At 42.1% G+C, this 144,179-nt stretch overlaps 1 pseudogene; it reads right to left on the minus strand.

Annotated features, from left to right (window-relative positions):
• Nucleotides 1-32,098: 32,098 nt before the first annotated feature.
• Nucleotides 32,099-107,078, minus strand: LOC132404123 (uncharacterized protein K02A2.6-like; annotated as a pseudogene).
• Nucleotides 107,079-144,179: the final 37,101 nt, after the last annotated feature.

Below are 144,179 nucleotides of genomic sequence, written 5' to 3' on the forward strand. Positions count from 1 at the left end.
TAAAGGGAATTACAGAGGTAGTTTGGAGGACTCCAGCTGGGATGGTGGCAGAACAGAGATGGCTGAAGTTTCTGGGAATAGTTCACAAGGTGCAGGATAGCTACGTCCCATGGTGGAAGCAGTTCACAAATGGCAAGGATAGACAATCATAAAGGAAATTAAGGACTGCATCAAAGCCAAAGAAAGGACATAGAGGTAGCAAAAGTTAATCAGAAGTTGGATGATTGGGAACCTTTTAAAATCCAACAAAACACAACTAAAAAATCTATAAGAAAGGAAAAGATACAACATAAGTGCAAAGTAGCCAATTATATAAAGCAGGATACCAAAGGTTTTTCAGTAATATAAAGAGTAAAAGGGAGGTGAGAGTTGACATCAAACCACTGGAAAATGATGCTGGTAAGGTGGTAAGGGGGAACAAGAAAATGGCAGATGAACTCAATGGGTACTTTGCATCTGTCTTCACTGTGGAAGGTCCATGAGTGTCAAGGAGCAAGAGTGAGTGCCATTGCTATTACAAAGGAAAAAGTGCTAGGCAAACTCAAAGGTTTTAAGGTGGATAAGTCACCTGGAACAGCTGGCCTACATCCTAGAGTCCTGAGAGAGCTTGCTGAAGAGTTAACAAATGCATTGGTTATGATCAATAGTGCGGACTTTTATCTTAATGGGAAGGTTCAAACATTAGAAATGCAGAGTGACTTAGGAGTTCTTGTGCAAGACTCCCAGAAGGCTAATTTATGGCTTGAGTCTGTGGTAAAGAAGGAAAATGCAATATTAGCATTAATTTCAAGGGAATAGAATATAAAAGCAAGGAGTTAATGCTGAGGTTTTATAAGACACTAGTCAGGCTTGGAGTATACCCCACCAGCCTCCAGGTCCAATGTATAATTCTCCGTAACTTCCGCCACCTCCAAGGGGATCCCACTACCAAGCACATCTTTCCCTCCCCCCTCTTTTTCTTTCAATGTGTTTATTAATGTATACAAGAATATATAACAAATACAGAGTAAATATATATATATATAAAATTACTAATAGAATACAGACAATAGAAAAATTGAACTGTATAGGACTGAGTAACATACGTGTGTATATATATATATTACTCCGGTAATGATTACTAATACTGCAAATTTATAAAGAGTATACATTAGGAATTTTATATATATAAAAAAAATTTAGCCCCTACCAAGAAAGCCAATGGGTAAGAACAAGGAAAAAATATTTTTTTAAAAAGTGTCGCTACGTTGTTAACAAAGAATAACATAATTAATAACAGCTATGTAGAAAAAAAAACTTTCACAAGTTAGAGTAGTAGTTCGTAAAAGGACCTCATGTCGTATAAAAGTACTGTACTGAATTAGAAATAGAACACCGAATCTTCTCCAAACTAAGATGAGCCATAATGTCTTCTAACCACTGCAAATGAGTAGGAGAGACTGCTTCTTTCCATTTAAGCAAAATCCGTCTTCTCGCCATAAGTAAGATAAAAGTTAGAACATACAAGTCTGGGGGAGTTAAAGTTATATCTTGAGTTCCGAGAATACCAAAGAGAGCAGTAAGAGGATTAGGTTCAAAGTTAGTGTTCAAAAGTTGAAAAAAAGTAGAAAATACATCTTTCCAAAATTTTTCTAAGCTGGGTCATAACCAAAGCATATGAATTAATGAAGCATTGGCTGAATTACATTTGTCACAAGTTGGAGAAATATCAGAATAAAAACAGGATAATTTCTCTTTAGATAAATAGGCTCTATGTACCACTTTAAATTGAACCAAAGAATGGCGAGCGCAAAAAGATGACTTATTCACTAATTTCAAAATGGCATTCCAATCTTCATCAGAAAATTGCATATTCAGATCATGCTCCCAAGCTTGCCTAATATTATGTAAAGAAAGCTGCTTAAACTTAAGCAGTTTATTATATATAATAGAGATTGATCCATCAAAAAAAGGTTTCAAACTTAAAATATCATCTAAGAGATTCTTATCTGAACTTGAAAGAAAGGTAGCCAATTGAGAACGCAGGAAATCTCTAATTTGAAGGTAACCATAAAAATGAGTTTGGGGTAAACCAAATTTGATGGACAACTGCTCAAATGATGCTAAGTTCCTATCAACAAATAAATCCAAAAATTGTCGAATACCCAATCTATTCCATTCTATAAAAACTTTATCAGTAGTAGAGGGTAGAAAAAAATTACAAAGAATGTGACTAGAAAGGGAAAAATGAGACAAACCAAAAAACTTCCTAAATTGTGACCAGATTCTCAAAGTATGTTTAAGAACTGGGTTATCAGTAATATTACTGAATGGTAAAGGAAGAGAAGATCCAAGAAGAAAAATAATTGAGGCATTTTTAACCGATTGAGCTTCTAGTAAAGTCCATGGTGGGCAGTCGTCCCTTTTGATATAATATGACCAATATATGATATTCCTTATATTAGTTGCCCATAATTGAAATTAGGTAAAGCTAGACCACCGTCTTTATTTTTCCTTTGAAGAAAGACTTTGTTCAGCTGGGGTTGTTTATTATTCCATAAGTAAGAAGAGAGAATTGAGTCCAAAGAGTCGAAAAAAACTCTTCGGAATAAAAATAGGCAATGCTTGGAAAAGATATAAGAATTTAGGTAACACATTCATTTTAATAGAATTAATATGGCCTAACAAGGATAAAGAAAGATGAGACCATTTACTAAATAGCCTTTTAAGGTAACTCAGCAGTGGAATAAAATTAGCTTTATACAAATGTTTAAAATTTTTAGTAATAGCTATTCCAAGATAAGTAAGCTCATTAGTTATAATTTTAAACAGAAGATTGGTGTTTATTGGTATCAGGTTGTTTAAAGGAAATAATTCGCTTTTATATAAATTCAATTTATAACCTGAGAATCGACTAAATTGAGAGAATAAAGAAAGAGTGAAAGCTAAGGAGTCATTCACATTAGAAATAAAAAGTAAAATATCGTCTGCATATAAAGAAATTTTATGAATAGTATTACTTTGGGTGATACCTGTAATATCCTTGGAATTACGGAGTGCTATGGCTAGAGGTTCTAGAGCCAAAGCAAACAACAGAGGATTAAGGGGACAGCCTTGTCTAGTACCTCAATATAGGTTAAATGGTTTAGAGAGCTGAGAATTCGTAAGAACCTGAGCTGTAGGTGAGAGATATAATAGTTTAACCCAACGAATAAAATTAGGTCCAAATTTAACTTTTTCTAAAGTCTTGAATAGATAATTCCATTCCACTCTATCAAAGGCTTTCTCTGGGTCTAAAGATAATATACAATCTCAAATCTTGTTAGGGGGGGAAATACATCACATTTAATAAATGCCAAATGTTAAAATATGAATAGCGTTTTTTAATAAATCCAGTCTGATCCTCTCATATAATGAATGGTAAAATATTTTCAAGCCTGCAGGCTAAAATTTTAGACAGAATTTCAGTATCTATATTAAGTAAGGAGATTGTTCTATAGGAGGAACATTCAGCAGGATTTTTACCTTTCTTCAAAATAAGCAAAATAGTTGCTTGATAAAAGGATTGCTGAAGTTTACCTAATTTAAAAGATTCTGAAAAAACAGCGGATAATTGAGGTATAAGTAGTTTAGAAAAGATTTTATAAAATTCACAAGGAAAACCGTCTGGTCCTGGAGTTTTACCAGAGTGAAGAGCCGCAATAGCTTCGGCAATTTCGGCGCATGAAATGGGTTGATCAAGTTGGGACAAGGTAGGATCAGAAAGCACTGGAATATCAATTTTACTAAAGAAGCTGTGCATTTCTGTGTCATCCAAAAATGAATCAGAACTATAAAGCCTTGAATAAAATTCTCTAAAAGTATCATTAATTTCAGAGAGATCCCAAGTCTTGAAGCCATCAATCTTAACAATCTCTGTAATTTGTCTGCTAACTATTGAAGATTTTAATTGATTGGCTAACAATTTACCTGATCTGTCTCTATGTATATAAAATTGACTTTTATTACTTTTCAGGATTTTTTCAACTGGATATGTCAAAAGACAGTCATATTTGGCCTTAGTTTCAATACGTTCTTTATATAAATGTGGGTCAGGGGAGGTAGCATACTTTAAATCCAAAGCTTTAAATTTACGTGCTAATGCATCTCTTTCTCCATCGGATTTTTTCTTAACACTAGAGGAATAAGAGATCATTTGTCCTTGAATATAGGCTTCGAAAGCCTCCCAAACAATAAAGATAGAAGTCTCTTCCTGGATATTCTCCTGAAAAAAATAATTAATTTGCTTCTCCATCAAGTCTAAAATATCTTTATCTGATAATAAGGTTGGGTTAAAATGCCAGGTTCTGTTTATTGTAGATCTAATGGGTAAAACTAACATAAGAAGAACAGGAGCATGATCAGATAATGCGATCTCTTTATATTCACAGGATTTAACTGAAGACATCATGTGTCTATCAATAAAAAAGTAATCAATTCTAGAGTACGTATGATGGACATGCGAGAAGAATGAATATTCCTTTCTCTGTGGGAAAAGAAAATGCCAAACATCCACAATATCACACATTCAAGGGAATAGTATATAAAAGCAAAGAGTTAATGCTGAGGCTTTATAAGACACTAGTTAGGCTTGGAGTATACCCCACCAGCCTCCAGGTCCAATGTATAATTCTTCGTAACTTCCGCCACCTCCAACGGGATCCCACTACCAAGCACATCTTTCCCTGCGACACTTCACCTGTGAGTCAGCTGGTGTGGTATACTGCGTCCGGTGCTCCCGGTGTGGCCTTTTATGTATTGGTGAGACCCGACGCAAACTGGGAGACCGTTTCGCTGGACACCTACGCTCAGTCCGCCAGAAAAAGCAGGATCTCCCAGTGGCCACACATTTTAATTCCATGTCCAATTCCCATTCTGATATGTCTATCCATGGCCTCCTCTACTGTCAAGATGAATCCACACTCAGGTTGGAGGAACAACACCTTATATACCAGCTGGGTAGCCTCCAAACTGAAATACCCCTCCTCCCCTTCTTACCCCATCCCTGACATATTTAGTTGTTTGTTTTTTCTCTCTCTTTCTGCCCATCACCGTGCCTGTTCTTCATCTCACTCTGGTGCTCCCCCCTCCCCCTTTCTTACTCCTGAAGCCTCCCATCCCATGATCCTTTCCCTTCTCCAGCTCTGTATCACTTTCGCCAATCACCTTTCCAGCTCTTAGCTTCATCCCACCCCCTCCGGTTTTCTCCTATCATTTTGCATTTCCCCCTCCTCCCACTACTTTCAAATCTCTTAGTATCTCTCCTTTCAGTTAGTCCTGATGAAGGGTCTCCCAGTGCTGTCGAAACATCGACAGTGCTTCTTCCTATAGATGCTGCCTGGTCTGCTGTGTTCCACCAGCATTTTGTATGTGTTGGTTGGAGTATAGTCAATGGTTTTGGGCCCCATATCTCAGAAAGGATGTGTTGTCATTGGAGAAAGTCCAGAGGAGGTTCACAAGGATGATTCCAAGAATAAAGGGGTTAACATATGAGGAGTGTTTGGCAGCCTTGGACCTGTACTCATTGGAATTTAGAAGAATGCAGGGGATCTCATAAAAACCAACCAAACGTTGCAAAGACTATATAGAGTGGATGTGGAGAGGATGTTTCCTGCAGTGGCTTATCCAGAACTAGAAGGCACAGCCTCAAAATTGAGGGGCGACATGTTAGAACAGAGGTAAGGATAATTTTTTTTAGCCAGAGTAGTGAATCTGTAGAATGCTGTGCCACAGACTGTGGTGGAGGCCAAGTCTGTGCATATATTTGAGGCGTATATTTAAGGTGGAAGTTGATCATTTTGTGATAGGTCAGGGCATCAAACAATATAGCAAGACCACAGGTGTATGTTGTTGGGTGGGATCCAGGATCAGCCATGATGGAATGGTGGGGCAGACTCGGTGAGCTGACTGGCCTAATTCCGCTCCTATGTCCTATGGTCTACATGCCGGCTGGTTTACCAGTTTGTGGTAAACTCAGAACACAATTGAGCTAAGTGCTGTGGAGAAATGGCAATGGTGCAGTTGAGGCAGAAATGGAATTATGATTGAAGTCATAGAGAGAAACAGTTTAAACATCATGATATGGTTCTTGCATTAGCAACATTGAACAGAGGCAACAATCGTAAATTGGATGTTGGAATAATAGCTGGAGTGTGGCATCAATGGGTACCCTGTCACGAAAGGAGTTAGGATCAGAAATATTAACTGTAAATCACTTAATTCCTCGGATGAGTTGCACAAAAAATGGTGAAGAGGTGTGTGATTACAATGCATTCCAGAGGTTAATCTAGTGGAGAAGGAGAAAGGAACAAGTGGAGAAGGAGAAAGGAACAGTGCAAGATTCCATTGAATTAACAAGTGATATCCAGAAGAAAATACAACAACATCAAATAAATTAAGAAAAATGGATAATCTAAAAAGGTAAATAGGTATTGAAAATAAGTAAACTATTGCTTTCAAATGGGTTAACTTACTGAACTGTACTTGAATGAATCCAGGTCATATGTATCACATATCTGTGCAGCAGAGACAAGGAATAAGGAGACAGGTTTAATGTGCTCCAATACCATGATACATAATAGCAAAATTAAACCATTTGACCCATCACGCCTGCTCTGTCATTACATCATGGCTGAATTATTTTCCTGAATTCTTCCTATAACCTTTGACATTCTTACTAATCTCAAGTTATCAACATTTACTTTAAATATACCCAAAGACTTGGCCTCCACAGTCATCTGTGGCAATGAATTCCAGAGATTCACCACACTCTGGCTAAAGAAATTCCTCCTCACCTCCATTCTAAAGGGACACTCTTGCATTCTGAGGCCATGAGTCTGATTCTAGAATCACCCACCAGACGAAACATCCTCTCCACATCCACTATATCTGGAGCTTTCAATTTTTGGTTTGGTTTAATAAAAGCACCATGTTCACACCATGACCACATCCAGAGTATTGTCTACAAACTTGTTTTCCTTATTTAGTGATGGATTAAATGGTTTAATTGTTATTTTCCTTGCAGCTTAACAATTGTCAGCTTGTATTTTATAGAACTACTTATATACATGCAACTACTTAATATGTTTCCTAATGGCTACAGTCAATGTCCCCTCTAATTTGTAATGACCAGTGTACGCTAAAATCTTGTGCTGTTCAATTTTTTTGCCCAATGACAACACATGCACAATGAATATTTATATTCATTTTAACAGCTAGCAAAACACTGTCAACAAAAAATTTGATCTCCTCTGAGTTTGATTGTCTCCACTGTCACTCATCTGCCCTCCCACAAAACATACATAATGGGCCTGCTGCGGGTAACGAAGGATTTTCGCTCACTGTCCATACATGTTTTGTCTGCTAAATGATGCTTTAAAATGACAAGTTTCCAAATATCGTCCTACTTCTTCCCACTTGCAAATTCTCCAGCAACTTTTGCATCATGACAATATACACGGGTAACACCAGTTTCTGTATTGTACCTAAATATTTCTTGTAGCTTCATGTTCCTGACTTCATGAGCTTTTGGTGTAGCAGTTACTACTGTTTCATTAAGCCATATTGCTTGAAATGAACTGGTAGTTCTCTGCACTTCACAATCTTTGCTTCTTTGGAATTTCACATAATGAATCAATAATTTCTTCAGTAGAAAGAGTATAAGTAAGTCAGTTCCAAAATCTATGAAATCATCACAATCTCCATGTTATCAAAATTGTCCACATCAGAAACTGGGAAAAGAAAGGTAATTGTGTACAATCTTGAAATACACTTAACATCGCAATGAGGTAGAGGGTGACAACATTTTTTGTGCAGTTTAAATTCCTTCGTGTGTTAGTAGCAAAAGATATGTACATGTACGCACACATACTCACATCCTAGAGGGAATATTGGTTACTGTTGTGTCTGTACAACTACATATCAATTAAATAAAAGCATGCACAAGGGAGATGCAGTTAACTGGTGTGTTCATATTACAGGGAGAAAAAGAGGGAGAAAGAGAGGGAGAGAGCAATGTGCATGCATAGACAGCAGATCCGTGAGCATAGGTAAGTTATCAATTCAAGTGTAGTGCTAAGCAGAGTCATTGATCTAAAAGAAATAGTTCCATGTCACACATCTTCCCCCTTTAGATTAATGTAACATAAGGTTCAAAGGTCAAATTTACTGTCAGAGAAATGTATACAATATACATCCTGAAATCCATTTTCAGAGCGAGCGGGAGACATAACAACAACCCATTGGTTTACAATTTTAGAAGTCCGTATCGTCGTTTTTTTCTGTATATGTAACAAAACATTCAACTTCCCTTTAACAGAACATATTCAGATAAACATGCATTCACAGTAACAGTCCATAACTAACTTCACAGTTCTGAAGGTTCAGTCTTTTGCGTGGCACTCTGTTTCGTTCAGGATAACACCATTCGACCTGTGGACTGGCATCAGTTTCGGCAGGGGTCTTGTCTAAGACAGCAGGTGTCACTTTGCTGTTAATGACATGATCAACACTGAGATGTAATTCCGCTGGCTGTAATGTGTCTGTCTTTTTGGATGCAGCTGACTCAGGTGTATTCTACGGCTGAGTATCCAGTATCTGGTCCCCATGGCATCTCCATGTATACTCTCCCACATCCACTGTGAATATCAGTGGTCCATTTCTTGTAGCCATGTTACCACACCCACGTGTCCTCTCTGTAATCACATACTAGGACTTCCTGTCCAACTTTGAATCTCCTTGCTGCTTCACTTGGCAAGTGGCTGAACAATTTATTCTGCATTTTCCTCCACAGATCTGGTTTCAGGAGGCCTATGCAAGACCTTAGATTCCAGCTCATGAACAGCATTGCAGGTGTTTGTTGTCGCATGAATAGAGTTCCGATGCACAAAAAGGAATTGTCCTCCTTGTGCCGTAGAGAGATATCATCCTTGTCCATCGCTTTAATGGACGTCTTGATGGTCTGGATAAACCTTTCAGCTAATCCACTCATTGCTGGATGGTGAAGAGCTGACTTGAAATGTCTGATGCCATTTTACTTCATAAGTAGTCCGAACTCTTCTGATGTGTATTGCGGTCGAGTGTTCAGGTGAAACCCGTTTTTACTGGGCATCTCTGGAAATTTGGCTTGTCAGCCCCTTTGCTGCCAACCGCTGCACTCCGTGGCAAGAAACCCACCTCGCTCAGACTTCGTACATCTAGAGTGTATACAAATTTGGTCCCGCCAAATCTGTGAGGTTGGGATGCCTCGCCCGCCTGAGCCCCAGTTTGTGTGAATGCTGTGTGATTTTCTGCCCCCAGCAAGCGCCTGGCAGCAACAAATAACAGGCTGCACAATGCAGACAAAGAGAAAGAAGTACATTTAAGAATGAGTTGAATTGAATTGACTTTATTACTTACATCCTTCACATATATGAGGAGTAAAAATCTTTACATTAATCTCCACCTGTGCGGAATGTGCAATTTATAGTAATTTGTAAAAATTGTATGTACAACAGGACAGTCAATCTAGCACAGAAATACAATTGTATTAGCGTGAATTACTCAGTCTGATGGCCTGGTGGAAGAAGCTGTCCCAGAGCCTGTTGGCCCTGGCTTTTATGTTGCAGTACGGCATCCTGGATGGTAGCAGCTGGAACAGTTGGTGGTTGGGGTGACTCAGGTCCCCAATGTCCCTTTGGGCCATTTTTACACATATTTCTCTGTAAATGTCCTGAATAGTGAGGAGTTCACTAGCTGGGCTATCCGCAGCACTCTCTGCAGAGTCCTGTGATTGATAGAGGTACCGTTCCCATACCAGGCAGTGATGCAGCCAGTCAGGATGCTCTCAATTGTCCCCCTGTAGAAAGTTCTGAGGATTTAGGGCCCCATACCAAACTTCTTCAACTAACTGAGGTGAAAGAGACACTGTTATGCCTTTTTCACCACACAGCCGGTATGTACAGATCCTTGGTAATGTGTAGGCTGAGAAGCTTTAAGCTGTCCAGCCTCTCAACCCCAGATCCATTGATGTCAATAGGGGTTAGCCTGTCTCCATTCTTCCTGTGGTCCACAACCAACTCCTTTGTTTTTGTGACATTGAGGGAGAGGTACCACTGTGTCAGGGTGATGACTTCTCTGTAGGCTGTAATGTTAACATAAGCAAACAGTTATTAAAGGAAATAAAGAAAAAAACAAAAAGGGGCCAATATTCTTAAACAGTCAGATTTGCACTTAAGTTGGAGCTCATCTTGAACTTGTCTGTCACTTGTGCGCTGGACTCTTAGTCTGCATGAAAGAATCTACCACCTTCTGAACGTCTCTCAAAATCCACCTTGAACAAACAGGTTGATGCACCATCAATAACTCACTCTGAGACGTAAAGGCGAGATATCGGCTTTTATTGACCAGAAGAAGGAACAAGCAGTGGTTGACCACCATACTACATCCTGGAGACTGAGAGGCCGGGCTCAGGCCTCAATCGCCTTTATACAGGGGTCTGTGGGAAGAGCCACAGGAGCAGTCAGCAGGGGGCGTGTCCAGACAGGTATATGTAGTTCACCACACAGGTCTCCCATGGGTGTATTCTGGTTGGCTGACAGTGATTAGTGGTTGCACAGGGGTCTGTGTTGGGACAGCTTCCATTTATATGTCAATGACTTGGATAATGGAATTGATGGCTTTGTTGCAAAGTTTGCGGATGATACAAAGATAGGTGGGGGGTAGGTAGTTTTGAGGAAGCAGAGAGGCTACAGAAGGTTAAGAGAATGGGCAAAAAAGTGGCAGGCGAAATACAGTGTTGAAAAATGTATGGTCATGCACTTTGGATGAATAAATAAAAAGGTAGACTATTTTCCAAATGGAAAGAAAATTCAAACATCTGAGGTACAAAGGGACTTGGGAGTCATTGTGTAAGATTGCCTAAAGGTTAAATTGCAGGTTGAGTCTATGGTGACAAAGAGAAATATGATGTTAGTATTTGATTCAAGAGGACTGGAATATAAAAAACAAGGATGTAATATTGAGGCTTTATAAACACTGAGTGAAGCCCCAATTTGAATATTGGTAGCAGTTTTGGGCCCCTTGTCTTAGAAGGAATGAGCTGACTTTGGAAATCTATATCCTTAAGAATGTTGGGAATTAATTCATTGTATTTAAGAGTAAAGAATGTAGATCGATGGACCCTCATGATATGGTTGTTGGATTTGAGAAGCTAAAGCCAAAGATCTGATCAGCTATGTTTTCACTGGTCAGCAGTGCTGGATCAAGCGTTTACGTTACCTATGTCCTCATATAAATTATTGAAAAATTTTGGATGTGATTTTTCTTTATGTAAGCTGGTCCTCATTAACAAATGCATTGATGTAATGTTTGCAGCTAGCTTTACAGCACTATGAGACAACTCATCAAATTTTACAAAGAGATAAGATTGAGGCGTAGAATTAGGCCATTTGGCCCATCAAGTCTGCTCTGCCATTTCATCATGACTGATCCATTTGACCTCTCAGCCCTGATCTCCAGCATTCTCCTTGTATCCCTTTATGCCCTAGATAATCAAGAATCTATCAAACTCTGCCTTAAATATACTCGATAACTTGGTCTGCACAACAATCTATGTCACGAATTCCACAGAGTCACCATGCTCTGGCTCCATTATGAAAGGATGTCTCTTAATCCTGAGGCTATGCATTCTGGTGTTAGACTCTCCCACCATTGGAAACATCCTCTAGACATCCACTCTATTGAGGGCTTTTAACATTTGATAGGTTTCAATGAAGTCACCCCTCATTCTTCTGAATTCCATTGAGCACAGGTCCAGAGCCATCAAACATTCATCATATGATTTGCCTTTTCGTCCCAGAATCATTTTTGAGAACCACCTTTGATCCCTCTCCAATGTCAACACACCCTTTCATAGACAAGGGGCCCAAAACTGCTCACAATATTCTTGAAATGAATGCTAACATCACAATTGATCTCCTATCCTCCGACACAGCCATCTGAATTAATCTTTAGGAAATAATTGAACATTTCAACAAGGGAGCAAATGAGACAATCACCTTAGGCTTACCACCGCCACAGATATCTTTGCTGTTCGCAAATAGAGAACAGATGTTAAAAATGTCAGCTATCTGAATTTCTAAGAAATGACATAGTGAAAAATCTACAGGTCCAACAATGGTCTTTCTGATATTCCACTCTGTGGAAAATACATTGGGCTCTACAGTTTGCATCAGCAGTGTTTTCCTTCATGAAAATAATCAACGTGTATTTAGTTTAAAATTTCTATTCATTGCTCTTGCATATGAATTGAGCAATAAGTTCAATACAGCAGGGTCTTTCTAGTGAAAAAAATTGAATAAACCATTTAAAAAGCAAAGGGAGATTGAAAGCAGTCAAAGCACAACAAATCATTGTATACATTTCTGCTTAGATAACAAAAACTGCACAAAAATCTATGCATTTTTCATATTCAGTTATTCACATTGCGACACACTGCAGACATGATGTAAGTAGATTGGAATTGAAATTCAAATGTACACTACCATAAAAAAAGTTTTCACGGTATGCCTCAAAGTCAGCTCAGAATGGTGGTGATAAATAGTAAAACATTAAATTGAGATATTTCAATAATTCAAATCAGATGTTCATTTCTGTGGTATCAGCTTTCTGGACTGTTTTATAGAGAGTATAAACAGGTAGTGACACGTCTCTACCGAAGGAAGAGTAAAGGAGCTCCTTCCCTCCATTAGCCTGCAGGTCACCCTTGGGTAACGTGTAGCATTTGCTTAGCTCCTGATCAGGGTCATGTGAAGCCATGGGAGCAGCTGGTGCATATCACAAGTCCTGGGGTTATGCGACCACTGACACCAGGCAGACAATCTCTGAAGAGTGTTGATAATAGCTAGGGTCACCCGTCTTGTGAAAACACTGCCCAGAAGAAGGCAATGGTAAACCACTTCTGCAGAATCTGCCAAGAATAATCATGGTCATAGACCATGATTGTGCGTGCCATATGACACAGCACATAATGATGATGATGATGATAATAACTGGGAATTTCGGCAATATGAATGAAAGATATCAGATGCTAACTAGGACAATCAAAATCACACATCAGATGAACTTACCAAAGTAATGCATGCTCACTTCAATAATGATTGACATGGTAGAGCAGCAGTTAGTGGAATGCCTTACAGACTCAGTGATCACAGTCTGAGTTCATTTCCCACCACTATCTGTAAGGAATTTGTACATTCTCCCCGTGAATGCACGGGTTTCCTCCAGGTGCTTGTATTTTCTCCCACATTCCAAAGACTAGGGTTAGTAAGTTGTGACCATGTTGTGCTGGTGCCAGAAGCATGGTAACACTTGTAGACTTCCCCTAGCTCATCCTCAGACTGTGTTGGTCATTGACACAAGTGACACATTTCATTGCAGATTTCAATGTACGAGTGACAAATGAAGACTTTCTCTGATTACCAGTTAAAAGAGGCCGCAGCAGAAGCATTCAATTCTGCGAGTGTTTCTGATTGTGGTGAAGGGGGGCAAAGTGTTACAATCTTATTTTTGAACAAAGATCGTTGTTGGCAATGCATTGTAATCCTTGAAATATATAATTTTCACTTCCACAATATCAATATTTTACGGACTTATGCTCAGCACCAAAAATCAATGGTATGGTTCATGAAATCTGTTGTTTTGCTGCAGCAGTACATTGTAAAATATAATAATAGAACCGTAACTTACAATTGTATATAAAAATTAAATTAAATAAGTAGCACAAAGAGAGAGAAAGATTAGTGAAGTTGTGTTCATGGGTTCAATGTCCATTTTGAAATCTAACTGCAGAAGGGAAGAAGCTGCTCCTAAAGGTTGAGGCTCCTGTATCCGTTATCAGGCTCCTTTACCTCCTCCTCGATGGTAGCAATAAGAAGAGGGCATGCCTGGGAGATGGAGGTCCAACTTTTTGAAGCATCGCCTTTTGAAGATGTCCTCATTGCTGGGGAAGCCAGTGCCCATGATGGAGTTAGCTGAGTTTACAACTTACTGCAGATTTTTTCTGATCCTGTGCAGTGAACCCCTCCGTACCAGAGAGTGATACAACTAGATAGACTTCTCTCCATGGTACATGTGTAGAAACTGTATATATATTTCATATATATACTTAGTGACATATCAATTCCCCTCCAGCTCCAGATTACTATGATCCAGATGATCCAAGGCTGAGTGGAGAGCCAGTTAGATTGTATCTGCTGTACACCTATTGTAGCGATAAGCAAATTACAATTGGTCTAGGTCCTCACTTAGGCAGGAGTCGATTCTAGCCCATGAACAACCTCTCAATGCACTTCATTACAGTTGATGTGAGTGCCAGTTGGTGAGAGTCATTGAGGCAGCTCACCCTGCTCTTCTTGGTCACTGGTATGATTGTCACCCTTTTGAAGTAAGATGGAACCTCTGACTGCAGCAGTGAGATACTCAAGATGTCCTTGAATGCTCCCATTTGTTGGATAGTACTCATTTTCAGTGCCCTACCAGGTGCACCATCAGGGCCTGACGCCTTGCAAGGGTACACCCTCTTGAAAGATGTTCTCACATCAGCCTCCAAGACAAAGATCATGGTGTCACCAGATGCTGCAGGGATTTGCACAGGTGTAGTTTTATTCTCCCCTTCAATGTGGGTATAAAAGGCATTGAGCTTATCTGAGAGTGAAGCATCACAGCCATTCATGATATTCGATTTTGTATTGTAGGAAATAATGGCCTGCCACCCCTACCAGAGTTGATGTGCATTTAATTCCATCTCTAGCCTCAATCTGAATTTCTCACCCTTAAAATAGTCTTCCATAGGTTGCACCTGGATTTCTTGTACAGTTTCTGATCACCAGTCTTGAATGCCACAGAGCTAACCCTCGGCAAACTACAAATCATTATTAATGCATAAGAAATTCATTATTTTCTTAATGTTATGCATTTAGAAAATAAAACTATCTGTATACTGTAACATTAATTCCAACCTGTACTTGTAGGAAACTGGATTTTACAATATGAACAATTTGTTTTCCACAATGGAACACAATAGGAAAAAAGAACAAGATACTTTTCCATGGTTAGCATTCATATATCTATGCATTATCACCAGCCAATCTCATTCAGTTCTCTTACTATAAACTATAATCCTTTTATCTTGATGAGACCCAAAATGAACACCAATAAGTCATCTATATCATTGCCACTAGGGCCAATGCAATCTGGTATCTTCCAATCATCTGTTAACTGACTGAAAGACATTATCTGTTACCATAGCATCAATGCTGTCAGCACTAACTCAGCGACTAATAGTTTTGCCGACATAGCAGCATGAGGGTTACTTCCCTCTCCACATCAGTCACAGCGGGATTTCATTGCTGTACTCCACCTTCAGAAATGCTCACCTTCAGCTGTCCTTCACTTCAATGTTGATCATCTGGTCTCTATCTCACCGAGACTTTACTGTGCCCAAGTTGGCTACTGGACCAATCAAAGTCCAAACTTCAAAGTTGAAAATAAACATATTATTAAATTACATATATGTCACTATATACTACTCTGAGACTCATTTTCTTGCAGACATTTAGAGGGAAATAACAATATTAAACACTAAGTTGAACTGAATATGCCTGGACTTTAGATTTTTTGTTTTATTTTCTGTGATTTTGCTTTTTTTGTTGCCATTTGCACAATTTAATTATTTTTTTTGCGCAAGGGAGGGGATGGGGTTGATGATTTTCTCTGAATGGGTTCCATGGTATTCTTTGTTTCATCGCTGACTGTGGGAAGATGGACCTCAGGGTCGTACACTGCAGACATTCTTTGAAAATAAATGTACTTTGAATCTCTGAATGTATGAAAAATTATAAATAACAAAGTGTCAACCAATCATTGTGAAAAAGAAGACAAATCATGCAAATATTTTTTTCAAGTAAATAAATAATACTATATTGTAGAGTCCTTAAAAAGCGAGCCCATAGGTTGTGAGATCAGTTCAGGGTTGTGGTAAGTGAAGTTATCCATGCTGATTCAGATGCCTGATGTTTGAAGGGCAATGACAGCTCCTGAAACCATGGGACATAAAGCTCTTGTACCCCTTGCCTTGTAGTAGTACTGAGAAGAGAGCATGGCCTGAGTGATATGGGTCCTTAATGATAGATGTTGCTACCTGCACAACTACAACCCTACCTCAGCAATGGAACACAATGGACAATGTCTTAATTTACGATGGACCTGGCGTTGATTGTACTCTTAGTGGCCACTTTATTAGTTACCTTCTGTACATAATAAAGTGGCCACTGGGTGTACGTTCATGACTTTCTGCTGCTATAACTCATCCACTTCAAATTTGATGCACTGTCCACTCAGAGATGCTCTGCATACTGCTGTTGTAAAAAGTGGTTATTGAAGTTACTGTTGCCTTCCTGTCAGCTTGAACTAGTCTGATCATTCTCTTCTACCTTCTCTCATCAATAAGACATTGTTGCCTACAGAACTATGCTTGTTGGATGCTTTTTTTGGTTTTTGCACCATTCTCTGCAAACTCTAGAGATTGTCATGTGTGAAAATCCAGCATTTTTTGAGACCCTCTGGCACCAACAAACATTCCACCATTAAAATTGCTTCGATCATATTTCTTTTTGATTCTGATATTTGGTCTCAACAATAAATGCCTCTCTTGACCATGTCTACATACTTCGATGCATTTAGCTGCTGCCACATGATTGGCTGATTAGATAATTGCATTAATGAGCAGGTGTGTAGGTATACCTGATAAAGTGGTCACAGTGTGGATATTTATTTTATTTTGCACTGAGATCCTGTTTATGCACTGTTAATTTTTTACCTTATGGTAAAATGTTATGTAAAATTTATATTTTATGTTTGACTCCATCCAAATGCTGTTGCAAGCAAGTTTTTCGTTGTACTGTACTTCATCTAACTTGTGCTCATGACAACAAACTCAAATTGACGCATGACTCCTTACATTCTAACAATGACTGTACTTCAGAAGGTAAGATCTGATGCAAAGTTAGTGCCTTGGAACATTAACACTATTTCTCAAGTCTTATTACCAATTTCCAGTGCTTCCAATTTACAAGCTAGCTTTCTGGCCATGTCAAACATTCTTTATGTCTTCATTTCCTCTAGGCTTTTAGGGTGGTTGAGTGACACAGTCCACAGGGATATTGCCTCACAGAGTAGAGTTACTGCCATAGAGCTCAGTGAGCTGAGTTCAATCCTGACCCCTGGCGCTAGCTGTGTGGCATTTGCACATTCAAAGATATTCATAGAGAAGACTATCGGAAAAGGACCAGTAACATCATGATGGATCCCAGCCACCCTGCTCATGGTCTGTACGTCCCACTCCCAACAGGGAGGAAGCTCACCAAGACCACCAGACTCAAAAACAATTACTTTCCCCTAACAGTAAGGCTGATCAACACCTCCACCCACTAACTGACACCTCCACACCCTCAACCACTACTACTTTATCATTTCCTGTCAGAGTCACCTTATGTACAAACACTTCTGTGCCTAGCCTGACATTATGGACATACAATCAAACTATGTATATAACTTATGTATTTTATTGTGTTTTCATTTTATAATTGTGTCCTTTGACTTGTTGGGCTTCTTTGTGCTAAGATCCAGAATAACAATTATTTTGTTCAATATTCAATGGTTCAATAGTTCCATTTAATATCAGAGAAATGTACGCAATATATATGCTGAAATTCATTTTCTTCGCAGGCATCCACAACAACAGAAGAGAGCCGCAAAGAATGAATGACAGTTAGTGTTAGAACCCAAAGTAGCCCCTACACCCCCTCCCGCACACAAGCAGCAGCTAAGCACTCCCGTCCACTTCCTCAAAGCAAACACCAGCACCCTGCGCTCACCAAACAAGCAATAGCAAAGCCCCCAATAAAAACCATGATCTGCAGTACAAAAAAACTTAAAAAAAAATGACCATTCAACATGCCACAGGCTCTCTCTCTCCCTAATAAACTGGAAAAGATGTATCTCCTTTTGCAGTGAGAGGGGAGACGTAACAAAAACAACTTACTGACTCAAGGTGTTAAAAGACTGTTGCACTGCATGTTTTCCAAGTTCTGTGACCTGAGAATTGGCAACAGTCAAGACAGCGATAGAGAGAGATAGATGGATGGAGAGAGAGAGAGAGAGAGAGAGAGAGAGAGAGAAAGAGAGAGGGAGAGAGAGAAAGAAAGAGGGAGAGAGCTGCATCCTAGGGATACCAAAAATTGGCCAGTTATTACAGAGAGCGGGTCACCTGCCACCTCAGAGAACTGAAGTCTGAGTGTAACACCAGATCAGGGTTTTCAACAAAACCCCACCCATCCTGAAAAGGAAGAGGAGAGGTGTTAAAGGTAGAAATTAAGCTGTTTTTGTAGTTGAATGAAAAGGATTTGCAATTTAGTGCCATTTTGATCTTGTCTCTGTCTCCATTTCTTGTTCTCCTTACATTCATGAAATTACATCAAACCATTTCTCATCTTGAATCCTACTGAACAATGTTTGAATTTCCTTTAGGTGCTCTGATTCCTTAAGGTTTTCATAGACAGAAGAGCCTTGTAGTGGTGATAAGCTCCCACTACCTATAAATTGCTCAAAATGGGCTTCAAATAACCTCTGACAACCAAATCCAGTTATGGGTCTTCATGTGTGACTAAATCTGGAAGAACCCTTTCTGCAGAGATGAGAAATGGCAAGGGCAGGTTATTGGCCTTTTCCTCCAACCCTTGTCCATTCCCACCCACTTGGCCTCACCTATCAATTTCCAACCAGCTTCCTTCCACTCCCCCCACTTTCCTTAATTCTAGCATCTTCACCCCTTCCTTCTCAGTCCTGAAGAAGGGTCTTGGCCTGAAATGTTAACTGTTTATTCATTTCCATAGACGCTTCCTGACTTGTTCCCGTGTTCCTCCAGCATCTTGTGTGTGTTGTAAGTTACTGGAACCTTAAAACCGGTCGCTTCAGGTAGATGGGGCTATCTGCCATAGTTGACAACTCATCTAGGAGAAAGAAAACTCTGATCTCAAAGCTCCATTGCCTTACAGCTATACCCAGTCATTGAGAAGGTTTTGGAAGCAAACCCCAAGGAAAAATCCAGACCGGGAGTCCCTAAGATGGTCCTACATAGAGTTCAATGCTGACTGGAAACTCCGTGACACCACTGGTGCCAAACTGCATTGGTCTCTGCCATTTCTGTGGATTCAACAGTTGCATGGAGAGGGGGAGCCTGCTACATGGGCAGCAGCTTGCTTTCAATATTGTATTGCTGCAGCTCGCATACCGGCTCGTATATCACATAGACAGCACGGGCACAATATCCATGATTGACCCTGACCAGCAACGAGCCTTTGATAGCCTCTTGTTTCCTCCCTAAATCCAAAGACATCTGAGTTAGTGTGTGAATTAGCCACTGCAAGATGCCCTTCCTATATTGTTGAGTTGTTGAATATGGCACAAGTTGATGCCAATATAGGGAGAATAATATGGGCTCAGTATAAGATTAGTGTAAATGTATGTTGGATGGTTACTGAGGACTTTATCAACTAAGTGCCCTATTTCTGTAAAGTGGGGATCTAAAACTACTGCCTTCTGTAAAGATTAGGGATGGTCTGCAGGAAGGACAGATGGAGCCCAAGTCATTTAATGCAGAGGTTGATAGATTCTTGATTAGTCAGAGCATGATATGTCATGCTCTGTTAAAGCATGTTGATTAGTCAGATATGAGGAGAAGGTAGGAGATCGAGGCTGAGAGGGAAAAGGATCAGACATGATGAAATGGTGGAGCAAACTTGATGGGTCAAATGGCCTAATAAGATATAGCTGCAGATCTTATAACCTTATGGAATTCTTTCCCAACTGAAACAGCCTTTATACTACCCATGAGAGATCACAACATTGCAACAGTAGCCGTCAGTCTCAATTCAGGGTGAAGCTGGGTGAGTGGCTAATACATTACTGAAAGCCAAAATACATAATCTGGGACACAGAAGTGTGTGCTCTGTTCTGCTTTACAGGGACGAACACAAATTGCATTGATAGATTTTTGCAAGGAATGTTGTTTAAATAAATGTACATGTAGATAAAAGGCAGGGGAAACATTCAAACATACAGACCCACTTTTCAAGAAGTCAATTCTTTAGACATTTAAAAACAATGTCTCTTTGATTTTGACTGGTGAGAGTTAAGCTAAGCTGTCTGGTATGCAATAACTTTGGGAGCAGTGAAATGTCATTTACATAGTTCATGGATAGAGTTAGCAGCTGCTTGTGTTAGAACTATTACTTATCTAGGTAGCTTATCAAATGTTTGGGAGATTGCAAAGGACTGTCACAGGATTCAGAGTTATGTGGGTTTCTATGGAGAAGTAGAAATGTTCTGTTTAATTGCAGTCTGAGACTCCATCAATCCTTGTGACACATGGCTTAATAGCAAATATTTCTCTGTTAGGTTATCCAATAGAGTCTGATTAATTCAGTAGTTTCTCCTAAAGTACCAGTAAACATTCTAAAAGATTGACAATTAAATATTTCTGGATAAGTACAGTGTACATAATATGGAAATGATTCAAAACTGTATATTCATACCAAAAGTATCCTATGGGTATGAATTTCTTTGTGTGACAATTCCTCTGCTCTTTATTGCAGAGAAATCGACCATTTAATACAAATTATTATTGTAACACAGTAAAGTGTTTTGTATGCATCTATTCATAAGAATTCATGCCAAAATGATTCAATTTATGTAGGATTACATAGGGTATATGTCACGGAAAGCAGGTTCATTGAGCTTTTCCACACCATGCTAGCACTTACCGGGTATATTCCATTTGAACCATTTTCCACTTCCCCTGGATTGAAAGGATTCTCATATAAAGAATGTTTGATGGCTCCTGGCCAATACTCACTGAGATTCAGAAGAATGAGGAGTGGCTTAATAGAAACCAATCGAATTTTGAAAGGCCTTGACAGGGTGGATATGGAGAGGATGTTTCCAATGGTGAGAGAAGTTAAGACCAGAGGACACAGCCTCAGAATAGAAGAACATTCTTTCAGAACAGAGATAAGGAGAAATTTCTTTAGGCAGAGAGTGGTGAATCTGTGGAATTCGTTGCCACAGGCAACTGTGAGGCCGTCTTAAGCTATATTTAAGGCAGAGGTTGATAGATTCTTGATTAGTTAGGGCATGAATGGGTACAGGGACAAGACAGGAGACTGGGGCTGAGAGGGAAAAGTGATCAACCATGATGAAATGGTGGAGTAGACTGGATGGTCCAACTGGCCTAATTCTTCTCCTATAGCTTATGTCTTACGGTCTCCATATCTGAAACACTCCCATTCCCCTCTGAGGCTTATCCAAGCTCTCCTCATATACTGTACATACTAACAGTACAAGGGCTGAAAAGGAAGGAATTTGATAGGAGAGAAGAGTGGACCATAGAAAGGGAATGAGGAGGGAACCCAGAGGGAAGTCATAGGCAGGTGAGAAGAGGTAAAAGGCCAGAGTGGTGTATAGAGGAAGAGGACCAGGGGGGGAAATTTGTTTTTTCTGGAAGGAGAAATTGATGAAGTTCAATGTAGGTTTAGCATTGTGTCCTGAAGGAGTGTGTTGAGCAGCTGTGTGGAGTTCTCCAGTGCATTTTCAATCTGAGTCTCAGGCTGGAAAGGGTCTCGACTGTATGGAAAACATTATGTGTCATCCTGGTAACCAAGAAAGGCCAACCAATAGTCTTGAATGACTACCGTTCAGTGGCCCTGGCCTCCCAAACAATATAAAAACACTAGAAAGGCTGGTCCTGGTTCATCTCCAACCCCTGGTCATAACAGTCCTCAACCTCTATAATTTGCCTACCAGGAACACATTGGAGTCGACGATGGGGTCATGTACCCACTGAACAGAGCTATTCCCATTTGGGTAAGCCGGGCAGCACTGTGACAATCATGTTTTTTGACTTCTCAAGTGCCTTCAATACCATACAGCCCTCACTGCTGGTGAAAAAGCTCCGTTCAATGCAGATTGGCATTTCCATTGTATCCAGGATAATGGACTACCTGACTGGCAGACCACAGTTTGTGCAGCTTCAGAGCTGTGTGTCAGATATGGATATACTGTAAACAGCACTGGGGCCCGACAGGGGACTGTATTGGCTCCTTTCCTGTTTACCCTGTATACCTCAGATTTTAGATACAACACTGGGTCATGTCATCTGCAGAAATTCTCAGATGACTCAGCAACAGTTGGGTGTATAACGGGAGGACGGAGGATGAATACAGGGCCTTGGTGGAGGACTTTGTCAAATGGTGCAAATTGAATCACTGGCAGCTCAACATCAGTAAGACAAAAGAGATGATGATGGACTTTAGGAAGACTAAACCTGCACTACTTCCTGTTTCCATTGATGGTGAGGACATGGATATAGTGAGCACCTACAAATACCTGTGGGTACACCTGGATGATAGACTTGCATGGGACACCAGCAGAGAGGCTGTGTATAAGAAGGGCTTGAGTTGCCTCTACTTTCTGAGGAGACTGAGGTCCTTTGGAGTATGCATATAACCACATAACCATATAACAATTACAGCATGGAAACAGGCCATCATTGCCCTTCTAGTCCATGCCAAACGCTTACTCTCACCTAGTCCCACCGACCTGCACACAGCCCATAACTCCATTCCTTTCCTGTCCATATACCTATCCAATTTTTTTAAAATGACAATATCGAACCTGCCTCTACCACTTCTACTGGAAGCTCATTCCACAATGAGAATGCAGGCCTCTCATTCACATGTTCTACCAGTCTGTTGTCACCAGTTCAATCTTCTATGCGGTGGCGTGCTGGGGCAATGGCATCAACATGGGTGATGCCAACAGGCTCAATAAGCTGATTAGAAAAGCTGGCTCTGTTACAGGAGTCAAACTTGACACACTGAAGGCTGTGGTAGAACAAAGGACTCTACAGAAAATCCTGGCAATTCTGAAAAAACTTTCTCCCCCTCTGCATGCTACCTTGTCTGAACAGAGGAACACTTTTAGTTAAAGACTAAGACAACTGCTCTGCTCTAAAGAGTGTGATATGAGGTCATTCTTACCCCTGGCCATTAGGCTCTATGATGAGTCAACCTATAGCCGGGGAAGTGAATTTTTTTTATTCTTTCTTACTTATCTTCTAATATTTGTATTGTGCTGTCTTTACGACAGTTATTTAGTTTATAATATTTTCGCTTAGTAATTCATTCAATAGTATTTTCTAGTTAGAATTAGAAGTGTTTAAAGTGTATTCATTGCATGTAAAATATATCGGCATGCGATGACGTCACATCCGGTTTCGCCGCGTCTTGTGGGAAAATACCGGTTTGAAATTAGCGCGAGGGTGGGGGCTTTCCACGAGGCTCACCTGAGCAGAAGCAGTTTTGCAGGCATGAGAAATCACAGTGAGAGCAACGCTGTAAGTTAATAGATAATCGATATATTGAACTAAGATGTTAATGCCGATCCTGTTAGAAGTAACGACGGTAGATAATGTTTATGCTTTCGTTAGTTAAAGAGTCGCGGATAGTTTGCATGGAAGTGTATTTAAAGTAGTCAATGGAGCAGGTAAACTCTCCCTGTATACTGCACCTTAGTGTAATGTAGTTATAGTCACCTTTGCAAGTATTTACACTTGAAATGTGATATTAAGGAAGGAACAAATACTGTATCAATCTTGTATTGTTTTATCAACAGTTTTCACCATATGTTAATGTGAAGAGTGAACAGTAAATGGTTAATCTTACTGCGATCTGGTTTGCATTGGCTGTGGTTTATCCGGACGTTAAATTCGGCGTTTCGTTACAACCGAAGGAGAACGTTACAGTGAAAAAGCGGCATTATCAGGTGTTTCAAGTGCTGCAATGTCAGCTCAATCCAGCATCAAGTCGACGCCGCCCAGCGACAAGGGCGGTAAACCGACATCAAGTAAGCCCACCCGGGCGTTATCAGGTGTTCCAAGTGCTGCAATGTCAGCTCGATCCGGGATCAAGTCGATGGCGCCCAGCGACAAGGGCAGTAGAACGACATCAAGTAAGTCCACACAGGCAAGAGCCAAGGCAGAAGCCGCCAAGGTGCGACTGCATTACGCCAAACAAGAAGCAGTTTTGAAAATGAAACTGGCCACCAAAGAAGCCGAAAAGGCCGCCAGAGAAGCCGAAACCCAGTTGGAAATGGCAAAAATATCGACAGAGTTGCAAGTGCTGCAGCTGGAAGGAGAAGGAGAAGCTGCCATGGTGGAAGCAGAGTACATAGAAGAAGCTGAAGGGTCGCGTGATCTGACCGAAACAAGTTCTGCTTTAGAAAGGACCAGACTGGAACGCACGAGCGACTATGTACAATATCAAGCAGACAGGCAGGCTCGTCTCCCCTCTCCATACCTATTTGATAACTTCCCCAGCTACGAGGAAGAGAATTTACCCTTGCGGCCCCGCGATGAAGTCAAGAATGAAAGAGCTGACAACCGATATACTTTGACACCAAAGTTACAAAGTTCGATGCGAAGAGACGCGGAGGTTGAATCCAGGATGGCAAATTCCATGAGAAACGTGCGTTCTCAGTCATATAGGCGCCAACGTACTTCTCCAGCCCGCATGCCGCTTGCAGCAGATCCCACGCTGCAGTATTTAGCACGACGGGATCTCGTCACTTCGGGACTGTACCAGTTTGACGATAAACCCGAAAATTACCGCGCTTGGCTCTCCACATTCACCAACGTGATTGACGGGGTCCAGCTCAGTGCAACCCAAAGGTTGGACCTTATGGCGAAATGGCTGGGGAAAGAATCACGCGACCAGGTGAGACGCATGCGTTCAGTGTACATCAACAAACCTGAGCTAGCCTTAAGCGAAGCGTGGGAGAGACTTTGGGAGAGATATGGGGCCCCCGACATTATTGAAGCGGCGCTATATCGACGTCTGGAAAACTTTCCTAAGGTGTCAGCCAAAGATCACTTTAAGTTAAGAGAATTTGGAGATTTACTCATGGAGATCCAAGGCGCCAAAGAAGATGGCTATTCAGCTGGTCTAGTATTCCTAGATACTCCATCCGGGATTAGACCAATTGTGGACAAACTTCCATTTGGGCTGCAGGACAAGTGGCTGACTGTTGCCTCAGAGTACAAGGAAGACCACGATGGTCGATTTCCTCCCTTTAAGCACCTCACTAGGTTTGTGTGCAAGGAGGCGAAGAGGCGAAACGACCCTAGCCTTGTAGGTCCAGGAAGCAGTTCGATTTACACCAAGCCAGGCAGATCCGTTTCGAATGTTTTCAACATTGATAAACCCGTGTCAGTGCTCAAGACCGAAGCCCTTACGACTAACAACGACCCTGGCAAGTATTGTCCATTGCATAACAAACCTCACCCCCTGAAAGCATGCAGAATGTTTAGGGAAAAACCCCTTGAAGAGAGGACGGCTCTTCTCAAGGAGAAAAGAATATGTTTTAGATGCTGTTCCTCAACCTCTCACCTCGCCAGAGAGTGTACGATCGCCGTGAAGTGTCCGGAATGTGGCAGCCCAGATCACGTCGAGGCCATGCATCCCGACCTGTCACCACAAACCGAGAGCGCTCCTTCACCCCCACAACAGGACGGCGGGGAGGGAGAGGCTCACTCTAGGTCAATAGCTGTCAGCACGAATTGTACAGAAGTTTGCGGTCAAGCTCAGTCAAGTCGTTCTTGTTCCAAGATCTGCCTCACTAAGGTGTACCCTAAAGGAGCCAAAGACAAGGCCATCAAAGCCTATGTGATTCTGGACGATCAGAGCAATCGTTCACTAGTCAGTCCAGAGTTCTTTAAATTGTTCAACATTGAGAGTGAGCGGTTCCCATACTACCTCAAAACTTGCTCAGGCAACATGGAAACCCAAGGAAGGAAGGCAGAAGGCATCCAGATCGAGTCCCTGGATGGTAAAGTCGTCATCTGTCTCCCTCCGCTCTTAGAGTGCAATGAAATCATGAATAACCGCGCTGGGATCCCGACACCAAGTGCGGTGCTACACCAGCCGCATCTCCACCACATCGCCAAACACATCCCAGAACTGGATCCGAAAGCGGAAATACTCCTGCTATTAGGAAGAGATGTTATCCAGGTACACAAGGTTAGGCAGCAGATCAATGGACCACTCAACGCCCCCTTCGCGCAACGTCTGGATCTGGGCTGGGTGGTGATAGGAGAGGTGTGTCTCGGTGACGTACACAAACCGATGGTTAACACACTCAAGACCAATGTGCTAGAGAGTGGCCGCCATTCAATCTTTCAACCCTGCCCGAGTGTCCCGTGCATCAAGGAAGCACAACAAGGCGTTAACAAGCGCGAGGCAAGCGACGAGTCGCTGGGCCAGTCAGTCTTCGCTCTAACGAAGTATGACAACAAACTTGCACAATCAGCTCAAGATACCATTTCTTTAAAAACCAAAGACACCAAGGTCTTCAGAGATGAAGCAAATAATGGGGTTGCCCCATTGCCAATCAGAGAACCACACCAGCGCTCACCAGATAACAAAGAGCAGGCAGTCAAACGGTTCACGTCCTTACGGAAAACCCGGAAAAGGAAACCCGAGATGCAGCAACGCACCCGATTGGCCCACGAGGTACTGTGCACCCTAATGGCAGAGGTCACAGCCATTATAAACGCACAATCATTCCTACCTGTGTCTTCTGACCCAGAAAACCCCTTTATACTTTCGCCATCAACGCTCCTTACGCAGAAGGCAGGAGCACCTCCTCCACCAGGAGACTTCTCAGACAAGGATTTGTACACAAAGCAATGGAGACAAGTCCAGGCTCTGGCAAATCAGTTTTGGTCCCGCTGGAGACAGAAATATCTACACTCGTTGCAACAGAGACAAAAGTGGACAGAACCCCGAAGGAATCTTCAAGTTGAAGACTTAGTCCTGCTCAGGGACAAGCAAATCGCCCGCAACAGCAGGCCAATGGCCAGAATCACTGCTACATTCCCTAGCGGGGATGGACATGTCAGGAAGATCGAATTGAAGACTACCGACCAAGGCGATGTGAAAATTTACCAAGGGCCAGTTACAGAAGTTATTCTACTTCTACCCAATGACTGATTAAGAGACTAAGTTTTGTACTCTGCTCATTGTGACCTTACGAAGGTCAAGCGGGGAGTGTGCTGTCTTTACGACAGTTATTTAGTTTATAATATTTTCGCTTAGTAATTCATTCAATAGTATTTTCTAGTTAGAATTAGAAGTGTTTAAAGTGTATTCATTGCATGTAAAATATATCGGCATGCGATGACGTCACATCCGGTTTCGCCGCGTCTTGTGGGAAAACACCGGTTTGAAATTAGCGCGAGGGTGGGGGCTTTCCACGAGGCTCACCTGAGCAGAAGCAGTTTTGCAGGCATGAGAAATCACAGTGAGAGCAACGCTGTAAGTTAATAGATAATCGATATATTGAACTAAGATGTTAATGCCGATCCTGTTAGAAGTAACGACGGTAGATAATGTTTATGCTTTCGTTAGTTAAAGAGTCGCGGATAGTTTGCATGGAAGTGTATTTAAAGTAGTCAATGGAGCAGGTAAACTCTCCCTGTATACTGCACCTTAGTGTAATGTAGTTATAGTCACCTTTGCAAGTATTTACACTTGAAATGTGATATTAAGGAAGGAACAAATACTGTATCAATCTTGTATTGTTTTATCAACAGTTTTCACCATATGTTAATGTGAAGAGTGAACAGTAAATGGTTAATCTTACTGCGATCTGGTTTGCATTGGCTGTGGTTTATCCGGACGTTAAATTCGGCGTTTCGTTACACCCGAAGGAGAACGTTACATGTATATTTGCATATCTCTGCACTTGTACTGCTACTGTGGCACTAATTTACTTGGGATCAATAAAGCATTTATCAATCTATCTAGATTTTTAATTCTATCTGTCTCATAATACAAACACAAGAAATTCTGTAGATGCTGGAAATTCATAGCAACACACACAAAATGCTGGAGGAACTCAGCAGGTCAGGCAGCATCTATGGAAATGGACAAATAGAGGGACCAAGACCTTTCTTTAGGACAGGATCTCAAAATATACTCTAGTTCACAACTCTTTTTATGCCATGGACCAATACCATTAAGCAAGGGATCTGTTGTCCCCTGTTTGGGAACCACCGGTCTAGAGCCTTGATGGTTTTTAAAAAATATATATATATTATGGCCGTGCTAATCTGTGATGTAACTTCTGGTTATTTTTACATTTGTACTGCAACAACACTTTGTTCATCTGTGCTTTCTAGGATATCATCCTATAAGAAATAAATTACCTCTTTATTCTTCCTAAAAAGACATACTAATTCTCACTCAGTTGCGGTGGCATTCAACTGTAGTTGAATCCCAAGTGGCGCCATTAAAAAGGGAACCCGTGTGAGCAGCTCTGATAGAAGTCAACAAATATTCCCATTTTGGATTGCTACAGCTCAGGTACACAGCTACAGCCAACAATCTAGCCAGCAATATCATTTTATATGTATACTTATCACTGCAATTTACAGTTTTTATTATTATGGATTCCACTGTACTGCTGCCACATAGCAACACATCTCACGACGTACTCCAGTGATATTAAACCTGATTCTGATTCTGAACTGTCTTGAAGTACACTTGCCAAATTTATGCCAATTCTGTCAGATTACTAATGTCTTTGTGAAGTATATTTTCCAGTTTCTCTAAGTGCCACATTCATTTAGAAAATGCTTGCTTTGAAGTTTACATTGATTCAACATTCTGCCTCTTGGGAATCAAACTGAGCCGTTTTGTATATCATAAGACCATAATGCATATTGTAGGAGCAGAGTTAGGCCAGTCAGTCTACTCCACCATTTAATCATGGCAGATTTATTAGACCTCACTACTCCATTCTCCTGCCTTCTCCACATAACCTTTGATTACCTAATCAAAGAACTCATCAACCTCCGCCTTAAATGTACCCAGTGACTCTAATGCCCTTCCTTTGGACATCAGTGACATGGAAAGGGGAGACTTGCAGCTTGGGCAACTGCTGGACTTCCATATAACATTGCCCAGGCTTGCGCCCTGGAAACGTTCCAAGATGCAAATCCATGGTCTCACGGGACTAACGGAGGCCTACCCAGGGATTCAGCCTCCACGGCATCTGTGACAATAAATTCCACAGATTCACCACTCTCTGGCTAAAGAAATTCCTCCTCTTCTGTGTTCTAAAGAGGCATCTTCTGTTCTGAGGCTGTGACTTCTGGTCTCTGATTCACCCACTATAGAAAATATCTTCTCTACAGCCACTTTATCTTGGCCTTTTAATATTCAATTGACTTCAATCCGATCCCCCCTCATTCTTCGAAACTCCAGTGAGTACAGACCCAGAGCTATCAAACACTCCTCATACAATACGCTAACTTCTTCATTTCCAGGATCATTCTTGTAATCCTCCTCTGGAACCTCTTCGATGCCAGCACATCTTTGTTTAGATAAGAGACCCAAAATTGCTCACTGTACTCAATGCGTGGCTTGACCAGAGACTTATAAAACTTCAGTATTACATCCTTGCTTTTGTATTCTAGTGCCTGTCAAATTCTGAGCCTTCGTTCCCATTGTGAGAGACAGAAATGGGTAAGGCTGACCAGCAGTGCTCTGGTGAAGCTGTATTCACCAAATCCACGAACAGTGGATCTAATGGACTGTAGAAACATTGGTGAACTTGAACCATACCATCGACTTCAGGGAACAATGGAAATAGGAGGTCATCGATGGCCTATACGGCATTGGGAACTAAGGGCCCAAGTAAGAAGATAAGGTTGTGTTCTAGTCTCCTCAAAAAAAATGCTAACATTGTATTTTCCTTTCTTACCATAAACTCAAACTGCAAGTTATCTTTTAGGGAATCCTACACAAAGACTCCTATATCCCTTTCCATAAAGTTGCACATTATACATCATGGAAGGGTAGAGAATTCAATTCCTTACTCCAATTGTTGTTCACATCAATCTAATCTAATCTGGTCACTTTCTCATTTTTGGTTACGGGAACAAGGCATGCTCCAACTGTCACTGAATGACAAGGTGCTTCACTCATAGAAAAGTACTCTGGGTCTACCAGGATTGTTTGAGGTGGCAAGCAACTACAATCCTTCCCCTTTTCTTTTTATTTATCTTAATCTGTATTGTATCACTAACTTTAAAACTCTGTGCAGTATATAATGAAACAATTCTGCAGTTCACATAGTTTCTACATTAATTAACCAGCTGAAATCCTCTTGCAGTCTGCAATTCAGTAAAGCTGATTGAAAAACAAATTATCATTGACCAGACAAAAATTAGACTATAAATTACAAATACATGAACGCTAAAGGGAAGATCAATGTGTTGTTGTCTAAAAGTTTTCTGTATTTTTTATTGCATTGTTTGAAAGGCCTAAACTTGACAGAAGCTGTTGGGCACCACTCTAGTGAAGTGGTAATTACGATACAATTACATCTCAGGACATTCCAGAGATCGGGGTCAGAGTCAATTCTGGCACCAATTTGTGAGCAGTTTCCGCGGGTTTTTCCTGGGTGCTCTGGTTTCCTCCCACAGTCAAAGACCTACTGGGTAGGTTAATTGGTTATTGTAGATTGTCCTGTGATTAGGCCAGGGTAAATCAGGGTTGTGGGGTCGCTGGGGCAATGTGGTCTGAAGGGCTGAAAGGTATGACGTTGTGTTATATAGCTAAATAAATAATAAAAATAAAACACAATTGTAAGTGGTACTGATTATGTAATGTTTTGGGCTAGAAAAATAGTGACATTACTTTAAACATTTGAAAGTAGGTGTGTGGGTGTGTGTGTGTGTGTGTGTGTGATAAAGGAGTTTCAGATTGAAACAGCCTTTGGAAGAATATACTGTAAGCAAAGAGACATTTGCTATCATTAAATCCGTTTTTCTCTCTCTAAAATGCTCCATTTCCACCACTTATTTCAGCTTCCCAGCAAATATTATGCTTTGCATCTTACAGCTTCAACATGTTCTTTCCTCTCCTGCTTTCACACGTGTCCTTCCACTGACAAGAACTAGACAGCTCAGTAATAATTTCATTTCTTTCTCTGCAAAAGGCATTATACAAGTTCTAGCACCCAGGACACCTTCAAAAGGCGATACTTCAGGAATTCAGCATCTAACATTAATGACCCCCATTATTGTAACTTCTACTTTACAAAAAGAACACGCGACATCTCGATGGCCAAAAGAGCATCTTTATCTGGGACAGCAAATGATATTTACAATACAGAGGCTTCCAGGTACCTCGTGCGGCCTGGGTGGAGGAACTATATACAATGCATACCGGGAGTAAAAAGAGCGGAAGTAAAGACCGCGCCAACCCCGGATCCCACCTCCTGCTATCAACAACACCCTGATTAGTATTAACTTACTTTTAATAATAGTCACATTACAACTCTTCTCTCCGTTTAAAATCCAACATTCCCCAAATATAGAAGAACTGGGAAATAAAAACAGTGGTATCATTAGCAACAGGTTACCAATACAAAGACTCCTAAACAAAAACATGGCAAATTCAACATTCAATCTAACAACAAAAGAAACTATCCAATCAAAGAATAAGTCTGTCAGGAGGTTTGTGAGAGCACTGCGATCTACGCACTACCCCAGTGACCCAGCAGGCACCGCTGGTGAGGATGTTTTGGGTGGATCTAGTGTTGGGGACATGAGAGGAATCTGTGTGTCCGCGTGAGAATGTCCATCCTCTTCAGGGGACTCTGCCCCCTCTGCCAGCATCTCTCCCTCTAGCAAAGTCACTGGTGGACATGCTTCCCCAGTAGTCTGTCTCACCATTGGAAACTCCATGGAGCTGCCTACCTCTGAGCCGGAATCATGACGCAGGCGCACGTGGTCCTGATGTCTGTGGAAAACACGCCCATCAGTCAGCTTAACAACATAGGAGACTGGACCACTCTGCTTAAGAATAACACCAGGTAGCCATTGCTGATTATTTCTCACATAGACATTGTCATCCGGTTCTTACTGTCTCTCTCGTGCATGTTGATCATGTCCCTCCTTCTGCTTTTCCTGGTTTCTCTGCACTTTTGCCTTCATGTCCGGGTGCAGCAGGTCCAACCTTGACTTAGGCCTACGCCCCATCAGCATCTCTGCTGGAGTGTGTACAATCGTAGTCTGTGGCGTGAGCCGGTATTTAAACAGGAAACGTGAAAGCCGGGTACTAAGAGAGTCCCCTGTCATCCGCTTCAGGCCTTCCTTCACTGTCTGAGCAGCTCGCTCAGCCAAACCATTTGAGGCTGGGTGGAAAGGGGCTGTCCGAATGTGACGAATGCCATTCTGCAGCATGAACTCACCAAACAGCTCACTGGTGAACGTCGGGCCATTATCAGTGACCAGAGTGTCAGGCAACCCGTGGACTGCAAACACTTACCTGAGTTTGTCTATGGTTGAGGGGGCTGTGATGTTGCTCATGATGTGAGCTTCGATCCATTTGGAATGCGCATCTACCATTATATGAAACATCTGCCCCATAAAGGGGCCAGCAAAGTCCAAATGTAGCCTAGACCAGGGGTGGACTGGCCACTCCCATGGGTGCAAAGGAGCTGGTGGTGGCATGTTCTGATTGGTCTGACATTGCGTGCATGATTTTACCTTGTTCTCCAGATCCTGATCCATTCTTGGCCACCAGATGTAGGATCGTGCAAGGCTTTTCATTCGAGAAAATCTCATGAATCTCATGAGTCTCATGAATTTCCTCCACAATCTGTGAGTGGCCAGGGGGAGGCACGATGACCCTCGCCCCCCAGAAAATGCAGTCATCCTGCAGACTCAGTTCAGTCTTGCGTTTGGCATAAGGTCTCAGTTCCTCTCCTTCCACGACTCTGGGCCAACCTTGTAAAAGAGAAGTCTTGACTTGAGACAGGACTGGGTCGCTCTCTGTCCATTGCTTGATCTGGGTCGCCTTTACGGGTGTACGGACAGCCTCTCCGATAAAAATACAGTCTCTGGAGGCACATATGTAGTAACAGGTATCTCAGGTAAAGGGAGTCGACTCAGCGCATCGGCATTTTCATTACCCCACCCGCTCCGTACATGATAGTATACTGGTAGGCTGACAGTGTGAGAGCCCAATGCTGTATCCTGGCTGAGGCTAGCGGTGGGATGCATCTGGTCTCCCTAAAAAGGCTCATCAGTGGTTTATGGTCCGTATAAATTGCGAATGCATGTCCATAGAGGTACTGATGAAAATGTTTGACTGCAAAAACAATGGCCAGACCTTCTTTGACTAGCTGTGAATATCCCTTCTCAGCAGCCATCAAGGTAAGTGAAGCAAAACCAATAGGTTTCTCTGAACGGTCCTCCATGAAGTGTGAGAGAACTGCCCCGTCTCCAAAGGGCAAAGCGTCACATGAAAGGGTGATCTCTTTGTCTGGGTCATAGTGAATGAGTAGCTTTGCTGAGTGCAGGAGTTCTTTCACTTTCTTGAAAGCTTCCTCCTGCTCTTCACCCCACTGCCACTTAATGTCATTGTGAAGCAGCTTATACAGTGGGGCCAAAACCTTTGACAGGTCTGGAAGAAACTTGCCATAATAACTCACCATGCTCAAAAATGACCTGAGTTCAGTGATGCTCTTGGGGCTTGGGGCCTTCTTAATGGCTCTCACTTTATCCTCCACTGGGCAAAGCCCCTCAGTTGTAATCTTGTGTCCCAGGTAGGTCACACTCGGAGCCAGGAACACACATTTTCTGTGTTTCAACCACAGCCCTGCGTCTGAGAGCCTTTTCAGGACCTGTTCTAAATTAGTCAGATGCTCCCCCTCCGTGGCTCCCGTGATCAAAATATCATCAAGATACACTGCTACATGCGGAATCCCCTGCAGCAAAGAGCCCATTGTCCTTTTGAAAATGGCGGGGCTAGACGCCACTCCAAACACCAGGCGATGGTATTTGAATAATCCCCTGTGTGTATTGATGGTGACGTACTCCTTTGAATCATCGTCAAGCAGCAGCTGTTGGTAGGCGTGGCTCATGTCCAGCTTTGTGAACAGCTTACCCCCTGACCGGGTCACAAACAGGTCATTCACCCGTGGCAATGGGTCCTCCTCCAGCTTGGAGACCCGATTCACCGTAAGCTCGTAGTCCCCACATATCCTCATCGTTTTATCTGCCTTCAAAACTGGAACAACAGGAGCCGCCCACCTTGAAGACCGGACGGGCTCAATGATGCCCAGCTCCTGTAAACATACCAGCTCCGCCTTGACTTTGCCTTTCATGGCATAGGGCACTGACCTGGGCTTAAAAAAACATGGTGTGGCCTCATGGTCGACATGGAGTTTTACGGTCACACCCTTCAGTGTGCCCAGCTCGTCCCTGAAAATGTCACTATACTGCTGCAGAATGTCCTCCATCGTGTGTGTGTACTTAATTTCATGCCAGTCGAACCGGATTTTGCGAAGCCGATCTCGGCCCAAAAGACCGGGCCCACTGCCCTTAGCTATCACCAGCCTGGCTTCAGCCTTCTGGCCCCCGGTTGAAATATCCACATATAACACCCCTAAATGTGGTATGGGCTGCCCCGTATAGGTTATGAGCTGGAGCTTAGACGGTCTGATGGGAGGCAGGTTGGATCCCCATGTCCTCCTGTAGGTCTCTTCACTAATGACCGATGCAGTAGCCCCTGAATCAATCTCGAACTTAATGTCCTTTCACTTGACAGTGACCGTGGCATAATATGGTTCAGGTGGTCCCTCATCCGTTTCCACCCCAAACATGTTGTAGGCACACGCTGCCTCTCCGTCTGCTTCTCTTAGGTGGTGTGTGGCTGCCTGAGTCTGTTGAGCTTTCTCCCCTGCCCAAGCTTAACCTTACCCTTTATGCCCCTGCACTTTTTAACGGAATGTCCTTTCTTGTTACAAGCATGGCAGACAGTATCTTTGAATTTACAAACATTTGCATAGTGCGTTCCTCCACACCGAAAACATTCTACCCGCTTTTCCTGTCTACCAATCTCCCTCCTGATTTGGCGCACTGCCACCGATTGTGACCACCCCATGTCCTTTCTGTATATCCTTGGCATTATTAGCAGCCAACTCCATTACTTGGGCAATCTCTAGGGCTGTCTTGAAAGTCAATGGTGGGGTTTCCCCCAATGAGCGGTGTTGTACAGCGTCATTATTAATGCCACATACTAATCTATCATGGAGCATGTCATCCAACACGGCTCCGAAATCGCAATATTCCAATACCTGCCAAAGCTCAGCCACAAAACCGCCCACAGACTGACCAGGCTTCCGGACACGGCTGTGAAACCTGAACCGTTGAACTATCACCGAAGGCTTCGGATTGTGGTGGTTCCCCACGAGCTTGACCAGTTCGTCGTATGGAATTTCTCCCGGTTTCAGCGGTGCAGCTAAGTTTCGTATCAGCTTGTACGTCCTCGCCCCACACACACTCAGGAGGATAGAGTGCTTCTTAGCCTCCTCAGTAATTCCATTAGCTCAGAAAAAGTGGCCCAACCTTTCCTCGTACTCTGCCACTCCTCGATTTGCTCATTGAACACACCGACCGTTCCCAACGTAACCATCCGAACACGAGGCTTCTCGCCCGCTCACGGCTCCTGATCGAAAACGGGACCGACCCCTCCACAAAACCAGTTTACCTCGTCGCCAAAAATATGTGGTAACTACAAAAAGATCACTCGACAACTTGATGGCCAAAAGAGCATCTTTATCTGGGACGGCAAATGATATTTACAATACAGAGGCTTCCAGGTACCTCGTGCGGCCTGGGTGGTGGAACTATATACAATGCATACTGGGTGTAAAAAGAGTGGAAGTGAAGACCCCGCCAACCTCGGATCCCGCCTCCTGCTATCAACAACTCCCCGATTAGTATTAACTTACTTTTAATAATACTCACATTACAACACCCATCACCCAGGACATGCCCTATTCTCATTGCCACCATCAGGAAGGAAGTACAGAAGCCTGAAAGTAGACACTCAATGATTCAAGAACAGCTTTACCCCCCCCCCCACTGTTCGATTTCTGAATGGACATTGGAACTATGAATATGACTTTTTTTCTCTCTTTCTACAGTTCTTATTTAATTTACCTTTTTTCTACTATATATATATATATATATATATATAAATTTCATGACACTTGCCAGTGATATTAAACCTGATTGTGGTTCTGATTCTGATACAGTAACAACCTGACTCTAGTACAGTAACGGTAAACAGCTCGCTTCCTGGTGACGAGACCTTGGTGGGGGCAGGGTATTTACTAGTCTCGCAGCGTGAGGGAAGAAGCTGTTACCCAGTCCGCAGTCCTAGGCCTGATGCTCTTGTTGTGCAATAATCCTTTGCCTCTCCCCTCTTCAAGTTGTGTCCATTCTTCCCTCCACGCTGGAAACAGAAAACAAACTATCAGAAACTGCTGGAGACAGTTAGCAAGTCAGACACCACTCGTGGAGTAAGAAACAGAGTTAACGTTTTAGGGAGATAACTCTTCATCAAAATGGGAAAGGGGAGCAAACTTTATTGTTATAGGCTTGAACATATTCTCATCTCTCCTTTCAGAAAATAAGCTTCTCTACCCAGAGCTAAAGTTCTCCAATCTAGGCATGTTATCTGCACTTTCCCCAGGCAACCACTTTACTCCAAAGCTGTGGCAACCAGTACTGCTCACAATACTACAAGTACATACATTCTAGCCAGTGTTTTGTTAAGATGAGAATAAAGTAACAACTTTAGCCAACTTCTGGACTTCTGGCATCGCACAACGGTTAGTGAAAATGCAAACGTTCCCCGTCAGGGCTTCAGCTCTCTTCTGCCTTGCTTCCCAAAGCAATCTGGGATAGGTCCTATTTGATCCTTATGCAAACTATGACATCCAACAACTCCTTCTTCTTCATAATGAACAGCTTTAGATACCCATATACTCCTCACTGAACTTAATATTACTGATGAGAGTTAATTTGCCTGGCTAAACACATAGATTACCCCATTGGTTTTAAACAGCAATCTTTCTTTCCCTGTATAACCTCTTGCTGTCGATAGCTTTACAGAGTATCATGGGATATCAAAATACTGTCCAGGCTGGACAGTGGGAGATGGACTCTATTGTGGTTGATTAAAGATTTTGATGAGCTGGGGAGTCAGGACTATATATATATGTATATTCTGTGTGGCTGTATTTTACTGATACTCTATATGTGCTAGTTATCTACCATACGTCCAATTTCATTTTCAAAGACAAGGTCAAGGACTGCCTGTCTTTTGTTAAACTTTCAACATATTGTTCTTTCCTTGGATGCACTTTACTTATTCATCCAAACCCCTTGCACTAATCAATATTTGGCAATTAAAAATCCTCAGTACTATAACTTTATTACTCTTATACAATTCTGCTGTATGCTTACATGAGAGGTATAGATAGGGTAAATGCAAGCACTTATTTTCCCACTGTGGTTGGATGAGTCGACAACTAGAGGTCATGGGTTAAGGGTGAAAGGTGAAATGCTTAAGGGGAACCTGAGCGGGAATTTCATCATTCAGAGATTAGTGAGAGTGTGGAACAAGCTGCCAGCACAAGTGGTGGACACACATTTGATTATATTTAAGAGAAATTTAGGTAAATACCTGGACGGGGGTGGGGGGGGGGGTATGAATGGCTATGCTCCAGGTGCAAATTTACCAAACTAGGCAGTTTAATAGTTCAGCATGGACTAGATGGGCCAAGGGGTCTGTTTCGGTGCTGTAGTGCTCTGTGACTCTGTGACTCTATACTAGTTCCTCTGATTCCTAGTTCCTCTGTAATAAAATGATCATTCCTCTATTTTATCTTAAGCTCTACCAATGAACAAAGTTCAAATACCTTTATTATTGAAGTATGTATACATTAAACAACCTTGAGATTTGTCTCCTAATGGGCAAAACAAAGAAGCCCAAAAAAAAAATTCCATGTATATAAATAAAATATATATAAAAACTACCTAACACTCAATGAAAAACAAACATCATGCAAATGGTAACTGCAACCAAATAGTGCTTCTGAACCGAAGTCTGCAAAGAGTTCAGCACAGTAAACATCCCATGGAGCAGCGATCTGAACTGTCCTGTACCTCGCTCTAGGCCTCAACACCCTGACCAGTTCTGTCTGGCATTGCGCTTAAATCTCCATCCGAACAATGGATTCTGCTACCAGGATACACTGGACTCAACCACCTTGATTTGGGCCATAAATCTCTGTCCAAGTATCCTCTAGGATTACATCTCTAAGGACTGCTGTTATGTTTTCTGTAATCAGTAGACTTCCCCTCCAATTTTGTATTCCCCTCTGCCGTGCCTGCAACTTCTACAGCTGAGAAGATTAAACTGCCAGTTCTGTCTTTCCCTCAAACACAGTTCTGTGATTACAATAACATCATAATTCCAAGTACTGAACCATACAAAATTACAAAAACATTCAGATATTTCCCTGTTCAAAATTTCAGTGCATTGGGTCAAATTGTATTCTCCTCTGGATGGTGGCTCAGAAGAGAGCACCAACTGTTTCCTGGAGGTCAGCATATTTATTATTTCCATCACCAAGCATTGCAGCCGGTATGTATTGAATAATCGGAGGACACCTGAACTCTCTTTTCATACCTAGCCACTTAGCATAACACCAACCATAAATGGGATATATAGCACAGCCCAATTCACTTGAATGGGATCATTTCACATTAAAAAGCTAAGTGAATCCTTTTCTTTATTTCACTTTCATTTTGGGAGTCCTCACTCAGGACTTGCTAAAGGTTAACTTGCAGGTTGAATCAGTGGTGAGGAAGGCAAATGCAATGTTAGTGTTCATTTTGAAACAACCAGAATGTAAAAGCTGACGCTTTATAAGATAATGGTCAGGCTACACTTGAAGTAATGTAGGCAATTGTTGGCCTCTTACCTAAGAAAGGTTGCACTTGCAAAGGAAGTTCAGGAGAAGAAATCAAAGAATGAAAGGATTAATGTATGATAAGCATTTGGTAGCCCTTGGCCTGCACTTGCTGTAGCTTAGAAGAGTGTAGAGGGGAGGATCCCATTGAATCCTATTGAATAGTGAGAAGCCTAAATCAAGTGGCTGTGGGGAGTATATTTCTTATAGTGGGTGAGGCTAGGGCTCATAACCTCAGAACAGAGCGACATCCATTTAGAACAGAGGAATTTCTTTAAGGAGAGTTAGTGTTGGCCTTTATTACAAAGGGAATTAAGTACAAGAGCAAGGAAATCCTTTTGCATTTGTACAGGGCCCTGGTGAGACCACACCTGGAGTATTGTGTACAGTTTTGGTCTCCAGGGTTAAGGAAGGACATCCTGGCTGTAGAGGAAGTGCAGTGTAGATTCATAAGGTTAATTCCTGGGATGTCCGGACTGTCTTACGCAGAGAGGTTAGAGAGACTGGGCTTGTACACGCTGGAATTAAGGAGATTGAGAGGGGATCTGATTGCAACATATAAGATTATTAAGGGATTGGACAAGATAGAGGCAGGAAATATGTTCCAGATGCTGGGAGAGTCCAGTACCAGAGGGCATGGTTTGAGAATAAGGGGTAGGTCATTTAGGACAGAGTTAAGGAAAAACCTCTTCTCCCAGAGAGTTGTGGGGGTCTGGAATGCACTGCCTCGGAAGGCAGTGGAGGCCAATTCTCTGGATGCTTTCAAGAAGGAGCGAGATAGGTATCTTATGGATAGGGGAATCAAGGGATATGGGGACAAGACAGGAACCGGGTATTGATAGTAGATGATCAGCCATGATCACAGAATGGCGGTGCAGGCTCAAAGGGCCGAATGGTCTACTTCTGCACCTGTTGTTTATTGCCTATTGAATTTGTGGAATTCATTGCCACTAACAGCTGTGGAGCCAAGCCATTGGGTATATTTAAAACAGAGATTGATAGGTCCTTGATTAATCAGGGTATCAAAGGTTATGGAGAGTAGTCAGGGAATGGGGTAGAGAAGGATTATAAATCAGCATCATGGAATGGTGGAATGGAATGGATGGGTCAAATGGCCTAATTGGCTCCTATGTCATGATCTTACAACTCCAATTAAGTAATTTGATATATATTTTAACTCAGTTCATTACATGCTGTTCTTAAGTGCCCCCTGTTATTAACAGATGGCAAAAGACCATTAGAGTGGTCTGGAATAATGTCTTCGGGTTTTTTATCTGAGGCCAAGGGTGTCACATGTAACTTCACAGTCTGGATGCAACAATGGAGCCTCAGGGTCATTGGGAACCACTCAGCCAGACTAGGTAAGTGCAATGGTAAAACAATGGGGTGCACTTGAATTATGGGTGTTCAATGATTCAAGTATTTATATTTTACACCATATTATATGTCTCAGCCTGAAATGTTGACACTTTATTCCTTCTATAGAAGCAGTCTGACCTGCTGAGTTTCTCCAGCATTTTGAATTCTCTGCTTTCTCCTTTGATGTCCTTACTAATCAAGAACATTATCAAACTCTGCTTTAAGTATACCCAATGACCTGGCCTCTACAGCTGACTTTGGCAATAAGTTCCACAGATTCACCACCTTCTGGCTAAAGAAATTCATCCTCACCTCTGCTTTAAAGGAACATCCTTCTATTGTGAGACTGCGCCTCTGGTCCTAGATGTCTAGGCTGAGATAGTTGGGTTGATTTCAATCAGATCCCTGTTCATTCTTCTAAACTCCGTTGAGCTCTTATAACATTAAACTTTTCTTTCCAGGGATCATTATTAAGGACTAGATTTCACTGCATGAAAGAATGGTTTATAAAAGCTACAGGCCAAGAGTCATAGAGTGGGACTCCATAGAAACAGATCCATTGGCTCACCACATCTATGCCGATCAACTTGCCTACCTAATCACTTGCTTTAATTCTATGCCGTGATCATAAAAGTGTCTATCCAAAGCCTTTTCATTGTTGTTAATGTACATTGAGATCAGTCGAGATTGCTATTTTACAGTTAGTCTGGCCACAAGGGGCAAATGATGTTCTATTGTGTCATAAATATCTCTATTTACTTTTAGGTACAGTACTGTGCAAAAGTATGAGGCACACACTTATATATACACACACCTACAGCTAGGGTGCCTAAGACTTTTGCACAGTACTGTATTTGTCAACGTGGAATGGAGAGTGAGTCTGTAAATTTATTGGCAGCAAAGAATGTTGGGAATGGTGTGGATGGAGCACCATGAGAAGGGCATGGGACACTTAGCAGAAAAGAAGTGCCAGGTGTAGGAGGGGGCTGTTGGCAAGGGCACATAATTCCTAACAATTGGTTTATTGATCATTATGGAATGACTCTCTGGTGCTTCCCGCTCCCTCCCCTCTCCATTCCCCTTTCCCCAACCATGATTCCCCTCTCTCTGTCCCTTTCCCTCTCTGTCCATGCCTCACAGAGCACTTGTACCAAAAAGTGATCATACAGTGAGGAAGTACAGGACCTTGAAGACACACACTCAGTATTTTAGGAATAGCTCCTTCCTACCACCATCAGATTTCTGAATAGACATTGATTCCATGAATATTACATCACTTTTTTGGCTCTTTTATTCTTTAATTATTATAATATAGATAACATTTATAATTGATATATATTATTGTAATTTAGAATTCTTTTATTTTATATTGTATAGTACTGCTGAAAAAAATCACACCTTTTGACAGTGATATTAAATCTGATTCTGATTCCAATTCTGATCATCATAACTTACTGGACAAATACCATTCTAAATACCTTACAAGCTCGCATTTCCAAAGGTTCTGTTGCTCACAAAATCTACAGTATTTAATCTGTCCTTCACATGTATTGGTCTGAATTAACATTGTCTTCTAGTTAAACATGTCCCTTCCTGATTAAGCAAGTCTCTCCCTCTATGTAAAGTGTTCCAGGCCCAGAATTTATCATTTTATACTTGTTTATATAATATTGCCCTCTTAAGCATCTTTTGCTTAATTGCTCAGTGTTTTTAAAATTGCAACTTCAACTAACCCACATTAAAAATGGAATTTCTTTCACCTCTCTAATTCATCCCTGTAGTATGATGTTCTTTAAATAATTTCTCCTTCTCATCCTAAAAAAATCCTTGAACATGTTAAAAATATCCAAACTGTGATTGAAAATGACTTGAGAATTAATCCATACAGAAATCATCACATTTTTTTTCTGTGAATTTTATCTCCCTTTTTAGCTTTTTCATTTCCAACATGAAAACTTTAACGATTAAACTAGTTCAGAATACTTTACCTCCAGATATGCTATTAAACCACAAAAGCCTTGTGAATTTGCTGACAATTGTTCCCATTTAAACCACAGTCAAAGAGGTTAAATCTTTGTTGAAATATTTTATTCAGTTCCTCCCAATGATAGCTGATGGTTAGTTTCAGAATTTTACAAGAATTACAATTCAATTACAAGTCAATTACAAGAACTGCCATATCCCAGAAACACAGCTGAACCCATTACAAAGCCACAATTATTTTTTCTTGATTTTCTTTTCTTGTAAATATGGTTTTATATCTATCAGTAATCAATTTGTGAGACTGTTTGTAGAAAGCTGCCTTTAAGAGGTAAAGTTCATTCTGCCTGATCATATCTCACAACCAGAGGCAGCTGCTTTCAGTGCAACGGCTGTGTCACGATAATTCATTTTATTTTAGAAAGATCAATTTCTGATTGTTTCTTAATCTCTGCTGAATAAAATACTCAAACATGCCAGTTTAATAGCCAATCTTCCCAAAGCAGTCAAAATGGGTAGTTTGGAATCTTGAAAAAAAAATTGTTCCATGCCCAAACAAGATTTATACATCATTGCCTTGTTTTCCAAATAATACAATAAATTATATCTTAGCAAAATAAATCATCCAAAATAGTTTGTCATACATTTAACAAACAAAATTTTATACTATGTTTTGGGGAGGTGAATAATATTATGGGTCAAAGGGATGATGGTTAACTTTAAGAAGCATCTTGAAATAACCAGATAGGAAATGAGGTGGAAGCGCAGAGTTTAGGTAAATGAAGGCATGACCATCACATGGAGATGTGATCAGGAGGCCAGCCTTGAAGAAATCTCAGAGCATCAGCAGTTTGGGTTAAACTTAAGAAGGAAAAACGCCTTGATTAATGTAGTCCAGCAATCAGAAGGATGGTGTACGATCAGGTACTGTGCAAATTGGGATGTGATCAACACAGTTCCGGGTGACCTAAAATGAAGTTTATCATCATAAGCGAGCAAGCACACACACAAGTGCTATGAAAATTTACTTTGAGAAACAGCAGCACTGTACAGTACAAGAATGATAAACATAGATTTGTTTTCTTAAGGTTGTTATAGCCTGGGGTGGTATTGGGGCTAAACTCCCAAGGCCAATTGCTCCCAATGGCATGTGACTCAAATAGCCTCTGACAACTGAGTCCAGCTCCTGGCCTTCACATGTGACTTAGCTACTAAACCCGGCAGAATCATTTCTACTGACAGAAGCAGGGGAAAAGGTGGGTTACTGGCACCTTAAAGCCAGTCACTTCAGGCCAGTGTGGCTCATCTGCCAGGTTTGGCAACTCATCTAGGAGAAGGAAAACTCATTCTCAAACCTTGACTGTGTTGAGGCTATACCCAATCCTGGGGAAGGCTTCAGGAGTAAACCCAGAGTAAAAAATCCAGAGCTGGAGTCTAAGGTAGTCCTATGTTGAGTTCAGTGCTGACTGGTACCTCCTGTGATGCTGCTGATGCCAAACTGTATTGTTCTCTGACATTCCTTTGAGTTTATCAGATGTGTGGGGTGGCAGAGCGCATTACATGGGCAACAGCTTGCTCTCCATATTGCACTGTACTGGCTTGCATATCGAGACGGCTCGGAAACAATATCTATGGTTGATCCGGACCAACGGAGGCCTCATCTCATTATCTCACATAGACTTAAATTAACATAATTTCGGCATAACACACATGACAGAATGAACTGAAAAAACATAATGACATCAGTGCATGATGAGAGATAGAGAACAAAATAGTACAAGGTAGTTCTAGAGGCAACACGAGTGAATCTGCAGATGCTGGAAATAAATAAAAAACGCAAAATGCTGGCAGAACTCAGCAGGCCAGACAGCATCTATGGGAGGAGGTAATAACGATGATTCAGGCTGAAACCCTTCATCAGGAGTGAAGTAACATGGGATGGCCGAGGGGGGGGATAAGAAGTGGGGGGAGGGGTAAAGTAGAGAGCTGGGAAGTGATAGGCTGAAGGGTAATGAGCTAGGGGGAAGGTGGAGAATTATGGGAAATAAAAGAGAAAGAAAGGTAGGGCTGGGGGAGAGATTGTAGTGAGGGGGAAAAAAGAGAGAGAAAGAGAACCAGACTAAAATAATAGATAGGGATGGGGGTAAGGGTGGGGGGCAGGGGTATCAACGGAGGTCAGTGAGTTGGATGTTCATGCCGGCATGTACCTTCCGCCTAGGTCTCCTCTACCGTCAAGATGAGGCCACACACAGGTCGATGGAGCAATACCTTATCTCCCGCCTAGGTAGCCTCCTTCCTGCCTGCATGAACATCCAACTCACTGACCTCCATTGATACCCCTGCCCCCCACCCTTACCCCCATCCCTATCTATTATTTTAGTCTGGTTCTCTTTCTCTCTCTTTTTCCCCCCTCACTACAATCTCTCCCCCAGCCCTACCTTTCTTTCTCTTTTATTTCCCATAATTCTCCACCTTCCCCCTAGCCCATTTCCCTCCAGCCTATCACTTCCCAGCTCTCTACTTTACCCCTCCCCCCACTTCTTATCCCCTCTCAACTATCCCATGTTACTTCACTCCTGATGAAGGGTTTCGGCCTGAAACGTCGTTATTACCTCCTCCCATAGATGCTGTCTGGCCTGCTGAGTTCTGCCAGCATTTTGTGTTTTTTAAGGTAGTTCTAAAGCCTTTTTTCAGGGCAGTTCAAGCTCCTAATGGCAGTAGAGAAGCCGTTGTTGAACGTGAGGTGTGGGTCTTCAGGTTCCTGTATCTCTTATTTGATGGCAACATCGGAGAGAGGGCGGAGTTCAGATGGTGAGGTCCTTAAAGGTTAATGTCAATTACAAGAAAAGCCTTTTGTAGATGTCCTTGAGAGTGGGGAGAGAGGGTGAGTCTGAGACATTCTGCAGTCCATTGCATTCCTGTGGATGGGAGTTTCTACATTAGGCCTTGAGGCAACAAGTCTGAAAGCTTTCTATTGTACATCTGTAGATGTTTGTCAGAGTCTTTGATGACATGAATCTCCTTAATCTTCTAAAAAGTAGAGACGTTGACACCTCCTTCATGGCTGTTCACATATGCTGGAATTAGGATAGCTCCTCCAAGATGTTGACCCCAGGAAGTTTGTAGCTGCTCGTCCTTTTCACCACCAACCCATCAATGAGGCTGCTATCAGTCCCTTAGATTTGTTGATGTTGACTTCACGATTGATACCACTCAACTAGCTGACTTATCTCTTTCCTGTTTACGCCTCCTCGTCATCATCCATGATTCTGCCCTCAACAGCAGTGTCAACAGCAAATTTGTGAATGGTATGGGAACCAGGCTTAGCCTTAGGTACATGTAGGGTACAGTGAGAATGATCAGACAGGAGAGAGTTAGAATCGTCATCCCTAGAAATAGCTAAGCTCTGGTTGAGGGTTTCAGAAGTCACATCACATTATTTCTAGCCAACGTAATTACAGGACTAATTAAAATCAGGTTGAAAAAGTCTTTGCTGAGTAAGCAAGTGGTTTTGCTGACCTGTAGTCGAAAATAAGCCCTCTCATTTTCAGAATCAGTTTGGAAACTTGGCATATTGTAAAGTTTGGAAGTCCTAACTGTCAGAGTATGTGCATGAACTTCAAAGGACCTGTGTGCCATTGATTATGTATGTTTTAATTTAAAAAAGATAGTTCATAGAAGGTTCAATGTAGAATGTGTTTTGTCACGATTAAAGAAGAAAAAGATACAATAATTAGACACAGTCAGCTTCTATTTGACTCCTTCTTCTACAGCCCTTTACCTCTTCTCTCGAAGCACCTGCCAACATCTCACTTCATGGCCCCTTCCCCACCCACCCACCTTCCACCTCATAGGTCTCGCCTGGTCTCTCATTTTGCACACACAAAATGCTGGAGGAACTCAGCACGTCAGGGAGCATCAATGCAGCGGAATAGATAGTCAATGTCATGAGCCGAGACCCTTCATGGACACAATGGTAGCATTATGGTTAGCATGATGCTTTACAGCCAGGGGTGTTGGAGGTTGCAGTTCAAACCCAGTGTCCTCTGTAAGGAGTCTTCGTACATCTTCCTCGTAGAATGCGCAGATTTCCTCCAGGTGATCTGGTTTCTTCAAACAATTCGAAGGCATAATGTGTTGTTTAATTGTAAATTGTCCACTGATTAGGTCTGAGTTAAATCGGAGTTGTTAGGGGTTGCTGGGGCAGCACGGCTCCAAGGTCTGGAAAAGCCTATTCCATGTTGTATCTCAAAATAAATAAACAAACAAATACTTTTAGGACTGGCACCTATCACCTCTCAGCTTGTACTACTTCCCCCTCCCCCCACCTTCTTATTCTAGCTTCTGTCCCCTTCCTTCCCAGTCCTGATGAAGGGTCTCAGCCCAAAATGTCAACTGTATATTCTTTTCCATAAATGCTGCCTGACCTGCTGAGTTCCTCCAGCACTTTGTGTGTGTTGCTCCAGATTTGCAGCATCTGCAGACTTTCATCTGCTTGTGACTAAAATCAGATAACTCTTTCAGAAAACCAGAATAGGTCTGATAATCCAAATGGCCTGCTGATACTTTTGGTGCTATCATTAAATGACTATCTTGAATTAAAATAAAACTTTAGTTCAAATAATATAGGGAATATAAACTTCTTGGTCCCAAAGAGGAACTATTCTTCTCTGTCTACTCTATAATATACATAGAATGACTTAGGATTCTCCTGAATCTAACCAGCCAAGATTAGTTAATAATCTCTTTTTGCCCTTCTAATTCTCTTCCCCCTATATTCCTCAAGCTCTGGTCTGAACCATAATGTCCATTTCCTATGAACAGAAATTTTTAAACAGACGTCTGACAATGGAAAAGTGTACAGACAAGTTTAGCATAAAACAGCAACATAAAATATAAACTATGTATATTTCCACTGTACTGCCTTACCTTGACAACAGATTCAATCGACTTCCATGAAATTCCACATTCCTTAATTCTATCATTCAGTCTTATCTCCTTAGAATAATGTAGTGTTCTGTGTACTCATTGAGTTTACACTGAGTACAGTTAACAATGAAACAGAAGGCTAGTCAAGGGATCTGGCAACAGTTACACCCAAGGAATATAATAAATACTTCCATGTTTAATCAAAAATCATCTGAATTCAGTGAAGGCCGAATGTGGGTATAGATATCCAGAATAAAGTTAGTCAATAAATACTTTTTATATTCAGAGTATATCACTCTTACGGAAGTGTCTGCAGTGGTGCAAATGATAGAAATAGAAATAGGTTTCACCTCCAGTAATTAAAAGTAAGTACAAGAGAGTATCATTAAGAGCATGTAAACCACTGTCTGAAGACTGCTAAAAAGAGAGAAATGACAATGAAAACAGGAGAACCAGGAGAGAAGTAAACTTTGAAGGAGATTTCATAGAGTTATAGAAACTTATGAGGGGTACAGTAAGGGTAAATGCAAGCAGGCTATTTCTACTGAGGTTGGGTGGGACTACAACCCGAGGTCATGGGTTAGGGATGAAAGGTGAAAAGTTTAAGGGGAACATGAGGGGGAACTTCTTCACTTAGAGGGCCATGAGAACTTGGAATGAGCTGCTGGCGCAAGTGTTGCACACAAGCTTGATTTCAACATTGAAGTGAAGTTTTGTCAGGTAAATGGATGATAAGGGTATGGAGGGTGAAAGGTCCTGGTCCAGTTTGATGGGAGTAGGCAGTTAAGATGCTTCAGCGTGGACTAGATGGGCCACAGGGCATGTCTCTGTGCAGTCATTTTCTATGACTATGAGAATCATTTTGAGATAAAAAGGCAATAAGCAATTAAAGTTCTAATCAACGTTGCAACCTTTAACTTGTTTCAGACCGAGAAAGAACTGACCATCTTGTGGCTTCTTCTTCATCACTGGGAACCTTTCTCCCCCTTGTGTTTGTGTGTCATATGACATGGGCAACATGGACCTTCTATGATCATGATTATTTTTGGCAAATTTTCTGCTCAAGTGGTTTGCCATTGCCTTCTTCTGGGCTGTGTCTTCTGGAGACTGTCTGCCTGGCATCAGTGGTCACATAACCAGGACCTGTGATATAAGACCACCTGCCTTACAACCATCCACCACCTGCTCCCATGGCTTCATGCGACTCTGATCTTGGGACTAAGCAGGTGTTACACCTTGCCTAAGGGTGACCTGCAGGTTATTGGAAGGAAGAAGCACCTTACACCTCCTTTGGTAGAGACATATCTCCACCCGCCACCAAGATTTGGAGATTAGTGGCTCTTATATGCCACCAGACCTACGGAGAGCCAAGATCTCCTCTCCACCCATCCTGTCGCAAACCTCGCGATGAACCTGAGTAGCTGTGCAGTCTGTAGGTCTGACTGAGGTGTAATCATCTTCATTGAAGTGTATATGTTATAAGGGCCAACACAAAGTAAAAGGTTCTTAGGATCTGTGTGAAAGCTAAGAAAGTTTATTACATCTGGTGGAATTGTGGGAAGGAGCATGAGGAAAAGTGCTTTCACTTGATGAACTGGCTAGCCTGAAAGAATACCAGAGACAGTCTGTTTGGTGGACTTCAGGACTTTGAGAGCCTCCTGAACATTCAGATTGTCCAGAGAGATTCAGAAGAAATTATAACTGTGTTACAAGCTCATCTCCGAGTTATAGATGTCCAGGCATTCTTTATAAGATCAATTGGAAATCTTTTGTTGATTTTAGAGTGATAAAATGTGCTTTGTACTCTTACTTTCTGCTCACATTAAGCAGATGGACTGTGGCAGAGAATGTTGAACAGGCAATTTACCAGATTCATATCAGTAAAGGACTTTAATGGAAAGGAAAACAACAGCAAACCACTGTTGCCTTCCTTAAAATGGAGAATGTTAAGATTAATCAAAAGTGTTGAAAGCACTGAAGAATTTAACATAATAATTTAACTATTGATCAGAAGAATCAACTTAGTCTAAAATCAATCACCAGAAGAAATAGCTTGTCTGGAAGAGGTAATGGTTCCAAAGATGTATCTATGGGGAAGTTAGGTGAGAACGGACTGAGAACCCAGCTGAGCATGAGAGCAAAGATGAGTCACAGCAGGATCCTATACCTGAGACCTTACTGCAATACCTTGCCTCTTTTCCTTCCATAAGTTCCACTTACATGAATTCAAACTATCGAATAGCCAAGCAACATCCCTTAGATCTTGTAGAACATCATAACAGGAAAATCTGAAACTTTTGTGCTTCTACTGTTATCAGGCCTGAGTCAGTTAACAACCATTTACCTCTTTTGCTTCCCTCCCTGTCCTTTCTGAAACATCTAAATCCTAGCACTCTAAGTAGCCATTACTGCCTCTGAACCAATGCAATGCAAAAAATTTCAGGCTCGAGCTGAGAATTTACAAGGATGTGAAATAAGGTCAAAATAAATAACGCTGAATGAATTGAATCTTGCAAATACCGAATTAAATGCCAAACCAGTATTTTCCTTGTTGTAAATCACATGAAGATTGTGCATTCTGCATGAGCCACAGTAGCATAACAGTTGGCTTGACACTATGACAGCTAGGGGCGTCAGAGTTCAGAGTTGAATTCCAACGTCATCTGTAAGGACCCTGTACGTCCTCCCCTTGGAACATATAGGTTTCCTCCTGGTGCTCCAGCTTCCTCCTACAGCTCAAAGGCCGTACCATTTAGTAGGTTAATTGGTCATTGTAAATTGTCTCATGATTAGGTTAGGGTTAAATCGAGCTTTGCTGTTTTGCGCAGCTTGAAGGGCCAAAAGGGCCTGTTCTGCACTGTATCTTGATATAAAATAAATTAGTTAATTCTGAACATCCAGGAAGAGAGAATGCAGTAAGAGAATCAACCAATTGAATGAAAGCATGAGACTTTGGTGTGAAGTATGTAGCAATATTGCAAGAACAGAAGATGCTTATAAAATTTGGAATATATGACAGGCTTTTATTTAACATAGCTGAGAGCAAAAGTAAATCTTTGTTTGAATTTTTGAACCCATATGTAATGCATTCCTGTCTCATTTATATTAACTTCCTCCTGCCTTTATGAAACAGGATTAAGCAGCTCTTTTGCCCATTTCAGAACATTTGTAAAATGAAGAATTCTTGCAGATTAAGACACTACCAATAACTCATTCAGTACTCAGAACACAGACACCACTGTGAGCACTGAAGTAAGCTATTTTTATGTGTATTTTAGATTAATATTTTAACCTGATGCTGGTTATAATTTGGAACCATATTTTTTGTTTAAGTTATTTTGCTGACCAATTACAAATGTTAACATTAGCAGTGGTACTGTTTTTTTCTATTCTGATCTGCTGCGTGTTAACTGATGGAATTAATTATTTAGTCCAAGGTCCTTAGCATGAACCATTGATCATTGGAAAATCTATCAGAATGTAAAGTTTTAATCAACTTCAGTCTAATTAAAAAAGAAGCACAATGCTATATATAACTCTTGAACGGTCAAATGGTTGAAGGAATAGCTCCCTGTTTGTTTGTGCTGTGGAGACACTGCCAAAAGCTTTTAAATCATTATGGATGATCGCATTGGACCAGATGGTTTTCACCTCTGGCTACAGTGAACGTTGCTTGTCTTGTCCTTATGGAGCAGCTTGCCTTCAGTTTCCATGCCTGGGCATTCAAGTATAGACGCCAGAGGTGAACTGGAGATCGATGCCAGGCAGCTGACTTCTTTCTTTTCCAGTGTACTCGTTGTTATGGCCAGAATCTGAGTGGTAATTGGGTGAGTTGACAGACTGAGCTAATGTGGTGAGTGCATTTTGCAAGCACACCTCTAGTTTCATGCCATCTGTTATCTTCTTCTACAAAGACACACTTTGTGTGGGTTTAAAAGCTTTTATTAACAGGAGACAATCATGCTTTCTAACTCCACACTTTAGCACGGGTTCCCAGTTTATCAATGTCACTCCTGGTTGCCAGTTAACTGCCTGTATTGTACAATGGGAAATTGAATTCTCAGTCAGTCTTTGATGAGGTTTAATAACCTATTTGGTTTGTTATATTTTTCCACAGCTGTATTGATTGTATTTGGTGCATTAATATTTGTGTCTTTCTGAGAATTCTGATTAACAAGTTCATTCTTTACATCTGTAGGCCCCTTTGGTGTACTGAGAGGTGATGTGTCACAGTTATGCACCAGAGCTCATGTTTGGAGATCCACGCCATTCCTTCTCAGAGGTGTTCCTTGCTCCAACTGGATCTGGTAGGAGTGTGGAGCAACTTCCTCTTGCATATATCCTTGCATAGATCATGAATTGTGATCTCTGATGTGCAATTGATCTCCAATTTTCAGGACTGGTAGGCTTCACAGTCTTGTTGGGGTACTGTTTCTGTTTCTCCTTCCCTTTTACTTTAGTCAAATTGACCTTGTGTGCTTCTTGAGGTGTCAACAGGTTTTCATGCACTGGAATGTTAGTGCTTATGTGTCAACCCATTGGGCTGGTGAAAGGCCATTATGCAATGGCTCAATTCCATAAATCATTAAACGTTCTTGGAAATCTTCTTGTCCACCTTGCACTTTCTTCATGAGATCCTTCACTGCCTTGACCAAATTCTCTGCAGGTCCATTATAATTTGGGTGGTGTGGACTTGAACTTATATGTTAAAACACTCAATCATTGGTAAAGGACTCAAATTAACAGCTCAAATTGTAGACCATTGTCTGATACCAGTCCACGTGGAACTCCATGCTTTGCAAACACAGCTTTCAGAAAGGTGATGACCATTTTGCTGGATGTTGATTGCAGTGTTATAATCTGTGTAATTGGAAAAGTATTCTGTTAAAACAACATGACTCTTCCCATTACAATCAAACAAGTCCACTCCAACTTTCGAGTACAGTCTGTCTGGTACAGGGTGTGGTGTAAGTGGTTCTGCTTGCTGTTTTAGTCTGTAAGCAAGACAATCTCATATGAAGCAATAGTCTGACTGATGTCTTAGTTCATTCTTGACCATAATATCACTTCCCAAGTTCTACATTTACATTTTTCCTCACCAAGATGCCCTTCATGTATCTTCTGGAGCATTTCCTTGCATCGTGACACTGGAGTTACAGACCTGTTTCCTTTGAAGTCCATATCTTCCACTACTGACAGTTCAGCTCTGCATGCACAATGAACCTGAATACACGTTAAATAGATATTCTTAGAAGCTGGCTATCTATTCTGTATTGTCTCTTTGAGTACTTTCATTGTTTCACCTGTCCTTGCTGCTGTCCTAATCTTCTCTGTTCTCTGAGGAGATACTGAAATGGAGGCAAAAATCATGTCAACATTGGCCTGATTATCCACATTAATCACTTGGTCACTCTTTTCTTCCTTGTTAACTGCTTGAGACAATACATCAACAGCAAACATATATTTTCCTGGTGTGAAGGTAATCTTCATGTCATATTCTACAGCCTTATCAACATGTGCTGCATTTTCATGGGACAGTCATTCAGTGGTTTGGACATAATTGAGACCCGTAGTTTCTAGTCTGTCTCTACTTAAAAGCTTGTCCATAGATATACCGATGGAACCCTTTGCATGCATATGGGCTGGAAAATAGCTCTTTCTCTATTTGTGCATAGTTGGCTTCCAGACTTGTTAAAGTCCTTGATGCATTGGCCATAGCGTGCCATGTGTCATCATGGTGCTGCAGTAGTACTGCTCCAAGGCCATTCGGCTAAGATTGTAGTACTCCTCTCCTGACCATAAAAATGTAGCATGGCCTTTTCAGTTAGGATTCACTTCACCCTCTGGAAACAGGTTTCTTGCTCATGAGACCAAATCCACTCATTTCACTGCTCAAGGAATGACCTAAGTGTTGCTGATACAGTGGATAGTCAAGGGATGAACTTAGCCAGGAACCTCACTAGCCCCAGGAAGTGTCTCACCTCCTCTTTGTTTTGGAGCCCCTCTCTGTTCTCAAACGCTGATGTCTTTCTTGGGTCAGGCTCTTCTTCCTCTTCTGGTATGACATTTCAAATGACCAAACTTACATTTGTCTTTATTTGATTTCAAATTGACATGCTGTACCACATTCAGCATCTCTCTCAGTCATGCATCATGTTCTTCTTTGGTGCATCCCCAGATACTGATGTTATCCTTCATCATGTCAAGTCAACTTTTATTGTCATTCTGACCATAACTGCTGGTACAGTGCATAATAAAAATGAGACAACGTTTTTCAGGATCATGGTTTACATGACACTGTGAAAAAAACTAGACTGAACTACGTAATTAAAAAAAACATTGAGAAAGCTACACTGGACTACAGACCTACACTGGACTTCATAAAGTGCACAAAAACAGTGCCGGCATTACAATAAATAATAAACAGGACAGTAGGGCAAGGTGTCAGTCCAGGCTTCGGGTATTGAGGAGTCTGATAGCTTGGGGGAAGAAACTGTTACATAGTCTGGCCCTGAGAGCCCGAATGCTTCGAAGCCAGATGGCAGGAGGGAGAAGAGATTGTATGAGGGGAGCATGGGGTCCTTCATAATGCTGTTTCCTTTGCAGATGCACCGTGTAGTGTAAATGTCCATGATGGTGGGAAGAGAGACCTTGATGATCTTCCCAGCTGACCTCACTATCCACTGCAGGGTCTTGTGATCTGAGATGGTGCAATTTCTGAACCAGGCAGTGATGCAGATGCTCAGGATGCTCTCAATACAACCCCTGTAGAATGTGATGAGGATGGGAGGTGGGAGATGGACTTTCCTCAGCCTTCGCAAAAAGTAAAGACGCTGCTGGGCTTTCTTTGCTATGGAGCTGGTGTTGAGGGACCAGGTGAGGTTCTCCGTCAGGTGAACACCAAGAAATTTGTTGCTCTTTACGGTCTCTACCGAGGAGCCGTCGATGTTCAGTGGGGAGTGGTCGCTCCCAAAGTCAACAACCATCTCTTTTGTCTTGTTCACATTAAGAGACAGGTTGTGGGCTCTGCACCAGTCCATTAGCCGCTGCACCTCCTCTCTGTAAACAGACTCGTCGTTCTTGCTGATGAGACCCACCATGGTCATGTCATCGGTGAACTTGATGATGTGGCTTGAGCTGTGTATTGCAGCACAGTCATGGGTCAACAGAGTGAACAGCAGTTGACTGAACACGCAGCCCTGGGGGGCCCCGTGCTCAGTGTGATGGTGTTGGAGATGCTGCTCCTGATCCGGACTGACTGAGGTCTCCCAGTCAGGAAGTCTAGGATCCAGTTGCAGAGGAAGGTGTTCAGGCCCAACAGGCTCAGCTTTCCAATCAGTTTCTGAGGGATGATTGTGTTGAATGCTGAATTAAAGTCTATGAACAGCATCCGAACGTATGTGTCTTTTTGGTCCAGGTGGGTTAGGGCCAGGTGGAGGGTGGTGGCAATGGCATCATCTGTGAGCGGTTGGGACAGTACGCAAACTGCAGGGGGTTCAGTGAGGGGGGCAGCAGGGTCTTGATATGCCTCATGACGAGTCTCTTGAAACACTTCATGATGATGGATGTAAGTGCAACAGGATGGTAGTCATTTAGACAGGACACTGAAGACTTCTTTGGCACAGGGACGATGGTGGCAGCCTTGAAGCATGTTGGAATAGTGGCACTGCTCAGGGAGATGTTGAAGATGTCAGTGAGAACATCTGCTAGCTGGTCTGCACATCCTCTGAGCACTCTACCAGGGATGTTGTCTGGTCCAGCAGCCTTCTGTGGGTTGACCCCGCACAAGGTTCTTCTCACATCGGCCACGGTGAGACACAGCACCTGGTCATTTGTAGGAGAGGTGGACTTCCTCACCGCCACATCATTTTCTACCTCAAACCGGGCGTAGAAGTTATTCAGTGCATTTGGGAGGGAGGCATCACCTGCACAGTCAGGTGATGTTGTCTTGTAATTGATGTTGTCTTGACACCAGGTATGCCCTCAAAGATCAGGTTGATGGTTTTATGGTAGACTTCTGGTGTGGACTGGATCGCATAAGGTAACTGAAGAAAGCAATATCTACCCTCTGGTGTATTAAAAATTCACAGTCTCGATCTTGCTTCATCAATCTTCATCCGCTAAAACCCAGATGATGCATTGAATTTACTAAACCACTTGGATCCTGCAAACTGGGACATGATTTTCTCCTGTGCTGTTGATTTAAAATGTTCTCTCTTAGTGGATTTATTGAGATCTGTCGGTGTACTGCCAATGCTCCATTTTCCTTTTTGCATACTGACCAGTGTGCTCACCCAATCTAATGGTTCTTCAATTTTCTGTATGACTTTTATACATTCCATGCATGCTAGTTCTTGTTTAAGTTTGCCTCTGAGTACAAATGGAACTTCCCTGCATGCACGGGAAACAGGAGCTGCTGTCTCATCTACGTGGATTTGGAGTACACCACTAAGCATCCAAACCCATCAAAGACATTTACATACTCTTCCATGTGTGAAGTGTGGTTATCTTTGGTCTATGAGGCCACTGCAAAAACTCTTTTCACCAAGTTGTGCTTTTCACATGCACGCAGACCAAATATTGGCTGTACTCCCTTTTCTACAATCAGCAGCTGTGCATTTAGGTGCTGCCCCTTGTGTTTGAAGGTCACTATACAACCCCCTTTTACTGGAGCATTCTCTCCACTTTTAACTTCACTGGGTCAATCTTGCTCTTTACTTTGAAAGCTTTGCAATCATCCACTGATAACAAATTCACCTGGGCTCCACTGTCAAGCTTGAATGGAGTTACTGTCTCATTCACCGTCACTGGAACAATCCATTCTGTTTTACCAGCACCAGCAGTCTGTAGAGAATCCACAAAGACTTCTTTGATTTTCCTAGCACCTTTCTCTTGGTAGCTTTACAACACTTTGCTATGGACCTGGTGTTGAGGGACCAGGTAAGATTCTCCGCCAGGTGAACACCAAGAAATTTGGTGCTCATTTGGTGTACATCATGTTTAATGAAGAGTTTTGAAGCTTTGTGGCATTGAAGTATTATAAATAATTTTAAAAATAGCAAAGAGAATATCCTGATCCATTTCTGAGAACTTCCCCCTTTTTCTGATCTCTCTGTCTCCTTGTCTGGAGACAGCTTATCTACTGATGTCTGTTATAAACCCACTGATTCTCACAGCTACCCAGACTATATCTCTTCCCACTCTGTTACTTGTGAAAATGACATCCCCTTCTCTCAATTCCTCTGTCTCTGCCACATCTACACTCAGAATGAGACTTTTCATTCCAGAACTAAGGTGATATCCTCCTTCAAAGAAAGGAGATTCCCTTCCTCCACCATCAATGCTGTCCTCAACCGCAGCTCTTCTGTTTCCTGCACATCTGCTCTCACCGCATCCTCCTGCCACCCAACCAGGGATCGGGTTCCTCTTGTCAAAGGCTGAAAGCACGTAACACGAATCACCAGCCTTCCGGACAGCTTCTACTCCACTGTTATCAAACTCTTGAACAGACCTCTTGTAAATAAGATAGACTCTTAGCCTCACAATTTACCTTGTTATGATCTCGCACTTTATTGTTTAACTGCGCAGGACTTTCACACTTTATTCTGCATCGAATCAAAATCAGAATCAGGTTTATTATCACTGGCATGTGTCGTGAGATTTGAAAACTTAGCAGCAGCATTTCAATGTAATACATAATATAGAAGGAAAAATAATAAATAAATCAATTATACTATACGTATTTTAAAAAGGATTAAAAATCGTGCAAAAACAGAAATTATATATACTTAAAAAGTGAGGTAGTGTTCATGGGTTCAATGTCCATTAGAAAAGAAGCTGTTTCTGAATCGCTGAGTGTGTGCCTTCAGGCTTCTGTACCTCCTGGCTGATGGTATAAATGAGAAAAGGGCATGCCCTGGGTGCTGGAGGTCCTTAATAATGGATGCTGCCTTTCTGAGACACGGCCCCTTGAAGATGTCCTGGGTACTTTGTAGGCTTGTACCCACCCTAGATGGAGCCAACTAAATTTATAATCCTATGCAGCTTCTTTCGGTCCTGTGCAGTAGTAATCCCCCCCCCCCACCCCCATATCAAACAATGATGCAGCCTGTCAAAATGCCCTCCACAGTACATCTATAGAAGTTTTAGAGTGTTTTTGTTGACATACCAAATCTCATCAAACTCTTAATGAAGTATAGTTGCTGTCTTGCCTACTTTATAACTGCTTCAAAATGTTGGGACCAGGTCTATGGAGGGGAATTAACAGTTGATGTTTCAGGCTGAGATCCTTCATCTGCTCCTGGCTTTTGTTTTCTACTTCTGATTCTTTATACTCACTTCCCTTTGTTTTGTGCTTTTGGGCTAAGAATTGCATTTTTGCACCTTATTCATTGAAACCTGGTTTATAATTTAAATTCACACCTGAACTGTCTTGCTTTATTTTTGCTAAATCCTTGTGCCAACACTTCGTAAAAGAGTCACTTAACCTTACTCTAATTTGTGACATTTACTTCAATCCATTTTGGAAATATGCTTGTTAAGTGGTGGAAGCACTCATCCAGTTATCTGAAAGTACTTAAGCACTTTGCATCATGCAATTTATTATGAAAATGAATTTTAAACAACAATATAGCATTAAAAGGAGATAAACTCATGGTGGCCTTTTTAATTTCACAGTTTTAACACACTTCCAAACTAATTATCCTTCTCAGATGAGCAGTAAGAATCTCACAATGAAGGAAAACGCCTGCTAAATCGATTATTCAGATTTTAATTTACGAACAAAAGTCAATTTTATCCTTTAAATCACTTGTGCCTATTCATTCATAATTTCTGATGAACCATCAAATTTCCTGAATATGCCTTGAGGGTTAGGTTTTACACTAGTTGCAGTTATTATCGAAGAATGAAGTATTTGTCTGATCAATTTTCTTGATACAATTCCCTCGTCTGTCATAATGAGCTTCAAGAACTCAACAGGCTGGAATGAGTTTGACCAAGTCCTTGTCTCATGATGAAGCCCTGCTGCATCCCCACAGAGGCTCTAAACTATTGCGACATATTGAGATTCTATGTTCTTCAGCCTTTGCTTCTACTTCTGCCTCAAGCACAATGTAAGCCCCCGAGCTGGGAATAGACACTAGCCAGTGCAAGGTAAATGCCCCTCCCCTCAGACCAGCCTGGTGGTCACAAGCAGCTCCATTCATTTCAAATGTCTTTGGTGAACAAGCACATTTAAAGACAACTGAAAATACTTCTAATTAATACAAAGTAAGGATATTGCTAAAATTTAAAACAACTAATTTATTCAAAAATATTTTTGCTCAAGCTACCTAACTTCACCTATTTTGTTTCATGAGCCTTCGTCCCTCCACAAAGGTCGCCGTGTACCAAGCGGTCTGTGTCACCACCCTCCTTTATGGCTGTGAAGCTTGGGTAACCTACAGCCGTCACATCAAGTCCTTGGAGCGCTTCCACATAAGCTGCCTTCAGCGCATCCTGGGATTACTTGGTGTGAGTGGGTGCCTCACACTGAAACACTTGTAAAGACCAACTGCAGAAGTATTGAGGCCATGATCACCCAGCGTTAGTTGCAGTGGCTGGGGCACGTAATAAGGATGCCCCCATGTCGACTACCCCACAGAGTGTTATACGGCCAGCTACATCATGGTCGACTCTCAGCTGGAGGGCTGAAGAAGCGCTGTAAGGATCAGATGAAGAATGCTTTAAGGAAGTGCAAGATCAGACCTGAGGATCTGGAGGATGTTGCTGCTGATCGTAACACCTGGCGACAGCTGTGTAGGGACGGGGTTCATATTCTGGAGATAGAAAGAACAACCAGATGACAGCAGAAGAGAGCCAGGAGAAATGCAGCCATGGTTGCCATCACTACCACCACTACCACATATACATGTCCCACCTGCAATAGAACTTGTAGGTCCAGCATAGGACTGCATAGTCATCAAAGACACCGTTAAAGGAGTGGATGTCGTCATCGGATTCCGATGGACAACCAAAGAAAGAGTTGGTAACCCCATTCAAGTGTGGCTGGAGACAGGCTAAGGGGCCAATATGATGTGTATTTGGCTCTCAGCACAGGAGCCCTAGACTAACACCTGTCACAGTTAATATTACAGACTTGCTTTATTTATCACAAGCAACACACACAAATTGCTGGAAGAGAAAAGGAAAGAGGAGGGGACGCAGGGAGAGGTGATCGGCAGGGGAGAAGCAGTAAGAAGCCAGAATGAGGAACAGAAAAAGAGGGAAAGGGAAGGAATTTTTTTTCAGAAGAAGAAATCGATCACATGTACTTTGAAACATATAGTGAAATCCATTGTTTTGTGTCAAATCACTTCAGCGATATAGCATGCCGACAACTCACTCGTTACAACTGTGTGTCTTTGAAATGTGAGAGAAAAATTGAGCACTAGGAGAAAACCCACGGGATCAATGGGAGAACTTACAAACTCTTTCCAAGCAGAGGCAGGAATTGAATCCCAGTTGCGATCACTGACACTGTAACATTCTGCTATTACAATGGGGATGCAATAGGGTCTTTTAAGAGCTTCTTAGATAGGTACATGGAGCTTAGGAAAATAGAGGGCTATGTGTTAGAGAAATTCTAGGCAGTAGGTTATATGGTTGGCACAACATTGTATACCAAAGGGCCTGTAATATGCTGTAAAATTTCAATGTTCTATGAAACCACTATGCCACTGTCACAAGAGACTACAGATGCTGAATTCTAGGATGCACAAAACATTGGAGGAATTCAGTAGGTCAAGCAGCATCAATGGAAGAAAATTAATAATATAAGGAAACTGTTAAGACCCTTCATTTAGACTGGCTGCAGGTTCTCAGCAGTTGCACTGGCAGCTCATACCACACTCTCATGACCCTCTGAGTGAAGGTTTCCCCTCATGTTTCACGTAAACTTTTCACCTTTCAAACATAACCCATGACCTTTGGTTGCAATCCCACCCAACCATTCGCGATAACTTTCTATGTAAAGTGATACCAGATTTTGCCAACTTATGTCTGACATCGAGCAATGTGATTTGTATACATTATTATTATTATTATTATTATGAAAGTTCAAAGTAAAGTTTATTATCAGAGTATATACATGTCACCACATACAACCCCGAGATTCTTTTCCTGCAAGTATACTTAGCAAATCTATTGAACAGTAACTGTAAACAGCTATTATTATTCTCATTAAATCTATTTTTTTCTTAGTTCAAGCTGGTAAAGCCTGAGGTATGGGCATAGCCAAGCACACTCATTTCTCAATTGCTAGGAACTTTCAGACAATTCTAGTGATGTTTAGTATTGTGGCTTTCTAAAGATTTACATAGATGTTGCTTCATAGCCCTAATTGTTTAATGCTATTATGTAGTGCCTGTGGGATTATAACAGTTGCAGATATTACTATCGGACAATGTACACCCTGCTCATGTTCCATAGTCTTTCAATTTCCTCTTTTAATTCCACGTATTTCTGGTGTTTTTTAGTTATTGATTTCTGTAAGTTATGTGTGTTTGAAATGGCTATATTTATTAAATAAACTGTTCTTGCTTGTTTATCCTGTGTTATTATATCCAGAGAGGTATTATGGATCATCCTATCCGTAATAACAGATCAGCCATAATATAATTTGTGGGGTTCTGACTCTAAAACTAGATCAGGCTTGTATTTATAGTAAGGTGTGATTTCTTTTGAGTTTGTATCTGATGACGTTTACCACTTGATTGTGCCTGTGTAATTAATCAGATTGAGTCAAACTGCTGCAGTATCCTGTGATGTGTTGGATTTTTTCTGTTTTTTCTTGGCATTTTCTATATTTATCATCTTGAAATTGTTGGACTTTTATTATGTATTTTTTATTTCTTTTGAGTGGTAACCACCCGGTCCTCTACTGCCACAAGGAACCTTTCTGTTTCTAGGAAGAGGTCTCCAACTCTGAACCAGGTGTTTGATGCTTCCTTGTTAACATCCAGTTTGCCCACATCATGGGGATGTCTTCCATGGAGGGTCATGCGCTGCCATTGGTTAACGTTTTCTTCAATTGTGCTCTCATTTAAGTTTCTTGACGTGTGCTTCTTATCAGAATTGCACATGGCTGCGTGGAGCGTTGAATCATGTTTTCATTGATGAAAATATACCCTTAGAACTTTTATCTGACTGCTGTGTAATTTTTTAATGACTGTTATTCCTCTTCTGCCTTCTGTCCGAGGTATTGTTAGTCTAAGTGTGATTGAGTATATATAGTGTTTGCTGAAATTTTCATTTTGGTTTGTGTTTTTCTTCATAAATTTATTATTATTATTATTATTATTATTATTATTATTATTATTAATCTCTGGGGCGCTTAGGGCCTCCTTCATCATGTTGCTTTTCACCACTGTCAGTCATACAAGTCCCGGGTGGAGACTCAGGACACGGTTGCGCTCAGGTGCAGAGGGATTCTTTTGTTGCTGTTTCCATAACAATTTAGTTTTATCAGTCAGAGCTCAAAACCCATGAACCTGGAGGACCAGTGGACCACTTTTAATCTGGCCTCCACCCTTCGACCTGTTTGGCATGGGTGACCCTACCAAGACTCAAATCATCCGGCCAACGTAGCTCTGTGGGACACTGAGGCACTCCTACGACAATGTTGCGATCCTCTTGGAAAAATGCGCATGCATAGGAATGCACAATCACCGATCGAAGTTCGTACAATCTATCTGTGGAACTATTTTATTTCAGCCGCCTTTTTTATTACGTTTAGAACTATGAAGAATTGTTTGATATGCTTGCACCTTCACAGCAACTTTATAACAGCACTGAGGGCTGTATGGTTGTTGAGAGCACTACAAAAAACAAAATTTGGTGACAGATCATTCTAATCTTGATCGCCAATTAGACCAGAAACACAAAGAGATAAGTTGCTATTGAAACAATAAAGTAGGTGCAAACTGCAGAAAAAAAGTGACAAATTGATCATAAGTAAAATTAAGTGGCAGCTTTCCAAGAGTAGTGCCTGCATTAAACAGGGTTAGACTGCGGACTGCAAACATTATGGATCATCTTTTGTACTACCATGGACTTGCTTTGAATTGTGTTTGTGAAGTAATGTCTTGTTTTACACAGTTTTCTTTTCTTTACTGTTTTGTAAAAGGTGGTACTTGTGTCTACGTTCCTGTGTTGCTGATACAAGTAAGATTTATTTTATTTTATTTATTTATTGAGATAGAGCGCAGAATAAGCTCTTCTGGCCCTTCGAGCCAAGCTGCCCAGAAATCTCTTGATTTAAGGACAATTTACAATGATCGATTAACCTACTAAATGGTGGGTCTTTGAACTGTGGGAAGAAACTGAAGCACCTGAAGGAAACCCACTCAGTCATGGGTAGAACATACAAACTTCCTACAGGCAGTGGCATGAATTGAACCTGAGTCACCTCTATTGTTCGAATCACTATACTACTGTGCTGCCTTAATGGTATACCATTGTGTTTGTGTCTCACTGTACCTGTGCACACGGCATTGAACTTCATCTAACTACAGCAGACAACTCCATCTGAAGAACTATGATGAGCATAATGTGATAAATAGTCTCATTTTGTGTTATAATTTCTATGTCATAATCTTCTATCATCTGTATCACACAAAATGACTGAGGTCACATGGTGAAAATATTAAGCCAGGTAAATTTTTATAGTCACATACAGTACTGTGCAAAAGTCTTGGCCACATGCATATAGGTATGGTGCCTAAGACTTTTGCACAGTACTGTATTTGTCAACATGAAGCTGAGAGCGAGTTTATAAATCTGGCAGGAGCAAAGGATGTTGGGAATGGTGAGGATGGAACGTCGCAAGAGGATGTGAAGTAAATGGCAGAGAAGGAGTGCCAGGGGTGGGGTGTGGCATGGGCACAGACACACCCATCCCTGAGACACCAAGCAACGTCATTTGATTCCAAACAAGTGGTTTATTGATCATTACACAATGTCTCTCCAGTGCTTTCAGCTCCCTCCTCTCTCCCTTCCCCTTTTCCCAACCATAATGCCCCTCTCCCTGCCCCTTTCCCTCTCTCACTACACAATAGAGACCCATATCAGAATCAGGTTTATTATCACTCGCATACAGTACAGTGCAAAATATTAAATTACTGTGTAGGCCTCCGTTAGTCTTGATAGACCATGGATTTGCACCTTGGAAAGATTCCAGGGCACAAGCCTGGGCAAGGGTTTTTATGGAAGACAGGTAGTTGCCCAAGCTGCAAGGCTCCCCTCTCTACTCCACCTATGTTGTCCAAGGGAAGGGCATGAGATTAAATTACTGCAGCACTGTGCAAAAGTCTTAAGCTATATATATGTACCAAAGATTTTTTTGCACAGTACTATAAATTCCACAAAAACAAACATAAATTATCTGAATAAATTTTGTAGTCTGGGCAAAAATACACACGCAGGACAACAATTTTTTTTTGGGTCTTAAATTCCTTTATCAGTTTTTGATGCTTTATTGCAGAAAGAGGGTATCAAAATAAAAACAACAAAATAAATTTTAAAAAACAGTTCCTGCGATTACAATCTCAGTTTAACTTAGACCACACCCTTGTTACCCTTGTTACGTATGCAGTATGAAAATAACTAAAGCAAAATATTCAAAACTGATACGGTAGTGGCAATTCTAAAAAAATACAAACAATGTTAGAATCCCACCAACCCTGTACTTTATACAGAACATCGAAAACATGAAAAAATACATCTCATTTTAATTAAAAGATATATTCACGTTTGGCACACACGTGCTTAACGTCCAAAGACATACCAGCTAGACCTTGAAATGAGTTCTCCTCGCTCACACTATGTGAACAGAGATTAACACATTCACGTTACTGTTACATTCACATTCAGTCATGAAACAATAAAAAAAGACAAATAAACTTTTACAATATATTGCCTTGAGGTTGAATTACTAAAAAGCCTCGCCTAGCCAGCCAGTTGAGGAACTTTGCAATCATGCTATCCAGCACTGATCAATTTACTCACAAAAATCTAAAGCATCTGCATGTAAAGCATGTCAAATTACCAATATTCTAGATTTACAAACAAGTATAAATGAATTTACATGGATATTATCAAATATTAGTCCCCTTTCCTCACCAAACCAAGGAAAAGTACTGAAATGTCATCCTTTCTAGAACATGGCAACTCTTCATTCTACTCCACCCATGCAAAATGATGCCACCATTTTCCCTTAAAGGCTCAGTTTTACCAAGGTGAATATATAAGTGCACTTTAACAATAAAAAATGATATTCAACAGTCACCTGGTTACAGCTTCTGACAATTAACATGATAGATGCTTGGTTGAACTAGCATCCACGCATTTGTTAGCTTATTACAATATTAATTATAAGGTGGATGTTGGTACGTTCTTGTTTAGTCAATATGTTAAAGGTTACAGGGAGAAGGCAGGGGAATGGGGTTGAGAGAGATAATAAATCAGACATGATAAAGTGGCGGAGAAGATCCTAATTCTGCTTCTATGTCTTATGGCCTTAAGGTCTTACTTTGAAGGCAAATTCAATTATTCAGTCACGTCAGTAAAAGTTCCCATGGGTGTCATGAGGGGCAAACAAAATCAAGTAAAGACATAAAAGGAGAAACAGAATCTTGGGGAAATCAGCTGGAGAAGGCTACGTTAATTGCTTCCCTCAGAAGATAAGCACCACAGTGTTTTATTGGCAATTGTACCTCAATTTCTACGAGCATTGATTCTCTGGGAGCCAAGCATATCTGCCAGTGCACCCGATAGAAAACATGTGACCCTTGGCAACCTGTTTAATATTTGTGCCTGGCGCTATTTTCTAGAAGTTTCCTGCAAAGAGTGTGGGATAACAATTGTTGGTGTCTTACTCCACTCTCTGCGCTGCCAGTTATTCATAAAGAGCTGCAACTAAATGCTGGTGCTTAACTTCACCAGAAGGAATGAATAAAATCAACTGCCAACATTGAAGGCAACTACAGGAGAGGCTGCCTTAGGAAGGCCGCAGTCATCATCAAGAATCCCCACCACTTGGGTCAAACCCTCATCTCACTGCGGCATAGGCAAGAAATACTGAAGCCAGACGTTGCACTCAACCATGTTCAGCAACAGTTATTTTCCTTCAATACATAGATCAACACTAATCCTACCTCAGGAATGGAACACTATGAACTACCATGGACTTGCTTCTGATTATATTTTTGTTTGCAATAATGCCTTACTTTGCACAGTTTTTTTTTATTGTCTTGTATAATTTATTTGTTTTATTATTTTATTTATTTAGAGCAGGAGTTCCTCAGCTGGGGTCCGCAGTCCCTTTGCTAAACGGTGCTAGTCCATGGCATAAAATAGGGAGGGAATCCCTGATTTAGAGAAACAGTGTGGAACAGGCCCTTCTAATCCAATGAGCCACACCACCCAACAACCCATCTGTTTAACCCTGGACTAATCCCAGGACAATTTACAATGACCAGTTACCCCACTAACTGGTACATCTTTGGACTGTGGGAAGAAACTGGAGCGTCGGAAGGAAATGCAAGCAGTCGTGGGCCTAATATACAAATTGCTTACAGATGTCATTGGAAGTGAACTCTGAACTTCAATGCCCCGAGCTCTAATAGCATCATGCTAACCATAGCACCCCCAAATGGATAGACTGAAAAGGAAGAGAGGCGAGGGCTGGGCCACTTCTGCCCGCTGCTCCGTGATGTAGCTTGGCTCTGTGCTGAACTAAGGCTGAGGCTATGCTTTGATCTGGCTGCTCCAGGCTTCATGTCTCTGCACTCACTTCTGCTCTGATGCTTGCATGAGTTAGTTTTTTCTCTCCCTCTACACATTTAGTATTTGATGGTCTTCTTTAAATGGGCTCTTTAGGGTTTCTTTGTTTTGTGGCTGCTTGTAAGTAGACAAATCTCAAAAATATATAATGTATACATACAGTCATAGAATCATTAAGAGGTATAGTACAGAAGCAGGCCCTTTGGCTCATCTAGTCCATGCTGAAACCATTTAAACTGCTTCCTGCCATCAACCTGCACCAGGATCATTGCCCGCCATGCCCCTACTATCCATGTACCTATCCAAACTTCTCTTAAATGTTGAAATCAAGCTTGCGTACATCATTTGTGCTGGCAGCTCATTCCACAGTCTCACAACCCTCTGAGTGAAGAAGTTTCCCCTCATGTTTCTCTTAACTACTCACCTTTCACCCTTAACCCATCGTATCTGGTTGTTGTCCAACCCAAACTCAGAGGAAAAAGCCTGCTTGCATTTATCCTAATTATATCCCTCATAATATACTTTAATAATAAAGGTACTTTGAAACTTTGAAATTGTGAATGACATGTCTGAATCTATGTGACTGTAAACCTGCTAAAAACAAGTTCATTATTGTTCCTGTGCTTCACTGTACTTGTGAATAGGACGGCAAACTCATCTTGACTAGTGATGATGCATGCTTGCTCGACTCATTAGGAGTTTATGTTGCTTGCCAGTTCTGAAGGAGATTGAAGCTGAAGGACTATTACGTTTAGTGATGGTCCAGGAGAGATCATGGGTCAAATGAATGGAACATGGTTAGAGGTTGGATGAATGCATATACTGGTGGGGAATGTATTGGGAGGCACCTTCTAGCCTGCAGCGAACATCCCTGTTTGATTTTGCCCACAACAGTATTGTCACCTTAATTTCTCACCTCTTTTTATTGAACTGGTTTCATGAGATATCAAATCATTCTCAGTTATAAATAGAAATCTTGTTAAAATGAAGTCTTGCAGCTTCTTCAACAGTTGCAAGAACCAAACCAGTCCCTGAGAGTAATTTGGTCACCTACCCTTAGGGCATCTTAACATTAAAATCCAGAAGTGACTGGATTCACGATGGGCTGGATTCAAGATCCTGTTTAAAGTGTATTGGTTTCACAAACTGCCTGACTCAAGCCTACTTCAGGGAGTTGCAAGTAGTCTCAAAGTTCCTGCAGTTTAGAGCAATATTTCCATCCTATACAACAAGTTTGGATTTCTTAGCTGAAAAGCAGGAAGAGGTCAAATCATTGATTATGGTTACTGGCAATTCTGGACAATGTTTCTCACTCTCAGCATGCCATCTTAGCTGAACAGAGGAGCACTTTTAGTATTAGACTAAGACAACTGCACTGCTCCAAAGAGCGCTATATAAGGTCATTCTTACACTAGGCCATTAGGCTCAATAATATATCCACCTATAGTTGGGGAAGTGATGAGCCCCTTCTGTGAGACTGTTTGAGGTAACTTACTTTTTATTCTTTCTTACTTCTCTTCTAATATTTGTATATCTGTGCACTTGTAATGCAACAGCGACACTGCAATTTCCTTTGGGATCAGTAAAGTATATATCTGCTACTGGCATGGCTACAAGTACATAATTCATTGAAAGCAGCGTCACATCTATACAGGGTGATGAAAAAGGTGTTCAACATTCAGGAAAGACGTAAATAAGACCAAAAGAGAAAATTTACGATGTTATTGCTGGGATTGGAGGATCAGAATTACAAAGAAAGATTGAATAGGTTAGAACCGGGGACCTGGGCCCCAGGGCCGATTCTCTGGGTGCGGAGCTTGGAAGAAGCTTCACAACAGACTTTTAACATCACAGATCGGCAAGTTGTTTGTTATGTCTCCCATCCAGCTGTGAAGTGGGGACACCTCTTCTCATTTATTAGGGAGAGAGAGACCCTGTGGTATGTGGAATTACCGGGTGAATGAGTATTCTTTAGGGTACTGCAAGTCTGTGTCTTTATTGATGCTTTGCTGCACACTTGAGTGCTCGGTGAAGGGCACCAATGCTTTCTTCTTGCCGGTGGAGGGAGTCATTGCATTGCTGCTGCTTGTGTGTGGGAGGGGGAGCTGGAGGTGCTTTAGGGTTCTAATATTTAACTGTCATTCATTCTTTGGGGAAGTCCTCTGCTTTGCAGATGTTTGCAAAGAAAAAGAATTTCAAGATGTATATTATATACATTTCTCTGACAATAAATGTACCTATTGAACCTAGAACATAGAAAATTGAGTGGAGATTTGATAGAGGTGTACAAAATTATGAGGAATATAGATAGGCTAAATGCAGTCAGGGTTTTTCCACTGAAGTTGGGTGAGACTAGACTAGAGGTCATGGGTTAAGGCTGAAAGGTGAAATGTTTAAGGGAAAACCTCTTCACTTGGAGGGTGGTGAGAGTGCTGAATAAACTGCAAGTGCAAATGGATATGAATTTGATTTCAACATTTAAAAGAAATTTGTGTGGGTACATGAATGGGAGGGATATGAAGGGCTACAGTCCAGGTACAGTTTGATGGGATTAGGCAGTTTAAATGGTTTGGCATGGACTAGGTAGAAAGAAACGTCTGATTCTGTGCTGTTGTTTTCTATGACTTGATGAGTGGATCTTTTAGTTGAGAAAAATGGAGAGGACGAAACATTGATTATGTCTCCTGGCCTGGCTACAAGTACATAATTCATTGAAAACAGTATCGCATATAGACAGGGTAATGAGAACGTTGGTCAGCACTCTGGCCTTCATCAGTCAGGGCACTGAGTATTACAGTTAGGACATTATGTTGCAGTTGTATAATTCAATGGTGAGGCCACACTTGAAGTACTGTATAAAGCGTTAGTCACCTTATTATTGGACTGATGTGGTTCAAATATGAAGAGTGCAAAAACATTTGTGAAAATGTTGCTAGGACCAGATGTGGCTAAGCTGTGTCTTTATTCCTTTGAGTGTAGGAGAACAAGGGATAACCCTAAAGAAATGTATTAAATCATGAGGGACTTAGACAAGTTTCAGGGTGTTAACAAATCTGAGGATCTATCCTAGGCCCAAAATATTGATGCAGCCTGTCAGCAGCTCTATTTCATTAAGAGTTTGAGGAGATTTGGTCTGTCACCAAAAACACTCACAAATTTCTACAAATGTACAATGGAGAGCATTCTAACTGGCTCTATCACCATCTGGTATGGGGGTGGAGGTGACTACTATACAGGATCAAAATAACTGCACAGAATTGTAAGCTCAGTCCCATCTTGGGCACCAGCCTCCCTAGTATCCAGGACATCTCCAAGGAGCAATGCTTCAAAAAGACGTTATCCATCATAAAGGACTTCCATCACCCAGGATATACCTAGTTCTCATTGCTACCATCAGAAAGGAGGTATATGAGTCTGAAAGGACACACTCAACCATTTGGGGACCGTTTCTTCCCCTCTGTCATCCAATTTCTGAATGGACATCACCTCACTACTTTTTTATTTTTATTTTATGCAACTACTTATTTCATTTAACTATTTAACGTAGAGATGCTTACTGTAATCCAGAGTTTTGTCTCTATGATTATGTATTGCATTGTACTGCTGTCGCAAAGACAACAAATTTTATGACATATGCCGATGATATAAAAACTGATTCCGATCCTGATAGTAGAAGTCCTTTCCCCAGGGTAAGAGAATCCTGATCAAAGGGGCAATGATTTAGGGAGAGAAGGGAAAGATTTAAAAGAGGAATTGAGTAGCAACTTTTTCACACAGAGGGTGGTGAATACAAGGAATGAGCTGCCAGTGGAAGTAATAGGGGCATGTACAATAACATAATTTATGTGACACTTGGATAGGTGCATGGGAGGGTGGGACATAAAGGGATATTGGCCAAACTCAAGAAATTGGGACTAGATGGGTAGGCATTGTGGATCCATGCTGTGTTGCATGAATCTACTGAAAAAACGGTGCTAGATTATTGCAGCATTATTCCACACCATTTGTGATCAAAGGTTATCTAAATGGTGGATCTATGTTTTGAAGTTAGCCGGTAACTCATACCCTGGTGAGGTAGTGAAATGCCTGTCCTAGCAAGCAAAGTCAACTACGGTGGACTGGGAAGATGAGATCTGACAGTGAGATCCAACTGCCAGTGAGGTGGGACAACAACACTTTGTGGAGAGTGAAGGGGATCCCAAGGCACAGGAGGCATCATGGTCATCCATTGCAAACAACGAAGACCCCAGTTTGTGACATTTGTTCCAACTACTGAACTTGGACTTACAAAGTTGAGAGAGTGGAACTGCCCCAGTGCAATGGCTTTTCCACTTTTAAAACTCCCCCACACAGGTTTCCTGCCGTCGTTCAACTCAGTGGACAACCACCATGTTTTAAGCATACTTTAGATTAGAGTCTGTAACTTTAGAAATTGTTCTAAGACAACAAATATTACAATTCTCTTGAAATTTTAGCTAGTATCATATGCTCTGTATATTGGGAAAAAATATTTTGTTCGGTAGATAGCATTTTTTTAAGGGCAGTAAAATTAACTCCAAGGTTATTTCTTTATTTCATGGCTGTGTCTGTGAAGACGAATACTAGAGTTGTATATGGAATAGGCAATCTGTTTATAAATGTACCTTGAATCTTTGAATCTAATGAGTTGAATTTTAATTTCTGGAGGCTGTTTGTGTTGCATGTTATTTTGGAGAAAGTGTTTTTATTTAATTTAAAGAAGAATTTCAAATAAAATGTCATTAACTTTAATGAATAAGCTGAATTTGAAATGGCTATAAATTTCAGAAATGGCTGTGTATGCAGTTTCTTTTGAAGTTTAGAGATAAAATGACCTAATTAATGAGATCTTTCTGATGTGTTCTTTTCAAAACTTTTGCTTAATATTAGTAGTCAGTAACTTCCAATTCACATTCTTTGATTCATTTTTAATTACACTCTGCAAAAGTGATGAGGCTGCTTTAGGTAGGGTAAACCATGCAGTAAACAACCTAATCCGTATTGCCGGCTTCTGATGAGATCCACTTCACATAAAGAGCCTGATCAGTTTCAAACCTGTTTTATCTTTGCGTCTAATCATCATATACAATTCCACATAGAGCTACAATATTATGGCACAATATTAATTATTGCACCAATGATCTTGACAATAATCACTTCCCATATACTTTGTGTCTGCTTAATCTGATAATAACATTGAATAATTAACTGAAAATAAGGTGCATTTATGAAGCAAATTAAAGTGTAAACAGATAAATGTTACTGCTGCTTCATATGTGATGAGACTTGGGCGGTGTCAGGGCATTCAGTAATCTGACGGCCTTGGTGAAGAAGCAGTTTGCCATCCTAACCATCCTAGTCCTAATGCCTCGGTACTTCCTGCCTTATGGTAGGGGTTCAAAGAGATTGTTGGATGGATGGGAGGGATCATTGACAATATTAAGGTTCTGCGTACTCCGTGTTCCTGGTAGGGTGGAAGAGAGATTCTGATGATCCTCTCAGCAGTTCGCACAAACCGTTGGAAGGTCTTGCGGGCAGATGCTTTGCGACTTCCGTGCCAGATGGTGATGCAGCTGGTCAGGCCATGGTCAGCAGCGCTGAGCCTTGCTCAACTCAGTCTCCTCATGAAGTGAAAGCTCTGCTTGACTTGTGTGCACCAGATGAGATCATCCCTTATGTACACTTCAAGGAAAGGAACTTGCTGTCCTAGCTCTCTCCACAGTGAGCCATTTACGTGCAGTGAGGGGTTGTCAGCCTGCAAGTTCCTAAAGTCCAGTTTGGTCTTGTCCACACTGAGACTGATATGGTTGTGCTCGCACCTTTCTACTAGCCACTCTAACTCCTTACAGAGAGCAGAGGGAATTGAACACCAATCACGAGCTGTAAAACCACTTTCTAATGAGATATTTACAATGAGGAATCCTCATTGAGGGAAATGTTGGTCTGTACATCAAATTCTTTGATTTGGGCCAGCAAAACAACTGACATCTAATTGGCTAAAAATATGGTCTACAGGTTTCTACATCATCTGAAGGGAAACACATTGAAGACTGACATGATCAGACTGTATGGATATCCCCCAAACATGGCTGAGAAATGAAGTTTTAAATGAAAAAAATGCTTTTTACTCTATCCAAAGTGTTAATGGACAAAAATATCTCTTTGGAGCTTCAGAATACCAAATTGTTTTTTTTAGGCCAAATGTAGCAATAAGTTAATTCTTAGAAATATGCAAACAATACCAGTCCCAGAAGATAAAGATTAGCTTTATTGATCACATTCATAACAAATATCGAAACATACACAGAAATACATCATCGGGAACAATGACCAACACAGAATATGTACTGGAGGGCAAACTGCAATTCACCACGCTTCCAGTGTCTACTCAACTTACTAACCCTAACCCATATGCTTTTGAAGTGTGGGAGGAAACCAGAGCACTCAGAGGAAATCTACATGATCACAGGGCAAATGTGCAGACTTATTACAGAAAATTGTGGGAATTGATCCTTACACACAGTGGTGGGAATTGATCCTTACAGAAAATGGTGGGAATTGATCCTGAGAGATAATGGTGGAAATTGATCCTTACAGACAGCGATGGGAATTGATCCTTACAGAGAATGGCTGGAATTGGTACAGACAACAGTGGGAATTGATCCTTACAGACTATGGTTGGAATTGATCTTTACAGAAAATGGTGGGAATTGATCTTTACAGAGAGCAGTGGGAATCAAGAGCAAATTATTGCAGATTTTGAAATTTTAGCACATTAAAATAATAATTAACAAAGTTATTTTTGATTACTGACCATCCTTACCTGCCATCAGAAAGTGTGGGAAAGCATAATTGAATTGCTGTGGCATAGCGCTTGCATGGACATCAAGTACTGATATCTAAAGCCAGAAGGTTAGTGGACAATTAAATTATCTGTTTCTACACTGCAGTTGATTCAGGAAGAAATGTGGAGTAAGATGTACTTGTATTTTCCTGTCTTTGGTTGGTTGTCTGTCTTTGTGTGTAGTTTTTCATTGATTCTATTGTGTTCATACCACAAAGTGTTCCAGCTACTACCATCCAGGAAAGCCAGGACCAACAGGCTCTGGGACAGCTTCTTCCACCAGGCCTTCAGACTGATTAATTCATGCTGATACAATTGTACTTCTAAGCTATATTGACTGTCCTGTTGTACATATGATTTATGATAAATTACTATAAATTGCACATTGCACATGTAGGCGGAGATGTAATGTAAAGATTTTTTTCTCCTCATGTATGTGAAGGATGTAATAAATAAATTCAATTCAATTCAATTAGTATTTACTGTGAATGCACACAGGAAAATAAATCCCAAGCTTGTACATGGTGACATATATGTACTTCAATAATAAATTTTGTTTGAACTTTGAACCTTTCAGTTGGTTTAATGGAATCTTTCTAGTGCTTTAATTGGGCAGCTTTGGCTAAATACACCATTGATTTGGGAAGGAATAATTTCTCTATGAGTAGACCATTAGATTAGATCCATTGTGGATCTTAAATTGACCCAAAATTGAAATTGCTAACAATGAAATTAAACTGGTACATTGGATCAAGGGCTGAATATTCATGAGGCAACAGTATCCGGGAAAAAAATGCATCTTAAACTACTCAACTGCAATAAAAACAGGGATATTTCTGGCTGAAGATTTCACAGCTCATTAAGAGCAGGCACATAACCAAAATTAGCAATATACTTAACTTTTTGGTTTAAAAAAAGGTCAAAAGCACAATTCTGAAAATGATTGGCCTATTAGTTTGACATCTATGTGGGAAAATATTGGAGTCTATTATGAAGGAAGTAATTCAACTTCAATTAACAGCAGTAAATGCAATTATTCCAAACTAATACACACTGCAGAAGTCAGACCATGCTGAACAAACTTATTGAAATTCTTTGGAGATCTAACAGCACTGATGGATGATTGAAACCTCGGAGGTATGTAGATATCGATTTTCAAAATAAACATAACCTGGCTCCTTGGCTGAGGATTTATTTAGAGGTAAATCGAATGGTTTGGAGGTAAAAAGGAAATTGTAAATTGAATAGTGTGTTAGCTAAATAATTGGAAGCAAAGTGAAACAATCTATCAATTATATATTTTCTAATTGGATAATCAGTCTTAGAATCTTTGCTGTTCACAGAATTTATATATAATCTCAATGAAGGTTTAAAAGTAGACTGATCTGGTTTACAGAGGTTATACTGTCAAATGGGCAAGGCTAATAGAGTAATATAAAAGTTTTGTTTACTTGTTTAGTTATTCTGGTTATTTATTTCTCTATTATTATGTATGCAATGTACTGTTGCAGCAAAGACAAATTTCACATCATGTGCGAGTGATATCATACCTGATTCTAATTCTGGCTCTAGGCCATTCCAAGAAGCATTGTTTGTTTACTTGTTTGTGTACAGTTTTTCATTGATTCTATTGTACTTCTTTGTTCTACCGTGAATGCCTGAGAGAAGGTGAAACTCAAGGAAGTACAGTATATTCAACAGATTCTGGTTTAATTCAGTTTCACGGGGATCATGGTGTGTATCAGTTTTCATTTCTGTGTGGTTTTTCATTGATTCTATTGTATTTCTTTGTTCTATTGTGAAATGCTGACTGAAAATAAATACCAATAGAAACAAGCTGGATGAACTCAGCAGGTCGGGCAGCATCCATGGAAACTAGCAGTCAACGTTTTGGGCCGAGACCCTTCTTCAGGACTAAAGAAGGAGGGGCAGGGGCCCCATAAAGAAGGTGGGGGGTGGGGGAAGAGTGGAAAGCCAATCAGAGGAAAGATCAAGGGGTGGGGGGGGGAAGCAGGGAGGGGATAGGCATAGGAATTAATTCCCTCCCTCTCCCTTCCCCCATCCCACTTTCACTCTGTCTCCTCTTCTAGCTGCCTATCACCTCTCATGACTCTGCCTTCTTCTTCTACCCATAGTGCTTTCCCCTTTCATTCCTTCTTCACCTCTCCTGCCCATCCCCTCCCTGCTTCCCCTCCTTCACCCCTTGATCTTTCCTCTGATTGCTTTTTCACCTGGCAGCTTCCACTTTCCCCCCACCATCTTTATGGGGCCCCTGCCCCCTCATTCTTCAGTCCTGACGAAGGGTCTCGGCTCGAAACGTTGACTGCTCATTTCAACGGATGCTGCCCGACCTGCTGAGTTCATCCAGCTTGTTTGTACGTGTTGATTTGACCACAGCATCTGCAGTATACTTTGCGTTTAAATAAATACCAATGTTGTGCAGTACTATGCAAAAGTCTTAGGTGCATATATATAGGCAGGAAACCTAAGACTGTTGCACAGTATTGTAGTAATTTTATGTATTATATTGTACTGCCGCTGCAAAAAGAAACCTAATTTCATCACATGTGAATGATAATAAGCCAATGTATAATTCTGATGTGGGTCACTATTGCAGACCAGTGTGAAGGGTGCAGGGAGAGGGAACCATAAGATCATATGATATAACAGCAGAATTAGGCCATTTGCACATTGAGTCTGCTCCACCATTTCATTATGGCTGATCTATTTTCCCTCTCAGTCCTAATCTCCTGCCTTCTCCCTGTACCCCTTCTTGCCTTGACCAATCAAGAATCTATCAACCTCTGCTTTAAATGTACATAAAGATTTGCCCTCCACAACTGCCTGTGGCAAAGAATTCCACAGATTCACCACTCTCTGGCTTAAGAAATTCTTGTTCTTCTCCATTCTGAAAGGGAGCCCCTCTATTCTGAGGCTGTGTGTGTCCTCTGGTCTTAGACTCCCCTCCACAGGAAACATCCTCTGCACATCCATTCCTCTCAACGTTCAATAGGTTTACATGAGGTCCCCCCTTGTTTTACTGAATTCCGGTGAGTAGAGGCCTAGAGCCATCAAACGCTTCTCACATGACAAGCCTTTCAATTCCAGAACCATTTTTGTGAACCTGCTTTGAACACTCTCCAATTTCAGCACATTCTTCCTTTGATAGTGGGCCCGAAACTGCTCACAATATGCCAAGTGAGGCCTCTCGAGTGCTTTATAAAGCCTCAGCGTTACATCCTAGCTCCGTTCTCCACTCCACATTGACAAATGCAGTACTGTGCAAGAAGTCTTAGGGAGCCTAGCTATATATATGTGTGCCTAAGACTTTTGAAGTGTATTGTAAATGATGATAGATATGTATATATAAATTTACTTTGAACTTTGAATTTTTAAGTGGAGGCGATGGGAAACAGTACACATTTCCCTCAGTGCTAGGTATTCCTGAGTATGAGGCATGTGAAGTATTAATACTCAACCTTGTTTGAACTCTTTGTGCTGACTTCCATCTCCAGCTGACGGGGAGGCCTTAATTGCCATTGGGCAGATATAGAAGTCCACATGGAGTGCAGCAATAGAAGTCAGACACACTAGAATTCCCCAGCATAATACTGGCAAATTGCCTCACAGCGTCCCAGTCTACAGATTAGGAGACATTACTGAACTACAGAAGACATGGACACGGTCTGGCCCCCGCACATATAGCACAGAGGCCCATCAGTGTGTGTTCATGCCCTATTGCTCGTGAACCAGATCTGGGTACCAGCTGTGGGTAAATGTCCCACTGTGGGAACTCTTGGGAGAGATGAAGGCTACAGGAGTAAACCCAGAGTGGAGCCCCTAAGGCAGCTGGACATCATTGAACCACCTTACAGCACCTTCTGCAGCCAAGCTGGTGCCAAACATATTGCTATGTTTTTCTTTGGACAACACCAGTGAGGCTGAAAGGAGGATCCTGATGATAGGGCATCCCAGGATCTCCATACCTTCTTAGATAACGACACTCCAGTGCCAAAACACCCGTTGTTCTTCAACACAGACAGATGCCATCACATCACATCACATCACTGTATATAATTATCAATATATCAATTTACACATAAATTATACAAAATTTTACCAAAAGTACACAATTAGTACAAAAAATGTTTTGTAGTACAAAGTGATTGTGGTACATAGCATCAAATACTACATTTCTGTTCATAATCTTTAGTAATTAATGTTATTATAGATCAATAATCAAATGTTGCTTAACTCCAGCATACAGTATACATCAGAGTAATAATGGCAAACGTTGTAATATCTCCAGTGCCTTCATTTCTACAGAAGTCTGCTTGCTTATTTAAGTTTTTAAAATTAAATAATTAAGCGTCACAACTGAGCCCCAGTTCTCTCATAGTAATTACATTGAACATAGAATGGTACAGCACAGGAAGAGGCCCTCCAGCCCACGCTGTTGTGCCAAACCAATTAAATTACTAATTAAATAGCCAACTAAACTAATCCCTTTGCCGACACAATGTTTACTTTCATCCATTTTCCTTACACTCATGTGGCTATTGAGTTATTTCTTAAAATACATTATTCCTAATGTATCTGCCTCTACCACCACGCCAGGCACTCATCACTTTCTGCATAAAAAACTTTGCCCCTCACATTTCCGTTGAAATTACCCCCTCAGACTTCTGATATTATTCATTTCTACCCTGGAGACTTAATTTTGCCCCTCATAATCTTATAGACCTCTATCAGATCACCTCTCAGTCACTGCCATTCCAGAGAAAACAGCCTGAGCTTGTCCAAACTAATTTTATTGCACATGCCCTCTAGTTCAGGCAGCAGCCTGGTAGACCTCTTGCCCCTCCCTATAATGGGGCAAACAGAACTCCAGATGCTGCCTGACTACTGTTAATAGTATAAAGCTACATAACTTTGTGTCTTTTGAACTCAGTGTGTGTGGTGAACTACATATACCTGTCTGGACACGCCCCCTGCTGACTGCTCCTGTGGCTCTTCCCACAGACCCCGGTATAAAGGCGATCAAGGCCTGAGCCCGGCCTCTCAGTCTCCAGGACATAGTATGGTGGTCACTCACTGCTTGTTCCTTCTTCCAGTCAATAAAAGCCGATATCTCGCCTTACGTCTCAGAGAGAGTTATTGATGATGCATCAGTGTGTCAACTAATAAAGGCCAGCATGCCATATGCCTTCTTAACACACTACAAACCTTTGGGGATACTTTCAGGAGCTATGAATTTAGACCCCATGTTCCCTCTGCTCCTCAAAGCTGTTAAGGGTCTTTCTATTAACAGTGTACAGTGTCTTCATTTTTGACAGGTTAAACATGATTTGCCATTTCTCCACCCGTATCTGCAAATGATCTGTATCCCACTGTATTCTTTGCTAGTCTTATACGCTATTGATAACAGTCCCAATCTTTGTATTATCTACAAACTTACTAAAGCCCCACTATCTACATTTTCATCCCAGTTATTTATATACATCACAAACAACACAGATATGAGTAGAATTTCCTGTGGAATACCACAAATCATAGACCTCCAGCTGGAATAAATCCCTTTCACTACCACCCTCTGTGTTATATGGATAAACCAGTTTCAAATCCAAATGGCCAGTTCACTATGGATCCTATGCCTCTTAAGCTTCAGCATGAGTCTCCCCTGAGGGACCTGTCAAACACTTTACTAAGCCCGGCATTTCGGGGATGCCGGGCTGTCTGGAGCACACTGGTGTGTTCATCAGCTCATCAGGGAGGCCAGAGAGAATAAGGGCAACCTGTCAGTGCTGTGGCTCCACCTGGCAAATGCATATGGCTGAAATGAGTTGCGTATGAGATCACATGGTGCATAAACAACAGTATGATTTAGGATTGGTTCCTTGAGATCTATTTTGCCATATATACTCACATTCAAGAGAGGGAAGGAACCACTTTTCTTTGCTTGCATGTGTCCAGAGGAGTCTATTAAACGTGCAAAGGTAAAATTTAATTCTAACTCCATCCGAAACGGTGGTTGAAAGACCTAGCTTGAACTCACCATAGACGTGTCTAAAGTTAGGTAACCAGTGATGAGCTCCCATAGCAACATCTAAGAAACTAAATGTGACTTTCTTTAGATTTTGTTTTTATTCAGTGTGATTCACATGGAATGATCATAGTTTACTTTCTCTGAATAGACTTTCCGTCTATCTCCGCAGTCTCATTGTTGGAAGATTTTTGTTATATTTATCAGGACTGTAGACTCTTTGTCACAATATAGCAACCAAGATATAAAAATCTCCATATCAGTCAAGACCCACAGTGAGCGGTGAATTTCAATGATTCCTGTTTCTCATCGACTGCCTGTGAAGGAAGGAAATGAAAATGACATACAGTGATAACAAATATGTGATGGATCAATCTTAATTGCTGTGCTCTGGCATACTTAACCTGAATCAGGGTGACAGGTACCATCAAGTTGGGAAGTGAGCAACGTTTCGGCACGACAAAAGAAAGTGGGATTCATCAAAATATGAAAGGGACCTGTCACTGGGTTGTGCCAAATTCTTACATCCTTACTTAATAGCACTTTCCTTCCCAGGTAATCATTGTTCAGGATACGTCTCCAGGCTGTCATATGTGATTCATTGTGAAGACTGCAGTTTCTGGGGAATGCTAATACTGTTTATGAGGCAGTCCTTTCTTTGTGTGACACTGGGGTCCCTTATTTGTGGATTCAGCACTGATATGACAGCTGGCTGTCATTTTATTGATAAATGTGTGTGCATCTTCACTCCATCATCAGCCTGGTGACAAGGAGAAAAACAGATATAAGGTCAGTGCCATCAATGGCTGCTGTTTGACACATGCAATCAATCAACTCAATATACAGACTTCCATCTGAATAGAACAAAAAATTTCAAGAGGGTACCTTGAATACTCGCTTCTTTGATCCCCACTGGGAAAGCAACGCTGTCATTCTGCGTTAATATTGTGGGTGGCAGCCATTTTCCACGTCTTGGTCTCATGACTGAGCTCCTCCGAAACTAATGAGAACATGGTGAGAAGCTGCAGAAATCCAGCTGTGTGCAAGGCATTGGGCTGAAACAGATGTTAGATCCCTTAAATATGGTAAGCAGATTTTCAGCGCCTGAGTTGGTACCCTGTTCAAAATTCAAAGATTCAAAGTACATTTATTTTCAAAGTCTGTATTCAGTATACACCATTGAGACACAGACAGCCATGGAAAATAGAAAACCAGGGAACCCATTTAAAGAAAAATATCAAAACCTCAACACAAAATAAAAAGAATAAATCATGCAAACAGCAATAAACAAGATTAGCGAAGATTACAGAATACAAAACAGCAAATCAGAAAGACATTGAGAGAGTCTGGGTGTACTCAGTTCAGTTCAATCCAGCACCATGTCTCTTGCTATCTGTAGGCCACAGCACTCGTCCATCCCGAACAAAATCACACAAGACAGCAAAGAGGACAGAAGCGCCCAGGATCCAGAAACACATCATAGCATGAAGTACAGAATCCAATCCACAAATCACATTACTTAAACTTGCCCAGGACCCATCAACTCTGGCACCATCCTCAAACAGCATTTAGTGAGAAGGAGAGAGTTAATGCAAATACTTCCAGTGACTTTGTCGACTATTATAGCACAGGTTCAGCTTAGTATTGCTGAATCTATAGTACTCTCTTCTATGGATCATAGACAACAAATAGTGAAACAATATTTTCACTTCAACAATGACTGCAAAAGTGGCCTTTCTGCTTCTGTGTCCAGAATCCCCTGACTTCTTTGTCAAGTATTTATCCTTGCAAATTGCCTTGGTGTGCAATCAAACCCCACACATTTAATCACTTGCACTGTATATGGATCTATGTTAATAAATAATTCAATTATTTCTGCATCCAGAGATCTTTCACAATAGCATTTATTTCAGAGACGTGGCAATCTTTTGTTGCATGATTGTTATCAGAGTTACTGGAGAAATGGCACCAACACGTACATAGAACACAACAATCGTCTCAACAGTGGGTACTAAATGCATTATTTTAGTGATCATGAAAGACCCATAAATCATGAGCAAGATGATCACTGCACAGAGAAAATATTCTGCTGACAATGGAATATTTTGTGTCTGAAAACTTTGTGACATATTTCAGACTGATGCACATGCTAATTTTTACGCTGCTTACTCTTTTCAAAGCAAATGCCTAAGTGTCTTTTATGACCCTTTCAGAAAGCACCAGTGCACTTTAAAACCAATGGATTACTTTTGAGTGTGCAGGCAATTTGTGACACAGAAGTCAGTTTGCATATTAAAAGCCTGCAAGGCCAATGTAATAAATACTAGGCACTGGAATAATAATCAGATAACCTGGTATCTGATTGCCCAGAAATCCCAGTGGTTCAGTATTTGACTCACTTGCTAGTTCAGTTAAGAACTGAGAATCTAAACTGCCATACATGGTCTTCTCTACTGCCATGATGAGGCCAAACTCAGGTTGGAGGAGCAACACTTCATATACCGTCTGGGGTAGTCTCCAGCCCCTTGGCATGAACATTGAATTCTCCAACTTCCAGTAATTCCCTCTCCCTCCCTTCCCCCATCACAGTTTCACTTTGCCCCCTCCTCCAGCTGCCTATCACCTCTCTCATGATTCCACCTTCTTCTGCTATCCATAGTGCTTTCCCCTTACATTCCTTCTTCACCTCTCCTGCCTATCCCCTCCCTGCTTCCCCTCCCCCACCCCTTGATCTTTCCTCCGATTGGTTTTTCACCTGGCACCTTCCACCCTCCCCCCCCACCTTCTTTATAGGGCCCCTACCCCCTCCCTCTTCAGTCCTGACGAAGGGTCTTGCCCCAAAACATTGACTGCTTGTTTCCACGGATGCTGCCCGACCTGCTGAGTTCCTCCAGCTTGTTGTATGTGTTGCTTTGTCCTCAGCGTCTGCAGCGTACTTTGAGCAAACAGCATGGCTGGGGTCTGGGTCTGGACAGTTGGCGGGTTGGACTGTGAGCTAACTGTGCGATGTATTTGGGTTGGGAACAGCAGAGATCAGCAATGAGGGTGGGTTACTTGCTGGAGCCAGTGTCTGGAGTGTTTTAGCAAGCTGAAACTCGCTGGATTCTATTGCAGCTTCCTTTGAACTCATCAAAACTTAGTACTCAAAGTTCAAAGTTCAATGTAAACTTTATTATCAAAGTCCCCATAAACAACCCTGATATTCATTTTCTTGCAGTCATACTGAATAAATCTACAAAATAATAACCATATTAAAATCAGTTAAAGATTGCCATATTAGGGCATGCAGAAGACAAGAAGCTGTGCAAAGGCAAAAAGAAGAAATTAAAATAAAAATAATAGTAAGTACATATCGAGAACATGAGATGAAGAGTCATTGAAAGTGAGTCAATAGGTTGTGCCTTGTTCCCTTTAAGTCTACTAAATTATCTGAATCAGAATCAGGTTTATTATCAATAGCAATGCACATAAAATGCTGGTGGAACACAATAGGCTAGGCAGGTCTTCGTGAAGTCTCGGCCCGAAACATCGACAACGCTTCTCTTTACAGATGCTGCCTGGCCTGCTGTGTTCCACCAGCATTTTGTGTGTGTTGCTTGAATTTCCAGCATCTGTAGATTTCCTCGTGTTTGTTTATTCTCACCAGCATGTATCGTGAAACTTGTTAACTTAGCAGCAGCAGTTCAATGCAATACATGATAAATATAGAAAAAATAAATAAGTCTATCAATTACAGTAATTATATATATATATGTATATTGAATAGATAAAAAATAGTGCAGAAACAGAAGTAATATATATTTTTAAACAAAATGAGGAAGTGTTCATGGGTTCAATGTCCATTTAAGAATCATATATCAGAGGGGAAGAAGTTGTTCCTGAATCGCTGAGTGTGTGCCTCCTTTCTGAAGGTAATTAATCATGATACCACAATGCAACACATAAAAAAGTTAAATAAAATGAGTTAGGAATTTAATATCCATCGGTCAGTAAAATCCACTACCCCAGAGCCACCACATTCTGAAGACTATTGATTTATTGATATTGGTTTATTATTGTCACATGTACCAAGATAGAATGAAAAGTTTGTCTTGCATATTGTTCACACAGAACAGAACATTACACAGTGCATTAATGCAGGATAGGACAAAACAATAACAATGCAGAATAAAGTGTTAAAGTTATGGAGAAGCTGTGGGGAAGGTAAGCAATACAGTGCAAGATCATAAAAAGCATGCTTGTTTTGTTCTGTGTTGTTCTGTCAGGAATTGTGGACATGCTGTTTTGGCATCACAATGTGTTGCTACAATTACGGGCTGCCCCAGCATAGCCTTGGGTGTGTTTACTGTTAATGCAAGTAATGCATTTCAGTGTAAGTTTCGCTAAACACATGACATATCAACTTGAGCTTGAACTTGAAACTTGTATGATTAAGACTCCATTTTATCCTGCTCAAGACTCTGATAGCAGTGGGATAGAAACTATCCTTGAACTGATGCTACATGCTTTCAGGCTTTGGTATTTTCTGTCCAATAGGAGAGATGATGCCTGATTACTGGAATTACACCATATTGTAATAGATTTTCATTACTGATGTTGATAAGGGAAAGCATTTACTAGAATACTAAGTATAACTTGGATGTCTTGAGAGATGATTGTGGACTTTAGGAAGGTGTAGGCTGACCATTCCTCACTGCACATAAACAGCACCTCCATGGAGAGAGATAGGATCACCAAGTTTATGGTAGTGATCATAATGGACGATCTGACTTGGTCCCTCAACAAACCTCTTTAGCCAAGAGAGTACACCAGTGATTCCACTTCCTGAGGACTTTGAGGTGGGCAAGGCTCTGCCCACCCTCCCCTCCTCCCCCATTCTAACCAGTTTTTCCAGAAGCACCATTGAGAGTGTCCTGACCAGCTGCTTCACCATCTGACCTTTCGCTGAAAGGCGTGTCCTCTGTCACTCAGATGGTGTGGCGAGTACTCTTGGATCAACCCACATCAAACTCATCAGTAGAAAAGACATCTTTGAACTTTATAGTCGACAATTTGGACTGAGTTCCTTCATCCGTCCTGATGAACTGTCTTGGCCCAAAATGTCGACTGTACTTTTTTTCCACAGATACTGCCTGACCTGCTGAGTTCCTCCAGCATTTTGTGTGTGTTGATTGTGTCTCTCTTGATTTTCTCAAGGGAAAACTAGACATTACAGTCACTGGAAAGAGACGTACCTTCAGCATTGTAGGCCTGAGGGTGATCTTTCTCTCTGAGGTGCTCCTGACAATCACTGTCATCCTGTTTATGTGCACAGATGATGGTATCTGTGCTTCAGACCTCACCAGCACACCAGCAAGTAAGTGTGACTCTTCTTTGTGATCTTCCGGAGCATCCACCAGGAGATCCTCGACATCAGGTGTTTCAAGGAATTTGGGAATTCCTGCTACTCTAGCTACCTCCCCAGGCTGTAACACAGCGGACTGGGGCTCGGTGTACCACACAGTTCCTTGTTTCTGCTCATCACTCTGCCTAGGATGACCTTGCACCTTCTCAAAAACAGCTCTGAACATCAGGTGAATGGACAAGGTTCTCAGAAAATTCTCTCCAGTTTTCTCCCTCCAGGCTCTGCACTAGCCTTCTCAAAATGAGAGTATTTGTTCTCACAAGAATGGAAGCTTCACTCTTCTCAACAGAGTTCAGACATACCAACACTCTTCTATCAAAGGATTCAGCTACTCCAGTGTCTGCTTCCGAAAACTCCAACTTCAACCACAAATAATCATCCTATGGGTAATCATCAGTACTAAGGCCCCAAATCTCTAGGGCACTGACGGCATCAATGGTAAATGCATCAAATATTGGTTGGACAGCAAAGTAATCTGAGAAACCTGATCAACTGATTGGAAGTTAAAGAATCTGTTCTTATAGTGTGTGCCTTTTAATGGGACAGGCCTTTAACAAATGAGGGAGGGGGAAGAGACTTACGGAGACTAATAGCAGCCATGTTGCATGACTGCATGCCGTTTGTCACTTGATCCTTCCTTATTTGATTTATCTCAGCTAGTTGGATGCCCTTTATGGAGCAAGCAATGCTCTTACTCCTGGAATATGCGCCTGGACCTCGCCATAAGCTCCATTGGGCTGTTTACCTTGCCAAAAATGCTTTTTAATGCTTTCATGTAGTCCGCAGTCAAGGCAAATGGGTTCTTTGTCTTTAAGGACCTCACCATGTCAACAGCCGGGTCTTTTAGACACTCTACCAGTTGCTGTCTTTTCATATTGTTTGAGCACTGCAACTCATCCAGTAACTGAGATGTCTGCTCTGCTCTAGTTTCATGTTCCTCCTCCCACTCAGGGGTAGGCTTAACGCCTGAGAATATCCTCAGCCTACGATAACTTTGACCCACTTTGGCATTTACCTACCCAGAGGTAGTTGCCAAAACCAACTCAGACTTGCTGAGGGGCCCATTAGATCCTTCATATCAGATAATTCATTCCCCTCATTCCACAGAAACGATAGCAACTTCTCATTAAAGTCTCCACCCTCAGCTATGAGCAACTTGTCTTCAAAATCTTTGTCCTCAGCTACAATCCCCTCTTCTCTAAAGTAAGGACAGCCCATGGCCCCGCCACTCCGGGTGCCCCAGTCATACCAGACAGCTCCACTCCAGTCACGCTGCCACTAGTCTGAACTAAAACCAGATATTTGCACGTTGTTTGGTCAAACCAGCATTCATTAAGTGTAACTGCCTAATACTGGAACTGAACTTAAAATTATAATCAGCAAATCACCTGGGCTGCAGATATCCATCCAGCTCAGAAAACAAGCATTAGTCGTGGGTAATCTGTGAATCGCACCAAAATTTAATCCCTGCGGCGTCCATAATCAAGTATCTTAATCACTTTCCTGGATACTGGTTTAAACACAGGCTTAAACACACAAACCACTTCATCAATTCTTACAGCAAATACACAGTACTCAGTGAATCAGATCCTGGATGATAGCCCCCACAATGTAACCCCTTCTCTAGAAGCCACTCGTGAACAGCCACAGGACTCAGCAGTGAGAAAACCACCTTTCTCGAACTCCATACATCTAAGTTCGATATGACTTGGGTCCAGCCAAACCAGGAAATGGGATGATTTGATCACCCGAACCCCAATCTAAGTGAATACTGTTTAAGTATTGCCCACGTGCAATTATCCATCAGCAGGAAATAACAGTTATAAAGATTCAAGATTCAAAAACTTTATTGTCATTCCAACCATACATCGGCTCTGCGGGGCAGAATGAGACAGCGTTTCCCAGGGGCAAGTGCAATCATAACATAACAAACGCAACAATAAATAGTAAACACAAAAATAAATAGTAAAACACAACAGCCACACGTCGGTTAAAATCAAGTTATAAGTGTCCAGTGCAAGTTGAAAGTGTCCAAAGCAGAGTCAGGTAGAGCAGTTATTTATCAGTCTGACTGCCTGTGGGAGGAAGCTGTTTAGTAGCCTTGTGGTTTTTGTTTTGATGCTACTATAACGTTTGCCTGATGGCAGAAGAACACACAGTTTATGGAGAGGGTGAGAGGGATCTGAGGGGTCTCAAAGAAGGTATATTTACAAATAACAGCTTAATCAAACGTTATCGTAGGAAGAAAGAGAAAAAAAAGAGTAAGTAAAAGGATCCATATTCATTGAACAGTCAAATGTGCACATGATTAGAGCTCAGATCTTCCAGAACCTGGGTGTGTCTCCCACTCATGGCACCAACTCCTACTTACTGATCACTGGTAGAACTTCACATCTTGGACATCATCGAATCACATATTCCAGTTGGGTTGGCTGGTTCTTTTGACCACCTTCTCCCTTCATCTTCTACTGAAAAAGACCGCAAGCCCCACCAGTGTCCGTCACAAAACCTCTTCGCCCAGCTTTCTCTAGAACCTTCTCCCAATTCCACCTTCCTGTTTGGCCGGCTCAACATTCCTAAAGTGAACATCACAACCCCTTATCTTTAACTGAAACCAAATCACCAACAGCAGAACACACTGTGTCTACAGAAAACTGTTAAATGAACATATCCTAGAGCATTAGCAGTAAAAATCTTAACCAGGGTGTTAAATGTGTTATATGTATGTTGCTGCGCACCTTGGTCTGGAGCAACTTGGTTTAATTTGGTGGCATACATGTGTACGGTTGAATGACAATAAACTGAACTTGAACTACAAAATGTTTCTTCAAAGTAGCACGAGTAATATTAGTAAATTAGTAAGACTAATAGGCACTGGAGAAGTTTTTTCCCTACTGCGGTCACTTTGCTGAACAGTTAACTGCCGGTTAACTGTCGGCTAACTATTACTTGTACTGGATTGCACTACTTGTATGTATAATCTATATTTTCATTTATATTTATCATTATTACTGTTATGAGCAGAGAGACAACATCTGCCGGAAGTAAATTCCTTGTATGTGTACAGGTACTTGGCGATTAAAGTCTGATTCTGATTCTGATTCTGAGAGGAGCCATTTGAGAGACATCAGTTCAACATCTAACTATACAGTAGATATATATTGTGGCACAGCACTGTAGTGTAGTGGTTAGCACAACACTTTACAATACAGGCAGCCCAGGGTCATTTCCAACTGATGCCTGGTACCTTGTTTCCATATACACATGGGTTTCCTCCGGGTGCTCTAGTTTCCTCCCACAGTCTAAAAACATATCAGTTGGTAGGTTAATTGTCCTGTGATTATGCTAGGGTAAAAAAGATGAGATGCTGGGTGGTGTGGCTCGAAAGGTCAGATTTCCAAACTGTATCTCAATAAATAAAATAAATAAGTATCTAACATAAAGACAGCACACCTGGTACTATAACTTCACATAGATTTTTGAACAGAGGGATGATTTGAGGTAAGTGTACTTCCTGTGAGCTGTAAGAAGGACAGAGAAGACTATCTGCAGCTTGCTTTAGCAGTAAACACCATATAGTGATAACATTGAAACTGTTGTTGATCTTGTTAAGAAAACATCTACTATGAAAATTGCTGTCAAATTATATAGATAGAAAAAGTGATAAATGAGACTAAACAGATGGTCATTGATACCAGAGCACAGTAAACATTGTCAGTAGCAGTCTAATTTCCCTAATTCATTGGGAAGTCACTAGTTTGTTATCACTTGTTTCCATAATTGAATGTAACATTGCTTCTTCTAGTTAAACTTTCTGTAAAGTCGTAACAGCTGTGCAATTGAATTCAAATCAGATTTATTATCACTGACATATGACATGAAATTTGTTGTTTTGTGGCACCAGCACAATGCAAAGACATAAACTTCTCTAACTAAAAATAAATATGCTGTGCAATAAAAGGAACAATGCGGTAGTGTGCATGGGTTCATCATCCAATCAGAAATTTGAAGGTGGTGAGGAAGAAGTTGCTCTAAAATTGTTAAGTATGGGTTTTGAAGCTCCTGTACCACCTTGCTGAAGAGGGCACGTCCTGGATGGTGAGGTTCCTTGAGGCACCAACTCAAAGACGGGGATGACTGGGCCTACGATGGAACTGAGTGCATCTGCAACTCTCTGCAGTACCCTGCGACCCTGTGCATTGGAGGCTTCAGACCAGGCTGCAATACAACCTGTGAGAATACGTTCCACGGTGTATCTATAGAAATTTATAAGATACTTTTGTACAAACTAAATCTCTTAAACGCCTAACAAGGTGCAGTATGTATTCTTTGAGGTTGCAACAATATTTTTATTTATTTCTTTTTGATTTATCCATCCAAAGTGTCTCTGCAATACCATGTTTCTACTTGCCATTTCTGCTGAAATAATTATTGTGTTCTTGCCTCCATGGCACTGCCTCTTCATTCTAAGCTTACTCAACAATAATAAAGAATCTCCCTTTAAATATTCTTTTAATTATATTTCTTAGACCAAGCCTTGCGCTCTTCTCCATTGTGACCTACCTATCACCTCCTTCTGGTTCCCAACCTCCTTCTCTTTATTTCATGGTCCACTGTCCTCCTATAAGATTCTTTCTTCTTCAGCCCTTTACCTCTTCCACCTATCACCTCCCAGTTTCTCACAAGATGCTCCCTCTCCCACCCAATTACCTTCCTCCCACTTGCTCTCACCTATCACCTACCAGCTGGTACTCCTCTCCTCTCCCCACCTTCTGATTCTGGCTTCTTTCCCTTTCCTTCCCAGTGCTGATGAAGGGTCTTGGCCTGAAACGTTCGCTGTTTATTCCTCTCCATAGATGCTTCCTGACCTGCTGAGTTCCTCCAGCATTCTGTGTGTGTTTCTTTTCTCCCACACTCATCATACTTCAGAATTTCCATATACTTTCATGTTATAAATGTACAATTCACCACATTCCTGTTGCGTCTGTACACAACTACAAATCAATTAAGTAAAAGCACACACGGAGGAGACGGCTTTAGCTGGTGTATTCACATTGCAATGTGAGTGAGAGAGAGTACAACATCCATGGGTAGAGAGCAGTGTATACATTGGCAACAGATCAATATATAATGCTCCGGGGGGAGGGGGGGGGGCTGTAAAAGAAATAGATCCATACATTACACTTCCTCCCTCTTTAGAATAATGAACCATAAAACTACATATGTACAAAACATTCAATTTCTCTTGCATAAACCCATATTCCAAATAAACATGCTTTCACAATAACAGTCCATAACAGCTTCATAGTTCTACAAGTTCAGTCTTTTGGGTGACACTTTGTTTCTTTCAGGATAGAACCTCTGGACCCGTGGAGTGGGATTAGGATTGACGGGTCTCTCGTCAACGATAATGTTCTCAGTTTCTGGTGTCACGTTGTTGTCAGTGACATGATTGTCACTGGGAGTTAAGTCTGGTAATTGTAATGCATCTTGCCTTGTTGGATACAATAGACTCAAGTGTGTCCTTTGGTAGAGCATCCAATATCTGGTCCACTTGATGACTCCATTCTAATCTCCGACATCCGCCATGCACCTCAGTGGTCCAGTCCTTGTAGCTATCCTACTGGATGTCCACTTGTCTTCTCAGTAATCACACACTAGTACTTCCTGTCCAAGCTCCTTGCTGCTTCACTTGACAACTGGCTGAACTGATTATTCTGCACTTGCCTCCATGGATTTTGTTTCAGGAGGTCTACGTAAGATCACAGATTCCTGTTCATTAACAGCATTGCAGGTGTTTCATTTGTCGTTGTATGAACAGAATTCTGATACAAAAAAAAGGAAGTTGTCCACCTTGTGCTGTAGAGAAATGTCCTCCTTGTCTATTGCTTTAATGGACTTCTTGAAGGTTTGGATAAATGCTGCAGCTAACCCACTCATTGCTGGGTCTTGAGGAGCTGACTTGAAATGTCTGATGCCATTTTTCGTCATGAACAGTTGGAAATCTTCTGACTTGTATTGTGGACCATTGTCACTCACAATTTGTTCAGGTAAATCATTTCTGATGAAGCTAATCCTCAAAGCAGAGATTTGTTTGGCTTCATTGGTATAACCTCTGGCTACTTTGTATGAGCATCAGCAGCAGTCAAAAACATGAAATCCATGAGTGTCCCGGAAAAGTCAATAAGTACTCTTTGCTATGGTGAAGAGGCCAGTCCCATGGGTGTAATGGAACCTGTTAGGGTGTATTTTGAGTTTTTTGATATCCCAAACAAGTTTTGGCCAAGTCTTCTATCTATTTATCTATTGCCTTCTTAAACACCTCCTGATTAGTATTAAGCAGCCATGCTAGTTTCTGGTTAGTGCCACCAGTTGGGCTGCAGTTGCCTATTGATGCCACACTGAAAGCTTTGATCGAGTGCCAGTCTAGCCAGATTCTTCTCAATCAATCAACCAATATCTGACTGCTGTGTTTCGCCTCCATATGTCACATTCACCTTCGGTTTGGCTTTGGGAGGGACTTTTTTGTCTGTGTAGGTCTTTAGCATCACTGAGGTCTTTTCTAATGGTATCTCAGAAAATACGCAGTTGTAGTCAGCCTCTGGAATTGTGGGCAAAGCTGACCCAGTATCCAGCTCCATTTTCAGTTTTACAGCAGACTCCTCTGTTGTGATTAGATGATTTTCTGATTTGCTTCAGTTATACTATGCAGTCCTAGGCATGACAGTTCACCTTTGTCAGACTCTGTGTTGTCTGATTCTGTTTTACATTTGGTAACTTTGCTCATTGACTTGTTTTGTGTTTGAGACTTTTCACTTGATTCTGCTTTTTGTCTGCCTTGCTCTGAACTGCTGCTGCTAAGTTAACAAATTTCACGTCACATGCCGGTGATAAGAAACCTGTTTCTGATTCTGATATTTTGTTGAACATCTTGCTTACTGGCTTTTCAGGGGATACTGAGTTGTGTAAGAGGCTGTATGTCCTTGCACCCATTAAACTAAGAAGTGCAGGGGCTTTCTTTTGCTCCTCTATGTTGTTCGCATTACAGTACAGTTCAACCATCTTGAAATATGACTCCCAGCTTTCATTAGCATTATCAACGTTGTCAACTTTTCCAACAGAAGCCATCTGCATGTTATTTTCACTTTAAGTTCAGAAAGTCTTTCCGTTACTACGCGCTGTACTTATGCATTGGTGTCTGTGACAATCTTCCCGTGTTGCTTAACTCTTGCAGTTTTGTCCTATAACTATCAGTGCAGCTAGTGACATTTTCTGGCATGCAGGTTTGTAGTTGTCACCAATTTGTTGTGTCTGTGCACAACTACATGTCAGTGATGCATCATCAATAACTCACTCTGAGACGTGAAGGCGAGATATCGGCTTTTATTGACTGGAAGAAGGAACAATTAGTGAGTGACCACCATACTACATCCTGGAGACTGAGAGGCCGGGCTCAGGCCTCAATCGCCTTTATACAGGGATCTGTGGGAGGAGCCACAGGAGCAGTCAGCAGGGGGCGTGTCCAGACAGGTATATATAGTTCACCACAGTCAGTAAATAAAAGCATTAATGTGGGAGATGCCTTTAATTGATGTAATCACATTGCAGCGAGAGAGGGAGAGGGAGGACAATGTGTATGCACAGATAACAGCACATGCACAGACAACAGATCAGACATAGTGCTGGGAGGGATGTGGGGGTGGTCATTGTTCGAGAAGAAATAGATCCATGCATTGCAATTTCTAATTGGGGCACTTCAATTCTCCTCCTTCAAAATTACACCATTTTAATTTATATTAAAATAAAGCTTCCGCAAGCCTTTTCTCCACTCTTCAACGCTTGAAATCAGTTTCCTGACGCTGTCTCCAGTATGTCTGTGTGACCAGGAATAGAAATTGCAGATTATGTGTGGTTTGCACTGTTATATCTTCCAGCAGTTGTCCTCAAAAGAGGTCAAAAGAATCCATCTGCTAATGAGACTCTATCTGCCTCGTTTTCAAGAACTCTCTATCTCATGCTCTTGATATTTATTTCTTATTTATTGATTACTTTTATTTTGCTTTGTTTTCTTTTTGGATTTGCAGTTTGTTGTTTTTCTTTGCATACTCTTCATTTGCTTGTCTTTTTATGTGTGATCTTTCATTGATTCTATTGAGTTTCTTTGCATTTACTGTTAATGCCCAAAAGAAATTTATCTCAGGTTAGTATTGTAGCGGTGTGCTCCATGCAGCGCTAAAATTACGACACGGAGTCGGTAACTGCAGTCGAAGGAAAAAACTTTATTCGAAATCCTCAGCCTCACTTTTAAGCCTCCCTCAACCTGCCCCCCGTGGCGCAGAGGCTCCAAAGCTCTGTGCTCACAAACCCCCGCAGGCTATCTAATTGTGAGCCGGTTCGGATGTGCCAGGAAATGGGTCGCCACATAACCCCCCCCCCCCAGAACCGGCGATACACCCCCCAATGTCCACAGTCTGGGCTGGAACCTGCTTGGGAGGTCGGCCTCTGCGCCGAGGTGCCAGAAACTCGGCCGGTTGCGCCAGGTCCACATGGGCCGGTTTGAGGCGGTTCAGCGTGAAAACCTCCTCTTTCCCCCCAACGTCCAGCACGAACGTGGACCCGTTGTTCCGGAGCACCATAAACGGCCCTTCGTATGGCCGCTGCAGCGGTGGCCGATGCCCACCCCTTCGTACAAACACAAACTTACAGTTCTGCAGGTCTTTGGGTATGCAGGTTGGGTTCCGCCCGTGCTGTGAAGTGGGTATGGGGGCCAGGTTACCGAGCTTCTTGCGTAGTCTGCCCAGGACTGCTGCAGGATCTTCCTCTTGCCCCCGTGGGGCTGGTAGGAACTCCCCGGGGACGACCAAGGGCGCGCCGTATACCAACTCGGCCGACGAGGCGTGCAGGTCGTCCTTGGGCGCTGTGCGGATGCCGAGTAGGACCCAGGGAAGCTCGTCCACCCAGTTGGCTCCTCGCAGGCGGGCCATGAGGGCCGACTTCAGGTGACAGTGGAAACGCTCCACTAGCCCGTTCGACTATGGGTGGTAGGCAGTTGTGTGGTGCAGCTGAGTCCCCAAAAGGCTGGCCATAGCTGACCACAGACTGGAGGTGAACTGGGCGCCTCTGTCGGAGGTAATGTGGGCCGGTACACCAAAGCGAGATATCCAGGTGGTGATCAGGGCTCGGGCGAAAGATTCAGAGGTGTCGGTGAGCGGGACCGCCTCTGGCCATCTTGTGAACCGGTCCACGATAGACAGGAGGTGCCGCGCTCCAGGGGGCCCACGATATCCACACGAATGTGGTCGAAACGCCGGTGGGCGGGATGGAATTGCTGCGGTGGGGCTTTGGTGTGCTGCTGCACCTTGGCCGTCTGGCAGTGCATGCACATTTTGGCCCATTCACTGACCTGTTTGCGAAGTCCGTGCCAAACGAACCTGCTGGAAACCATCCGGACAGTCGTCTGGATGGAGGGATGCGCCAAGTTATGAATGGAGTCGAAAACACTGCGCTGCCAGGCTGTCGGGACGACGGGACGGGGCTGGCCGGTGGCGATGTCACAGAGTAGGGTCCTCTCACCCGGGCCCACAGGGAGGTCCTGGAGCTGCAAACCGGAGACTGCGGTTCTATAACTCAGAATCTCCTCATCCACCTGCTGTGCCTCTGCCAGTGCCTCAAAGTCTACCCCTTGGGAAAGGGCATGAACGGTAGGGCAAGAGAGCGCATCCGCCACGACATTGTCCTTACCCGAGACGTGCCGGACGTCCGTCATATATTCAGAGACGTAGGACAGGTGGCGTTGCTGGCGGGACGACCAGGGGTCAGACGCTTTCGTAAACGCAAAGGTAAGCGGTTTGTGGTCCGTGAACGCGGAAGTACCTGAAATGCCGGATTGCCAGGTAGAGCGCCAACAGTTCCCGATCGAAAGCACTGTACTTGAGCTCGGGTGGCCGCAGGTGTTTGCTGAAAAACACCAGGGGTTGCCAGCGACCTGCGATGAGTTGCTCCAGCACCCCACCGACTGCCGTGTTAGATGCGTCCACTGTGAGGGCGGTAGGGGCATCCATTCTGGGATGTACTAGCATTGCGGCGTTCGCCAAAGCTTCCTTCGTTTGAATGAAAGCGGCGGTGGACTCCTCATCCCAGGTAATGTCCTTGCTCGGACCCGACATCAGGGCGAACAGGGGGCGCATGATCCGGGCAGCTGAAGGGAGGAAACGGTGGTAGAAATTGACTATAGCTACGAATTCCTGAAGGCCTCTGATCTTGGTGGGTCGGGGGAAGTGGTGGACCGCATCTACCTTAGCGGGCAGAGGGGTTGCCCCGTCTTTAGTAATCCTGTGGGCCAGGAAGTCAATGGTATCGAGTCCGAACTGGCATTTGGCGGGGTTGATTGTAAGACCGTACTCACTCAGTCGGGCGCAGAGTTGACGGAGGTGGGACAGATGCTCCTGACGACTGCTGCTGGCTATGAGGATGTCATCCAAATAGATGAACGCGAAGTCCAGGTCCCGTCCCACCGCGTCCATCAACCGCTGGAACGTCTGTGCGGCATTATTCAGACCGAACGGCTTGCGGAGAAACTCGAAAAGGCCAAATGGGGTGATGAGAGCCGTTTTGGGGACATCGTCAGGATGCATCGGGATTTGATGGTACCCTCGGACGAGGTCTACCTTGGAGAAGATCCGTGCGCCGTGCAGGTTTGCTACAAAGTCCTGAATGTGCGGCACAGGGAGGCGGTCCAGTGTGGTAGCCTCGTTCAGCCTGCAGTAGTCGTCGCACGGTCTCCAGCCTCCCGTCTCTTTGGGCACCATGTGCAGGGGGGAGGCCCATGGGCTGTCGGACCGCCGGATGATCCCCAATTCCTCCATCCTCTGGAACTCCTCCTTCGCCAGTTGGAGCTTGTCCGGGGGAAGTTGCCGAGCGCGGGCGTGGAGGGGTGGTCCCTGGGTCGCGATGTGGTGCTGTACGCCATGTCGGGGCATGGCCGCTGTGAACTGCGGTGCCAGAACCGATGGGAAATCCACCAGGACCCTGGTGAAGTCGTTGTCGGACAGCGTGATGGAGCCAAGGTGAGGGGCTGGCAACTGGGCTTCTCCCAGGGAGAACGTCTGAAAGGTCTCGGCGTGTACCAGTCTCTTCCTGGGCAGGTCGACCAGTAGGCTGTGAGCCCGCAAAAAATCCGCACCCAGAAGCAGTTGGGCTACAGTGGCCAGTGTAAAGTCCCACGTGAACTGGCTGGAGCCGAACTGTAGCTGTACCTGACGGGTGCCATAGGTCCTTACTGTGCTGCCGTTCACGGCCCTCAGGGGGGGCCCCGGTGCCCTGCTGCGGGTGTCATAACTCGTCGGAGGTAAAACGCTGATCTCGGCACCAGTGTCGACCAAAAACCTGCGTCCCGACCTTCTGTCCCACATATACAGGAGGCTATCCCGATGGCCAGCCGCCGTAGCCATCAGCGGCGGCTGGTCCTGGCGTTTCCCGGGAACTTGCAGGGCAGGCGACAACGGCGGGCTTCTGCGCCCCACCGCTGGTGGTAGAAGCACCAGTGTTCATTGGGCTGGGGGTTGGCGGGCTCTGCGGCCGGGCCTGGACTGGTTTGCTGCTGGGAGCGTAGCTGGGAGATCTGTGCGATGGACGTCCCGCTCACCTTTTTGGTGTTCCACAGCAAGTCCGCCCGGGCTGCCACCTTCCGGGGGTCACTGAAATCCGCATTGGACTGCAGCAGGCGTATGTCCTCGGGCAGCTGCTCCAGGAATGCCTGCTCAAACATGAGGCAGGGTGTGCGTCCGTCGGCCAGAGACAACATCTCATTCATTAAAGCCGAAGGAGGTCTGTCGCCCAAGCCATCCAGGTGCAGTAAACGGGCAGCCCGCTCGTGCCGTGAGAGTATGAAAGTCCTGAGGAGCAGGGCTTTGAATTCCGTGTACTTGCCGTCTGCCGGGGGCGACTGTACGAACTCCGCGACCTGGGCCGCTGTGTCCTGGTCGAGGGAACTCACCACGTAGTAGTAGCGGGTGTCTTCTGAGGTGATCTGGCGAACGTGGAATTGGGCTTCGGCTTGCTGGAACCATAGGTTCAGTCGCTGTGTCCAGAAACCCGGCAGTTTCAACGAAACCGCATGAGCAGAGGCGGCATCGGGGTCACCAATTGTAGCGGTGTGCTACATGCAGCGCTAAAATTATGACACGGAGTCGGTAACTGCAGTCGAAGGAAAAAACTTTATTCGAAATCCTCAGTCTCACTTTTAAGCCTCCCTCAACCTGCCCCCCTGGCGCAGAGGCTCCAAAGCTCTGTGCTCGCAAACCCCCGTAGGCTATCTAATTGTGAGCTGGTTCGGATGTGCCAGGAAATGGGTCGCCACAGTATATGGTGACATATGTGTACTTTGACAATAAATTAACTTTGTACTTTGAACTGCAAACAAAGTTAAAAAATATTCAAAGCTGATGAACCTCCAATGCATGGGCTCTCAACCTTATGGACCTCTTCCATTAAACAGATGTCCATAGCTCCAGGCTGGGAATCCCTGCAGTAAGGGTAAAAGTTCCTTGCTTCTGTATTAAATGAGAAAAACTTTATTTTTATTTTAACGGCTTCCTTGTTCTAAATTCTCTACAATGGGAAATGTGATCTCTATTTCGACTTTGTCAAGACCTTCAGGATTTTGTTCCCTTCAATCAAACTTAATCCCAGCCTTCTTAGGGGCACCACAGTAGTGTAATGGTTAGTGCGATGCTATTACCGCTTGGGGTGTCAGAGTTCAGAGTTCAATTCTGTAAGGAGTCTGTACATGCCACCTGTGACTATCTGGGTTTCCTCCCACAGCCCAAAGAAGGATGAGTTAGTAGGTTAATTGGTCATTGTAGATTGTCTTGTGATTTTGCTTGTGTTGAATAGATGGGCTGCTGAGCAGAGTGTTTCATTGTGCCAGAAGGGTCTATTACACACTCTAAATAAATAAGTAAAATGTTGTGGAATAAACCTTCCCTGTCCAACCTTTCTTTATTTATTTAAGAACCCAATCTAGGTGTAATAACTGAAAGCATCCAAAGAGCTTTGAACATATTAATATGCATCTGTAAATGACCAATACTGTACACAGTACATGATGTGCTTGCCAATGACTGATATAACTTAAGCAGAACCTTCCTAATTCTGTATTCGTTACTTCATCCAACAAATAATAACATTCTGTTAGCTTTCCTAAATACTTACTGACTTGAATGCAAATCCTTTGTGAATCATAAACTTAGAGCCCTCATCATCTCAAATAATGCGATCTCCTGCAGGTGCTGAAAATAAAAATAGAAAATACCAGAATTGTTCAACAGATTAAGCAGTAACTGTGGAGAAAAAAACTGATTTTTAATTATCCTATTTTCATTCATGCTATCTAAAAATGGGGAGGCTAGATCCGTCATGGACACTGGCGCCTCCTGCTTCAAAAGACAATCCTTCAAAATGGCAGTATCCATCAGTAATGAACGCCATCTCCCAGGACATGTCCTCTTCTGAACAAGAATCTAGTGATTTCCTGGCATGTATGATGCATAAACTTTTCTTGTTCTCCAGCTGAGTCCAGATGTTAATTTTAACTGACATTTTGATGACAAACTCAGCCACCATCGCCGATGAAGACGGTGGAGTTTGCCATCAAAAAGTCAGTTAAAACTGACACCTGGACTCGGCAGAAAGCCCAAGAAGAGTTTATATCCTCTTCTTATTGCTACCATCAAGGAGGAGGTACAGGAACCTGAAGACACACACTCAATGTTTCAGGAACGGCTTCCCTTCTGCCTTCAGGTTTCTGAACGATCAATGAACTCATGTACACTACCTCACTATTTTTTGCTCACTTTTAACATTAATTATTTAATTTCTTACAATAATAATTTCTTATTATAATTTATAGCTTTTATTATTACATATTGCAATGTTCTACAGCTGCACAACAAAAAATCTCATGACATATCCTAATGATATTAAACCTGATTCTGATTTGTGGCTTTTTCTTCTTCTAACAGTGAAAAGTATGAATCATCCACACAATGATCTATAGAAATGTCAAAAAAAGGAGTTAGCAAAAAGTACTACTTCATGAAACATGAGTATTGGATAGAGATGCCACAGCATATTTGCAAATAAACCGGAGATGGTGTAATCAGGTAATGTTTTACAAGATGTTGTGCCGTAGGCAGCAACATTATAGTAATTGAATTGTTTTTTCACACTTTGAACCTTTCTATAGAATTGTTATTGAAACAGAGAACAATATAAATTACAGATTATTTATTTGAAAATGTATTTCAATGGGATGAAGTGTAATCTGGATCATTTGTAATGGATACTAAGTGCTCATTCCTGCGTGTTTTCTAAAAAGATGTCTTAAATATTTAAAGCTATTTGTGCAAGAGAAACCTTTCTGAAAAGAGAATAGCTTAGCACAAAATGGTTATGTGGTGCAGGATGACAAATCATGGTGCTGAGTCTCTTGCCATTGGCACTATAAGCAAAGAAGTCAATGTAATCTACAACAACTAATTCTTTAAAAGGGGAGAGATTCTTGTTATATGCATGAAACAGACTTACTGAAGCATTATCCAGGGCCAAGTGTTCTTATTTTAAATTTCATCACCATTCCTACTCATCTATTGCTTGAATATTACTGATTCCCCCTGCTGATTGCTGACTCTTCATCTCATGCCCTCAATATTTATTGCTTATTTATTTATTATTATTATTTCTTCTTTTTGTATTTGCACAATTTGTTATCTTCTGCCCTCTGGTTGAACGTCCAAGTTAGGCAGTCTTTCATTGACTCTGTTGTGGTTATTATTCTATAGGATTGCTGACTATGCCCACAAGGAAATAAACGTCAGGGTTGAATATGGTGACATATACAGTATGTGCTTTGATAATAGATAGGTAGATAGATAGATAGATACATTATAGATCACAAAGGAAATTACAGTATCGCAGTAGCATTACAAGTGTACAGATATAAATTTTGGAAGAAAAATAGAAAAATAAGATACCACAAACAGGAGGGGGATCATCACTTCCCTTGCTATAGGTTGACTCATGACAGAGCCTAATGGCGAGTGTAAGAATGACCTCGCATAGAGCTCTTTGGAGCAGTGCAGTTGTCTTAGTTTATTACTAAAAGTGCTCCTCTGCTCAGGCAAGGTGGTATGCAGAGGATGTGAAACATTGTCCAGAATGGCCAGGGTTTTCCATAGGGTCCTTTGTTCTACCACAGCCTCCAGTGTGACTCCTTTAACAGAGCCAGCCATCCTAATCAGTTTATTGAGCCTGTTGGCTGTACCCGTGCTGATGCACACCACCTCATAGAAGATTATAGACTGACAGAGCATGTGAATGAGAGGCCTGCATACCCTAAAGGACCTCAGTCTCCCCAGGAAGTAGAGGCCACTTTGCCCCTTCTTGTCCACAGCATCTGTGTTGGTGCTCCAGTCAAGTCTGTCATCTGGGTGCACCCACCACAAGTGCTTGTAGGTCCTCACCGCATCCACATCCCCACCATCAATAGTAATCAGGAGCAATGCAGGCTTAGTCTTCCTAAAGTTCATCACCATCTCCTTCGTCTTAGTAACGTTGAGCTACAGATGATTCAACTTAGACTATCACCAGGGCCCTGTATTCAACCTCCTATCCTCCCTTTCTACACCCAGCTATGTTGAGAATTTCTGCAGATGACATGACTCTGTGATCTAACTAAAGTCCCAGGCAGTCATGGTAAACAGGAAGGGAGCCAATACAGTCCCTTGTGGGGCCCCATTGCTGCTTAAGGCCACGTCTGACACACAGCTCTGAAGCCGCACATACTGTGGTCTGCCAGTCAGGTAATCCATTATCCAGGATACAGCCCTGCATTGAACAGAGCTTATCCCCCAGCAATGAGGGCTGTACGGTATTGAAGGCACATGAGAAATCAAAAGGCATGATCCTCACAGTGCTGTCCTGCTTATCCAAATGGGAGTAGACTTTGTTATTCAGGTAGGTGACAGCTTCATTGACTCCAATGTGCCCCTGGTAGGCAAAGTGCAGGAGATCAAGGGCCGATCTGACCAGGGGTCGGAGGTGAGTCAAGTCCAACATCTCTAGGGTCTTCATGATGTGTGAGGTCAGGGCCACTGGATGATAATCATTCAAGGCTTTTGGTTAAGCCTTTTTGGGAACTGGGACAGCACATGACGTTTTCCATACAGTCAGGACCCTTTTCAGGCTGAAACGTAGATTGAAAATGCACTGGAGAATTCCACACAGCTGTTCAGTGCACTGCTTCAGGACCCTGAGGTTCACACCATCCGGTCCCAATGCTTTGCCATGTCTGAATCTCCCCAGAGCCCTTCTCACCTGCTCCGTAGTGAAGGTGAGTTCATGGGCAGTTGATGGAAAGTGGGGACCGGGGGAGTTGAAAGATCGGGCCAATAGCAGTTGGTATGTAGAGGTGTGAATGGAAGGTGCAAGGCAAGGAGGGGATGTAGATAGTCGTAGCCTTTTTTATTCATCCACATGTTGAATTGGAGGGGGGAGGAGAGAGGAGGGGAGGCATTGGTGCAGAGAGAGCTTTGGGTCCGCTGGGCTGGTGTGCTGAAGGGTGTATAAACAGGAGGACAATTGTCAAACCTATTAAATAATTGTTTTAGCTCATTGGCTCATTTGCAGCTACATTCCGAGGCTCTACAGCTAGGTTGATTGAAACCAGTGACGTTCTGCATGCCTCTGCACACCTCCCATGCGCTACTCTGCCCAAGCATGTTTTTCAGCTCTCTCCTGTACTCGTCTTTAGCCACCAAAATCTTCTCCTTTAGCTCCCTCTGCACATATTTCAGTTCCTCCCTGTCTCCTGATCTAAAGGCTCTCTTTTTGTAGTTGAAAAGAGCCTCATATTGTGACTTTCCTTTAAACTAATCATGTACCTTGCTTAAAGAGGCTTGGGAAAGTCTACCTTTCTGACAATATAGTTGATTAACATGCATTTTAAAATGTATTTTAGATTTTATTGATTTATTTGTGTAATATTTTGTTTTATGTGCTCTGTGCGATATATGCATTGTGGCTGCAGAGGAATAATGTTTCGTTTGGCTGTATTTATGAACAGGTTCCTAAGATTGTCATAGCCGAAGGTAGTAGTGGGGATAAGCTCCCACTATCCAAATGGCATGCGTCGCTAACAGCCTCTGACAACCAAGTCCAACTCTTGGGCTTCACGTGTGGCTTAGCTACTAGGCCAAGCGGAACTGTTTCTATTGACAAGTGAAGGGACAAAGGCAGACCACTGTTGACTCAAAAACAGTTGCTTCGGGCAGGTGGGGCTTATCAGCCTTGAACAGCAGCCCACCTAGGAGAAGGAAAACTCTGATTTTTAAACCGCCGCTGCCTTGCAGCCATACCTACCCATGGGAAAGGCTTTGGGAGTAAACCCCAAGGAAAAATCTGGAGCCGGGGGCCCTAAAGCAATTTTCTGTTGTTTACAACTTCAATCTGGCAATCTCAACGATGACACTGGTGCCAAGCCCTTCCCTTGGACTACATCAGTGACTTGGAGAGGGGAACCTGCTGCATGGGCAACAGCTAGTTCTTCTAATCTTCTTGCCCAAGCTTGAGTTCTGGAGAGGACACAATCCACCAGAGGCACAAAACTGTGATCCCCTGGGATTGATGGCTGACTACTGATAGCTGTACAGTCAGATGACAATAAACTTGAACTTGATCTGAATAAAACCTCTGTGGCTCATTGACTGATGAAAAACTTCAGGAGTGCCACCAAGTTCTTTATTATTTTTTTAAAATGTAAGGTGTCGTTGATTATTAGAAATGAATTATGTAAACATATTTACTTAACACTTACATGGGACTGATGAAGTGTCTCGGCCTGAAACGTTGACTGTTTACTATTTTCCATAGATGTTGCCTGGACTGCTGAGCTCCTCCAGCATTGTGTGTGTTGCTTGGATTTCCAGCATCTGCAGGTTTTCTCTTAGTTGTCAATGCATGTTTATTGTTCCAAGGGCCTGAGTAAGAATGAAGGATTGTGGTGTTTTCCATTGAAATTTTCCTGATCCATATCCTTAAGACCATAAGATATAGGAGAAGAATTTGGCCATTTGGCATGTCAGGGCTGCTCCGTGACTTAACTATGGCCATTTCTTTTTTAACTCTGTTCTCCTGCCCTCTCCCTGTAACCCTTAGCCCCCTTACTAATCAATAATGTATCAATCTCCACCTTAAAAACATCCAATGACTTCCCTGTGTGTTAATGAATTCACAACCTCCTGGCAGAAGAACGTCCTCTTCATTTCAGTTGAATGGATCAGCCATTTACTTTGAGGCTGTTCCCTCAGATCCTGGACTCTCCTATTAATGAACACATCTGCTCTATCCGGGCCTTTCAGTGAGATCCACATTTATCCTGCTGAACCCCATCCAGTACACAGCCAGAGCCATCAACCACTGCTAAAATGTTTGGCTTTTCTTTCTTGGACTCTTTCCTGTGAACCTCCTCTGAACCATCTCCAGCACCAGTACATCTCTCCTTAGATACTGGGCCCACAATATTCCAAATACTGTCTGACCAACACCTTATTAATCTTCTGTAATAAGTTAAAAAAGACAAATAGGTGAAAGGAAATTGATGGAATGAGTGCTCCAAGATTAGACTCATGGATTCCATTCTAGAGGGATATGTTTCACATGTGGTTAGATAGATAGGAATTTATAAGGTGATATTTAATTAGTGGCTATATATTCATTAGGAATTTGAGGAGATTTGGTATATCACAAAGACTCCAGCAACTTTCTACAGATACACCGTGACCACGTTGTAACAGCTGCATCACCATCTGGTTTGGAGTGGTCATGGTACACAGCTCCATCATGGGCTTGACCTTCCTCAGCATCAAGGACATCTTCAAATGGAAATGACTCAAAATCCATGATTAAGGACACCAATCGCCCGGGACGTGCCCTTTTCTCATTGCTATCATCAAAGAGGAGGGACAGGAACCTAAAGAGCACACACTCAGTGCTTTAGGGACAACTTCTTCCCCCTCTCCCACATTAGATTTCTGAATGGACATTGACTTTATTACATCACCACACTATAATTTGCTCTCTTTGCGCACTACTTATTTAACTTAATTATATTTACATTATGGTATTTTATCAGTTTGTTAAACTATGTATTGCATTGCTGGCACTACACAACAAATTTCACAACATATCCCAGTGATATTAAAACTGGTTCTGATTCTGAAGTTATTCATGTGGATGGAGCTCTAAGGCTCCAGAGTTTAAGACAAGCAAGATCTGGTCGCTGGCGACTGAGGAATGGTTACAGTAGACTGAGTTGTATACAAGAACTCATCTGAGAACCTGAATGACTACACCAGGGTCATTATAGACTTTATCAAAACAGCTGTGGATGAGCGTGTCCCCATGAAATCATGCAGGTTTTTCCCCGTTTGGATGATCAATGAAATCTGGAACCTGCTGAGAGCTAGATCAGAGGAATTCAAGTCTGGAGATCAAGAATGCTGCAAGAGGTGTAGGTATGATCTCCAGAAAGCCACCTACCGGGTGGTGGAGATTCCAGACTAGTCTGGAATCCTTGAGGGCTGCTCGACAGCTGTGGCAGGGTTTAAGTGACATAACTTCCAACAAAGCTAAATCTTGCAACATAGGGGACACTGGAGCTTTGCTTCCAGATGAGTTCAATGCCTTTTATGCTTGCTTTGACTACCAGAACAGAAGGAGCCACCACATATCCCTATATCTCCCGATGATCCTTTGGCCTCAGTATCTGAAGATGATGTTCGGACTGCCTTGAAGGAAGTGAATCCAAGGAAAGATCCCATCCAGATGGAGTACTTGGCTGAGTACTGAAGATCCATGCTGACCAAATGGCTGGTGTATTCATGGATATCTTCAATGCCTCAGTCTAGCAGTGTATGAAACCAACCTGCTTCAAGCAAGCATCAATTTTACCAGTGCCTAAGGAGAGCATGGTAACCTGTCTAAATGACTATTGCCTAGTGACACTAACATGCCCAGGGATGAAGTGTTTTGTGAAGCTTTTGAAGCATCTCAGCTTCTGCCTGAATGATGAGTAGGACTCACCACAATTTGCAGACTGAAGCAACAGGTACTATTCCATTGTCTCTTCACACAACCCTGGAACATCTGGACAGCAAAGATGCATACATCAGGATGTCCTTTATCAATTAGAGTTTGGCATTTAACACCATCATCCCCTCAAAACTAATCATTAAACTCCAACACCTGGGCCTCAGTACTCCCTTGTGCAATTGGATCCTGGATTTCCTCACTTGTAGACCCCAGTCAGTTCAGATTTGCAAAAACATTTCCTGCACAATCTCCATCAGTCACAGAATGGTGCAAGGATGTTTACTTAGCTCCATGCTCTACTCACTTTACACCTATGACTGTGTAGCTAAGTACAGCTCCAACAGCATGTACAAGTTGGTTGATGACACTGTTGTGGGCTGCATCAAAGCATCAAAGAAAGTGATGAATCAGTAAACAGGTGGAAGATCAAAAACTTGGCTGACTGATGTAATAACAACAACCTGTTATTCGATGTCAATAAGAACTAAGTACTGATTGTAAACTTCAAGAGAGCAAAACCAGAAGTTCATGAGCCAGTAATGATTGAAGGATCAGAGGTGGAGAGGGTCAATAACTTTAAATTCCTGGGTGCCACCGTCTCAGAGGACTTGTCCTGGATCCACCACATAAATACTATTATGAAGGAAGCATGACAAAGCCTCCACCTCTACTTCCTCAGGAGTCTGCTGATGTTCGGGATGTCGTTGAAAACCTTGGCAAACTTCTATAGATGTGTGGTGGAGAGTGCGCCGACTGGCTGCATTATGGCCTGGTATGGGAAAGCCAAAACTTTTGAACAGAAAATCCGATTAAAAAGTAATGGATTTAGCCCAGTACATCACAGGTAAAACCTTCCCAACCACTGAGCACATCTGCATGAAATGTTGCTGTAGAAAAGCAGCACCCATCATCAAAGATCTCATCACTTTGATCATTGCTGCCATCAGGTAGAAGGTACAAGAGCCTCAGGACTCACACCATCAGGTTCAAGAACAGTTACTACCCCTCAACCATCAGGCTTTTGAACAAAAGGGGATAGCTACACTCATTTAAGGACTCTGTTACATTGTTATTTCATGACCATTATTTATTGCTATTTATTTATATCTACATTTGCACAGTTATTTATAGTTTACAGTTACTTTTCTATAGATTTGCCAAGTATGCCTGCAGAATCTCAGGGTTGTATGTGGTGACGTGTATATAGTCTGATAATGAATTTTACTTTGAACTTCGAGATATATGTATTGAAAAGCTCTTTGGAAGGTGTCCTAAATCAGACTCTTTAGAATTGACATGAGAATGTTGTTTTGGTGAGACAATTGGATGCATTTTTATGGTAACAGAGGTGTAATGAAGGAGAATTGCTGGAAATCTATTGATTCAGATCAATGTTAACATTGTTCAAGTTCAAGTTTAATTGTTATTCAACCAATAATGAATACACATGAATAAAGCCAAACAAAACATCGTAACTTCAGGGCCAAGGTGCCAAACACAGTACTAACAGCCATACACAGCACAAGGCACATATAACACATATAAAATAGGAAGCACAGACTGTAAAGGATAGCAGTAAAATACTGTCACACCGGAAAATATAGTCCAAGTCCCTAACTCCATGAGTGTTGCAGCAGTCTGCAGTAGAACACAATACACCTTGTCTTCTGTCGAGCAATCACTGGAGGCCAAACTGCCTCCAGCATTCCAGAGGAGCACCCAAATCCAAGGCCTCCTCTGCTGGCTGCTCCAGGTGACACCATGGCTGAGGCCTACTCCTCACATGATGTTCGTCAATAAATCAATGAAATGTTCTTTGCTATCGAAAACCGAATGATCTCAATGCTCCAGTTGGAGTAATTGCAGACAGATTTTGGATAACATTATATTTTATTGTGATAATATTAGATTGATTTAGAAGGAAAAGGAAAAGAAAACAACTGGATCTAAATGCAGTGAGGAAACAGTCCTGGATCGAATGGCTTAGCAATAATAACAATGCTTTAGCAGGTTGGACTGTATCTATGGATAGAGATTGATTCCCCTGCAGGTTTTATAATTTAATTAATCTTAGTTTAATAATTCCTCAGTTTCCTTTGATCCAGAGAAAGCAGCCTCAGCCTAGAGAGTAATGCTTTAGAACTGTACACCTCTTGTCCTGGCAACATCCCCATAAACACAAGAGATTCTGCAGATGCTGGAAATCCAGAACAACATACAGAAAATGATAAAGGAACTCAACAGTTCGGGTAGCATCTATGGACAGGAATAAGGAGACATTTGGGCTGAAAACCTTCATCATGACTCATAAATCTCTGCTTTCTCTCTAAGCCTATTCTACCTTTTCAGTTGTGCAGTGACCCAAACTAAACAGAACAAATGCTTTACCTTTCAGCTCCCAAATACAACATATCATCTTTCATCTTTTCTGCCAGCCCCAGCACCAATGGAACTCCCACCACCAGCCATATCTTCCCACCACCATCCTTTTTGCTTAAAGCAGGGTCCAGTCTCTTCATGATTCCTTAGACTTTTGTGACACACCTGTCTCCGTCTCCAAGCATTTTCCAAATGGCAAAGGACAATCTTATATCCATGCCAGTATCTTGCCTGTAATACCATGGGTTCATATCTTGTTAAGTAGCCACATATGTCAACTGGCTTCTGAAAATCTAAGCAAACATCCACTGATCCTCATTTGTCTATCCTTAAATAATCTAACAGATCAGCCAGCCATAATTTCCCCTGACTTTGGCCTACTTTATCACGTGCCTCCAAGTATCCCAAAACTTCATCCCCAATAATGGACTCCAACATCTTCTCAACCACTGAATTCAACCTAACTTGCCTATAATTTCCTTTCTTCTGCCTCCCTCACTTCTTAATGTACTCTTGTGAAAGCCAATTTAGTCTCAAACCTGGACTTTAGTCCTTTGAGAACCACTGTAGTTCTTTAATTAGCAAACAATTGAGTCTATATTTTTATTCATTAACACTCTAGATCTATGTATTGCCAGCCAGTCTGAAGTTTATTGACTTTTACTCTTTACCCCTGAGAAGTTGATGGTGATCCACCTTACTGAATCCTGGAGGTCTTTCTAGTAAATGTCTATATTGGGAATTTCTACATTATATAATGATTGGAGCATCCATTGCTGGATGAAGTTTGAACAAAGGAACATTGATTAAAATCATTAGTTTTATTGACTGTGTGAACCTAGAAATATCAATCAAAAGATACCCAGTGATGGAAGTAACCATTGGAGTGACCTTCACCAAGAAAAAAATCATTAAGGAGAAGCTCCAGGCATAAGACTTATTTTTTTTCCTGTAGGAGATAATGTTTGGTTTGGGAAAAGTGTAATTTCTGCCTTCATAAAGGAGTATAAACCTTGATGAGTTGCCATGGCGTCAGCAAGAGGGAAATGTAACAGGTCTGACCATATATTTCCCCAAGGAAGATAACCAGAAGTCTTACAAAGTTGAATCTTGTCCACTCAACATTTCAAACTTACATTTAATATGCTTTACTGTATTAGCTTGATTAGTTACAATTTATCTTGAAAAGAGAGATTCAATTAATATTTCTTATAAAGGAAACAACCTCTTGCATTTCTCCAAGGTACAAAAGTGATATTAACCCTGCTTCTATTCACTGCAGAGGCCTCCAGTCAGTTACACTCACTGAACATCTGGAGAGAGTAGCAGAATTTACTGAGGACTGGACTTTCCATATTCTTCAGCTGGAGTAGATTACTTTTATTACATTCAATGAATGCCAGAGTCTGGGATATTTAGAAAGTGTCCTCATGCAAAATATTACTGCCTTACATGAAAGTCTTTAATAGGCATGTAACTCTAGCAACGCAGAAATATCAGCAGTCAAGTAGAACTGGACAGATGTTGGTCCTTATAGAGACCTGCACAGTAGATCCAGTGCTTCACCATGAAATAAAGTTAAAATAATATCAGTCATAGGCCACAAGTAACAGTCCACCCCAGTGCATCTCAGATCATAGTCAATGACTTCAAGCAGGCTTGTTTGAAGAAATCCCTGCCTAATTGCCATCAGCATATGACCTGTTGAATCTTGATATTTTTAATCAAAGTAAATTTCTTTTCCATTCCAAATTATGATTTGGTGCAAGTGAGACAAAAACTGACTTCACAGCTAAGTCACATGTGAAACTAGGAGCTGGACTTGGTTGTCAGAGGCTATTTGAAGTGAACACCATCGTGAGCATTTAATATGTAGGTGGTGGGAGCTTATCTCCACTAGCACCTTAAAGAACTGCAAGAATAACATATCAGCAGAATAACAACTATTAGAGCCTTATAAAATAGCCAAACACCCCTACAAGAAAGGAACTTTAAAATGCCAAAGCACCCCAGTGGCCCAATTGAATTAACAATGCTAAGTGAGCTGATGAAGAAAATGGTGATCTCAGTGTGGAACCAATTTATTGAAGATTGATTGCAATTAGGGGCTTTAATGACATTTATCTTCTCATAATGAAGCCTCCAGAAGGATGTGAACATTTCCTTCTATTCAATGTGGCATTATAATATGGCCTAATTGGCTTATTTTTCCTTACAATTGCTGCAGAGCAATTTTTGTTTGTGTTTCAGCTTGTTATATATCAAACAATTGAGTCCTGCTTTCGGTTCCAGATGCCGAATTTGCTGGGGTGGCCTTGCACTTTATAGCTGTCAGGTGGACGGTTTAGGTTTCAATCCTTGGAACTGGAAGACCACTGGGGAAGTGATCCTCTCTGAAACAGGTAAGCAATTATGGCTTTTTGACTGGACAAATATGGAAAAATGTTCCCAAGAACACATGTGCAATATAATTACAGGATGTATGATGGTAAGGCAGTGACCTAAACGTATAAACCAAAGTCACACATGGTTTGCGGTGATTGGACTAAATTGGACATTATTATTAGCATGTAATTGCCAATAAATGCCATCATGTTTAAAAATCAGTGCTGGGTGCTGGTTGGCTGAGAATAAATGTGCAATGGTGTTTAGTATCAGTTACAAGGCATAACTGTATATGTTAGGATTATCAGATACTGTGACTTCTATTAAGTGAGTGCATCAGCTGGGTCTTGTTTAGTGGCATTCTGAGCCAGACAGTTGTGGGTTTGATGGCCCTGGGCCTCTGCTCACTGGAATTCAGAAGAATGAGGGGGGATCTTGTTGAAAATTGTTGAATGTTGAAAAGCCTCGACAGAGTGGATGTGGAGAGAATGTTTCCTGTGGATGGGAGTCTAAGGTCAGAGGGCACAGCCTTAAATTAGAGGGACGTCCATCTAGAACAGAGGAGTAATTTCTTTAGCCAGAGAGTGGTGAGTCTGTGGAATTTATTACTACAGGCAACTGTGGAGGCCAAAACATTGGGTATTCTAGTGAAAATGGTGCCAGCGAACAATGATTCCTCAAGCGATATCTTTCAAATAGCCAACCTCTTAAATTATTTCACACTTTCTATGCCTTCTGCTTTTTCTTTTTGTCATCTTTGTATTATGGAAATTGTTGGAGCCTGTGACATGCAGATTGGAATTTGATCGAATGATCTAGTGCTCTGCTGTGTCCGAAGACCTGCCTCGAGGAGATCAGAAATGGGGACCCAGAAAGGACCAAGAACATAAGCTGACTCGTGGAAAAGTCCAGAAATGGGGTGTGGTGTCCTTTTAGAAAGAGATGAGGAGGGATTTTATAGGTAGAGGGAAGCATGGACAGCTGTGGAGATTACCTCATTGGGTACATTTAAAGCAAAGGCTGATGGCTTCTTTGCTCACCCTCTTGCCTTCTAACTTCTAACCAGTACACTTTGTTCTTCATCTTGAACTAATCAAGCAAAACAGTGGGGACCATGTTGGCTTCATTGAACTATGACTATAACGTTCTCCTTCGCGTGTAACGAAATGCCGAATTAAACGTCGAGATAAACCACAGTTAATAAGAACCAGATCACAGTGAGATTAACCATTTACTGTTCACTCTTCACATTAACATATGGTGAAAACTGTTGATAAAACAATACAAGATTGATACAGTATTTGTTCCTTCCTTAATATCACATTTCAAGTGTAAATACTTGCAAAGGTGACTATAACTACATTACACTAAGGTGCAGTATACAGGGAGAGTTTACCTGCTCCATTGACTACTTTAAATACACTTCCATGCAAACTATCCGCGACTCTTTAACTAACGAAAGCATAAACATTATCTACCGTCGTTACTTCTAACAGGATCAGCATTAACATCTTAGTTCAATATATCGATTATCTATTAACTTACAGCGTTGCTCTCACTGTGATTTCTCATGCCTGCAAAACAACTTCTGCTCAGGTGTGCCTCGTGGAAAGCCCCCACCCTCGCGCTAATTTCAAACCGGTGTTTTCCCACAAGGCGCGGCGAAACCGGATGTGACGTCATCGCATGCCGATATATTTTACATGCAATGAATATACTTTAAACACTTCTAATTCTAACTAGAAAATACTATTGAATGAATTACTAAGCGAAAATATTATAATCTAAATAACTGTCGTAAAGACAGCACAATGACCTAATCAAGTGAAGCATGAAGGCCCACAATGGCCTACTTAAACATTCATCCACCTGGTCTGATAAATATACTTGAGTAACATCACATACATGTGATGCTGAAAAGGAGGAAAACTACTTAAATGTCAGAAGTTCGTCAGGTTTGAAAGGAGAGCCAGAATCCTTTCATTAGCCTTGGTTTCCGCAATGGACAGTTCATTAACCTATAACCCATTGGTACATCTTTCCAGCTTGGAAGAGCTGTACTTGTGTTTGGAAATCCTTTGTGAATTATAAATCTATCTCAATATTTATTCTACTGAATTAAAGGTGCTACACTTAAATTATGTTTAATCTGCTTCATTAGGTGGAATTATCAGGCTAAGAAGCAGAGTTATCACAGTTAATCTGTTTCATTAGCCAGGAGGAGAACCCACCATATGAAATAATGATTATTGACATCCAGACCCCTTCAGGAAGAAATTAAATTTGGTGAAGTAAACTAGTCCTTGAAGTAAATTACAAGTATGAGAGATTCTTCAGATGCTGGAAATCCAGAGCAGCAGCCACAAAATGCTGGAGGGATATTAATAAGGTTGAAAGAGTACGGAGAATGTTTACAAGGATGTGTCCTGGACTTGAGAAACTGAGTTACAGAGAAAGGTTTAATAGGTTAGGACTTTATTCCCTGAAGCATAGAAGAATGAGGGGAGACTTGATAGAGATATATTAAATTATGATGGGTATAGATAGAGTGAATACAAGCAGGCTTTTTCCACTGAGATTAGGGGAGAAAAAAAAACGGAGGGCATGATGGAGATGAAGGCAGATACAATAAGGTTTCTTGGATAGGTACATGGAGTTTAGAAAAATAGAGGACTATGCGTAGTGTAATGGGCAAACTGAGTTTGAAACGGGGACCAGAATTGACCCTATGAACTGTGCTGCTATAGAGAGAGAGGGGGAAGCATCCAGTGCAAATGAGAGAGAGAGAGCAAGATTTAATGCTATGGTTCCTCAACTGATTGTATACCTTTCTCCAAGGACACTTTGCCTGCTTGTTAAGATTCCTGCAGAATGAGCAGGGCAGAGCTGATTGACGGACAGCTGGTGTCCAGCATGGGGAGATAAAAAAGCATATCCACTGGGACACAGAGAGACACACCACAGGACACTGAATGAGCTTTGTGCACCGATGTGAAGGTGAAGTTTTGGAGGATCGATTCGGGGAAATTGATCAGTGGCTCACAGTGTGAGAAGGCGCGACCGGTGGGAAACTATTCGTGTGTCCTCCCTGGTCTGTGGGATAGTTCCATCACTGAAGAACGGTCATATGTATCATGGTATAATGCCCAAGAAATAGATAGATACCCAAGGGGAAATTCAACATTTTTCCAGTGTCCCATACACTTATTGTAGCAAAACTAATTACATACAATATTTAACTCAGTATAATATGATATGCATCTAAAATCACCCTCCCAAAAAGCATTAATAAATAGCTTTTAAAAAGTTCTTAAGTAGTTTACTAAAGTGTATTGAGTGGTAATTTAAGCTCAGTCCTAACCCTGGCACTTAACATGTCTTGCCCCTGGTGGTTGAATTGTAGAGCCGAATGGCATTGGGGAGTAATGATCTCTTCATCCTGTCTGAGGAGCATTGCATTGACAGCAACCTGCCGCTGAAGCTGCTTCTCTGTCTCTGGATGGTGCTGTGCAGAGGATGTTCAGGGTTTTCCATGATTGACCGTAGCCTACTCAGCACCCTCTGCTCTGCCGCCGATGTCATACTCTCCAGTTCTGTGCTCACAACAGAGCCCACCTTCCTTACCAGCTTATTAAGACATGAGGCGTCCCTCTTCTTAATGCTGCCTCCCCAGCAAGCCACCGCAAAGAAGAGGGCGCTCTCCACAACTGACCGATAGAACATCTTCAGCATCTCACTACAAACCTTGAATGACGCCAGCCTTCTGAGGAAGTACAGTCGACTCTGTGCTTTCCTGCACAGGGCATCTGTGTTGGCAGTCCAGTCTAGCTTCTCGTCTAACTGCACTCCCAGATACTTGTAGTCTTAACCTGCTCCAAACATTCTCCATTAATGATCACTGGCTCCATACGAGGCCTAGGTCTCCTAAAGTCCACCACCATCTCCTTGGTCTTGGTGATATTGAGACGCAGGTAGTTTGAGTTGCACCATATCACAACGTCCTGTATCAGTTTCCTTGGATGCATTAGTGATAATTTTTCAAAACTCCTTAGATTCTGGATTAGTTCCTGAGGATTGGAGGGTGTTTAATGTAACCCCACTTTTTAAAAAAGGAGGGCGATAGAAACTGGGGAATTATAGACCAGTGAGTCTGACATCGGTGGTGGGGAAAATGCTAGAGTCGGTTATCAAAGATGTGATAACAGCACACTTGGAAAGAGGTGAAATCATTGGACAAAGTCAGCATGGATTTGTGAAAGGAAAATCATGCCTGACGAATCTTATAGAAATTTTTGAAGATGTAACTAGTAGAGTGGATAGGGGAGAGCCAGTGGATGTGGTATATTTAGATTTTCAAAGGGCTTTTGACAAGGTCCCACACAGGAGATTAGTGTGCAAACTTAAAGCACACAGTATTGGGGGTATGGTATTGATGTGGATAGAGAATTGGTTGGCAGACAGGAAGCAAATAGCGGGAGTAAACAGGACCTTTTCAGAAAGGCAGGCAGTGACTAGTGGGGTACCGCAAGGCTCAGTGCTGGGTCCCCAGTTGTTTACAATATATATTAATGATTTAGATGAGGGAATTAAATGCAGCAACTCCAAGTTTGCGGATGACATGAAGCTGGGCGGCAGTGTTAGCTGTGAGGACGATGCTAAGAGGATGCAGGGTGACTTGGATAGGTTAAGTGAGTGGGCAAATTCATGGCAGATGCAATTTAATGTGAATAAATGTGAGGTTATCCACTTTGGTTGAAAGAACAGGAAAACAGATTATTATCTGAATGGTGGCTGATTAGGAAAAGGGGAGATGCAATGAGACCTGGGTGTAATTGTACACCAGTCATTGGTGGGCATGCAGGTACAGCAGGCAGTGAAAAAGGCAAATGGTATGTTGGCACTCATAGCAAAAGGATTTGAGTACAAGAGCAGGGAGGTTCTACTACAGTTGTACAAGGCCTTAATGAGACTGCATCTAGAGTACTGTGTGCAGTTTTGGTCGCCTAATCTGAGGAAAGACATTCTTGCCATAGAGGGAGTACAGAGAAGGTTCACCAGATTGATTCCTGGGATGGCAGGACTTTCATATGAAGAAAGATTGGATCAACTAGGCTTATACTCACTGGAATTTAGAAGATTGAGGGGGGATCTTATTGAAATGTATAAAATTCTAAAGGGATTGGACAGGCTAGATGCAGGAAAATAGTTTCCAATGTTGGGGAAGTCCAGAACGAGGGGTCACAGTTTAAGGATAAAGGGGAAGCCTTTTAGGACCGAGATGGGGAAAAACTTCTTCACACAGAGAGTGGTGAATCTGTGGAATTCTCTGCCACAGGAAACAGTTGAGGCAAGTTCATTGGCTATATTTAAGAGGAAGTTAGATATGGCCCTTGTGGCTAAAGGGATCAGGGGGTATGGAGAGAAAGCAGGTACAGGGTTCTGAGTTGGATGATCAGCCATGATCATACTAAATGGTGGTGCAGGCTCGAAGGGCTGAATGGCCTACTCCTGCACCTATTTTCTATGTTTCTATGTTTTTATGGTCCTAATCAGTGACCACAACAAGACATCGGAAGATCAACCCCTCCCCCTCCCCCATGTTACTCAAACAACTACCTCTACCTGAACTGAACTCTCTCCATCATATCGTAACACTGTATCCATTTCCTCCTAGGATTGAAAGAGCCTGGTTTTTGGTTCCTACTTCCACACTTCTGTATATATCATTGCTAACCTGTTTCATATATTTGCATTTTATAGTACTGTTTTGCTTGGTTTATTAATAAACTCTATTAGTCACTAGTAATACCAGACTCCAAAATGTTTTCCATTTCTGCTGGTTCTTTAGCCCAGTCATGGGGTACGTGACAGCAGGATAATTCTGGGCAGTTTCTAGAGTAGGTTACATGGCTGGCACAACATTGTGGGCCGAAGAGCCTGTAATGTGCTGTGCATTTCTGGGTTCTATGGTCTAACAGTTCTTGAAGGTGAACTCAGTTTGTCGGAACAGCTCAATAATGGGGCAAGTAGAGTTGAGTGAAGTTATCCCCTCTGTTTCAAGAGTCTGATGGTTGAGGGGTAATAACTGTTCCTGGACCTGGAGGTGTGGGTCTTGAGCCTCCTGTATCTCCTTCCTGACGGCAGCAGTGAGAATAGACCTAGGTGGTAGGGGACCCTGATTATGGACTTAGCTTTCCTACAACAGTTCTCCTCATAGATGTGCTCAATGGTGCGGAGCACTTTACCTGTGATGGACTGGGTCATACCCATTACCTTCTGCAGGCTTTTCTCTTCAAGAGCATTCGTGTTTCCATGCCAGTCAATCTACTCTCCACCACACATCTATAACAATTTCTCATAATTTTCAGATGACAGGCCAAAGCTTCACAGACTTCAAAGACAGTAAAAGTGTTGCTGTGCATTCTTTCTGATAGCACTTAGGGCTGGTCCCAGCACAGACCCTCTGAAATGTTAACCCCAAGGAATTTAAAATTGCTGACTCTCTCCACCTCTGATCTCCTGATGAGACTGGCTCATGGACCTCTGGATTCCTCCTCCTGCAGTTAACAATCATGTCTTTTTATATAGTTCTACCAGGTGGGCCTTAAAGGCTTGACATACAGTAATTACAGCACTCTTGAATGGGCACGTTCATCATCAGCACAGGAAGAGTAAGTTACTGAGTGAGGACTAAAAAATCATGAGGAGCTTAACAGAAGTAATGTTAAAGTGCCCACATTTCAAAAGCACAAAGATCAAGAACTGCATTTTCTTTTAAATTTTAAAATATTTTCTTTTCCTTTCCTCACACTGCTTTTTGTAGAAAGAAAGACTGAGTTCTTATATCATGCTAGATTTCATCAATGACAGTTTAATAGTTGGGTATCAAAATACACTCCCAGGAGCAGATATTTTGAAATGCACTATAATTGGGTCATGCTCAGGACTGCAAAACCTTAGAAGGTTTGATAATATCTGTATTGTATTTCCATTTAACCACAGAACTAAAACACAGTCCTGAAATGTGTCTTTGAAAAGAATGCTTGGAAGGAAGATACCTGGGGGAAATGCATGATTTTTAGTCTTTGACACGTGATTTAGTCAAAATTGAATCCTTATTCTATGGGTAAAAATACAAAGTAAATTTTATTATCTTTGATGTTTACTTTGATAATAAAGTATATGATTTGTTCACTCTTTGAGGTTCACAAGGATGATTTTGGGAATCGAAGGGTTTGATGAAAATGTTTGATGCCTCTGGGTCTGTACTTGCTGGAATTTAGAAAGATAATGGGGGAGTTCAATGAAACCTTTCAAATAATGAAAGGTTGAGAGCGAGTAGATGTGAAAAGGGTGTTTCCCATGGTGAGGATGTCTATGACAAGAGAGCACAGTCTCAGGATAGAAGAGTGCCCATTTAAAACACATATGCGGAAACATTTCTTTAGCTAGAAGGTGGTAATTTTGTGTAATTTAATACCACAGACTGTTGTGGAGCAGTCCAAATAGCCTAATTCTGCTCCTGTGTCTCATGGTCCTGTACAGTAGTTGTCACTATATAAAGCTCAGATTTATTTTCTTATGGGAATACTCAATAAATACACTTTAATCAGCTCTTGTGGCTTTTTAAAATAGCTTGTTGTTGAGCCCACTACTGGATCAGCTGTACTGGATTGGGTGTTGTGCAATGATCCAGAGGTGATAAGAGGGCTTGAGGTTAAGGAACACTTGAGGAACAGTGGTCACAATACGATCGAGTTTACTTTGAAACTTGAGAAGGAGAAACTAAATTCCAATGTGTCAGTATTTCAGTGGAATAAAGGAAACTACAATGGCATGAGGAGGGAACTGGCCAGGGTTGATTGAAAAGGGGCACAGCAGGAAGGACAGCAGAGAAGCAATGGCTGGAGTTTCTGCAAAAAATGAGGGAAGAGCAAAACGGATATATCCCAAATAAGAAATTTTTGAATGGAAGAGGACACTACTAGGGCTGACAAGTGAAGGGAGCCAAAGTAAAAGCAAAAGAGAGGGCATACAAGGAAGCCAAAGCTAGTGGGAAGATAAATGGGAAGCTTTTTAAAAACTTGCAGAAGGACACTAAGAAGATCAGTAAAAAGGAAAAGATGAATTATGAAAGGAAGCTGATGACTAATATCAAAGAAGATACAAAAAGTTTTTTTAAGTATATAAAGGGTAAAAGAGAGTCAAGGTTAGATATAGGACCAACAGAAAATGACACTGGAGATATTATAATGAGAGATGCAAAGATGACAGGGGAACTAAATGTGTATTTTGCATCAGTCTTCAGGGGGAAGATATCTGCAGTAAACCAGACATTCCAGAGTGTCAGGAAGTGAAGTTTGTGCAGTGAAAATTACGACCGAGAAGGTGCTCAGGAAGCTTAATGGTCTGAAGGTGGATAAATCTCCTGGACCTGATGGAACACACCCCCAGGTTCTGGAGGAAGTAGCTGGAGAGATTAAGGAGGCATTAACAGTAATCTTCAAGAATCGATAGTTTCTGGCATTGTATCTAATGACTGGAAAATTGCAAATGTTACTCCGTTATTTAAGAAGGGTGGGAGGCAGCAGAAAGGAAACTATGGACCTGTTAACCTGACATCAGTGGTTGGGAAGTTGTTGGAATCAATTGTTATGGACAAGATTACAGAATACCTGGAGGCACATGACAAGATGGGCTAAAGCCAGCGTAGTTTCCTGAAAGGAAAATCCTGCCTAACTAACCTACTGCAATTTTTTGAGGAAATTACAAGCAGGGTAGACAAAGAAGATACAGTAGATGTGCTGTATTTCAATTTTCAGAAGACCTTTGACAAGGTGCCACACATGAGGCTGATTAGCAAGATAGTAACTCATGAATTACAGGGAAGTTACCAGCATGGGTGAAGTATTGGCTTTTCAGCAAAAAAACAGAGTGGGGAGAAAAGGAATCCTATTCTGGCTGGCTGCCGGTTACCAGTGGGGTACTACAGGGGTCGGTGTTGGGACTGCTGCATTTTATGATATATGTTAATGATTTGAACTATGGGATTAATAGATTTGTGGCTAAATTTGCCGATGATACAAAGATAGGCAGAGGAGCGGGTAGTGTTGAGGAAACAGAGAGCCAGCAGAGAGTCTTAGATAGTTTAGGGGAATGAGCAAAGAAGTGGCAACTGAAATACAATGTTGGAAAGTGTATGGTTATGCACTTTGGTGGAAGAAATAAATGGGCAGACTATTATTTAGATGGGGAGAGAAATGCAGAGATGCAAAGGGACTTGGAAGTCCTTGTGCAGGATACCCTAAAGGTTAATCTCTGGGTTGAGTTGGTGGTGAAGAAGGTGAATGCAATGTTGGCATTCATTTCTAGAGGCAAAGAATATGAGGAGGGATGTGATGTTGAGGCTCTATAAGGCATTCATGAGACCACACTTGGAGGCAGTTTTGGGCTCCTTATTTTAGAAAGGATATACTGACGTTGGAGAGCGTTCAGAGAAGATTCACGAGAATGTTTCCAGGAATGAAAAGGTTACCGTATGAGGAACGTCTGACAGTTCTTGGTCTGTATTCCCTGGAGTTCGGGAGAATGAGAGGAATCTTACAGAAACATTCTGAATGTTAAAATGCCTGAACAGATTAGGTATGACAAAGTTATTTCTCATGGTAGGAAAGTAGGACAAGAGGGCATGACTTCAGGATTGAAAGACGTCCTTTCAGAATTGAGATGCAGAGGGATTACTTCAGTCACAGGGTGGTAAATCTGTGGAATTTGCTGCCATGGGCATCAGTGGAGGCCATGCCATTGGGTGCATTTAAGGCAGAGATAGATAGGTTCTTGATTAGCCGGGGCATCAAAGTGTATGGGGTGAAGACAGGAGAGTGGGGGATGATTGGAAGAATTGAATTAGCCCATGATGAATGATGGAGGAGTCTCAATTGGCCGAATGGCCTACTTCTGTTCCTATATCTTATGGTCTAAATCTGCTCCACTATATCATGATGGCTGATCCATTTCCCTCTCAACCCCAATCTCCTGCCTTCCCCTGTAACCCTTCATGCCCTTAGTAAGCAAGAATCTATCAACCTCCATCATGAATATACTTAATGGCTTGGCCTTGATAGCTTCCTGTGGCAACAAATTCCACATTTTCTTTATTTTCAATAATACCCAAACAGGCTGAAAGAAGAACAGACAGCTCTTACAAAAAATTTTAAATGAAATACCTACAGCACAGCAGTAAAAATGTTCACCAGGGCATTACACATGACAGGACACCTTGCCTCTGGTCTTTTCTTTGAGTCAGCTTGAGTTCTTGGTCCTTTTCAGCCCCTGTCTCTGATCTCAATGGGGCAGCTTTCTGGCCACAGTACAGCACTGGATTCTTTGGTTGAGATTTAAACTGTACATTAGAAGGTCCAACATAACAAAAACAAGCCAAAAAGAACAAGCAGAAGGTGCAGAAAAAATGAATTAATTGGAATGGTTTTCCATCTGCAAGATGTCACCTAAGGAATTATTTACAGATGCCATCTTGTCCATGACCCTTCTTGCCCTGAATAATCAAGAATCTATCAACCTCTGCCTTAAATATATCCAATGACCTGTCCTCTACAGCCTTCCTGTGGCAACAAATTCCACAGATTCATAACTCTTTGGCTGAAGGAAGAGGACTTGCATACAAGGTGAGCACATAATACCAAAGAGGGCATAGGAATCTCTGGAATGTTGTGTGGAGATCCCAAGCCAAAATTTGCTTCTGTTCATTCCCCTTCATCTTCTTGAATTTCTGTGACACATATGTAATTATAGCAAATACGGGAATATCAGAATCAGCTTTAATATCATTGGCATATGTTGTGAAATTTGTTGTTTTGCAGCAGTGGTACATTGCAATGCATAAAAAATCATAAAAACTATAAATTACAATAAGAAATATATAAATGAAATTAAATGAGGGGGCAAAATGAGAGAAAACAAGTAAAAAATATAGAGAGGTAATAAGTATGTGTTCATTGTCCATTCATTATGGCATCAGCCATATGAACAAGGATACTGTTGGCTAAAAAGAATGACAAACAGTGAACAGGAATGGAGGTGGCTATTTTGTTAGACTGTCCTTGCAGCTACCAATTTGGGAACTGTTTGAACTGATTTCTTGCTCCGGGATGATTTAATCAGAGCAATGGAATGATGAGTCAAGGAGATTTCTGCTAATCATCTGTTAAACCTGAGACCTTGACTTAATTTATCATTAGTCTCCAAGTACCCCGAAAACTCATCCTTAATGGACTCCAGCATGTTCTCAAGCACTGTGGGAAGGCCAACTGGCCTTTAATTTCCTTTCTTTTGCCTTCCTCCCATTTTAGAGTGGAGTGACATTTACAACTTCCAGTCCTCCAGGAGCAAGCCAGTGATTCCTGAAAGGTCATGACCATTGCATTCATTACCTCTTTGCTAATCTCTCTCAGGACTCTGGAATGTAGTCCATCTGGTCCAGTTGACTTATTGACCTTAAGACCTTTGAGTTTGCCTTGCACTTTTTCCTTTGTTATAGCAATGTCACCCACTCCTGCTCCCTGACTCTTACGGACGTCTGGCACACTGCTAGTGTCTTCCTCAGGGAAGGCAGATGTAAAGGACCCATTACAATCAATAGGCGTATTCTTTAAAGCAACATTGATCCCTGCTCAACTCTCCTCACCGGTCTGGGAGAATCCAAAGCTCGTTACAAAGACCAAGACTGTCATGTACATTGCATGCGTTTTCCACACCAACCTGTATGGTAACAAGACTTGGGCCATCTACTCCAAACAGGAGAGGAAACTCAATAGTTCTCACCTGCGCAGCCTTCACCGCACGCTCAGCATCACCTGGAGAGACAAAGTCCCAAACTCTGAGGTTCTCTCCTGCGGTGGACATCCCACAGTGCTCACACTTTTAAGACATCGTAGACTGCATTGGCTGGGCCACGTTCATCGTATGAAGGATAGTAGACTGCCAAAGGACATCCTCTATGGAGAACTAGCAGAAGGCAAGAGGAACGTTGGTAGGCCCCGGCTTCGCTTCAAGGACCTCTGCAAGCGCCACATGAAAGCTTTAAAAATCAACAGAGAGTGCTGGGAGGACACAGCAGATGACTGCAACAAATGGGGAGGTACTCTTCAGCAACACCTAGAGCAAGGTGAAAGAGTGATCCTGAGTCAGTTTGAGGAGCGGAGAACTAAACAGAGAGCACAGCGGACAGTGGACAACAATTCCTTGACGTCCTACTCATGCAGCAACTGTGGTGGAGCCTGCCGTTCCAGGATCGGATTCAATAGCCACTGTCAATGCTGCTCGACAAACCAGTGACTGCCAGAGGTGTAGTACCCATGGTTGACCATGACCAATGGAGATCATACACACTGCTTTACATTATTGGCTGGTCTGCCCTCATATTTCATCTTTTCCTTTTTTTCTTAGTTGTCTTTTGTTAGATTTTAAAAGTTTCCCAGTCATCCAACTTCCTGCTCACTTTTGCTACCTTATATACCCTTTCCTTGGCTTTTATGCAATCCTTAACTTCCCTTGTCAGCTATGGTTGCCTCACGCTGCCACTGGTGAACTTCTTCTGTGGAACAGATCTATTCTGCGCTTTATGAACTATTCCCAGAAACTTCAGCCATCTCTGCTCTGCCGTCATCCCTGCCAGTGTCCTCCTCCAGTCCACCTGGGCAACCCCCTCTCTCATGCCTCTGCAATTAGCTTTATTCCATTGCAATACTGATACATGTGACTGGCTCAAGCACAAGTTGCTCTATAAAGCCATCTTGTAGGCATTCAACAAATTCCCTCTCTTGCAATCCAACACCAAGCTGATTTTCCCAATCCCCTTGCATATCGAAGTCCCATATTACAATTGTGTTACGTTTATTATATGACTTCATTTCCAGCTCCCTTTGCAATCTCAACCCCACATCTTGGCTACTATTTGGAGGCCTATATATGATTCCCATAATGGTTTTCTCACCCTTGCAGCCTTTTTGACCCCACCCACAAAGATTCAACATTCTCTGACCCTATGTCACCTCTTTCGAAAGACCTAGTTCCATCTCTTACCAACAGAGCCACACAACTGCCTATGCTTTCTCGCCTGTCCTTTTGACACAAAGTATAACCTTTGATGTTATGCTCCCAACTCCAGCCTTCTTTCACCCAGGACTCAGTGATGCACACAACGTCATACCGACAAATCTCTAATTGTGCCGTGAACTCGTCCACCTTATTCCAAATGCGATGTGCATTTAAGTATAGCACTTTCAGTCCTGCACTCTTCACCCTTTTGAACTTTGCCTCTGTGGTACAATTTAACTCTTTGCGCTGTCTGCATTTGTACCCAGTCATTGGCTTGTGTTTCTTCACAGTCATGTTACATCCGTCATTTGTTTGTAAACCTGCTGGCTCATCCACAGCTCTATCATACTGGTTCCCATCCCCCTGCCATGTTCGTTTAAACACTCTCAACAGCTCTAGTAAGCCTGCCTGCAAGAATATTGGTTGCCCTCAGATTCAGTTGCAACCCATCCCTTTTGTATGGGTCCCACCTGCCCCAGAAGAGGTCCTAATTATTCAGAAATCTGAATCCCTGCCCCCTGCTCCAATTCTTCAGCCACCTCATTCTATTTCTATTCTGTCACGTGGCACAGACAGTAATCACAATATTACTATACAGAATAAAACTCAGATAAATCTCAGAGTTTTGCGTACTTTGATAATAAATGTATTTTGTTGTCTGGAAGCTGCAGAGGAAAAGATAGAGCGAAAAGAGTGGATTGCTTTGCTGTGAACCATTGGTCATTGTAATTGTCCCATGATTAGGGTAGGCTTAAATCTGGGTTGGCTGGGTGGTGTGGCTCAAAGGGCCTCAAAGCCCTGTTTTGTGCTGTATCTCAATCAATCAGTAAAAAAATAGACAATGCTCTTTTAAACCATGTGGACCTATGTAAGGGTGGCAGATTGGAGACACATATTTACCTAAGGAGGTGTAAAGCACTCCTTCCCTCTGCTAGCCTGCAGATCACACTTAGTATAGCATCTTCTTGGCTCTCCAGACCAGGGTTACATGAAGCTGTGGGAGCAGGTGGTGGATGGGCATATGAGCAGAAGGTGCATATCACAAACCATGATTATGAGACCACTGATGCGTCTGAAGAGCATTGTTAATGGCTGGGTTCACCTGTCTTGTAAAGACACTGCCTAGAAGGAGTCAATGGCAAGGCAATTTTGCAGAAAAATTTGCCAAGAACAATTATGGTCATGGAAAGACAATGGTCACCCACGTCATTCGACATGGCACGTAATGAATGAAGGAATGCTCTGCTGTAGATGCGATGGAACAAATAGTCTTTTGTGTTGTAAATTGTAAGTGTGATAATGTTGTTGCACTAAGAGGATGCATGAAAGATAAAAGAAGTTTGCAGAAGAAGATCATTTGAAGAAGAAGATTACTAACTGACGAAGTAAGTCCTCTTACTATCTTTCCTTTCAGTTAGACCTGACAAAGGGTCTCGGCCTGAAACGTCGACAGCGCTTCTTCCTATAGATGCTGCCTGGCCTGCTGCATTCCACCAGCATTTTGTGTGTGTTGCTTGAATTTCCAGCATCTGCAGATTTCCTCGTGTTTGCTGGTTAAAGTATGAAGAGTGTTAATGGCTCTGGGCCTGTACTCGTTGGAGATTAGAAGAATGATGTGGAATCTCATAGAAATCTAACAAACGTTAAAAGGCCTTGATAGACAGAATGTTTCATACAGAGGGGGAGTCCAGAACCAGAGGGCACAGCCTCAAATTAGAAGGATGTCCATTTAGCCAGAGTGTGGTGAATCCTTGGAATTGATTGCCACCAACGGCTGTGGAAGTCAAGTCAATAGGTATATTTAAAACAGAGATTGATAGGTTCTTGATTAGACAGAATGTTAAAAGTTAAACAAAAAGGCAGGAGAATGGGTTTGAGAGAGATAATAATTAACCTATGAAGGAACGGAGGAGAAGACATAATGGGCTGAATGCCCTAATTCTGCTCCTGTATCTCATGGTCTATTAGGTCTTAATGTTGTCAGATGGAATTCCCTCCAAAATGCACTGAGCCTATATTAGGTGTAATAGGTCAATGGAGCAAAGGCAATGTCTCTCATCACATACCGTACTATGCAAAAATTGTAGGTACATACCAATACCTCGGGTGCCTAAGACTTTTGCACAGCACTGTACTTGTCAACATGAGTGAAGAGGAGTTTGTAAATTTGGAGTGAGCAAAGGATATTAGGGAGGACAAGAGTGGAGCACCATAGAAGGTGTGTGGACAGGTAGCAGAAAAGGAATGCTTGGGTGGGGTTCACACAGGTGCAGACACACCTAGCCCTGAGACACCAGGCTCACTTGATCACTTGATTCCAAACAATTGGTTTATCGATATTTACAGAATATCTCTCTGGTGTTTCCCATTCTCTCCCCTCTCCCTTCCTCTTTTCCCAACCATGATTCCCCTCTCGCTGTCTCCTTCCCACTTTCAGTCCACAACAGAGGCCCATATCAGAATTAGGTTTATCATCACTCACATATGTCACAAAAATTGTTATTTCTTTCCTGGCAGCAGTACAGTGCAAATCATAAAATTATTACAATACCATGCAAAAGTCTTAGACACCATAGCTATATACATGTGCCTAAGACTTTTGCACAGTACTGTATAAAATGACAATGTTCCCTTCTCTCACCCTCTCCCAGCTTCACCTATCACCTACCACCCTGTATTTGTTGCTCCCCTCCCCCAATCATCATGCTGTGACTTCTTTTTTCTCCAATCCTGATGAAGGGTCTCAGCCTGAAACATCGACTGTATGGGTTGTATGTCTCTCTCTCTCAATCTTCTTGTCTCGATTGTGATTCATCTTAGTTAAGAAATTCCAACCTATTTTTTTTTGGGGGGGGAGGAATATGTTTAATTGAAGTTCTTTAACATTTTAGCAGAATACCCATTACCAAACCTCGTGTTGATACGGACTAATTTCTTCTTTTGCCAAGGCAAATTAATTTCAGGACTCATTCTGGCTTAAGTTTACCTTGTGTCCATGCTGATCATTTTCCAAAAACTACGGTGATGGTATCATTTGTGTAGTTGATAGCACAATGTTTTACAGTAGCAGCGATTTGGGTTCAGTTCCTGCCACTGCCTGTGAGGAATTAGTATGTTCTCCTGTGACCGCGTGAGTTTCCTCCGGGTGCTCCGGTTTCCTCCCACAGTCCAGAGACCTACCAAATGGTAAGTAAATTGGTCATTGCAAATTATCCCAGTTTAAATTGGGGAATTGCTGGGCAGAATGGCTCAAAGGGCTGGAAAGATCTACAGTATTTCACATGGTATTTCAATAAATAAAATGGAAGATAATTTGGGGAGTGTTTAGCCACCACCAGACATCACTAATCATAAGCAAAATGACTGATCAGCAGGGATTATTTTTGCTTTATAACAATCATAATTAATGGTGGATGTTCAGTGCTGTTGGCAAATTTCAATTACACGGACCTTGTCTTTAATATGCTCTGCTGCCTAGTAATTGCATTACCCCTTCATGATATTCTAAACTTGCCACTGATTCATGTTCTTCTCCTCGGCATAAACATATCAGAACACCTGTCATAGGATCAGCACATAAATATCATCACAAAGAATGCACAATGATGCCTCTAGTTCCTTAGAAGTTTGCATAGATTGGGCATGTCGCCAAAACCTTTGACAAACTTCTGTGGATGCACAGTGGAGAATATTCTAACTGGTTGCATCATAACCTGGTATGGAAACATTAATGCCCAGGAACAGAAAAGGTTACATAAAGTGGTGGATACAGCCCAGTCCATCACTGGCAAAGCCCCTCCCACCAGTGAGTACATTCACATGGAACACTGCCACAAGAAAAAAACACCGATCATTAATGACACCATCATCCAGGCCATGGTCTGTTTTCACTACTACACTCAGACAGGAGGTTCAGGAGACTGAGGTCTCACACCACTAGGTTTAGGAATAGTTATCAATCATCAGGCTCCTGATGTCATGGTCCCGCCTAGCAATGCCCCATCTTGTTATTATCTTCTTGATTGGGCCTTAATCCCCTCGTCTGATTCCCAATTGTTCCCAGTTCCATTAATTACATCACACCTGGTTTCCATCAGGGAATGCAGGATAAAACCTCAGAGTCACAGCAATGGGCTGCCAGTTCATTGGTCGACTCTAGTGTGAGTAAACCTCGTTTCCTGATTCCTTAGGACTGTCAGTTCAAAGCTTTGCATCAGTTCCTGGATATTCTACGTAAACCTTATCTCTGTGTAAAGACTCTCCCAGATACCTGTTCCACGATGGTGCTAATGCCTCGCGACTCTGTCTCCGCACCTGTGTCCTGCACTTGAGTTCGTCCCCAGCCATGTCCTTGCAACACCTGAACCAGTGTGGATAAATTCACACACCACATGCTGAACCCACTCAATAACTGAGAGACTCACTTTCAAGGATTCAACAACTCATGTTCTCAGTGTTAGTTTTATATTTATACAATTTGTCATCTTTTTCACATTGGCTGCTTGTCAATATTTGTTTACGGACAGTTTTTCATAAATTTTACTCTACAACATTCAGGCTCCTGAACTAGCATGGACAACTTCAATCATCACTTCTCTGAACTAATTCCACAGACTTATTATCAAAGGCACGCTACAACTCATTCTCAGCATTAATTTTTATTTGTATAGTTCATCTTCTTTCTCACATTGGTTGTTTGCCAGTCTATTTTTGGTTATCTGTAGTTTTTCATAAAATGATTTGTCTGTTTTTTTTCTGTAATTGCCTGCATGTAAATTGATTTCAAAGTATTATATGGTTACATATTCATACTTTGATAATAAATTCACTTTTAACTTTGAACTTCATGGAGTAAAAGTATAATAAATAGCCAAAATTAAGTCAGCAAACATTAAATTAATCTTAAGACCTATTGTTTGATCCTCCTGATAGGACCTTAGCTGTACAGTACACATCACATTCTGATGATGCCTGCACATTTGTTGTACGTGGGTTGCTGAGTACCCCACACAGGAAATGGTATCAACTACTGTCTTGGTACTTTGCTGCGTCACTTTGTATGTGTGCTCTGTTGTCGGAGAAGGAGCTGGTTTATGGAGCCAGGGAACATAAAAATCTAAAACAAAGCAAAAATTCAGGAATTATCCCCAGAAAAAAATCATAATTTGAGGCAACACAGCTCCTTATTCTCATGAAGCTATTCCTCAGGACCGTGAAAAGCACTTTAAATCTCTGGCTTACTGTGAACATCTGGGAATCTGAAGACAACTGGGTTCCGTCACTGGTCTCTCCATGACTTCCCTAATCTGTTGTAAAGCCAGGACTTCTGCATTTGACAGAGCATGCACAGAGGTTGAGGTTACCTAGGTAGTTAAGCAACCAGCCACCAGAGGGGTCTCCTTTCCACCATCAAAGATATATATCAGGACTGCTACATAGGCAAGGTCCTCAGCATTGTCAATGATCCCTCCCATATGTCCAACATCCTCATTGACCCTCCTACCATCAGGCAGAAGGTACCATAACATTGGAACAAGGACTATTAGTATGTGCGACAGCTTCTTCCCCCAGGCCATGAGACTACTGAACTCCCTGCCACCATCCAGGTCCCATCACGTTTGATGCACCAGTAGTGTTATACTGTTTACTTTTTAACTTTTGTTGAAAATCCACCTTATTATTTGTTAATTTATTTGTGGTAATATTACCTCATGTGTTTTGTGTTTGAGTTATATGCATTGTGTTTTGTGTTTGAGTTATATGCATTGTGTTTTGCACCTTGGTCCGGAGGAAGATTGTTTCATTTGGTGGTGTACATGTGTATAATTGAGTGACAATAAACTGAACTTGAACTTGAACCAGCATTTCCATTTAGTCTTTGATTTTGCCAATGAAATCACACCCAATACATTTTAAACCAATTCCTTTGTTTCATTTGAAATGTGTTTATATTATAGCTGTGATTTTGGTGCAGAGTGGTTTCACATATATTTAAGATGCATTTATTGTCAAAGATTCTACAACCTTCAGATTTGCTTGCTCACAGGAGCAAGAAACGCAAAAAAAATATAAGACCAACTCGATGTACTAGAGAAAAAAAATTAAAAATCAAGTAAACAATTGAAGTGAACAACAACATTTTGAGCCAAAATTGAGTTCTCAGATTTGAATCCTGGAACAGTCCACAGTAGGGCCAAAGCCTTGCTTATCATCTCATCCTATCAGCAAGCACAGAGCACAGCAGCTGGAGCAGTCTTCCTAGCCTCAGCACCACGGAGATAACCATAATGGAAAACAAACAAATTTTCAGTCGATCTGGGCCATCATTTAAATTGACCCAATGATAGAACAGCAAATGGGTTTGGCACTCTGGAGAGAGGAGTGAGATTGTGAAGGATGAGCAAAATTGTCTCTTCCCTACAATTTGGATCGGTGTTTAAATGATCTAAACAGTGAAACTCACAATAGGACTGAGGCATTGCTGCTACAAAAGACTTGGGTCTCAAGCATACTGTCCAGCGACTGACACCAGGCCCAGATTTCGCTGCCCAGTGACTTATTCCAGACAACACGAGTGAATCTGCAGATGCTGGAAATAAATAAAAAACACAAAATGACTCTTGATGAGGGGTTTCAGCCCTTCCCTCCTCCCATAGATGCTGTCAGGCCTGCTGAGCTCTGCCAGCATTTTGTGTTTTTTTGACTTACTCCAGACCCTGACTTTACTGTCCAGCAACTTGCTCGAGGCCTCAATTTTGCTGCCCAGCCTGAAGCCCTTCTCAAGTCTCAAATCAGCTCAGCGCCCAGAGTGATATAAACAGTAGACCCAGCTTCCGTTCAATCTCTGGCTTCAGATTTTAATAAAAGCAAAATTAATTTTGTTATGAAATAAAGTTCAGCTTTATAAAAATGTTATTGTATAGTAATGCAGCTGTTAGACTAAACCAAATAAATCAGAATCAGTTTTAATATCCCTGGCATATGTTGTGAAATTTGTTGTCTTTGCGGCAGCAGTGCATTGCAATACATAATGATAGAAAAAATGTGAATTACAGTAAATATACTAATATTACTAATATATATATAAATAAATAAAAAAACATATTTGGGCTGGCTGGTGGTGTACTGGCATCGACCCTGGACTTGGAGGTGGACGATGTTCAGTTCAAATCTGGCAGGGCCCGAACTGGGCAGCAGTAGTATCTGTGTGGAACAAAGGCAAGGCAATCTAGTTGTGCTACCTACATATCTTGACAACTACACTATCCATCAGGTCGCCATGAGTCGACAACAATTCAACAGTGCTCAACAATAACATATAATAGTTAAATTAAATAACTAGTGCAAAAATAGAAATAATAAAGTGGTGAAAGATAGTCTTTATGGGTTGAATGAAATTTGATGGCAGAGGAGAAGAAGCTGTTCCTGAATTGTTGAGTATGTGCCTTCCAACACTTCTGTACCTCCTACCTGATGGGAACAATGAGAAGAGGGATGTCCTGGGTGATGGGGTCTCTTAATGATGGACACCACCTTTCTGGAAAACACATTAAACATAAATCTTCCCAACTTCTCTAATAGATGTGCGGGGTAATTTTAAAGGAGATGTGAGAGGTAAGTTTTGTGGAAAATGGTAAGTACCTGGAATGCACTTCTTCAGATAGTGGTAGAGGCAGATACATTAGGGAATATTAGGAAATGTTTTGATAGGCTCGTGAATGTGAGGAAAGGATGTGGACATTGTGTAGGCAAAAGAGATTAGTTGGCCATTTGATTACTAATTCATTTGGTTCAGCACCACATTGTGGGCTGAAGGCCTGTTCCTCCACTGTACTGTTCTATTGTATGTTCTATGTTTCATAAGATGAAAGTCAATATTTGTCCTTTGAGTGATGGTGCAGAACATGATATTATTAGACGTGAACTTCAAACATATGACCAAATTCGTGAAGCTTTTCTATTGTGGCTTGTGTAAGCTTGATTGGTGAAAGCAATCATTCGACATGAAGCTTGCAGTTACAGTCCAGCTGGATAAGATTTTAATATTGAATCTATTAGGCCAATCACACATAATGGTGTTTTATAAGGTGACATGGAAATGAACCAACATATAGATCAGAAGACAACAATCTCCAGGTAGTTGTATTGCAATGCTGGGACCAACTTGGCTAATTTTAGAACTTTTGTATTAATAGAACTTTACATCAAATTACAGAGAAATAACAACATTGGAACAGGACTTTCAGCCTAATGAAGCCAACTTATGCGTAAGAAACAGAAAATGCTGGAAACACTTAGCAGGCTATGGGTAACCATAAGTAATTTCTAAATAAGTACACACTCGGGACAGCATTGTGGCTAAAGGGCCTGTATTGTACTGTAGGTTTTCGATGTCGGTCAAAAAACATCAGTAAAAAAAGAGTAACTGCTACAGTTACAGATCTCATTGTTGTTGGTAAAATCTCAGGTGATAATAAGGAGGAACTTAAGTGTGGATAGATTGGCCCATCGTGTGGTGTTGCACTCAACATCAGTGAGATTGTGAACTTCAGGAAGGGGAAGTTGGGAAAACACATCAGTACTCGTCAAGGGGTGACTGATGGAAAAGATGAGTAACTTTGTTCCTGGGGGGGGTGGTCATCATTTTGGAAGACCTCTCCTGGGCCCAACACATTGATGCAATAAAGCAGGAAATAAGGCCATCTATAGACTGTGTGTAGTCCAATGGGCCACACCATAGGCAGGAAGTGATAGCACTGGAGATGTTGCAGAGGAAATTCTTCAGATGTTGCCTGTGATGGAGCTCTTCAGTTACAAGTTTGGCTCTCCCTGAGGTGGAGATGTTCCATATTACACGTTTAAATCTAAAAAAACTATTGATCTATTAATCCAGTGACCCAGAGACAAGATCACTTCCAACTGGGTTGAAAATAGTACTTTGATATGTTATATCATGAACACAGGCACCGGAGAGACATAGTTGGTAGATATGAAAGTACATTTTTATTTGACTTACACAGTCCTTGGAGGTGGGGGGGGGGGGGGAAAGGGGGAAGAGAGAGAGAGAGAGAGACTCACTGATCCAACATTACAGCAATGTTTCCCTTTCTGTACTGTATTGTTCTATGATTTATGTTCTATGTTCTAATAATGTTCAACCTAACAGAATCACTTACACTTAATAATTTGTACCAAAACAAGTTAGAAAGATCAAACTAAATATTTTCATGATACCGCACAAATATAATTTTGTGCAGAACAGATGTTTCTTTCATTGAAACATTTTGATATTAATCCTTTACATCAACTTTTCTGGAAGTTGTGTAATTAGGTGGGCATTTCTGGAAACAGATGTGCTGGCAACATCACGGAACATTCAGTAATTGAAAGAAAATCTCATCAGAGAGGCCAGGAAAGAACATACTCCACACATGTAAAGTTGGCAGGTAGTAAAATAACTAAATACCATTCAACACAAGCCATCACTGCCCCATCTGTTACGAGCATTTCAGAAGGTACTCATTAAAGGAAGTTTTGTCTAAATCCTTTCCTTTTTGTACCATGTGAATGAAAGAGGAGATGCTATCAATGAAATATCTGATCAAGCATGGACCTGATTAGAAGAGAAGCTTAACTTTTAAGTCAATTTAAAAAAAAATGATTAAGAAGTATTAAAGCTAAGCATTATTTATTTAATGTGTATGGGAACACAGTGGTTAAGTTATTCTGGGGTCTGAAGAATCGAACAAGAAACCAAGTATGAAATCCATTAAGGCAGCTGGGGAATCTAAATCCAATAAATTACATTCACTTATAATTAAAATAAAACTACTTTTATCAATAAATTGGAGAAAATCTGCAGATGATGGGAATTCGAAGCAACCAACCGAAATGCTGGAAGACACCAGGGTAAAAAGGTGAGGGGAGGGGTAGGAGGCTAGCTGGATGGTGGTAAGTGGAGCCAGGAGGGTGGTGAACAAGGGGCTGAAGCATCTGGTAGGAAAGGGGTGTGCATCATAGGAGCAAGTTCCCAGGAAGGATACGTGGCTGTGGTAACAAGACTGGGTGAGTATGTGGTTGAAGAGTGAGAAGGCAGTAGAGATCACAGAGGGGGAGCAGTGAGAGAAGGTTTCACTGAACTCCAGATTTAAACTTCTTCAAGGGAGGCAACCCCTGAAGAGACTTTGCACTGGGGCAGCAAATCTTTGGGGTGAAGGAAAATGGAAGCGGATGTTACTGATGTATAGAAAATTGTGAAGGAAAGTTCAATAGCTCCATTTAATATCAGAGAATGCATACAATATGCAACCTGAAGTTCTTACTCACGGTAGGCACCTTCAAAACAGCAGAAAAAACCCCAAAGAATGAAGGACAGAAAGAAACGAAAGAACAGGCTAAGTGGAGTTGGACCCTGTGACAGAAGATTCATGTGGCTGAAGGGCCTGTTCCTATGCTGCACAACCAGCAGAGTGTCAAAAAAATAGGCTTACTCAAGTCCTCCTTCAAAGGGAATTTGCCATCTTTTCTCAATCAGGACTTCATGTGAACCCAAATGTTATTGTGTTTGCCTCCTACCTCTGCAATTCAAGGCCAATTTAGTGTGGACAATTAACCAATGCATCAATATCCCATAAAAGAATAAGTGAAAAAACAACTCAACAATGCCTTCTGAAGAGATACGTACATACCATTTGATATTCTGGCTGAAGTTGATTGACAGTTGGTAACTTGTCTTATACTTAATTGCCTTTCCTGATACATTCCTTTGTACATCACTGTTGTTGTGATTTATTCTTCAAAGGCACATTGGTCAGGGTTGACCATGGATATTGCGTCCTAGCTGTCTAGATATGCAAGCCAGGAGAGCAAGCTGTTTTCCATGTAGCAGGCTCCCCCTCTCCACGCATCTGATGGACCCAAAGGAGCAGCAGAGTCTGATACAGTTTGGCACCAGCAGCATTGCAAGGGTTGTCAGAATACTCCAGTGAGTGTCAAACCAATGTTTTATAAAGGTCTCACGAGTGCATCTGCAGATGCTGGAAATAAATAAAAACGCAAAATGCTGGCAGAACTTAGCAGGTCAGACAGCATCTATGGGAGGAGGTAGTGACGACGATTCGGGCCGAAACCGTTCATCAGGAGTGAAGGGAAATGTCGTCACTACCTCCTCCCATAGATGCTGTCTGGCCTGCTGAGTTCTGCCAGCATTTTGTGTTTTATAAAGGTCTTCCTTTTTAAATTTTAACATAAAAAACCAGTCAGTACAGCTTTAAGCATTCTCTTTGTCTTTCTTTGTCCTGAATCCCGGAGCCTGTGCTGACTGCTACTGCAAAAAAGAGATTAAACCTTGACAGTTTGTTTTTCTAGTATTTTCTGTGCAGTAACAAGGATCTCAGAGCCTTACACATTAAAATAGTGTTTCCTAAATGTATGATGTTTACCATTTTCAATGTAAAACATGATCTCAATTTGGTCAATTTTGTAATGTATTTTTGTTACTGCTCGAGCTCTTGAGATCCGCATCAGGTTTAATGTCACTTGCTTAATTTGTCATTGTAAATTGTCCCGTGATTAGATTGAGGTTAATCAGGGTTGTGGGGTTGCTTGGGTGGAGTGGCTCGAAGGGCAAAAGAGCCTACTCCATGCTATACAGTTTTACTAAATAAATAATGAGCCTGTGTCTTCAGGCTCCTGTGGCTCCATCTTGATAGTAGCAATGACAAGAGGGCATCTCCTCGATATATGTTACTTTCAAAGGTAATTACCAGAGAAAGAAGTTTTAAACATGGGTATTTATTCTAAAACAAGGAACTGTGCATGTGATGATTTTACTACGGCATCTGACCAGATAACTTATTTACAAAAATACATAAAATGCCCATAGAGGGGTGAGGTGTGGAGGGGAACAATGTAAGAGACTGTGATAATGGTGACGTTAGTGTATCTGAACCAGTCACTTCAGAGATGTGCAGCCAACTTTGATTAGTCCTGTTATGACATGGCGTGTCTTCTGACACTTTGGATGGCTCCCCGTTCTGTGCTGAGACATTTTGAGAGACTCTCTAAGGACGTTCAATACTGTGAATCTGGTGAAACTTTAACATCCCTCTCTTCCCTCCCCTCCCATAGCATCACCCCTCCTAACACGTAAACCATCCTTTGTAGCACTCAGTTCACTATCCAGAACTTGGTTAGCTTGGGTGCTCTCTCTCGCCAACAACCTCCCTGTTCTCCATTACAGTCACCGTGTGATTGGATGTCAGTCACATCCGATGATGACAAGAAAGCTCTGTGGGAGAGTTTCTAAAGTGAAAAGGCTGTTGCACTGGAGCAGTTCCACTCTTGAACTTGGAAGTCCCAATCTAGTGGCACAAGTAGTTGTCACAAACCGGGACCTTCCTTGGTTACAATGGATTAGTATGTCTTGAGTACCTCATCAGGCCCTTCGCTCTCCACAAAGCATTGTACAGCCATCTCATCCACCCAGTCTGCAGGAGCTGACTTCATATGCTGGGACAGGCATGTCTCCATCTTACCTGAGTATGAGGCCACCGGTTACCCTCACCTGGTTTAGCCGACTTGCCACAGGTGGGAGCTGAATGCCCAGTGGAGAGCAAGCTGTTCCTGTATGTCAAGTTAGCAACTGCAATGGATTGAACCAAATCCCAAATATCCTTTTTGGTAAGCTTCATGATACTTTGAAGGGAACCTGAGTTGGTGTGGATGTTGAGATCTTCTTGGAGGATCATCACCTTGTGGTGGAGAAGCTTGTGGGTTCCTGAGATCCCGAGAGCGATGCTGTCTGGAACTTAGCTCGTTGTAGTGACACCCATGGAGAGTAGGGTCAAGAGGGACTACCCAGACAATGAGCGATCTAACCAAGCTCAACAGTTGGGCTGACAGAATATGATGACAGATGATGACAATGGCAGTGAAGGATTCACAGTCATCTTGTGTTCTATGTCTCTTGTCCATGACCCCAATCGGTCAAAGGCTGTGTGCTGGCAGCCCGTATATCTGCCTCTCCATGTTAAGCAAAGTAATGCACAGACATTCTCCATTAAGGGAATAAGCCCTTAGAAGAGCATCCTACTCAATTCAAGTGATGGCACCCTACTACAGAATGAGTCAAACACATAAAACAGGTAAAATCTGTATTCTAGGTAATAAAACAATTATATGCCAGCTGAATACCTTGGGTTGTATGGGATGGTAGCACCACTTCTGAATGGGCTTGTTGCGTTAATCCTGGGGCAGCTTCCCCACCAAATACTCGGCTCTCTCCAAGCAGCCATTTGCATGCGACTACGGCCATACCCTGGTACACAGCTTTGTCATGTGAGTTAAACCAGGTGAAGATATCTAGTGGGCTTCATACCCCAGTAAGACAGGGACATGCCTGTCGAGTAAGCAAAGTTAGCTCCAGCAGACTGGACGAATGAGATCTAAAGGCGGTTTTGCAATGTTCCATGAAGAGTGAAGGGCATTGCAAAGCACAGAAGAAATCATGGTCATCCTCTGTAACCAAGGAAGACCTCAGTCAGTTGTGATGTTTGTTCACACCACTGAACCTGGACATCCGAGGATGAGAGAGACGAACTTCCCCAGAGCAAAAGCATTTCCACTTTATAAGCTCTTCTGCACAGGTTCTCTCTCATTATTGGACACAATGGACAACCATCAAAGTATTCAACTACCAAAGCTTCCAGTAATTCATTTAGCCTTGACTAGGCGAACTCAATAGGTCGGGCAGCATCCATTGACAGGAGCAGTCAGCGTTTCGGGTTGAGACCCTTCATCAGGACTAAAGAAAGAGGGGGCAGGGGCCCTATAAAGAGGGGGGAGAGTGGAAAACCAATCAGAGGAAAGATCAAGGGGTGGGGGAGGGGAGGCAGGGAGGGGATAGGCAGGAGAGGTGAAGAAGGAATCTAAGGGAAAAGCACTATGGGTAGTAGAAGAAGGCAGAGTCATGAGAGGTGATAGGCAGCTAGAAGAGGAGACAGAGTGAAGGTGGGATGAGGGAAGGGAGAGGGAGGGAATTACCAGAAGTTGGAGAATTTGATGTTCATACCAAGGGATTAGAGACTACCCAGATGGTATATGAGATGTTGTTCCTCCAACCGAAGTTTGGCCTCATCATGGCAGTAGAGGAGGCCACGTATGAACATATCCGAATGGGAATGTGAAGCAGAGTTGAAGTGAGTGGCAATCGGGAAGTCCTGTCTGTTGAGGCGGACGAAGCGGAGGTGCTCGACGAAGCGGAGGTGCTCGACAAAGCGGAGGTGCTCGACAAAGCGGTCCGCCAATCTGCGTCTGGTCTCACTGATGTAGAGGAGGCCACACCAGGAGCACCGGATGCAATAGATTACCCCAACAGACTCACAAGTGTTGCCTCACCTGGAAGGACTGGTTGAGGCCCTGGATGGTAGTAAGAGATGAGGTGTAGGAACAGGTGTAGCACTTATGCTTGCAGGGATAAGTGCCAGGTGAGAGATCTGTGGGGAGGACCAGGCAGTCATGGAGGGAACGATCCCTGCAAAAAGCAGAGAGGGGTAGAGTGGGAAAGATGTCCTAGTGGTGGGGACTGCTCCTTTCAATGGATGCTGCCTGACCTGCTGAGTTCATTCAACCTTTTTGTACGTCTTGATTTGACCACAGTATCTGCAGTGTACTTTGAGTTTAGCCTTGACTAGGTTTGCTTGAATGTAAATGGAGTTAGAAAATACCCATTCTGCTGCCTTTAACAGATGAAGAGTTAACAATATTGACTAATTTCTCAGAGTTTTGATGGAAGGTTTAATGTCTAACATCTGTCACATTTAAATTTAATGGCTCTGTTCCCCACTGAGATCATACAATTATGTAGCATTACGTTGACAGTGTGATATTGATAAGTTTTGTTTGAACAATGTAATTATGTTCCGCTGATCAAACCCAATTTTTAGCTAAGTCATTACGTTACAAGAAGCCATTCAGATTTTCTCAGCAGGGCTACACTTTACTCTTAGCCAATGAAAATTTAAATATACTTGTCCTTTATTGATTTTAAGCAGATGTCCATATATCTGCACAACAGTCATGATTTGAATTCTATGTGTTTATTTGAATACATTGGATGTGTTTTTCGTTCCATAGAGCACTTTTGTACCATAGATTCTAAACTTGGAATCAGAACAGACTTTGTCCCATATACTATGGGGATTGAAATAGCTGAGAGGTTGTAATGCACTGGTCAATTTATTTACTTAGAGATACTGTAAGGAACAGAGCTTTCTGGCCCTTTGAGCACACCAACCAGCTATTCACTGATTTAACTCTAACCTAATAATGGGCTAATTTACAAAGCCCAATTAACCTAATAACCAGTATGTCTTTGGACTGTGGGAGGAACCCAAATGACATAATATTCCTCCAGACAATGGTGCAACCACACAACACAGCTCATTAGCCAAATTATTATACTATAAATAAATTAATAAAATATAATTCAAAATGCCTATCACAGTAAACCACTCACTGTCCTTGTGAGGAGATCTCGGTGGTGGCAGGGTACTCATTAGTCTCACAGCCCGAGAGGAGAAGCTGTTACCCAGTCTTACAGTCTTAGTCATGATGCTTTTGTACCTCCTTCCTGACTGTAATCAAGCCTTGCACCTCTGTCCTCTCATGGCCTGACTAGATGCCCAATCCCTTTTCAATATTATTACAATTAGCAGAGGAGAGGACCCTGGACTTGATGTATGCTAACGTTAAGGATGCATACAGTTCCTCTCCCCTCCCCCCACTGGGAAGGTCAGATCACAACCGTGCATCTCAAACCCTGCTACATGCCTCCGGTGAAGAGTAAACCTGCAACCTCGAGGACAGTGAGGAAATGGTCGGGGGAGGCTTATGAGGCACTCCAGGGTTGTTTTGAGTTGACAGACTGGCAGGCCCTCTGTGAGCCACATGGAGAGGACATTGATGGGCTCACAGAGTGCATCACTGGTTACATCAACTTCTGTGTGGACTGCAGTGTTCCGGCAAGAACTGTCCTTTGTTATTCAAATACCAATCCATGGGTAACAAAGGACATTAAGGACATCCTGAATGCCAAAAAGAAGGCATTTAGAGATGGAAATAGGGAGGAGCTGAGGACAATACAGAGGGACCTGAAAGCCAAGATCAGGGAGGCTAAAGACAAGTATAGGAGGAAGCTTGAGTGGAAACTCCAGCAGAACAACATGAGAGAGGTCTGGAGTGGGATGAAGACCATCACTGGGTTCCGGCAAACCAGCAACAAAAGAGCTGAAGGCAGTGTAGACAGGGCCAATGAACTTAACCTGTTCTTCAACAGATTTGACACTGTGGCCCCTGCCCATCCCCTACCTGATTCATCTGTTGTCGGCACCCAACCAACACATACTCCGCTCTTCCCTTCTACCCCTTTCACAGCCTCCCACCCTGCTCTAAGGACTACCCCCTTCCCCCACCTGAAACCACCATGGTGGGCTTCACAGCTGAACAGGTGAGAAGACAGCTGAAATGTCTCCACCCAAGCAAGGCTGCAGGCCCGGATAGTGTCAGCCCCAGGGTGCTCAGAGCCTGTGCCCCCTTGCTATGTGGAGTACTTCACCATGTCTTCAACCTGAGCCTGAGTCTCCAGAGGGTTCCTGTGCTGTGGAAGACGTCCTGCCTCGTTCCTGTACTGAAGATGCCGCGCCTCAGTGGCTCCAATGACTACAGACCCGTGGCATTGACCTCCCACATCATGAGGACCCGGCAGAGGCTTGTTCTAGAGCAGTTCCGGCCTATGGTTAGGCCACACTTAGACCCCCTCCAGTTTGCCTATCAGCCCCGACTAGGAGTTGAGGATGCCATCGTCTACCTGCTGAACCATGTCTATGCCCACCTGGACAAGCCAGCGAGCACTGTGAGGGTCATGTTTTTTGACTTCTCCAGTGCGTTCAACACCATCCGCCCTGCTCTGCTGGGTGAGAAGATGACAGTGATGCAGGTGGATGCTTCCCTGGTGTCATGGATTGTTGATTACCTGACTGGCAGACCACAGTACGTGCGCTTGCAACACTGTGTGTCAGACAGAGTGGTCAGCAGCACTGGGGCTCCACAGGGGACTGTCCTGTCTCCCTTTCTCTTCACCATCTACACCTCGGACTTCAACTACTGCACAGAGTCTTGCCATCTTCAGAAGATTTCTGATGACTCTGCCATAGTTGGATGCATCAGCAAGGGAGATGAGGCTGAGTACAGGGCTGCGGTGGGAAACTTTGTCACATGGTGCGAGCAGAATCATCTGCAGCTTAATGTGAAAAATACTAAGGAGCTGTTGGTGGACCTGAAGAGGGCTAAGGCACTGGTGATCCCTGTTTCTATCCAAGGGGTCAGTGCGGACATGGTGGAGGATTACAAATACCCAGGGATACGAACTAATGATAAACTGGACTGGTCAAAGAACACTGAGGCTGTCTACAAGAAGGGTCAGAGCCATCTCTACTTCCTGAGGAGACTGAGGTCCCTTAACATCTTCCGGACGATGCTGAGGATGTTCTATGAGTCTGTGGTGGCCAGTGCTATCATGTTTGCTGTTGTGTGCTGGGGCAGCAGGCTGAGGGTAGCAGACACTAACAGAATCAACAAACTCATTCGTAAGGCCAGTGATGTTGTGGCGGTGGAACTGGACTCTCTGACGGTGGTGTCTGAAAAGAGGATGCTGTCCAAGTTGCATGCCATCTTGGACAATGACTCCCATCCACTCCATAATGTACTGGTTAGGCACAGGAGTACATTCAGCCAGAGACATTCCACTGAGATGTAACACTGAGTGTTATAGGAAGTCATTCCTGCCTGTGGCCATCAAACTTTACAACTCCTCCCTCGGAGTGTTAGACACCCTGCACCAATAGGCTGGTCCTGGACTTATTTCCACTTGGCATGATTAACTTATTATTTTGTAATTATTTATGGTTTTATATTGCTATATTTCTACACTATTCTTGGTTGGTGCGACTGTAACAGAATCCAATTTCCCTCGGGATCAATAAAGTATGTCTGTCTGTCTGTCAATAAGCATTTTCCCTTTAAGGGATGCGAGTATGGTTTTAAGCAGTGCTACTCTGCTTCACTGAATTCCAAAAACTGAATTGTCATGTCCATGTGCTAAGGCTATATACAGTGTGGTTCAGGCTCACTGTACTGAGCCTTCCAACACTGTCTTTTCTAAGGGGAACCAACAGCATTCAGCCAGGTCTTGACTTATGCAAACACACTCAAAGCTCAGGACCAATTGATTTTGGTATCTTGATATCAGTCACACCATCCCATGTCCAGATCCTACATAGAGTTTAATGACAGAGCCCAAACTTGCTAGAATTTCCCACTCACATCTACTGCCCACTGATCAGGCCTATGTTTGAATCAATATTTGAGTTTCTTGACCTGAACAATGGGAAAGTGACCAGTTTCTTCTTAATTATTTCATATTAGCTTACCGCCTTCACTCATTTGCAAAGGAGAACTTGCACCAGTCACATCTCTCTTTACATCAGCAGCACGGCAGAGGAAACTGTGAACAGTTTCAACTGCTTGGGAGTGCTCATTTTGTACAATCTCTCATGGTCCCAGAACACACTTAACACGATCGTGAAACTTATGTCATTCTACAGATGTGCAGCAAGGCGCATCACTACATAGTACGGAATCTGCACTGTGACATACAGGATGGCTCTGTAACGGGTAATCAAAGCTGCACAATGCATCATCAACACTGCCTACCTGCAAATGTTTTCTCTAATTTGTAATGACCAGTGTGTGCAAAAAATCTTGTGTTGTGCATTTTTTTTTGCCCGGCAACAACGTGTACACACTGAATAATTTATTTAACAAAAACATTTTAAATAAGTTAGTTCTAAAACCTGCAGACAAATCATCACAAACACTACGTTGCCAGCACTGTCTGCATCAGAAACCAGAAAAGGAAATGTGATTGTGTACGATCATTAAATATACTTAACATACCAATGAGGTCGAGGGTGACAACCTTTTGTGTGCAGTTTAAATTCCTTTGTGTACTAGTAGCAAAAAATGTGTGTGTGTGTGCATACACACGCACACCCTTTGAGGGAACTTTGCTACTTCCATCAAGGATATATATACAGAAGCATGTCAGGAAAGGACCAGTAACATCATGAAGGATCCCACTCACTCTGCTCACAGATAGAATGTCCCTCCCCATCAGGAAGGAGGCCATGTACCATGCATGCCAGGATCTTCGGACCGAAAATCAGTTACTTTCCTCAAGTAGTAAGGCTGTTGAAAACCTCTTCCCACTCAGCCAGCCCTCCACACCCCCTGCAACCACTACTTTGTCATTTCCTCTCAAAGTCACCATATCTACTAGACACCCCTGTGCCCAGTATTAAAGGGCATAAAATCACTGTAGGTATATACAGTAAGCTATCTAATGCATCTATCTTTATTGATTTTTAAAAAATTATTGTATTCTTTATCTTATTGTTTTTTTTTGTGCTGCATTGGATCCAGAATAACAATTGTTTTGTTCTCCTGTACACTTGTGTAATGGAAATGACATTAAGCAATCTTAAAGTGATACTTTTAAAGAAATTCTCAGCTGTTGTAATATATGGAACCTTTGACAGAAGTCAGAGATTACTCATTCCTCCTCCCCCTCCCACTATCATCCAAACTTTGCCTTCCATCATAATCTGCCAAATGGGTGTTAGGGTGTTTTGAGTCTCAGGATTACACTGCTCAACACTTCCATGTTACTGAGATCTCACTATACCTTATAGGGTGCTTGCAGGATCTTGACAAATGGTCCCCAACCTTTATATACCATGGACCAATGCCATTAAGCAAGGGGTCCATGGACCCCAGATTGGGAACCCCTGATCTAGACGTACAACAACGTCCCATTTCTGCGTCAGTTTCACTAGAATTAGAGCACAGAAGAATACTGCAGATCATTGAGATTATCCTCCCAAATCTGCCTCATGGTATGGGGTGGGGGTTACTGCACAGGATTGAAGAGAACTACAGAGATTTGTAAAATCAGTCAGCTCTGCTATGGGTACTAGTATCAAGACATCTTCAAGACACTGTGCTAAAAAAAAAAGGCATCCATCATTAAGAACCCCCATCACCCAGGTCATGCCTTGTTCTCATTGGTACAATCAGGAAGGAGGTACAGAAGCCTAAAGGCACACACTCAGCGATACAGGACCAGCTTCTTCTCCTCTGCCATCCGATTTCTGAATGGACATTGAACCCATGAACACTACCTCACTACTTTTTTATTTCTGTTTTTGAACTACTTATTTAAATACTTTTATATAAGCCTAATTCTGATGCTATATACTTGTCATGTTGTTTTGTCTACAAAATCTACAATCTACAAAATTAAGAACTAGAAAAATAAAGGCTAATCCCAGGGTGTTCTGATTTAATGAATGCCTAGATCTTGAACAATGAAGCACTTTTTGCTGTTTCCTTTGAGTGGAAACAATGCTATGCTTTTCACATCAACATATCCTAAACCATTCCGAACTTTCCCATTTCTTTACTGCATCAATCAGCTGTAATTAATTCATTATTTAAGGATTCAATTAAGTGTTATCAAAATACAATGAAGTCTTGGTCTACTTAATTACATGCTAAGAATTAATTAATTCCTTCAGTCTTTAAAATAACTTTTCAATTCTGCAACTCCAAGAAGTACTTCTGAAAGCATTTTGGAATTTAAGACACCAGGAGAAAGTAACAATTATTCTCACAAATATGAGAACACAACATCATAGGAATAGCTGGCTGGTGGGGTAGTGCATCCAGAACAGACTTTGAGGTGAATAGTCCTGGGTTTGAATCCAACCGGCTCCTTGCACGCTTTCCATTCATACAGAGTTGAGCATTGAGCTAGCATCTCAGCCTTGTGAAAAAATCTGACAAAGTCTAAAGAAGCAGCAAGGTTGCCACCTGATGTCCCACAGTGCACGGAGAGGAACAAGAAGAAGAATATCATCGGAAAGCTTCATAGCTCTGTAGACATGTTGCACCATTCAATGATGATAGTGCCTCCATAGATCAGGGTCGACAACAGCTGGTGCGTCCTTGCTGTCTAGATACACAAGACTGGGCAGTACAACGTGGACAGCAAGCTGTTGCTAATGTAGCAAGCTCCCCCTCCCCTTGCATGAGATGAAACCAAAGGAACGGCAGAGATTGACAGACTTTGCCACCAGCAGCTTTGCAGGAGTTGCCAGTCAACGTTGAACTGCCTTAGGGACTCCAGCCTGGACTTTTTCCTCGAGGTTTACACCTGAGACCTTCCCCATGAGTGGGTGTACTTGCAAGGCAGAGTAGGTTTGAAATCAGAGTTTTCCTTCTCCTAGGTGAGCTGCCAAGCATGGCTGATGGGCCCCATTGCCTGCAGCGATTAGTTTTAAGGCACAAGTAACCCACATTTGTGCCTTCTCCTTACGGTAAAAACAGTTCTGCCTGGGTTAGTGGCTAAGCCACACGTGAAGGCCAGGAGCTGGAATTGGTTGTCAGAGGCTACTTGGGACAAACACCATTAGGAGCATTCAATAAGCAATGGGAGCTTGTCCTCATTACCACCCCCAGCTATAACTATTCAATGATTTCCTGACTTACCTGTCAAATTTGTTTATATATCTACCTTCACCTCCACGTCCCTTAACATCAGAGCCCGTAAGACCATAAGATAC

This window comes from Hypanus sabinus, chromosome 2 (assembly GCF_030144855.1).
Source record: "Hypanus sabinus isolate sHypSab1 chromosome 2, sHypSab1.hap1, whole genome shotgun sequence".
Classification (NCBI taxonomy): domain Eukaryota; kingdom Metazoa; phylum Chordata; class Chondrichthyes; order Myliobatiformes; family Dasyatidae; genus Hypanus; species Hypanus sabinus.